The 135,853-nt window shown below is 45.8% G+C and overlaps 2 protein-coding genes, 2 long non-coding RNA genes and 1 other non-coding gene across 9 annotated transcripts in view; 3 read left to right on the forward strand and 2 right to left on the reverse strand.

Moving 5' to 3' along the window:
• The first annotated feature begins 10,972 nt into the window (after positions 1-10,972).
• LOC108940998 (uncharacterized) lies at positions 10,973-18,569 on the forward strand. Of its 2 annotated transcripts, XR_001966601.1 has the most exons (4): positions 10,973-11,174; positions 11,853-11,930; positions 17,957-18,028; positions 18,381-18,569. It is a non-coding gene; the product is annotated as an uncharacterized LOC108940998 (long non-coding RNA). The 2 variants fall into 2 exon arrangements; XR_003798007.1 differs by having other exon boundaries at positions 10,973-11,930.
• A 47,921-nt stretch (positions 18,570-66,490) lies between these two features.
• Positions 66,491-68,035, reverse strand: LOC108940770 (uncharacterized). The gene is made up of 3 exons (XR_001966588.1): positions 68,014-68,035; positions 67,592-67,632; positions 66,491-67,187 (listed from the first exon to the last, which is right to left on the reverse strand). It is a non-coding gene; the product is annotated as an uncharacterized LOC108940770 (long non-coding RNA).
• A 1,663-nt stretch (positions 68,036-69,698) lies between these two features.
• mpped2a (metallophosphoesterase domain containing 2a) lies at positions 69,699-108,202 on the forward strand. 4 transcript variants are annotated; one of them, XM_018763121.2, is made up of 7 exons: positions 69,699-69,969; positions 72,526-72,769; positions 81,126-81,307; positions 88,293-88,518; positions 105,015-105,130; positions 105,779-105,892; positions 107,034-108,202. In XM_018763121.2, exons 2-7 carry the CDS (start codon positions 72,642-72,644, stop codon positions 107,150-107,152), a joined length of 885 nt encoding a protein of 294 aa, XP_018618637.1. In that variant the 5' UTR covers positions 69,699-69,969; positions 72,526-72,641; the 3' UTR covers positions 107,153-108,202. The 4 variants fall into 4 exon arrangements, with proteins under 4 accessions (XP_018618637.1, XP_018618639.1, XP_018618638.1 ...); XM_018763123.2 differs by having other exon boundaries at positions 72,548-72,769; positions 107,034-107,152; XM_018763122.2 differs by lacking the exon at positions 69,699-69,969 and adding an exon at positions 71,207-71,283 and having other exon boundaries at positions 107,034-107,152.
• A 24,489-nt stretch (positions 108,203-132,691) lies between these two features.
• The window catches only part of LOC108941300 (L-lactate dehydrogenase B chain-like), a 7,788-nt gene continuing 4,626 nt past the window's right edge, over positions 132,692-135,853 (reverse strand). The window contains exons 5-7 of the mRNA XM_018764039.2: positions 135,094-135,211; positions 134,612-134,735; positions 132,692-133,692 (exon numbers count right to left, since the gene is read on the reverse strand). Of these exons, the coding sequence (XP_018619555.1) occupies positions 133,528-133,692; positions 134,612-134,735; positions 135,094-135,211 (407 nt within the window). The 3' untranslated portion in view covers positions 132,692-133,527. The remainder of the gene's footprint in view (positions 133,693-134,611; positions 134,736-135,093; positions 135,212-135,853) is intronic.
• LOC114911948 (5S ribosomal RNA) lies at positions 134,148-134,266 on the forward strand. The gene has a single exon (XR_003798011.1). It is a non-coding gene; the product is annotated as a 5S ribosomal RNA (ribosomal RNA).

Raw genomic sequence — 135,853 nt, forward strand, 5'->3', positions numbered from 1 at the left:
AAGACTGACACAGAGATACAAAAACAAGACAGGCATCAGGAATAGTTTACACATTCCAACAATTATATGAACACGGTGTTTCAAAAAGCCTCTCGTGATGTTAACATGAAATCATTTTCTCTATATCTGCTCTCCGTACCGTGGGAGGACGATGAATTCCTCCCTGATGCTAATAGTCACTGACTCCACTCTTGAGCTCAGCACTGATACAGTTCTCAAGATTTGATTTTGGCTTAATTTTCATAGTGCTGTCACAGCACAAAAGCTGAAGGAATTCACAATTAAGACACATCAGTGCTCATGAGCACACCAAAGGGTGTGTTGGAATCACCCCTCTGTGACAAACTCGTACAAACTAACGGAAAGCGTTGCGATTGGATGTGACCCATGGTTTATTCATGGCTTTGCGGAGTAGAAACTTTATGCATGGGGCAGTGCTTATTACATGGCCTGTCTTCACGCAGTTTGCCATTACGGCACATTTCCTGTTTATTTTTTATTTTATTTTATTTTTTTTTTTTTTAAATAAGTGCGTTCCTGCCCTTTTCTCGCCTTTTAATGCAATTTAACAGTGTCAGATTTTCGCTTCACGATTCATTAAGGCCCCATATTAAAATGAGGGGCTCAACAGGTAGTGCGCTCACTCGACGGCCCAGCGCCTCCAGATGTGCAGCACGCCCCGCATTAATTGATTCACATTGTGTAATAGGCGTACACCTCCGCCTAGGTGCGCTCGCTCACAGCTCGCTCGCAGCTGAAGCCAATTGCATTGTATCCGATCGGGCCGCATTCGCATGCTCTACTTGTCAGTCATTGCTTTTTGAACAAATTGCCTGCACCGCATGCAACTATTTAAGTTAAAAATACAACATTCGGAGCTTTCAGAACAATAAGGCGTTCATAGAAAATGTTTGTGAAATTGAAGCTCATTGCGCTCATCACAACGTTTATAACATGTTTATTGAGGTGGCTGAAGTATAGTCAGTTTTAGACTGGCTGGAACATTTCGCATCTCAGAAATAAGCTGATGCACAGGTTTATTGAAATAATAGACAATGATTACATCAGTGCACTGAAGCAGGCAAATTTGTTATGAGAAGAGTATGACAAAGAAACAAATCTGTTCCCTGTGACTTCTGTAACAATTGTCACTCGTCTTATTTTTAACCTATAGTCAGGATATAGAAATATGCGGTTTTGAATTGCTGATACGCAGTTGAATTATCGATAGAGAAGAGTGGTCCTTACTGTCTCATCTGTCATTACTGGTACTTGGATTTAGTTAGGATTTAATCAGCATAACTTGAAAAAGCTACTATTACTTTTTATTATTTTGTATCCATTGTTAATTCAAATGACTGAATCTTAATACAGTATGCACAAAGCCTTCATTAAAACCAAATTATTAATACAGTTATTTAACAAAACTGTTTTTTGTCTGTAGCCGGCCTAAATAAGGTCATTCTTATTCAAGTGACAGTAGTAAAAAATCAAACTCTGATGCAAAGCATAAATAGCAAAAAAGTGATTACCGTCAGAAATAGCATATTTTTAGATTAATAAAAGGGGAACCTCTTGTACCCCTCGAGCCCAGTGCGGTAGGGAGGAAGCAGCAGCGGCCAAGCGAAGGACGCAAACCCAGCTTCTGGCCCGCTGACCGGTGAGCGGGCGACGGCAAGCCATGAGTGGCCGTCACCCTAACAAGTTTTGACAGCCTGGCCCAGGGCACATCTGTGTGAGGCACATGGAGAGGGAGGGCTTTGTTCTTTCCCCCACTGGTGACTCTACCAAGTTCCTGCGACGCCTCCCTGCTTTCAGGGGGAGCAGCTGTCACCGACCAGCCTGGCATTTGTTCTAATGATGTTCTTGGCATTTCATTATTTCATTTTTTCCTCTTAACCCACCCCAGTCCACACCACCTCCTCCTCCTCTTCCTAATCTTTAAAACAAATAAAGAAGTGTCATTTGGATTTTGTGCTGGCCCTGCCGCATGAAATAAAACACAAGCTCTGGGATGGCGGTTGGGAACTGATGTGGGAAGTCCCACGTACCCCCCGACCCGGTCCCTCCTCCCAGCAGAGCAAGACCGACTTCTTTAAGAGGTGCTGGAGTCACCATCAGTAGCGGGAAACGTTACCCTGCTGACCCCATCTGACCTGCTAGGCAGAGACATTGTTTAATACATGGGGATCCACTGAGCCTCTATCCAGGGGCTCGTTAATGTTTAAAAGCTCATTAAGAACTCATTAAAACTCCTTGACACTGTCTCATACAGGTCACCATTAGCGATCACTGTTCCTTGCTCCCAATGTTTCCATCTATCAAAGTTTTTGTCTTCCAGGAGCCTTGCAGTACTTTTACATGGATTTCAAGTTTACTTTTAGCTCAGAAAAAGACACAATGTATATATTAATCATTCAGTTCCTGAGGTGCCCAACAACAGCATGAAGACCACTCTTCGCAATTCAGGGATAAAGGGCCTATAAATGCAGACATGTTATTGAAAGCAGGAAGAAACATGACACTTGCCCTTATCAAAAGTAGTAGATATGTATCAAACTGAGCTGATGGAAATTCAGAATCAAACATGACTTGCATTGTTGAAAGGATGGAATGTCATTTTACATATAGCAGACACTTTTCTCCAAAGCAACATCCAACGAACTCTATGTAGCGTTATGAGCCCACACACCTTATTGACCCAAAGTGACTTACACTGCTAGATACACTACTTGCTATGAGTCACTCATCAGTAGAGCTGTGAAACACACTTTCTCTCCGTCACTCTCGCACAGGGTGACTTGAGAGTCGTCAATCCGCCTAAACGGTATGGCTTTAGACTGTGGGAGGACAGTCGGACAGACACGGCAGAACATACAAACTCCACTCACGCTGTGAGAGAGAAACGCTACACACTGTGCCACTGTTCTGCCCATTTTACTGGGTTTTTTTGATCTAGGAGCAGGTCCATTCCTTCCCGGTGGTACAGAGGGAAGTGTGAGATGGGTTACGGTAATGCCCTAACCCCAAGAACCCCCTTTCAACACTGTGGTCCTGCACCGTCCCCAATCCCCAAAAGCGTACTCATCCCAATGCAGTATTCATTAGGAAGGCTGACACTTCACTTCTTAACCCTCCTTTTCTACATAATAATGTAGCTTCAATTATTCAGAAGAACTTGAGAGATGTTATTACGCTGTCTCATTGCTTATTGATGAAGGCTCAGATGGTGCGTCTTTCAGTTCGTTTAGAGGACTTACGTTACTTCAGACTCCTCGCAGACCCAGTTTCAGAGAGTTCAAGCCCACTTTGTACCTCACTTTACTTCCACTGGACTGGCTTTGCCTCTGCATCATTAAATGGGAGTTCAAGCCTGAAGAGATCCTCCTTTTGACGAGTGGTGAATGACTCTAGCTCATTGTCTTAGATGTTCGTTAGACCGCTGAGTGTGGGAAACAAAGTTGGGTTCAGTCGTTTGGGCTTGAAAGAAAGCGAACTGATTTAGGTGGAGCTAACCTTGCAACGTTCCACATTTACTCAAAAACCCAATGAATGGGTGCCATCTGTCTCATGGTAGAAACTGCTTTGGCTGCAGTTCCCCAAAAGGCTCCAATACAAAAGGCACGTGGGTGGATCAAGGAGGAGCCGTTGATCGTGAAGCTCGTAGAAATGTTTACTGAAAGGTTTTGTAATGATCAAGTGTACTATGTTACAGTTTGTTACAGTTACAGTAAATGAAAGTCATGATTTCTACTATTATCCACAATAAATGCACTGTTTCTGTGATGGAGTGGCGTCCCGCCCAGCTTGTACCCACTATCGCGATCCGGATCGGGACAAGCAAGTAATGGAAAGGGATGGTTGGGTACTATGCTTGCGGAGTGTCCGTAAGAGGATAGGTTTCTTTTACATTCATTGATGTTCGTGTCCTGTAGTGTAAACGTGTGTCTCCGTGTTTGTGTTTATGTGCGCTCGTCCGCGGAGAGAGCCACAGCTGAGTCGAATATGCGCGCAGGTGCGTTCTACGCCTTCCCGTTAGCTGCGGAGATCGCCGCCCGTCCCGCGCAGGGCTCTCTTAACCATCCCTGTGAGGAGAAAGCCGACCGACGGCGTGACATTGACTGGGGCCCATTCTAACGGCTCGGAAAAACAAGTTCAGGCCAAGTTCAGAGTTGTGACGCATTTATTCAAATGTCACATGGCATATTAATCTGAGCGCACGTAACCTACATTAGCAGCGTCCGCGCCGTCTGTGGAATCAGGATCAATGACACGCAAACAGTACCTGTGGCTGTGTGTCAGATTATGATTGTAAAGCGAAAGCCCAGGGCTACGAAAGAAACGTTTGTCAGTCGATTTAGCAATGCGCTCCGCCAATGGCCCCTCGCAGCAGCACGGGTGGTTGGTGGGTCTCTCCCGCCCCCGGGTCGTGTCGGGACCGTGACCGTTTCCTGTCGCTCTGCCTACGGCAGGCGGCCCACGAGGAAGCGTGGCCGCAGCGCCGCGGCGCCGGAGCATCGGGGGGGAGACGGGCAGCGGGCCCTTCGCAGGAGCGTGATCCGTGCTACAGATGTAGGCTTTAGTGCCAGGCAATTAAACAGCGTATGCCGCAGCGCCTCCTGCTCGGTCGCACACGGCTCCTCTCCGGCACGTTCGGCAAGTCCGCTTGGAAGTCGGGTCACGTAACTGGCACGTCGGTTTAAAAAGCCAGAATCCGCACACTTCCACACCGGTCACAACGATGCAGCTTAAAGAAAAATAATCATTGTTATTAAGCCGGGCCGTTCTTCATTGTGTACGGAATAGTCATGCAGAAAATGCAAACAGATGACAAAACTATTTTGGCTACAAGTCAGACATTCAACATGTCAATATCATCTGGATGTTCTGCTATTCATAACAGCAGATATGGCCAGATGGCTAATGGCTGAAATACAGACATGTTGTTACAGAGAGCGCTGCCAGCCTTTCCAATAGCGAGAATTATTTTTATAATACAGTGCTATTCAAAACCATACATCTCTCTGGGCCTGATGAGTGGTTAAGGACGATAGCTACTATTGTAGCTCCCTAAAACGAGAGGGGAATCGATAACATTTTCATCGGTTCGCAGCTATTCACTGGATTCATTGATGAATGTGCTTGCTGTGATTCTGAAGTACACTAAACCCTCGTATAACAGGGTCTCATACAAGTAAAAACTGCTGCAGCAGCTTGTAAAATACATACAGACAGCTCTTTTTTTGATTCCTGACAACACAACCACCCTGGTTATTAGTTTAGAGCATTTAAGAATACATTTAAGGAAACTACAGAACTCAAATTAAACTATGTACAAAAATGTCTAATAATAATAATTATAATAACAGCATCTTTTGGCTTTCTACTTTTGACAATGCAACTTACAGTGTTAAGCTGTATATCAACCCCCCAGAATGTTAATTAATCTAACCGGGTGATTTTTCACAGCATGAATTGACCCATCATATGAGCAATGGGTATATTATTTAATTTCTGTTACATGTTTTAGCTAACATGGGCTACACTTTTGGTATTACGAAGTGTATTTAATGATGCTTTAGCAATGACTGAAATTTCTTCTCCTGTTGTATTTTCATTCTGATGTACCTAGGGTTACAGCCTGACGCTTCTCCAGATGGACAGAGCCGCTACACTGGTGGCCAGCGGTGGACGGAACGACACTAACGTGGCTTAAGGCGTTTGGTAATTAGAGAGCGACAGGCTAGGGGCTCTGGAGTACAGTAGCATTGCATCTCCTGCCCTTCGCCCTGCCCCTCAGGGGTTGCAAGTGGCACAGCCTGGCTGCTGGTGATCTGGCACATGCAGGGAGGCCTGCTAATTAGTGCTTCACTTTGAGAATAGACCCATCGCTCTGAAAACATCCTGCACCTCTGTGTGCTTCTCAAGCCGAGCATGATGCCGATGATGGAGCGCCGAAGCATCCGAGAAGCGTTGCGAGTATCCTGGGTCCCGCTGAGCACTCTTTGAGTGGGCATCAGAATGTCAGTGGAGGGTTTGGATGGATGGCCCCACCACCATTACCCTGCCTTCACGCCCAGGTCTGGGATTGATCAGTGGAAGCTCTTTTCTTCTTGAGTGATGCCAGAGCTGGACTGCGCATCTGACAGGGGGGCGGGGGGGGGAGGCTCATCGGCACCCTCGCGCTCACTATTCCCGCTGGTGCCTGGCCCGGCTGCGGCCGAGGCAAGTGAAGCAAGCGCGCTATGCTCAGTGGCATTTCCCAAATGTGGCCCAGCTGGAGGTCCGCTTGCCGCCGCCTGAGTGGCATACTCTCTGCGGGGGTGGGGAGGGTGTGCAAGAGTGGCGCGCAGGGCACGTTGGGTGGGGGGTGCTTTCACAGGGCTAACGGCAGAGACTCGCCAACAAGCCACAGAGCTCTTCACTACCCCCGCAAATACCCGCACTCCCACTACCCTCACAAAGAAGTGTTGCCAGGCTAACTGTAAAAGCCTCCGCGATGGCTGGCGCCGAAGCGCACTTCCCTCACAGTGGTATAGCTCCATTGTGAATGCATATGAGCGAGAGCTGTTTCATTTCCATCACCCAGCTGCGCGATGCCCTTTCTTCTGCGTAACGTCACTGTCTCTCTAATAATAATTTTGTCTCTGAAGGTAGTAAATGAGGCTCATTGATGAGGGAGGGCAAAAGAATGAGCGACTTTTCTGGAGAGAGCCTTAAATTATCAACTGACACTGGTAGGAGCAGCGCAGCATTTCTTGAGAGCACATCTGAAAAAGTGAAGCTTCAGGAAACGCTCCCTCCCGGTTATAAATGTGTTCTTTATTTGTCTGCGGAGCTTAACTGTAACTTTTCTTCTTGAATGAACCGTTTAACTCGTTCTCCCTTGAGTTTTCTCAGTTCCGCTGAGCATCGTCTTTAAGTGTCATAATGAAACTGCTCGTGTAAATGTGAAAGTTTTCGTCTCTTTTTAAAAGTGTTCCTGCACAATGTGTGTACAGCTCACGAGGGTTCTTTAAAAAGACTGACATTAACTACAAGCTCAACTTGAATGCTTCCTGGGGAGAGTCAAGGACACAGATTGAAATGTCTCGGCTTTCATCCAGGCTCACGGCCCTCGTTGTACTGGTGTCATCACTGTAAATACCCAAGTGTGTGACCCTTAATCAGGAATGGACCATCTCAGATTCAGACTGCTTTTCTGTGCCTTTTTCCAGACCGGAGTCCAAATGGATCAGAACCTGCACAGAAGCACTTTTTCACAGCTTTATTTACACACAGCTGTACTGTACCACACCACATATAACAGTGCTGCCTGGGTCTTTATTAATCTTCATTAAACTGAGTCAAAAAATGTTATTCAGCCGGAATTCTTTTTTCAAACCTGTGTCAAAGATACCGGAAAACTATAAAGGACGTGCATAATAACATAATATTTTACCTAAAGTACCGCTGATCTGGCTTTCATTACAGCGCCGGTCTGCTGAATTATGTCAGAAACAAAATATGGTCCTTTTCAGATGTCCGATTATTTATGGGCTTTTCATTTTCATTGCACAATGTACTATAATGCTTTGTTTATGAAAAAATAGCATTCATAATGATAAATGGCACACCATAATTAACGTAATGATTTTTTCTAGAGGCTTATTAAGACAATTTTAAAATGAATCATTCTAAACATTGTAATTATGACAACATGAATTATATTGAACTAATTTAGAGCCACATTTTTTACATTTCCTTTTAACTATTTCCCTACATGGCTAATTCAAAGATATACTGTATGTGTGAAAGTAATAAAGTGAGAAACGAAAGAACGGTACTGAATGTGCAAAGCTACAGTATTAAAAATATAGTCATTAATCAGCTTTTACTTAGTATCTTAACATAATTGTTGAACAGTTACCTGTAAGTGATGTTTGTTCTCAGGTCATGCAAAGGACACTCAGCTGCTAATGCCTTCATAATTATCTGGACCCACAGGAGCCCCCTTTGGGGTGAGTGTTGTTGGAGGTGTGGCCTGACCATTAAAAAGAACCCTGCATTGGCATGTTGTATTTAGTTCACTGTAATTAACCTGCCAGATTTATGCCATTAGGACGAAGTTAAGCTTTTAAGTGTTGAGTATTAGTTTGAGGTAAACAACAGGATGTGGCCTATGCTTTGACCTATGCTGGCTTGGTGACCCAGCAGCTTCCATTAGGATCTCCTTTTTGACAGTAAACACCGGGTCCCCTGTTTGAAAGCTCACTCAGGAACACAGGTAAAGCTTCCGCCCAAACTAGGTTTGTTAATGAACTAAACACCATCTGTTTCTTTTCACTGTATCCTGGACATAGAATTAATTAAAAGTATGTTAGCAGCAATGCCAAAGTGTGTTTTTTACCATTCATTCTGTCTATGTTGGTAACAGCTTGTTCAATTCAGGGTCGCAGTGCTCTGAAGCCTATCCCGGACGTACAGGGAAAAAAGGAGCCACTGCTAACACAGTGATGAGAGCTACAGGTTTGAATCCCACCTCCAGCTTTAGTACCCTTGAGCAAAATATTTACCCTAAACTGCTCCAGTAAAAAAAAACCCAACTGGGTAAAAAACTGTAGTTAGCTTAATACTCTAAGTTGGTTTGGGGAGAAACTTCAGCAAAATCATTAAATATAAGGCAGGGTAAAACTTGGATGGACTGGCAGGCCATACACACATCACTTACATTGTTTAACTTAAATTTACACGTGATGGGAGAGGACAATTGTTTGATGCTTCATGTCTTCATTGACATCAGTACATCTAGATTTAAAAGCATGTTCTGAATTATACAGTACATGTATATAGTGCCTTCCAGTTAAATGTATTTATAAAACAGCAACAGAATGCTCCTCAGCTGAGGTGGAGGTGCTGAGGTATTTAGAGTGTTTAAAAATGGATGTTTAACTTAAGGCCTGTAATTTTCTCAATGACTACGTTTCAGTACAGCGAAGGCTCCAGATACAGCGTTAACGCCAGAGGCAGCAGGTCAGCGATGCTGAGTTTGTTGTACGTGGGTGTTGCCGTGGCGCCCACGTTAGCGGGGCTGCAGCAGAGGCAAAGTATGGTGTCAGGCTGCTGATGCTGCTGTCTGCGAGCAAGCCCTGTGGTATAGTGGACAGTACTGTAGCACTGGACATCAGCGGCATGAAGAAACGCAGCACTGACACTGGAGCACTCACATCCTGAAGCAGTTTGTGACCCGCCAAAGGACCCCGTCTGCTGCCAGCTGAGCGAAAAAGGGAGCCGCTACATTTATTCGTTTAGCTGACACTTTTCTCGAAAGTGGCTGAAAATGCTAAGCTGCCAACAATTATTTACCCATTTATACAGCAGGGTAATTTTTAGGCTAAGCACCTTGCTCAAGGGTACTACAGCTGGAGTTAACATTTAAACCTGGACCCCTCAAGTGAATGGTAGCAGCTCCAGCCACTATGCCACCTGCTGCCCAGCAGTTGGCACCGGAGGGTAACATCAGAGGGAGGGATTTCAGTTTTAGTTTAACTGTGATGTAGATGTCTTTCCAAGATGCTTATGCCAAAGGTGTTGAGAAATAATCAAACATCTTTTAAAAAGAATAAAAACATCTCAGGTAGATACAAACTCACACCATGAAGTTCAGCCAGCTCCAGAAGCCATCAGAGAAAGGAAATTTGGTACGGGAGAAAAAAAAGCTTTGCAGCACTTTGGTGTGCGAGAAAATTCAGGGTACGGTCATAGTTTGGTTAAATTCAACACTGGATCAGTGCTGTACCTGGCTGAACGGTACTCTGTTGCTGCCGGTTGGTGGCATCCGTGGCCCTTGAGCGCATTGATACAGGTGAGTCGCTCAGTGCACCATCTCCATCCAGTGGAGTCCACGTGACCGTGTGTTGATGCGTGTGCTCTGTGTCTGTGTTGTAACCGTGCGTGCGCAGGGCCGTCACCCGGCTGCTCCCCTGTCTGTCACACTGACATCTCCATCCCGCCGTCCTCTTCTCTAGCCCTTATGTGCAGCGCTGCAGGTCCCCAGATGCCACCTTGACACCCCAGCCAGGCCCATCAATAACTAGGTACGAGTCACTGCTGTCAATGTGTACGCACCACCCACCCCCGCCTCGTCTTTTGACGCAGCCGCGCAGGAGCGTGAAGGCGCGCGGTTTCGTTGACGCGACGCCCCGACGAGACGACATGGCTTCTGTCAGGAACAATCTGTTGTCGATTCCTCCATCTCCCCGCGCGACCACCGGAGCGGCAGGTCCGGCCGCCTCTCACCTCGGGTGACGGGATCGGCCGAACTGTCAGATGGCATTTGAGTCCAGGCCGCTACCTGCTCAGCCGCACCGGGAGCGAGAGCCCGCGGGTGGGGCCGTACACCTCGCTCCTCTGCCGTAATTAGTCAAAAAACACGGGCGTAATGCTCGTAGACAGCAGCTTTTGCACTGAGACATTGCAGCGCGCCCCAGTGGCTGGGTCTCGGTGGTGCCGCACGCGTGTATGCACCTGTGAATATGTCACATCTTCAGGTGACTGTATGATGGTGTGCGGATGTGTGTGCGCAGTTACGGAACAGTCCAACCATCGCCAGTTCGCACTCCAGCAACACCCCATCACCAACGACCGCTTGGGCCGAGAGGGGTCGCGGCAAGCCGGAGCCTAAAGCGGCAACGCAGGACGCAAGGCCGAAGGGGGGGGGGGACAGGACGCCGGTCCGCCACAAGGCCCCCCAAGCAAGGCTCAAACCCCAGACCCGCCACACAGCAGGCACCGGCTGAACCTGCCTTGCCACTCCAGCAATGCTACCATGGTCATTTGGTCAGACTCATTACAGGAAACCCTTTTATTACTAACCACGTCAACACGTGCAGCGACAGGCAGATTTAGGTCGTGCGTCGAACAACGAGGCAGCAGCACGCGCAGTTCACGGCTCCGCCGCGAGAGGGCGGTAACCTTCCGCGAGGAGCTCTCTTTGCCGCAAGTGTCGCCGCTTTGCCGCTCTTGTGCTTTGTTTCGTCTGACGTTACCCGTACAAGGAAAAGTAGCTCACAAGTCAGGCATTAAGCTTTGTTACTAGATTAAAGGTGTCGCCATCGTAGCCCATTTCAGCCAGCGTCTGCCGTGCAGCAACGGATGCCTCAGAAACCGGACTGAGCGCCGAGGCTGAGCTTCTCGTGCGAGCGCCCCGTGCCCGTCACTCACTCTGAGCGCGTGACTCCACTTTCAGTCTAAATTTAATAAAAGTCGATTTGTAATACTTGTCTCACATTATAAATTATGTGTAGAATGGTGTTAAAACCTTTTTTTTTTTTAACACCTTAAAAACATTGCCAGACTGTTCCACATGTTCTCTTCCTGTTGCCCAAAAAGCTTAACACAGTCGTCTTTTTTTAGTGAATTGACTGTAATGTCCTCCATTGCGGAGCCGTCCGATATACCTGACGCTCCAGCACGTTCACGTTTCAGCAGCTCGAACGCTGACCGAGCGCAATGGTAGTGACCGCATCGCACCTGTGTTAGAATCCCAGCCCTGGCTTCCCGTAAGATTTCCAGTTGACTTCAAAATCCTCCTGCTTTCCCGTAAAGCTCTACATGGCCAGACTGTTGACTCGTCTCTACCTCTCTGTCCTAAGTCCAACGGTCTCTTCTCCATCTCGTAGTCTTCTTTTGTCTGACTAGTCTTCTACCTGTTCCTCATGTTCACCTGTATCCTCCTGTTTCTCCTCCAAACCGTGGAATTCCTTCACTAAAAATATCCGGGCCTGTCCTACTCCGGACAGCATTAAGTCCGGGATCAAAAACTACATGTTCAGAATAACCCAAGAACATTGCTTTCTTCTTTCTCTTTACAGTTGTTTTCTTTATCATCATAATCCTTATAACACCCAATGCTTTAAGGATCAAAGTCCAGACCACTGCCACCCTGAGAAGTGAGTGACTTTTATTGCAAATTTATTTTTTTAGATACATAGCTGACACTTTTCTCCAAAGCAGCTTACAATTATTTACCCATTTATACAGCTGGGTGATGTTAGGGGAGCAATTCCAAGGTAAGTATCATGCTTAAGGGCACTACTGTCAGAGGTGGGTTTGAACCTGCAACCTTTGGGTCTAAGGCAGTAGTGCTAACTACTACACTACCTGCTGTCTCCTTTTTTTTCTATTATCATGCCCTATATATCTTTCATCTTTCTGTAGAGCATTTTGAAAAGCTACTTTGGGAAAAAAATGAGAATAGAAAACTTTGTTATATGCTTTATTATTATTCTTATTGTTGAAACAATGCTGTATAATGACCCATTTGTGATGTACGTCGAACAATTTACATGGGCTCTGTAATAGTTTTGCGTTGTCAGTTTACCATTGAAACCGGAGAACTTTCGCGTTTCAGGTCCTCTGTATGCTACGTATTATTGTTCATACTGGAAATTAACATAATTTTTAAAAATAATCTTTCTTTAGTTCCTATAGCATATTGCTTGCCTGGTCTAATACTCGCTCTTGGTATTCATCTGGTTGTAAACTAAATTGCATTTTTAAAAGGATGTAAAAGGAAAGCAAACATACTTCTGAAGCAAAGTGAATATTTCGGCTCCGTGATCCATTTTTTATTTCCGTATTTGCACACTATTGATAAATGAGGGATTGTCAAAGGAATGATTTTTACTGAGGACTATTACACTGCATCTTAAATTGTTGTGCTGTCGATTTTGCTCAAATTACAGGTAAATGGGGTCCACTGTTAGAGACCTTGTGAGAACTTGTAACATTCTAATGGCGTGTGCAAGCGGTGGTGTGAAATGGACAGCTCTGTCACACCCGAGACCATGTGACCGGGCGACCGTGTGCTGTCATTGCTTGGCCCTGCCGCATCGTGACCTTGCATGTGTTACGATCGCCAACGGGAACACCAGCTGTGCTAGTCAGGTTGGCGTCTGGCCCTAGGGTGTCGTCTCGGGTGCCTCTGTGGGGGACGTCTGTAGGGGACGAACGCGTGCGGCAAAGTCGACCGTCTGCGGAGAAGGTGACCAGGAGTTTTGAGACTCCGGGGGGGGGGGGGGGAGCGGGGGACTAAGCTCCTGTCCCCCCCATCACCACCTCCAGCTCAGCCGCACAAGACCTTGGCGAATAGACAGGGGTGGGGACACTGGGAACTGGAGGCTCTGCGTGAGAGAACAGGATATAGGGTCCAAACACCATGTGTTACAAGAGACAGAACCCACCACCAATGCCTCATATGCATTAATAGGATCTGCGCTGACGGCTTATGCCTCTTCAAAAAAAAAACTTGCTTATGTTGATTCATATCCTACGTCATTGCTGCTTTATTGGTGATTGTCCTACCTGGAGCTTTATTGAGTCAGAATAGATCTGCTGGTGTGATGGTACTCTGGTTATACTTTGTTACATTTACCTTTACATTTATTCATTCAGCAGACGCTTTTCTCCAAAGCGACATGTATCTCACAGAAAAATACAATGAGTGCATTACATCAGCAGAAAGAGAGACTTGGATGCAGACCCGTCATTCTAAAGCACAGTTAATTTTTCACGTTCTACCATATAAACCGATGTATGTCACATGAGTAGCTGAATGAAGGATTATTTGTTATTCAGTAGTTATAATCACACAGTTATTGAGCATAAACATTTACACATTAACACGCATTTAAGAGATCATGTGAGAAGTGAGTCCGGAAGAGGTGAGTTTTAAGACCCTTCTTGAACTCTGTTTTTCAATACGCACATCTGCTTTCTGTATGCCGACATATTGTGCCAGATATTGTTTCCTTGATTCTCTTCAAAAGTCATAGACCCTCTGTTCCTCACTCTGTCTCTCTCTGTAGTCTGTCTGTCTCATTCCTCCCTTCCTGCCCTCTCTCTCTCAGCCCATCTCCAGCAGGGGGTGTGACTCGGGGGGCACAGCTGCGCCGTGCTGTCTGCCTGCTCAGGTGAGGTGGGGGCACGATCGGTGCCCCCTCTTTGCGGGAGAGGTTTGCTGCGGCGGGGCGAATGTAAATGGAGAGCGCTGCTGCCCCCGTCTCCTTCCGCCTCCCCATTTGTGGGAAGACCGGGGGCGGGTGCTCGGCGGCAATCATCCCTGCGGGGGGCCGCATGGGATGCGCTCCCATCATTACATTTGCGCGGAATACTGGCTCATTTAAATGTCAGCCGTGATGGGCCGCGACGCCCGCAGAAGGCCGCCAAGGAAGTAAACAGCGTGCAGACAGAGAGGGCCGTCTCCGAAGGAAGGCGGCCGATCTAATGAGCAGAAATTACCTTTTAATTACCCAATTCTTTAGACCCTCATAATTGTTTTGGACACACAACAAATGCAAGGCCTGTAATTTAAAAGCTATTTCAGGATGAAACAAGAAACGTGGCGAGGGGTTGAAGCAAAACAATTATGTCAAACTATTTCATTATTAGAATGTTAAAGAGCGCGCGCAATATTTGGTTTAAGTGCTTGCCCAGGGACCAGGAGCTGTTAATGTGGGTCAGGAAGAAATGATCTATCACCATGCTAATAACGTCCCCCGTCATAACGGAAACAGGCTGTCATAGCCTGAAATATAGTCATACGTTCACATCAAGATTGTCTCCTAGTTACAGTAGTTATCCTGAAAATACAATTACCGTGAAAGGTGGCTCATGGTGCCGCTCTGCGATTTGGACTCATCCACGAATCCAGCACGTGGTCCGCCCGTATATGTCGCAGAAAGGTGACCTTTGCCGCCGCAAGCACCTCCAGTCTCCGCTCCAGTGGGCAGCGTGTACGGTCCCACCGTATTGATCATTAAAAAACCTTGCCGTGCCCCTGTGGGATACGCCAGGTCCTCGCTACGTGTTCCCCCTGCCCCCATCTTCTGCTAGCCTCTGTCCTGGGATTCTCTGTATTTCCACCAGTGCCTTAATTATTCATTCTCTATGCTCTGAAACTTTAATCCCATCCTCCTCTTTCCCTGCCTGTCTGTAAAGCCGGGCACTGAGGTGGAGTGGCCTGCAAGTTGCATTCACGCGTGAGGTGGAGCACCCGACTCATGAAAAGTACAGCTTAATTAATGCATTTATACTTGACACTTGCTACGCTCCACCTTTGCATTTATTTATTTACATTTGTTTATTTGGCTGACTCATTTCTGCAAAGCATTTTCCAATGTTAAGCTCCTTACAGTGATTTAAACATTTATATATCAGAGTCATTTTTACGGGAGCAATTTTGGACGTGCACCTTGCTTAGTGGTGCTACAGACGGAGTGGGATTTTCTGTTACGTTTGCTTTTATCAGTGACTGTTGAACTGATAATGCTCCTCATGGATCGAATACAGAACACGGAAAAAGCAAACGCTGGATTGAATACCCGTCAGTGCCGTGCCAATACCAAGTGGCTGTCGTTTTTTGGCCGCGCGCCAGGGCAGTACACGCTCGGGGACCAGGTTTAGGGGCTTGACGGCTTTGTCAGTGTGTAAGCCACAGCTGGGAGTGAGATGCTGTAGACAGGGTGGGGGGTGCTCTGCATAGCAGGGCCACCGTCAGGCCGGGACGTTCGACCCCGACGCTGACTCCGACCTGCTGGCATATCAACAGGCCTGGGGAGTACTCTGACATTTCTGTGACAAAGCTCTCCTCCGAGACACAGTCACCCTCTGTCTCCAAGCCCGCGCACCAAAACGCATCACAGGCATGCAGGTATCCGCTACTTACATTTCCCTCTTCTTCTTACTCCTGCGAGCTGCTTTCGACAAAAGCGTCTGCTAAATGTACAAATGTAAATACATTTTATACATGTACGTATAAATATTTTGTAGTTGACAGTCATGCTTCTGAAGTATTTCGATTGTTTTGGTTTTTGATTATTATACTAATAAAACTCGCATGCTGCAGATTTATATAATTATATTCACATCTAATATTTTTTAATCCAAAATATTATAAGTAAAAGGCACATAACTATTCTCAGTTGTCCTTTTCTTCACAGTCTTCAGTGTCTGTGATGTTTCCGTTTTTTTTTTTTTTGTCTGTGTTTTACTCTGATCTTCTCAGTTTAGTTCATCTAAAAGGACTCACGAGCTGTGATTGCAATTGCACTATTCCTATGGGGTCAAAGTGTCGTACAGGCGGGGGGGTCAGGGGGTTCTTTGGACAGGCAGCTGCCCGTGGTCCAGGAGCACCCTGGACGTGAACCCGCAGCGTTGTGTTTTGACAGATGTACCAGAACACACCAGGCAATGTCCCCATCATGCCAGATGTACACAAATTCCAGCTGTACATAAAGCACAAAGGGGAGAAAGGGACAGAGAGGGTGAGGAAAAGCCTCGCATTCTGTGGAGCGTGGTCGCCACCTAGTGGGCCTTGTCAGCCTTGCCTCTGTGTCACCTTCCCTTTGACTGACCTACATCCCAGAAGCGCCTGTCACAGAGCAATCATTCTGCGCCTTGGCCCACTTCTCTGTCCGCTGAAATAATAGATCCCCGAGCTGACGGATGTAGTTTTCAATGGGTGTTTTACTGGCAGCGGAGGAGCTGCTGGTCAGCCTGAATGCGGCGTGTGTACGAAAAGGGGCCGTGCACACACCCCCCCCGCCTTCTTGGTGCCAGGGGGCAAAGCCTGTCGCAGGCAGTCAAGTGAACAGTCCGTGACGGGGTCTGGGGACCTCTCCGCGGCTGGCCCTCGCAGTTCGGCACGTCAGCCTCGGGCTCGACCCCCGGACCCCATCTGCACACGGCCGCTCCGCTGCGTCACGGCCGTACGGTCTATCCAGCTCCTGACCCTCTCGCAGAGCGCTCCTGCCGCCATGACGGCATCTCTGTGTCGGACGGTATGTTTCTCGGTTTTGACGAGGAAAATGAGTTGGCAAAAACAGGCCAACAGTCTTTGTTGATTTTTGGAATGGGATTTAAACCAGTAACCTTCAGCTTGCAAAGTCAGTTTCTTTTTACTGCCTACATTATTTATTTACACTTAGAACCATTGCACTTCTAAGTTTTAAAACGTATTTTTCTGGCAAAACAGCCGCCTCATTTTTCTCTACGGCAACAGCCATCAGGAAGCAAGACTTAAAATACAGCGGATCGCTTTTTATAGTGAATGAAAATTCTGAAGTCCGGAGAAACTTTCCTCTCATATTTTCATTTACATTTATTCATTTATCAGACGCTTTTCTCCAAAGCGACATACAGCTGAGAGAAAGACAATTTGTGTATTACGGTATATTAGGAGAAAGAGAGACATAGTTTCAGACGAGTGATTCTTAAGTGAAGTTAGTTTCTTTCCACCATGTGCACCGATGTTCATCACACGAGTAGCTGCATAAAACTCAGAATCAACGATTCCTGATCACCTTCCTACTATTTTTTTTTTTAAAGTTATACAAACACACACACACACACACACACACACACACACACATTTTCAGAACCGCTTGTCCCATACGGGGTCATGGGGAACCGGAGCCAACCCGGTAACATAGGGCGTAAGGCCAGAGGGGGAGGGGACACACCCAGGACGGGACGCCAGTCCGTCGCAAGGCACCCCAAGCGGGACTCGAACCCCAGACCCACTGGAGAGCAGGACTGCGGTCCAACCCACTGCACCACCACACCCCCAGTTATACAAACATTTACGTACATTACAGGAGTAGCTGCATAAAGGCTTATCAGGGCATGATCTTAAAGTTGTGGTACATGAACATTCACACCTTACATGAACTTAAGAGATCATGGGTGAAGTGAGTCTGGAAGAGGTGAGTTTTCAGACCCTTTTTAAATGTGGACAGAGTTTCAGCAGTTCTGAGTGACAGGGGGAGGTTGTTCCACCACAACGGAGCCAAAACCGAGAACCTCCGTGCTTTACCTTTCGTGCGTGAGACTACCAAGCGAGCAAGTCTTTGTTTGTGATCTGTAATGCAGTGGAACAAATAAAGCAGTTTTTTTTTTTATGTTTCTATATTGAAAGGCCACTGGAAACTGTCCAAGATGGAGAACCCATTGCAGAACAAGCTCATCTACCTGTGGAGCACACTGCCAGGTACAGATTGAAGAGTTCCACAAGCTCTCTTTGCACCTTCAAAACCGAACCTCCGGCCACGAGTCTCACTTATATTTACGTATTATATACTGTACGTTATTTACAAAATGCAGACATAATATTCATTAACAGCATAGGCAGCCTGCTGGTAGAACAGCCTTTTTTGTTCTGTTCCCAAAAGGGGCCTGTTGTTTGATCTAGTATAAAAAATATATCTAATATATAACTATTTGTTTAACATTTGCCCAGCAGTCAGTTTTGTCACATAATCATCTACACTTATCACCGGATTCACTTTAAAATACCAGTTAAATGCCGTTATCACTTTATACAGCATGTTGTTTGTTTGCAGAACTATTGATGGTGTTTCAGAGCTCCAGCCCAGTGTCGGTATTTCTGGCCTAAACCTCAGACGCCAGCCTAAGGCCGCTGAAGAAGGCCGGACTGCTCTTGATGGCGACGGGGGCAATTCCTACCCGTTGTCACGCGGCGCAAATGCCGGAACCCCCGCTGCAGCGTTGGACCTTCGCGATCCGCCGACAGCGGGTGTAAGGTAGAGGTGTCCTCCCACCCTTGTCAGGCAGCCCGTGCTTTCTGATAGAGACCCCCTTAGAGCAAACTCCGGGAGCGCCGCCTGCCGCGGTCTGTGTTATTTGCACGCACGGCGCCGCTGCTCTGTCACTGCGAAATGGATGAGGCGCAGAAAGCGAGACTATGGTGAGCTAATGAGGGGAATCCGTCTGCTGATGGGAAAAGTCACAACGTTTACAAGACGTTGTGAATTAATGAAGATGTTCGACATAGCGGACGCACGTCGCCGAGGCAGACGCTGCGCTTTGATGGAGTTACCTAATAAACTGCTTTATTGGTCCCGCAGATCCTCGGCCCTCGGGTTCGTACGTTCTGATCGGGTTAGAGATTAGCATGCAGCAAGACGAACACCGTTTGCTTTCTGTGAAGGGAGTAATTTTACAGTAAATGCCTGTGAAATTCCATACGGTGGTTTACTGTGCTCTACGTTCATACATCAAAACCCCGGTCACTTCAAGCACATCCCTGAAGATGAATGGTGAAATCCATGACTGTTTTTTAATGACGAATTAACGATTACTAAATTGTATTTCTCAGAGATGTACATCGCTTTGGAGAAAAGCATCTTTCTGAATGAATAAATGTGAATGTAAATGACAGCCTGTAATCGAAATGGCAGCCTGTGTTAAAGTGTATCATAGACTCGCCTTAACCTCTGGAGGGCGCTCTGGTTTCCTGCGCACTTAGGAACTCCCTTCCGCGAAGAAGAATACATTTCCTATGGGTGAATAACATCCATATCGTTAACGCTTTTCCTCTAATTATCAGTTCCCTATTACCTTTGAACGTAGCCCGTATCTGTATTAAAAAAAAAATTTTACAAAAGAAAAACAGTCGACACACAGTCTGAAATAAAGCGAAAGAGGTGCAAGGCTTTAAAAATCCTGCACAAATTTCAGTATCTCTTAGTCAGTTCCAGCTCATTAGCCTGAGGTATTCCAGTCCCCACCGCCCTCCTCCTCCTCCTCCCGCTTGATTCCAGCAGAAGGTGAAATTCCACTCTTTTTCATTTAAATGGAAACATTTGAGCAGGCGTAGTTCATTAGCCCCGCATTCGGATACTTGCGCACAAGACACAGCTGAGCAGTGCGGGGCGGCCCCCTCCACTGTCCATTGGTCAGAGGGTGGGGGTGCCGATCCCTCCCAGCACCCAGGCCCCTAGATAAATCTCCCAGGTAAAGTCAAGCCTGAAATTGGATTTTTGATGCATACATTTCAATTTTGCTTTCTAATTAACTCAATCTGCTGGGCTTATTTGGAGCAATGTAAATAAAGATGGCCCCTTGTGCAATTTACAGATGAGCAAATGCAGCTTTTTGACTTCTGACATTTCAAAATGCCTCGCTCGTCCTGCCACGGTATCGGCCCCGTGTCTGGTGCATCGGCTTATTTGCATAAGTTAATTTGGGGAAGGTCTCGTTTGGAAGTTTGCTTAATGTAAGGTTATATAAGGTTATAGAGGGTATTCTTGTGAGAGAATTGAATTTCAACTTCTTTTGAACATGCTTGCTTTTGTGTGTGTGTGTGTGTGTGTGTGTGTGTGTGTGTGTGGGGGGGGGGGGTCATAGGGACATACATGGGCATATGTATATATGCGAGAATGACTGGGATTGTGTGTGTGTGTGTGTTTGCGTATATGTGTGCAGTTCAAGCACGACAACATAAAAGCCAACTACCATATATACTGTATATGTGTATATATAGAGAGAAAATACAATACAATAAAGCAAGTCTATATATGACTAGAAAAGAATGATGCGAAGGGGTCGTAAACAACGCTGAACAGGTGTATCATTAACATGATGTCCCCATCCGCCCCGGTCCCTCCCACTTACAAATTGTGTGTGTTCGTGTTTTCCTTTCCTTAGCGGTTGCCATCGTTACCATGCCTTTCTTTGCTGTCTTCACAGTCAGACAGGGCCAATGCACAGCGGCAGAAGGATAAGCTCAACCGCGGTGGCTGGAGGACTGAGTTCCATTACTTAAGTGATAATGATAACCAGTCCTTTGCTCGCAGTTCTGTCCACTGCTGCACTGCGCAGTGGTCCAGTACAGTGCACAGAGCGCTCTGTACACAGCTGTACGCTGTATCTCTAATTGCCCTCAATTTGAACGTGTCTTATTAAAGCCTATTAAGATATCATCCGGCTCACTTCCAGAAATGATTAATCCACTAGTCCGTATGGCTTTTTAATATCCACTTTGCCTTTAATGTCCACTTTGACTCTTTTGTTACCTGCTGACTTTACCCTGCACTACTGTAAATCACATTAACATAATCCATGTTGCTTGTAGTCATTATTCTTTTTTCACAAATTACTTGTCCAATGCAGGGTCACAATTGTCCAGGGCTCATATAGTAGTCCAGTGTTTATGATCTGCACACTGTGTGTGGGCATTTGGGTTTCTGCTTGTGCTCAACAGTAATGCCATAATCTCATATAGTTACCAAAAACATTAGTTTATACCTAGGACAGACAGGAGGGCAGTTCTTTTGTTTCAGTGGAATGAATTACCAGAAAGCTCTCTAAACAAAACATAACATTTTCAAAAGTAGCAGCAGCATCCCCGCACCCTTCTCAACAAAAGCAGAGTGGCCCTGAAACGCAAATCCACGTAAAGGCAGACAGATTCGAGGGAAAATAAGGCAAAAATGTAATGAGAACACTATTGTAACAGCAGGATTTTTATGCCAAGAAAGAAGTAATTGAGGACTGATGGTAGATGTAAAGTCAATAGGTTTCACACTTCCAGACAGTGGTTGTGCAGAGCACTTTCAGTAGATCACATTTACGTTTATTTGCTGAGAACTGCTTTCCACAAGGTATCTTACAATGTATGGTTTGTATGCTAAGCTGCTTACAATCCTTTAGTCAGTTGTACAATTGGTGTTTTTTTCTAGAAAAATTTGAAGCAAGTATCTAGCTTGTGGACATGGTGGTGTAGCAGATGATGCTGGTGCTTCACAATGACTGGCCATAGGTTCACAGGGTGTGTGCAGTTTGTACGCTCTCCTAGTTTCTGCCGTCTAAAGACCTTCATGAAGGCAATGGTAACCACTTCACAAAGTCCGTTAGCATGAAAACAACGTGAATGGTTGTCGTGAATCGAATGTAATTCGGCGATACTCACCCTATGTCCCTACCTTCCTTGAGGGTACTGGTGCTCCAATCCCTGTTACCTGTTGCCCCATATACCATAGATGGGGTATGACATATGGCTGCAGTAGACTTCCAGAAAAGCAGAAACGGCAATTCACTTGCTGTCTTAATGATTGATGATTTCCATCCAAAGTAAGTGCTTTGGTGGCATGCGGAGAACTCTGATTGGATCATTTAAAAAAAGCAATTAGCTGAAGAAGCCATGCTTGGTCCATCTCCTACACCGATTGCCTGGGACGTGGGTGTGTGAAACTCCCTGTAGGAAGGCCGCAGCAGAGGCGAGGCGGGTAGCTCAGGCCCACTGGCAGCAGTGCATGGTCCACCATGGGCAGATTGTGAGGTGCATGAAACCCATGCTGCTTCTGGACATGGAGGTTAAGGAGAGCTGCTCTGGGGCCGCTCTCCAGGTGCTTCCACAGCACTTCTTTGGGTGTACAGAGAAGCAGGAGCGGTAGGAACCATTGTCAGGCACCTCGTCATTTAAGACATGACTACAAATATCCTAATCAAGAAATTTTTTGCGAAAGATAGATTATTGTTACGTTTTTATGCCATGAAAACTTTTGCAACTCATCTGTGAGCTGATTTTACAATGCACGCTTTTTATTACGCTGTAAATGCAAAATCCTGCTCAGAACTGAGTATTTTCATTGAAAGTTCTGCTTCTTTTTATTAAATTCTCCAGAGCTGAGGCTCTTGATTTCGTTGGATAAGAACTACTGGTCCCCCAGTTTGATTCTCAGCCCAGTTCTGGTTCTGTTTTCAACTCCCCAGAGCCCTAGAGCCACTGCCTTGCGATTGAAGGATCAAGGTTCAAATCCCATCCCCTGCTGTAGTATCCTGAGTCAAGGTACTTACCCTGAATTGTAGATGTAGGTGTTACACACAAACCCAACATTGTCAGTCACTTTGGAGAGACGCATCAGTTAAATGACTTCATTTAAAACTTAAAAATTAAACTTATGGCTGGGTGAGGTTTCACGAAAGTGCAGGTCATACCTGACACAGAGTGAAACAGCAATTGCTCACCAAGTAGGAAAGGTAAGCATGCTCTACTTTAATTATACACTGATCCAAGAAACTAAGCCAATTCTAACAATGGAAAAGTAAAAAACAGTACATTCTTGAGGAATGCCCGGACTCTAGGAAAGGGCACGAGTCACAGACATGGGCTCGGGAGACTGGCGCAGCCTGCGTGCGCCCAACCGTGAAGATCTTGGCTCGCAGGAGCGGGCGGGGCCTGGAGGGCGGCCAGCTGATCGCTGCAGTGACAATGCCCCCAAGTGATGCCCCCCTCACCCCCTACATCCCCAAGGTGCTCGGAAAACCACAGTAGAGCTGCCAGGTCGAGGCGCACACGCATATGGGTCTACTAAAACAAGGCTTCTGTCAGCAGGAGAAAGGTAATGAATATATGTAAAAAGTTTCTATATTTTTTCTTAACCTTTATTTGCCATGTAGGTCAACTGAGAACACGAAGGTTCAGCTGAGGGTTGGGTGTTGTGTAAACAAACGGAACATAAGCAAGATAATCATAGATGTCTTTTACCGTGGCCTGCCCTGAAACCCATGACTCTCCGAGTTTTCACCCAGACACATTTTTAGGCCACTTTCCATATATTCAGGCCAACACCATGTGTGTTTTCTGCGCTGTGCTGTGTGTTTGTGGTGCAGTAAGGGTATTATCTGTATCTAACTGTGGCCTCGAGCTGTGCTGAGGGGTTGCAGCTGCTGTGGGCCACCTTATGTCTCCTTCCTTCACACCAACAGAGCACAGGCTCTCACCCTAAAACAGCTTGAGCCCTGGGCCTTTAGCATCCTTTGCCTGCCGTCCCAGAATGCCCCTGGTGCAGGCTGGGAAGGTTCGCTTGTCTTCAGTGGCAGACTGATTAAGGTCAATTAAGTTTGATCCTCACAGCCTGGTACCTCGGTGCCTGGACGGTGTGAGCACAAGAACGTTTGATCTTCAATCTCTCTGGATGGAGTGTGCATCTTCTTACCGTGTTTGCGTGGGTTTCCTCTGCATGCTCCTTTTTCTGACCACAGCCTGGAAACACACGTCTCAGATGAACTTGTGACTCTAAATTGCCCTCAGTGTGTGTGTGCGAGTGCGTGTGTGTCTTACATTGTTCCGCTGTATAAATATGTAGACAACTGTGGGGAGTTTAGTGCAGTGTAGTTCACACTGTGATCACTTTGGACAAAGGCGTCAGTGAAAACACTGCATAATACACACCGTATGCTGCTTTGGAGAAAAGTGTCTGCTCAATGAACAAATGTACACATTTAGCAGTGGTTCCTGTCCAACAGGTCAGTCAGTCTGCACAACTGTTGTGGAAGGCGGCCCCGGGAATGAAATGCTGCCCTCGGTGTCACCCAGGGACCAATGGATGCAGATGTGACCCTGATGACGGTAATCCTGAAGCTCCCCATCCATGTCTAGGTGTCCTGTGGGGAAGCCCTACACACCCCCTGATGGCAGCACACAGGGAAAAGGTCAGCAGCTGCTCTCCTCCTTCGCTTCATGGTCATAAATGTCAACCTGGATCAGATCCTCCTCGAAGTGAAAAACATAATTGTAGAACCTAAGGAACTGGGCTTGTGGCTGCAAGCAATTGTGAGCAACCCCAGAAGAGGGCTTCCAGCTGCAGTTGTACCCTAAAATAGGGCACCATCAGTACAATAGTGTTCTTACAGCTACTGTTGCATCCTTTAAAATGACACTTAACCTACAGTGTGTCAGTGCATGTCCTGTTATATATTTACATTTACAATTGCATTACATTTACCTTTATTCATATAACAGGCTCTTTTCTCCAAAGCGATGTACATCTCGGAGAAAAATGCAGTGCTTTACATCAACAGGAGAGATCTGTATGCAGACACATGATTCTAGAGTACAGTCAATTTGTCACAATCCACTATATGAACCAATATACATCATGCAAGTAGCTGCGTAAAGGTTTACTACCCATTATTCACACACATCATCCGAAATCACTTACCCCATACGGGGTCGCGGGGAGCCGGAACCTAACCCGGCAACACAGGGTGTAGGGGACACACCCGGGACAGGACACCAGTCCGTCACAAAGCACCCTAAACGGGACTCGAACCCCAGACCCACCGGAGAGCAGGACCCGGTCCAACCCACTGCGCCACCATGCTCCCGTAACCATTATTCAGCAATTCCTAATCAAAAAAATTATTAAACAAACATTTGCATATTTTGCGCTTCGCTCACGATCTTCAATAGGAAGAACAATTATTATTAAGCTAAGTGCATATAATGCAGAAAAATCACCTTGAACGTGCATGTGTGTGTTTTGTGCGTTTTTCCAACAACACACCACTGAACGTATACGATAGGCCACCATCGGCTGCCTGTCCGTGTGTGATCTCAATTCTGACTCGCAGGGGCATTTCTCTGAAGAGGACAAGCGCTGACTTGTTAATAGCAGATTTCATGCGTGGCCCGTAAGAGGCAGCGTGTTAATTAAATTTGTGTGGCTCGCTGCAGCCTTGGCAGGTGATGTTCGCTTGGTGTAACCCTACACAAACACGGTTATCAATTACCAAGTAATTCAGTTATTCCCCTCTGTGTTATTATCGCAAATCACACGGAGAGCTTCACACGAGAGTCCTTTAAAGAAATTCAGCTGAACGCTGCAAATTGCAGTTTGCAAGTGATCTGTTTTTGGAGCTGCTCGTGGGCGGTGACCTTCCAGTGCCGTTGGTCTCTTTCGGGCACGTTTTGTGGCGATGTGACTCTTAGACATCTTTATTGGCGCTCTCAGGCCTTGATCTCCATTGCTTCATGTGCGAAAGAGGACGCGGGCTGAACCGGCAGCAGAAGAGGGAGGAGAAGCTGCTTTCTGATCTGCTGCTACTCGGACGCAACGTGAGGCACCTCCGGGGTCAGCGCATCGCCTGCATCAAGACCAATTCAAAACAGGTGGCAAAGGTCACGTCGCTCTCGAACGCTTTGGTCTCCGTCACCGAAGTAATGGCTCTCGTCATCATAAAGTGGGTCAGAATGTTCTCTCCCGAGACGGTCCGTGGCTGCATTAGTTATGCACGATCAACAAGGGCGAAGCTGCATTTCCGCAACAAACTTAATGAGCGAAGACTGTTTGCTTTCTCTGAAAAGACTAGCAATGCTGGCATCTTTTCATTATTGGCATCTTGAGACACTGATGCACCTGTTTATGTGGGTCAGCCACGCACACGCAGTGTGTGTCTCGCAGCCCAGACGTCAGCATTTTGAGCCTGGGCTGTGTCATTAGCCAACCAGGGGTCCCGTAACGCCGCAACATAATTGGGATCGTTTCCTCGGGGGACAAGGCTTTAATTTGGATGGGGTGTCTTGTCTGAGTGTTCAATTAGTGCCTCCTAGTGACATATCAGACACGTTCCTCGGTGCCCTCCTATGTGGCATCATGCAGTTGCTCCTCTGTGATAGAGAGAGTGTGTTCCACTGATGTATGGATGAGTGGCCCAGTGTAAGTAGTGTATCTAAAAGTGTAAGTCACTGCGGTGAATAAGGTGTGTGGACTGATAACACTACATAGAGTTCATTGGAGTCGCTTTGGAGAAAAGCGTCCGCTAAATGAATAAATGTAAATGTGAATGTAAGCGGCATTGCCTGGACCATACTTAGGAAGACAATGTACATAATCCTAAAGTGCATCAGAGCAAAGACCTTGTGTTTCATTGGCCTGCATTCATCTGGATCTCCAAGCAAATGGCTAGGCGCGGTTCCCACCAGCAGCCAGGTGTGGCCTGTTAAGGTGTAGCGTAGTGTGATGAGGCTGATCCAGCTGCGGCTGAGATTCACTCCTTCAGAGAGGCCCTCCTTATTCCGTGTGAATGACACAATGTATTAAGATATTTCGTCTTGGGTTCAGTGCCTCAGTGTGACGCACACCGTAACTGGAGAGATCCCCATTGACTGAGTCATGACCTAGGTCTTCTGGTTCCCAAAGGCATCCCAAAAACCCTCTGGCATGTCCCAGGCCTTATTGTGTCCTTCATACAGAATGTATATTCTTTGTACAGCTTCCATTCAGTGACATCATCCGGGTAGATCCCTTAGAAGTGTTTACTCACTTATATTGCTGGGTTTTTTTTTACCATATCAGTTCAGGGCAAATGTCTCTAGTGCTTCTAGAGCAGGAGCAGGAATTTGAACTTGTGTTCTGTGAAGGCAAGATAAGAACTCCAACCATGCTAGCTGCTAAACCCAAAGGCAAGGCAAAGGGGGCAGGAGTAGGAGTTGAACCGACAACCTTCAAGGTACCACTCATTGTCCTTAACCAATACACCATCTAGCATCACAAAGGCCCAACCCCCACTATCCCACACTATCCAGCAACTCACCAATGAAACGTCAGTCAGCTCAGATGCTCAGAAACCAAAGAAAGGTAAAACCAAATAGGGTTACTAACATTCTATTAACTTACTTTCCTAACCCTATCTACCTGCGGTGCCAGTTATGTAGCTAAGCACTGGCTCACATAGGACAGCAAGATCAAGCAGTATCATGTCCTGCCTTGAAAACAAGCCATATAGGTAGCTTAATGATGCTAGTCAGATAATGTCTGACTTAGCTGTTTAAATGAGATTCCATCGTGTATGTGGACTGAAATTCTGGATTAAAGCAAGCGGCCTCTGGCAAAACTCGCCACATAATTTAGTTCAACAGCAATTGAGAGATGGGGGTGTGGTGGTGCAGTGGTGCAGTAGGTTTGACTGGGTCCTGCTCTCCAGTGGGTCCGGGGTTCAAGTCCTGCTTGGGGTGCCTTGTGATGGACTGCTGTCTCATCCTGGGTGTGTCCCCTACCCCCTCAGTGTTATGCCTTGTGTTGCTGGGCTAGGCTGTGACCCCACATGGGATAAGTGGGTTCAGAGTGTGTATGAGAATGAGTAATTTACACAAATTCTAAAATTCAGTCCTCACAATATGGAAAACAGCTTACTGTAAATTATTGAACTTCTTCAGTTCTACCATCACTTTTCCTGCCCACGAATGATCTAGGTTGTTATCGAAGGCTGGACAAAACTCAGCAATAAACTCTGAGTGGTTCAAAATAATCAATGGCCAAATAAATCAACAGAGGAAAGATAACAGTTAGGCCCTACTGTTATGAAGTCCACAGTAAAAGTGAGGACTAGTTTAGGAGAAAACTGTGACTGACAGCTGAAATCCATAGAGGAAGTTGGCTGGTAGTGAGGAGGTGTTGCGAATTATTCACAGTGAAGGCAACAGAAAATTTTTAAGCACGGAAAGTTAAAACATTAAATGCAAAAATGCAAGTCATGAGAATGTAATGGATTAAACACACACTGCTTTTTTATCAGTGTACTAGAGTAAAGGCAAAAAGTATTATTGCCAATAACAGAGTAAATGGGGGTCATTGCTACCTACTTCCACTAAGAACACAGGTGGAGGACGGAACATTCTGGATTCACTCTGTCTGTGTGATCACCAAGAGTCGACAGCGACTCAGCAACGACTACAGGAAGCTTAGTATTTAGTACGTTTGGTATATTGTAAATGTTTATATTTGGAAACCGTTTTGCAGGACTTTCGCAGCGGACTGTGAAACTGGGATGAGATCTCTTATCCCAAGTGTTTGTGCACACACTGCCTTCTCGAATCTGTCTGCCGTGGTTCAGACTGCGTGGGCTTGCGGTAATTGGGCCTGAGCAAATAATGTCTGCAGATCCATTAGCAGTTCAGCCTCCGGTAACAGACTTTGGGAAGCTCAGCGACCTGCATGTGCCAGGGGCGTCCATGAGGGACAGGCACCTTGATGGGAGCACGGGCCAGGAGGAATGTTCACTGACCGGGAAGTGGCCTTCCGCACATCTGCTCGTTTCACTTATTCTGCAGCCCTGCTGGATCTGTGTTACACACAAATTTAAGTGTTGGTCATTAGGCTTGTGTTGCTGTTTTCATATGACATAACATCAGTATAATATTGATATTATCATGATGGGGTGCGGTGGCGCAGCGGGTTTGGCTGGGTCCTGCTGTCTGGTAGGCCTGGGGTTCGAGTCCTGCTTGGGGTGCCTTGTGATGGACTGGCATCCCATCCTGGATGTGTCCCCCTCCCCCTCCAGACTTACGCCCTGTGTTGCCGTGACCCTGCTCAGGATAAGTGGCTTCAGCGTGTGTGTGTGTGTGTGTGTGTGTGTGTGTGTGTGTGTGTGTGTGTGTGTTATCATGATACCAATGTAATTTGTCCATTTTCACTAACTCCCTCCCCTTGTCAGGCTCACAGTAGTTCAGAACCTAACCCAGAACCACTGGGAACAAGGCAGCAGGGGTACAGCTTGGACAGGATCCTGGTCCATCATAGGGTGCCCTAAAAAGGGCGGCATGGTGGCACAGCGAGTAGCCCTGCTGTCTCACAGTGCCGGGGTGGTGTGAGAGAATGTGGGTTTGATCACCGGTCAGTCTGCATGGAGTTTGTATGTTCTCCCCGTGTCTGCATGGGTTTTCTCAGGATGCTCTGGTTTCCTCCCACAGTCCAAAGAGATGCTGTTTAGGTTCCCCCATGGTGTGAGTGACAGTGTGTTCCACTGATGTATGGATGAGTGACCTGTTGTAAATAGTGTATCTAGCAGTGTAAATCACTGCAGTGAATAAGGTGTGTGGGCTAGCAACACTACATAGTATCTGTTGTAAGTTGCTTTGGACAAAAGCGTCTGCTAAGTGAATAAATGTAAAAAGGTCCCTCAAAAATTCACATGGTATAGGCAATTAAGAGTTTCCAATTTACCGGAACTGCTTGTCTTTGGACTGTGAGAGGAAACCCATGCAGACATGGGAAGAACATGCAAACTCCACACAAACCGAGGTGGATCCAAAGCTACGCCCAAACAGCCCAGGTGCTCTGAGGTCACTGTGCTATCCATGTAAATTTAACATTATGATTAAAATTTAATGCTATGCCTCTGTTTTTTTTAAAAAATATCTTTCATTTCTGTAAATTGTCAGCCTGAGGTGAGAAAAAAATGTAAATGACTTTGACTTTGACTCGACTTTGACTAAATATGTAAATGCTGGAGGCATTTGAGAGACAAAAGGAAGGAAGTGTTTGTGAGTCGGGAAACTCCTCAGTAGGAGTGTTTTCCGCACGTGTTCGCTGTCACCCTTACAAATGGAACATGGTGACGAGGGTCAGCTACGGGCACAAGAAGAATGTCCCCAGGTCGTGATGCCCTGGAGCTGAGCGAAAGTGGAGGTGTGGGAGCACACAGGATTCTAGTCAGCTACACTCCACTCTGTGAGCGTCACGCTCCTCAACGGTATTTGAGCTGCCGAGGCAGAAGCTCGGGCGTCCGTGAGCTCCTCTCGGCGAGCTTCTCGACAGTTGGTATCGCACATTCAGCACCTTCTGTGTTTCTAATTGACGCTTCTTTGCTTAATGTGGTCGTAGGCCTTTGTTTTACTTTTGAACCCCTGCAGGTGAAGTACCGTAGTACTACATAGCACAGTACTATGGCTTACCAGCATCCCTGTAAAAATGTACTGGAATTGTACTGGAGCAGCAGGTAGTTTAGTGGGTAGAGCTGCTGTCTTTGGACCCAAGGGTCACAGGTCCATATCCCACCTCCAGCTGTCATACCCTGGAGCAAGGTACTTACCCTAATTGTGTGAGTAAAGTTACCCAGCCGTATAACTCGGTAACCAACTGTAGGTAGCTTAACACTGTCACTTTCTTTGAGGGAAAGTGTCAGCTAAATGGACAAAGGCTCAGCAGCTCTGTGCCACCAGCGGTCATACTACATGTTGGGCACCAGGGGGCAGCATGATCCTAGAGCCAAGGGAACATTGTACAGTACAGCCTGTGCAAAAGACTGGCCATCTTTACATAAGACACTTTTCTCCAGAGTGACTTCCCATGAACTCTATGTAGTGTTATCAGCCCACATACCTTATTCACCAAGGTGACTTACACTGCTAGATACACTACTTACACTGGGTCACTCATCCATGCATCAGTGGAACACACTCTCTCTCTGTCACTCACACACTATGGGGGAACCTGAACAGCATGTATTTGGACTGTGGGAGGAAACCCACGGAGACATGGGGAGAACATGAAAACTCCACATAGACTGATGGAGGATCAAACCCACATCCTCTCACTTACACCCATGCGCTGGGAGACAGCAGTGCTACTCACTGTGCCACTGTGCCACCATACCACCTTTGGTTTGAGGCCCTTGGTGTTAACAGTGTTTTTGGTAATTGGGGACCACTGACTGTCTCACATTTTATATACATATCACCTAATGTCAAGTATGCTTAATTTTCTTTTGATTTAACTCAGAGTGTCACACTTTCCTGCGTAACAGTGGACCAAGTTATATTGTTATGTCTTATTATTAACCCTTATTTACTTGACACTTTTGTCCAAAGTAAATTACAATGTTAATCAACTTTACAGTGATTTACTCTGCAGCACATTATTCTTGGTGTATCCATTCAGGAGAAGTACTTTGACGAAGGCAGTTACAGAAGGATTCAAACCAACAACCATCCAGTTATGAGACAACTGTCCTAAAGATGACGCTACATGCTGCTCCCCGTATGTATTTGTATTATAATAATTTTTCTTAGTTTGATTCTAGAAATGTAAATAAATGTTTTTTTCAAATTTTTAACACCCCTCAGAAATATTCAGTTTTAAATTTGGAGTGACTAATTTACTTATTTAAGCCTAACGCAGTATCTTCCACACAGCTCTGCTCTTGTTGAGTTTAAGAATTTCCTAGCTTTTGCTGCCGTCTCGTTTTCAAGCTGATAAAAGAGCTTCCTTTAAAATTAGTTTAATTTTTATACCTTGATATCATATATATATATCAAATATTAATATCATAAAGTTTATCTTTATATTATAAGTTCAACAAGGGAGGTTCTGTTCAGTCAAGCCTAGTTTGATCCCCCAATACTGGGTTGTTTGTAACTCTTGTGGACACTATTGCCAATATTTTTTGTATATAAACCCCCCCCCAACACACACACCTCACAAGGTATGACAGCCACATGTAAGTCAGCACTTGTCCGTACGAATTGCAGAGCTCCATGTGGCCAAGAGGGGGCACCAGATGAGCCTCCTGTTCGCCCTGTCCACGGCGCGGCGGCTCCACCATTGATGATGCTTTATTGATGTCTCCCCCCTTGATGTCCCTCCCGCAAAATGACACGGCTTGTTGTTCGCAGTGCCAAGATCCGTTTAAACCTCCATTTAAATGCATGCGGCAAAGCGCTGGTATATATTTTCCACCAGAATGGGATTCCTTGGAGAGTCACATTTATAGCTGCGAGATTTATCTTTGCAACACATAATATTAAAAATGTACCGAAGCGCCACTTTTTGCGTGTTTCTCCGCATCCGACGCACAGGAGAGAACAGTTATTACGTTCGATAAGCGGCAGTTTTTACTCTGATGAAGCACCGTCTCGAGAAGCTATAGTTTTAGAGAACTCAGACGTGACACATACATAGCGAAAAACCCTTCATTGAAAAAAAATAACTCGGTCATGCTGTATATATAGTAGCAGGCGCCAAAACAAATTTTCTCTGTAATTTGAGAGTGAAATAACTTGATGGTGTTCTGTGTCCGTGTTCGTGTTGCTCTACACGGCATTATAAAAATAATTGTTTCCCCTCATATTTTCCTTTTAACTTTTCATTCGCATTAGAAGCAGGTGATTCTGCAGCGCCGCGTAAATCCGCGCTCTGTCTGAGTCGCCGAGCGACGCCCGGCTTCACACCCCGTGACGGCGACCCGCACTGGAGAAAATTGAATGTTTAAAGGCACCGCATTATGCAAATACGCTCCCTCTGATTGGGTGAAATTTACGAGGCTGCGTGAGACGCATAAACTGCAGCTGCCCACGTGGGAACTGTTTAAGGCGCGACAGTCGCGGGCCCTTTAAATTCGCCCTGTCGCCTGGTGGGGGGGCGTTATGAGCTCAACTCATCAATCAGACCGGGCCAAGAAACTTTCCCTCCTTTTGTTTACACACATTCAGATGTCCCAGGATTCTACACTGCAGGGAAAGAGAGCAATGGACCACATCTGCTGGAATGAGGGATGCCACCGCTGCTGGGTCGAGTCATGTCCTTTGGTAAATCACATGAGAAAACGGTGTTATTTTGTGGGGGAGCCCTGAAAGCACCCAGTCCCGGTGCAGGTAAAGGGGCGCGAGCCGGCAGGCGTCCGGCAGCGGCCGAGGGGGTCGCTCCTCTTGTCCTTATTGTGCCGGACGAGCCGATGGAGTAGAGGCGTCCCCCTCCTCTGCCTCGCCTTTGCGTCAGACTGTCGACCGTCCATCTAGGAGCGCGGGCGTCGGGATCGGGGCCCCATCAGTACTGGCAGCGGTTGTCGAGTGGACCTGCTTCGAGCTGCCGATGAAATATGCCTCCGCTGGCACGCGCCGCTACCCCCCAAGAGGGAGTCGTGGCCCCGGGCAACGGCCTTGCTTTTCACAGACGTGTCCAGCGTGAAATATTCATGAGGCTTGAGGCGCACCTCCTCAGAGGCCCTCCGCCCACCCAGCTGGAGCTGCAGGTGTGGGAGATTTAGTTCCTCGCCGTGCCCCCGTCGCACTGACCGCGCCGCCGTCAGAATAAAGTAATGTGTTTATTTCATCCAGCGTCTGCAGAGCAGGAAGCCAGAGGTCGACCGCTTTATCTCTCTTCTCTCTGTACTGTTGTCGTGTCACCGGCCAGAATCCATAAGTTGCGCCGAGAGCTGTGAAAGAAGAGGGGGCGGAGCCAGCAGGTGCCTCAGCCATCCCTGACGGGCCTCGTCTCTGGCCTTACTGGCCTGTTGCCACAGCGACGCCATCGGGCTCCTCACCTTGCTCGCCTGAGACATTAATTTAGGCATGTTAATCTGTGTAATCTTTTAATTTTAATTAGTCTGAGCAGCAGTCACTGTAAGGGAGACTCGGCAGTTGCCGGTGGAATTATGGGTAAGCGGAGCTTCGCTTATGGATTTAGGGCTATTAATGGAAAGATTAGACTTTGTGGGGGGGGACAGAAGTGTGATATTTACCCGCGGCTTTGGGAGGGAACGTAGGTAGAAACGACTGATTTTCTTTCATGAATAAATTGTGATACACTGCTTCTTCCATGATGTGTGATTTTCCATAAAAAGTCCTTTCGATTCTTATCCTTCATCAAAATTTAGAACTGTCTGTGCTTTTGAGTTCCAGTGACTTGTGGAGGCTTCAGTATGTTTTACGTGTTCTATGTTTCATTGATGCTTCGATGTATTATTTTGGTGTGCATTTTATATTAGCAAAACATATATTTAATACAACCATAATTTAAAGTTATAGATAGGTATTTGTGTAAAATCTGTGTGATCCTTTCCATAATGAATAAATTGCAACCATTTTTATCCAGAAAAAAATGGATAAAGAGAGATCGGGGAGGGGTAGCTGGTAGTGTAGTGGTTAGAGCTGCTCCTTTTGGACCTGAAGGTCACAGGCTCAAACCCCACCTTCAGCTGTAATACCCCTGTGCAAAGTACTTATCCTAAATTGCTCCAGTAAAATTACCCAACTGTATAAACGGGTAAATAATTGTAAGTAGCTGAACATTACAAGTCCCTTTGGAGAAAAGTGTCAGCTAAATGAATAAATATGTGTGGAAAAACAGCATAATGAGGATGAAGGTGTCTTTTAGTATTTTATTAATTTTTATTCCACATAAATTGTGAAGGAATGAGTTATTATTACAGGAACGCAAAGGATTCTGGACAGCTGGAAGGGGAACTGTGAGCTGTATGAAGAGTACTGGTGTAGCGGAAGAGACCCCTCCCTCCCCCTCTCCCTTCCGGGGGCTCGACCGGTTGCTGCACATCACCGCTAGAGGACGCACGCATTGCGGAGTCTCCGAGACAATGGATCTACCCAGGATCGTCGAATGGCACCATAAGAGATATAAGTATTCCACGCTGATGAATATGCGCGTTTAAGCACGGCTCGCGTGTTCTTCTAAATTGACGCCGCACGCCAGGTATTCGTTCCGCCGTAGCTGGGCTCCACTGGAACCGTTATTGATCTGCAAGGAGATGAGAGCTCTTTGTGCTGCAGGCCTCTTCTTGTCCCATCTTGCTGGAGTGGAGTTCAATACCCACACAGCAGCTCCAGCCCCCCAGTGCCACAGCTGATTGAATTATTGTCCTCTCCTGTGTGGACAGTAAGCTCGCTATTTGTCGGAGCCGCAGACCGTGAATGCCGCCTTGTGACCAAGTGCGGGGGGCACCACGCTTTCCAGAAACGCAGGTTTTCAAGGGTTAAAGGGGAAGGCATTCCATCCTCGTCGACCCCCCCACCCCCGCCTCCTCCCTCCAGGTGGGGGTGGGGGTTGAGGGGGGTGTGCTACAATACATCTGTAAGATGTTGAAGAAGCAACTCCTGGACTCCAGTTAATTAACCACATCAGTTTCTTAATGTGATCAATTTTAATTAAACTGAATTTTAATTGGGATCGGAGGTCTGCGGAGAGCGCTTGCTAATTCCGCCGAACGCATGTGCCGTCGAAGCGGCCGCTTTTCACTTCACATTTGCCAGGGCCTAATTAATATGGATAGGGCATTAAGCCTTTTGGACTCTGGTGGCTTCCATTTCATGACTATTAATGATTTTAATGAACTGGACTAATTCAGTACTTTTCAGCCGTGGTCCTTTAAAGTGCTGTGCCGTGCTTATTTAGTTTTGTAATGGGCATCGAGATCTGAGTGGGCGAGACTGGTCATCTGCTTCAGCCAAGACTGCCGCTTTGCTGGGCATCGGAGACTGAAATGGAAATGTTTTTTGTTCGATGTTAAAAAAATAATTCACTGTGAAATGTCCTTGTCTCGTTTGTCCTCGTCTCTACACCGGATGCGCACGTCCCAAATTCTGCCATTCCACGGTGTTATCTTTTTTCAAAAACACGGGGCGGCTTCTACGAGCACTCAGAAGCTCATCCCTTGTGAGGAGGTTCTTCAGAGTGGGCTGATCGTGGATTCATGAGTTCCCGGTGGTGGTGTTTGATCACATCCCCTCTTAATCTTATATGATAGAGAGCATGTGTAAAATGTGTGCTCATTGAGAGCTCTGAGTAGCAGCCGTGACAAGACGAATTCAGACTGAAAAGCGTCGTGCTGCCCCTCGCATCTAAGTAGCGCGCAGGGATAAATACTGAGAAGCAGCCGTTACTAAGATCTGTGTCACGACAGGCCGAGAGAACCGGGACGGAAAGACCCGAGCGCGGAGTCGTCCGTCCGGAGTCAGAGGATCAGGCAAGTTCTCGGTATCGGGGACAGGCGGAGGGTCGGTCGATCGGCGGTCGGGGTCGGAGCGGGAATCCACGGGCGAGGTCCGGAGACGGAGCGAAGAGTCGGTCGAGCCGCGATCGGAGTTGAAACGAAGATCCGTGGACGTGGTCGAGAAACAAAGCTGGGGTCAAAACCGGAGAACGTGAACTGAAAAGTGGAGATGCGTATGAGCGGGGAGTCACAAGGAAGGGCGGTTGTCTCTGACGAGATTCCGCAAAGGTGTGGGAGCTGAGGAGGGTCTTTTAAAGGGTGAGCGGTTAATCGGGTGCTGGAGCAGAGTCAGGTGTTGTCGGTTGGGTTGTTGGCGTGGACGTGACAATCTGCAAAGGAAGCGAGAACTTGGAGGCTTCCTCTAAAAACGTAGCCGGAAGAAACGCATGAATCTCTTTTAATGTTCCTGGAAACAGGTTGTATACCTCTGCTGAGAAACGTAACGTTTACAGTGTTTCTTTATGTTTGAGACACGTAGGAATGTAAATGAGGATCGAGAGCTAATACGATTTTTTTTTCGTGTTTGTTTGTGCTCTGCGATGCGACCTCGCAGACCCTGCCGCAGAGCTCGTCGAAAGCAACCAAACACCCTGCAGGATAAAAAGGTAATTTACGCTCCTATAGCTGTGCGCTCTGGCGTGCCAGTTGAGGTACGGGCGGAAGACTAAAGAAGTACAGGTGAGTTTACTATAACACGGTAAAAGCCACAAAAATGCCATCAACTCACATTTTATGCCCCTTTTCTTTGTTAAAATGCAATTCACAGCTTTAAAGAGATAGCAACTTCCGCTGATCATCCACGGTTTATTATTTAACAATTTTATAGTGCGTGATTGAACGTCATCTGACGCTTGTGTCAGTGTGAGGGTGTGACAGGGGGTCAGGCCTCCTAGAATGATCACTTTGCAGTGTTGAGCTTCAGCTTCACCCTCTGCTACCAGTCCCAGCACCGGAGCCCACCAGAGCAGGGCATCTTCACTCCCACGCAAGATCCAGCGCTGATGTTGCGAAAAAGTTACACCGGCACAGAAGTGAGGGCAGCGCAGGCATAACAATGGCCATCAGGAGCAGTCGAGAAGATGCTCGATGACAAAACGCAAAGAATAAAATCTACGTGTCTGTGACGCTGCCTGCATTTAGCCTTCTTGCAGCTCCCGACTGTCCGGCCCAGAGGAGATGAGCACCAAATATATTATATAACTGTTTTTAAATTCATATATGTTAATGATCAGACATGGAGCACCGCAGTGGCTCAGTCAAGTCCTTGTGTGAGAATGGATGAGAGCGCCGTGCGCACGCTCTACTCTACTGGGGTAATAGCCTCCACTGTTGTCGGTGCTCTGCAGTGATTTACGGCCCGAAACCTCCGTCTAAAACACAAAAGGTGTACAGTGGCGCATTAAGCCTCTCTGTTCTAGATGCAATCTTTACATATATATTAGAAATGCACTATTAAAATTCATGAGAAGATTTCAATTAAATCGCATGGCAGGAAACGGCCCTTTATTTACATGCACTGCTGTTGGAGAAATCCCGAGCCGTGAACTCGAGGGTGACGACAATGGGCGCAGGCCTCGACCTTGGGCTCCTGTGAATGTGTAGCTGACTGGCTTCACAGAGAACAAGGATTAACCTCTGGCTGGCTTTTCTCTGTACTTCCTACCACTTGGCCCATGTACCCCGACCCGCATTTTTTTAGGTGAGGACAGGTTCTTTCACCCAGGGGATGTTAGTGTACCTCAACAGCTGTGTGCGTAACACTGCAGAACATCTTAGTGTAAATGTCAATCGCCTCTCCATGTCAGTGTCACACGGAATGCTGACATCCTGTCTTTTTTTAACTTTGCTCTTTAATTATTTTCTGCTGCTGTCATATATTCATATAAGCTCATGTAAGGTGTAAATGTTCATGCACCATGACTTTATAACCATGCGCAGGTGAGCCTTTACACAGCTGCTGCTCCTGTATTCTACGTAAATATCTGTTTGTGTACCTTAAAAAAAGAAAAAAAATAGTAGGCAGGTGATCAGGAATTGTCTATACCTACTCGAACGATGAACCTCGGTGCAGCAAGGGGTAGGGAACAATCTAGGTTTGCTTGAGACCTTCATGTCTGCAGCTATGTCTCCTTCTCTTAATGTAATGCATAAATTGTACTTTTTCTGAGATGTATGTCACTTCGGACAAAAGCGTCTGCTAAATGAATAAGTGTAAAAGTAAATGTACTCATTATGAACGTTTCATCATTAGGGTTTGATTTCCACCTTCAGCCACTACAGTTTTCTAACTGCAACCAATGGAACTTTTTACAATGAATCCCAGGCCCAAAAACAGAACCAGAGGTTAATAAAATGAAGAAACTTCTTAAAGATTTAAAGAACGACCAAAAAAGGGACAAGGAATTATATCTTTATGCATGAATGGAATAGAATATCGGGGGGTGGTGTCAGGTTGCCCCTAAGTACAAATCACACCCGCAAAATAAAACACTCAATACTGTAACCTCCATTGAGGTAACTCAACTCACGTAACCATAATTAACTGATTTTTTTTTGCAGTTAAGAGTCCAAGTCTAGGGCATATTTATAGAAAGACGAAATTCATTATTTATACTATAATTTATATTTTACCTTAAGTAGTACATTGTAGTGTCTTCATTAAGGAATTGTCCTATGTGTTCAGTTTGCCACTGAATGCAAGTGAGATTGGTCGTGTGAGTGAATTTATATGTAGCTGCCCTGCAATGGACTAGCACATCCACAATATATCCTCGCACTCTGCTTCCTGAATAGGCCGAGGACCGCGGGGACCATAACTTTGGCAAACAATTAACAATAGTGAGCGAGTGAGGTTTCAAGTTACATGGTCCAAAAATCAGTGGAAAAAACTGCCTGAGATTTGCTCTTTTCTTTACACAAAATCATACATATTGCAGGAGAAGTTCAAAATGCTTTTGTTCCCTTTATGTTGAATGTTCATTCATTCTGAGGGTCTAGTACAGAATTCAACGCGTGCTGGGAAAACGTTATTTATTCTTGCCATCCATACATAAATATTTCAGTGTGTCATTATTGGTTTCTTCTGAGATGGTCCAGCTCATTTCTCATGGCTGTTATTGTCTTTCCAGGAAGTCTCTTTAATTAATCACGTTGCTTAATTACACAGTGAAGTAATAAGAATGCAAAGAGACGATCACTACAGCGATACAGAGGCTTCTTTCACAAAAGGAGAAGTGTGCTGTCAGAGGGAGAACTGCACTACAAAGGAGAAGCGTGCCTCCTCTTTGAGCTTCTCCTAAATGGGGAGCACCACAAAAGGAGAGCGATTCATATAAACGACACGTGGATTTTTTAACACGCATTGGTTACAATAAAAGAGTATGCAGTGCACTGATTTAAGAGCTTTGATTCAACAAGGACAATTTGGTTGATTAATCATTAAACAGCCCATTGGGTGCGTGGCGTAGATGGTGAGTGTGCACAGCCTGCATGATGAATGTAATGAGATCATCACCAGCAGCCACAGCCATGGCACAAATTCCCAAATTCATCACCCAACTGCGCTGCTTTGAAACAGGGATCACGCTGTAGACGGTCCCGCCGAAAACAAGCGCTTTGATAGCGCGGCACGGTAAACGTAACCCTACGCTCATCCGTTTCAGTGGGTTTGACGGGCGGTTCTCCCACCAGTCGATACATCATACTTTGTCTATATCTTAGCTTTAGATTGTGAAGGAGTGGATAAACAAATGAGACAATGAAATCAATCCTGAGCCGGCGGAGTGCGGAAGCTCTTCTGCTTGTTACACGTCGGCATGGCAGAGCCCGGCAGAGACGAAGTGCGTAAAATAGTATGTTTTGTAATTAACTTTACAAACATTTAGTCTTGACAATACATTGACACAAAAGGCACTCTCAGTAATTACAGTACAGTGGGTTTTGGTAGGCTCTTGAGTCGGTCCATCTTACAATGGAAAACTGCATTAAATCCAAACGTTGCGAATATGTATGCAGCAGTGTAAGTCACCTTGGTGAATAAGGTGTGTGGGTTAGTAACACTACATAGTGTTCGTTGTAAGTCACTTTGGAGAAAAGCGTCTGCTAAGCGAAAAAAATGTAAATGGAAAATATGCGAGGAAGCGGCCTTTTGCTGAAGAAAATCTACGTTAAAATGTGGGGAAAACACAGAAACTCGCAAGAAATCTCATCCAGTCTTCTAGTTCTCCTTACAGCCTCTAGCTAATTGACTCCAAGATTTTCCAAATGGCACATGTGGAAGATTATTAAATTTATGGACTTATTGACAGCTGGGCTTGTGCCCATTTTAAGAGCGGAGAAGGAAACTAATTAGCTGTCCTGTCAGGAGTGATGAGAGAGGAATTTAAAAGACACTCAAAGTATATGCTTGAAATTCAGTGTGTCTGCAACTTCAGAAGGGGGGGAGGGGGGTGTGGTAGCGCGGTGGGTTTGACCGGGTGCTGCTCTCCAGTGGGTCTGGGGTTCGAGTCCTGCTTGGGGTGCCCTGTGATGGACTGGCATCCTGTCCCGGGTGTGACCCTTGCTCCCTGTGTTGCCAGGTTAGGCTCTGGTTTTCCACAACCCTGTATGGCACAAGCAGCTTCAGACGATGGGTGGGTAGGTGCACCTTCAGACATGCTTGCAGTTTTTAAAAATTATACCAAACATGCGGATCAGATTAGTTTACACATCAGGGGCCGACTACAGTACGAGAGGTATACCTTGAAATGAAAATTGGCGCCGAACTGAGATGAGGAGCACATCTTGTAGTAACGCAAAGAAAGAATGGCTGCTTCTGAGCTATTGATTCCCACTAAAATTAGTTCTGCATCAGGGAGTGCTTCAACCTGTAACATATTCCAGCAGACAACTATAAATGATGAAGCCGCCATCGTACCAGAGCAATCTTGGATGGTATGTTTGTGCGTGATCAAGTCTGACTGAGCGGGAAGAAAAGAAATCATTAAAAATGAGCCGTTAGTCACGTTTTTAAGACTCCATAATTTCCCAGCGCTGTTAATACCCCATCTTCCCTTCAAAGAAGCAATGCCCTCCCCTGCCTCGGTATCAATGGGGAAGACCTTCAAATGCAAGCTGAAATCCATAAGTATATATAAGTATCAAAAAAAATTCAAAGGTCTTGAAGCTAGGTGCTGTTTTGGTTTAAAAGTAGCCGGGCAGCACAGACCTAACTAAGAAGAGGGCCTACTGTGAGGAGTAGATGAATTAATAATAATTCCGATCCATTGCTCAGAAATTAAAGCGCTTGATACGTAGTGCACGGCAGAAGTCGTACACTCCGCATACACTCCTAAAAGCTACAGCCTCATCCTGAGATGGATCAAATTATAATGAGTTGGAGGTGCCACTGAGACCATGGCCTGAGAATGGATGGTTTTCCATGCAAGGATCCTCAGAGGTACACGTTGACGTCGCAGGTGCACCAACAGCAGTCTGCGCTGGTCTGGCACAGCCTCTCCTGCTGGATTGCAGGCATGTCCCACTTCCAGCTTCTACCAGCTCATACCCACAGGGAGTCGCCTGACTGAAAATGCTATTATATGGGCTGCTCTTCAAAGACATGGAAGCAAAGTGCAATTCCCCAGTTCCACCCCAACTCCAGTGTAATCTCCAAAAACCTCTGCCCAGTTCATTAAGGGAAAGGAGGGAGGAAAACGACATCTTCATGCACGTTCCCAGAAGCAGGGGGTGAGGTAGGCTTCCAGGCCCGGTCCAGATGCCATCTAATACATTACGGCAGAGTTCATGCCCGTCCAATCTCTGAGCTCCACGAGCCAAAGCTCACGAGATGCCCGAGGCAACCAGCCTCCATATGTTTCATTACCATCCACACCTGACTGGCAGGGTACCTGGGGAGCCCTGCTGCACGGTGATCTCATTATCCCCCCCACCTCTGCCTTTGATCCTACTGATAAACCTTGCAGAATGGGAGAGAATGCACTCCACACCTGTGCAGTAAAAGATGGCTTATGCAGGGCTGCGGAGCCCAAGGGATTTGGAGTTGAAGGTAAAGGACATCACCCGGCAACTTTTGCCTGTGGAAAGGTGGCACTTCGAAAAATGGTGCTTGGTTTGAACTTGGCTGTTTGTGAGTCCGGTCTCAGGTTTGCCAGCATTCGCTGTAAGGCTGCAGTTTGCCTCTGATTCAGCTCACCTTGGGGTATTTCTACGCTCACTCAAAGAGAAATATTCATTAGCCCTCTGTTAGAAGTTAGATTGGAGATGGAAGATGTAGGCCACATTTCTCTGCCTCTTTGTTTCCAAATCAAAGCCTCTATTCGTTCTAAATAATGGGCTAATTATGGTCAAACGACTGCGTTGAGATGCCGCATCAGTCAATACGTGCCGCGTACTGTTACAGTTGACTTTGATAGATTATGCAGGAGAAGATGCAAGTAATATTTTCATAGTCTCTTTTAAGGGAATTCGTATCACAGCCTGTAAGATGGTTTTCGAAGATATAATCATCCTTCACCCGAAGCAGGCATTATTAACAGTATTCTCAACGTGCAGTCTCCGCAAGGGTCAGCAATAAGTGTGTTTTCCACAAAGGATATCTAAAGTAAAGTCAAGATAACTGCCATTGTTATCGCCGTGCATGAAAGCGTGCTGTCATCAGTGACTTCTTCGTACGTGGCTCACGAGTGTCGAACAATCCCATGACTTGGGGAATTGGTCTCTGATCAAATGCTTAGCTCTTCTTCACGTTTTTGAAGAACACACTTTTTACCTGTGCCTTCTGGGTCCCAGATCAATAAAATGTTAAGTTAATTTTCTCAACCAGGCCACATGCTGTATTTCCGTTTGTTCGTTTAGCTGACGCTTTTCTCCAAAGCGACTTACAAGGTTAAGCTCTCTATAATTTCCTACCCAAGGGTACTACAGGCTGAGGTAGGGATGAAACCTGCGACCAAAGGCAGCAGCTCTAGCCACAAGGCCACCAGTTGTACCCTCCCCATTTCAGCTGTGCCCTCCCGCTAACTAGCTTTGGTTCTCTTTTTCTCATGCAAATACAAAAAAATCCCAAAGGAAAGTGCAAAGAATTGCAACAATTGTGACGTTAGGGTAAGAACTGCACTTTCAGCAGAGAGGAGAGTATTGACTGAGGTTCTTGTGTAGCCAACACAACCTTGTGAGTGCAAAGGTGTTGCTGCTATGCTCTTTTCCTGTATTATTTCTGCTTTAACTGTGCACCAAAAAGATTTCAGTTTTACAAGGTGGAAACTTTTGGCTGTCATGGGGAGTGAAGAATTCAAAAGGCTCTCCATGAGAATTTGAAACCGAGGTGAATGTGTAACAGGCGGCTGCACTGCTCTTCTGCAGGGCGGTCAGTCGAAGGGAGGACACCGGTGTGGGCAGAAAGGATTCGTCAGTGGAAACAGGGTTTTTCAGGTGTTTATCTAGATGAAAACCAGTGTCCTGTTTTGCAATGTGTGCCTTCTGCCTTCTAGTATTTACATTTAACACTCATTGTCTGAACCTGCTTGTTCTGAGCAGGGCTGCAGCAAGCCAGAGCCTGGCCCGGCAACAAAGGGCGCGAGGCTGGAGAGGGAGGGGACACACCCAGGACGGGACGCCAGTCCATCACAGGGCTCGAACCCCAGACCCACCAGAAAGCAGGACCTGGCCAAACCCGCAGCACCACCGCACCCCCCGTTTACATTTACATTTACATTTATTTATTTAGCGGACACTTTTCTCCAAAGCGACATCCAACGAACTCTATGTAGTGTTATGAGCCCACACACCTTATTCACCGCGGTGACTTACGCTGCTAGATACACTAATTACACTGGGTCACTCATCCATACATCATACAACATATTCAACAGTGAATGTAGCTTCTCTTCAGGATATTATTGATTTCTTAGGTCCTTGTCAATAGCAAGTATGGGTACTTTTTCAAATGCTTCAGCAGCGGAGCTGTCGTAGAGCGTGAACTCCCTTATATCACGAATGCCTAGTCACAAGTGCACACTGTTCACAGATGACTACTTTCATAACAGCTCTGCCAGCGAAGAGGTCAAAGGGTGTGGATTGTGGCGGGAGTAAGACCCGGCTATTATAGACTGTAATGGTTTTGCGCAAGCACAATATTTGAAATATAAATGACTGTGGCTATGTCATACCATTATGCAGCTGTTTGACCCAGTACATCCAGCAGGGCATTATTGAAAACAGGCCCTGCTGTGACTTGGTGTCATCTTAAAGAGGACATGTATTCCGTCCACAAGAAGGCACCCGCCGGCTGCAGAAATTCCCCACAGGTGAAGCGTTATCCCCGCCTGGACTCGGCTGCAGTTCCGTTGCGTTTTTACATCTGTTCCCTTTGAGTGCCGCTCCCATCGTAATTGCTCAACCATGACATCTGAATCACCGCGCCTCTAAAGTACGGTCCCCTACGCAAATAATTTGACCCCGCCGTCCTTGAACACGTGTTTTGCAAAAACGCTGATTTTAACGAAGCGACGATTAGAAAGACAGCCAGCCTAACAGCTTCTTTCTTCGACCCCCTGGCAGTCACCTTGATTCGTTTTTACAGCTGAGAGGGAAAACAATTTGTGGAAAAGCGCACTGATTTCTTCTGAGCACCCCTAAACCACGAAGTCCCCGGGAGTAGTCGGCGTGTTAAGCGCGGTGGCCTGTTCTCAGCGATACGCGAGGCCTGGCAATCAGACTGGTCTTTGTAACAGGTCTTTTTCCTCTGGCCCACAGAGTGGATTGTACTCGGTCACCCCCAGGGACCGTGAGACATGCAGGTCAGCTGCTGGAAATCATTGACGCTTGCGCGTTCTCGGTGGTGCTCACCCTCTGAGTCATATTGCAACCCCCGCACCTAACCAAAAAAAAAAAGAAATCTACAACTTAGTTTTCATCCTTGCCTCCCTCTATTGATTTTTTTTTATTTATTCTTTTTCCCCAGTTGTTGTTCAGGCCCACCCCCCCACCCGGCTGGGGTCCGTTTCCAGATTCCGTCTCGAACCAAGGTCAAAGCCCCAGCGGTGTCCTGAGGCTCTTAAACTCCACAAATGTAGATGTAATCTAATTGTGTGGGGTAATATAATCTACAAAGAGTGTATTAGGTCTCGTTAGGAGGTGTACCCTGGAAAGGCTCCAGCCCGGGCTGGATAATCACATGGAAGTTTGGGATGCGGGGGGCTGGCTACCGCTCCTTTCGTCTTCGATGAAGGACCCCAGCAGACATGCTTGGCTTCGGTGAACGCGCTCTCTCTCTCTCTCTCTCTGAGTGCATTTGAACCGGGTCCAGGCCTCGTGATGTAGTCCCGTGCTCTCATTAACCAAGAGGACTGCATTGACTGGCTATTACACCCATTCAATAGATGGAGAGTAGCACTCAGTAAATGCAGAAGACCTGTCAGCGGATGCAGCGGAACGGGTGAAGCAGCCTTCAAGGAAGAAGGAGGAGGGCCCCCAGCATCCACTCGTACGGAGTAGCTTCTCCACACAGGAACATCCTTTGGGTGCCTGCAGTTGTTTTCATTCATCTAATGACTGAAATGGTGCTTCTATTTCAGCATCTACCCAGAAGGTACCCAAAAGTAATGTTGGGTGATGTTATTTATTTTCTTTGCTGCCACCTTTGTCCAAAGCAATTTATCATACAATAGCTTACAATAGCTAATTTATACTTTTGTTTAAATGAGTTAGTACAGGTCACGTTCACGTGAGTCGTTTCAGCTGTAGCACTTATGGCAGACTGAGCCTATCATTTTACACTTTTAATAAGTTATGTAATTTTTTTTCTGACGTTGTCAAAAGGTCAGTCACCACGTCGAAGAACTTGTATGTCCACGTTGCAAAGTTTTCTTTTTTTGGTCTGGTCAGAAACAGGAGCAGAAAAACGGAACAAAGAGCAGAAAACTTTCGCCCCTTTCCATTTGAGTCCCTGCTCTACGAATAGCCTTGGAGCCCAGAATGCTTCATTTCTCCCGACAGAGACAAGCTCCTCGTGCTCGGCCACAACCGCAAAGCAGCGTTTTCGAAACTCGGGGTGAAAAATAATGGCTCTCTCAAGGGGACTTTCTGGATGGTTTAATTTGTTCAACAAAAGTAACCTGTGATCTTTGTCATGATTCCCTCACCTGGCCCCCATAAAGGAGTGGGGAACTGGGGGGCAACCCCGCCGCGGATTAAAACTCCCCGCGTCTGATTAGTCTGGAGCTATTGGCACGCAGCTCCCTGTGCCTGAGGCAGCGAGGCTGTGCGCTCAAAACGAATCACTGCACTGCTATTCCTGCGCAGCCATCGGTTGCGCCCTTCGCCGGCAGCCAGGGAGCCCACGATATCACCACGCGGCACAACACGGTGAAGCAAGGCTACCGTCGCCGGCCGAATCGATCACCCCAGCGGGCGAACAAACGGCCATTTCCACTCAAAACGACACCCGTATCCATCAGCCTGGCAGCCTTTCGTAATTTGATATTTACGATTCTTCAAATTTTCTTTTTTTCTATTGCAGGCATGTTCTTTTTTGCTCTTCCCTTTCCCTTCATTCCTTGCTCTCAGGACGTGCATCACGCTGCACCTGATACTTTTTTATAAACTTCTCCAGACAACATGGATGATTGATGATAGTTAAAAGAATTGAATCAAGGTTAAGAAAGACAGGGCCAAAAAAGGCAGGCAGCTGGAGAGGGAGGGGTCGCACGGTAAATAACATCTTTACAGAAATGTATGATGGGCCCTCCTTTTCCCCGTGCCAAGTAATTACTCGCGCAGGCCCTCTGTAATAATTCCTATTACAAGCAAAACGGAAAAGTCGGTAACTCACAGCATTGGGACAAGGTGAAGGCAAGGCCAGGGAGGCATGGATCAATATTTCATTTACTTGCTGAGGTTTAGCTTCCATCTCTGTATCAAATTCTTCACACCGTGCTGTGGAGGGGGAGCGGGAGAGAAAGAGAAAGCGAGAGAGAGCGAGCGAGGCGGAGAGAGAAGGAGCGGGGAGGAAAAAGAAACAAGTTTCAGTGAAATGCGCGACGCAAGGTCGCTAATTTCCTTAGGGTGTCGGTAAGAGGTGGGAGAAGGCGAGGCCCTCCGAGGGGCCGCGTGCGCTCAAGGTCGTTCATTACGCTCCGCCGTCGGGAGAAACAATCGGTCGGTGCGAAGACGCGCCACGTTCCCGAAACCCTCTCGCGGATACGCGGCTTCGTCCGTCAGCTCCTTCTCGGCAGTTGAAGGGGAAGCAGCGAGGATTTGCAGCGAAGCAGCGCCTCTAATCACATATGTGTCTTTTGTTTCATTTGAGGCGATCGGCAGTTAATCTATCTCTGCGAACACAGGTCTTACGGCGCGGGGTCGCGACAGCCTCGCTCTTCTCCCGATGCTGTGTCATGCCCCATTTCTTTGAATCAATTTATTTTATTAGTGAGGAATAGGTCCAGCATCAGTAAATATCAAGTACCAGCCATTTAGAAAGGCTAAGCCTTGGCACTGAATAAATATTAAACAGCCCAGAGTTACTCTGGAGTGAATACTAATTTCCGTTGCATCCTGCCATGAAACCAGACAATTGAGCAATGAAAGGACTGCTCCCCATCACTGCTTATTGTGACCATGACAGGAATGAAAGTGTTGTCATTTCCTTCCTTATGGATTGTCAGATGCAATCATGAGTGCCTTCCTGATCAGGCTCTTCTCATTCTGTTGCAGTTTCACTAATTAGGACTTCAGCTTTATAGGCTCATGTGTGAAAAACAGCGGATGCGCACAGGTACGGTAAGACCATTGTGGTTCCGAACTTTCGAAAATTATTCTGTTTTCAGATAGCCTTTAGGCTGTGATAAACTATAAGCCCTAGATATTGCCTCAAGCTCCAGTAATTCTAGTTTAATGTAACGGTAAGAGATGCTGCTTTGCGGTGGAAGGACCCAGGTTTGAATCCCACCTGCTAGTAACCCTGAGCAAGGTACTTACACTGAAATGTTGCAGTAAAAGGCATCCGACTGTATAGATGGGTAAATCACCGTAAGCAGCTCGGCACTGTGGGTTGCTTTCGAGAAAGGTGCCAGCTAAACAACCGAAGTTTTAACATAATGTTAATGACTATGTGGGGGTTGGACCGGGTCCTGCTCTCCGGTAGGTCTGGGGTGTGAGGCCCGCTTGGGGTGCCTTGTGATGGACCGGTGTCCCATCCTGGGCGTGTTCCATCCTGGGCGTGTTCCATCCTGGGCGTGTCCCCTCCTCCTCCAGCCCTATGCCCTGTGTTGCCGGGTTAGGCTCCGGCTTGCCGCAACCCTATAGGACAAGCGATTTCAGACAATGTGTGGGTTAACGGTTAATTGTTAATTATTCGGAGGCATCGCAACTAAACAGAAAAGTTTTTTTTAATGGCATAACTAATAACATCTCCCACGCGAGAATTTTTCAGCTTTTTTTTTTTTTAACAATGTACGTTAAATAAAGCAGCGTATACACATATGAAAGAGAAGAGGGCTCGTCTCCCTGTTTAATCATGTATGACAAAGCACGGTGTCAACACAGCTTTCCAATTTGACAGCAGGACACGGTATTAGTGTGTGCAGATTGATATTTGCAGAGGGTGCGTTTGAGGTGGTATCAAAGCACGGGGTCACGTCTGACACGGCGTGGGCCTGCCTTTGATTCATGCAACAGGGATTGTGCGTCTGCTTCACTTTTGAACTAGAGATGTAATAGGTGACAGCACAGATCTGGCAACGGCGCGTGCTCATTAATCTCGGTGCGCGGCAAAGACAAAAGTCTTTAAACGGGGCGCCTTCTCGGGATGCGCTGCCTACACAAAGGGGCTGACGGGACGGGCTGCCGAGGCTGCTGGCGTCCAGGTAAACAAATCAGCTGAAATGAACAGATGAGAGAAAGATGGAGGCGGATGGGGGAGGTCGGGGGCGGAATGCGGAAGCAGGCTTCCTTCAGCAACACCTCATCCGCAGAACTAATAACTCCGCCAGGTTCCGGCTCCCTCGCTTCGTGCGCACCCGGGTCTGTTTCTCTGCAAACGTTTAAGTTCGCCAAAGATGTATTCCTGCACACCCCACATTCCCCTTTCCCCCTCGTTCCCGCTTGGGTGCTTCACAAAGTAAATATGCCCACTATATGGCATTGTTGTCATAGGAGGGCACTTACAGTGTCCGTAGGAGCAAGTTGCGAGGAGGCCATCGATGAAACGTGCATCCGTTTTAGGAGAGACCGGACGCAAAGGGTGCTTCGTTGACTTTGGACCGTGGCCGTTGGCAGCTATGTTTTATAATTCCCGGATCTGAGGAACTGCACGTTAAAGATCACAGGGAATATCGGTGGTCTTCGTTGCTCGGGTTGATGGTTGAGGTGTTCGGTTGTTCGCCGAGCTTGACGTTTAGGTTGAAAACGTTTCGTCGCCAGTCGAGGTGACATCGTCAGTGCACAAGTCGGGCGGTTTGTGTTGGATGCTTTCTCCTTGATGTATGGTTTGATGGGTGGGATTGCCTGAAGCTTGGACGCGATTGGTTGGTTTCATGTGACATTACGCTTGCAAGCTAAATGCCAAACACCTCAGCTATACATTAATTTTGAGATTCCTTTTTTCCCAAAGTCGATCCGCAGTCTCCGGGTAACACCCGAGCTACGCGCTTGTCTCGTCCGGTTGCCGCCGCTACGTAGCGGTGGCGGAAGAGAAACGACTCGAACGTGGGGCGGGGGAGGTGGGGTTATCGGAAAAGCGACGAGCGCGGTGAAGTCGACACTTTTTATGAGCATAACTTTTAAACAAGTGTTGTCTTAAAAACCACAGGGGCCACCGAGCCCCTCTTTGCGCCTCGGTGAGGACACAAAGGACTGTTTTTCCCAAGAAATGGGCCACTTCTCCACAAGTCGCGTTGCTGTAATGGCTTGTCGCCGGCCAGCCCTGCCACGGATCAATACGGAGCGATCCCGAATTCCCTCGGCAACCCACACAATAGGTTCAGGTGCCCGTGTGTGCGCTCCAGTCAGATTAGTTGAAGAGGGGTTGAGGAAAATGGGCCCCGGTGCACCTGCTTTGGCCGAGACCCGCCCTGAATTTAATACATAACAAATCTCTCTCAGCTCTGGGGCTTTTGCTTTGTGTTTAATTGCGCGTTATTGATTTTCTCGCTGGACTTTCAAGCATGTGGTGCTTTAGTCTTATTTCCAGCACAATGTTACGGTGGACTTGGGTATTCTGTGCACCCCCCCCACCGCCTCAGCCCAACTCTCTCGCTCTCCCTCCGCCATCTACCCCGCAGGATGTCCAAGGCAATATCTATCAGTGTCAGCGAGCAACTTCTGTTCTCCATAGTTGTGATTTTTTTTTCCCCTCTTTTTTTTGGCGTCCGAGAATGTTTAAAATGTCTTTGTAATCATTTCTCTTTAGTGGTTGTTTAATTATTTTTTGAAGGAAGCCTTTTTCTACAGAGTGATGTATGAAAGGCAGGCATAGCCTTCATGGGAGAATAGATTCTTCTTTTCACTACTTTCCTCATACTTTGACACAATTCCTCTGTTATTTTTCAAGTGCGTTCTGGAAGCCTTTAAACTACAATGTTCTCATCTGAAAAAAGAGTTTTCAGCTTTTTAAGATTAAGGAGGTGAGAAGAGAGAAATTGTAACGATAGGAGCTACAGTATGCAAAATTTTCACTGAGGTTAGAGGACTAATTACATTTTTCTGTCACTCTTTTCCCTGATATTTAATCAATTTAATTTTACTTTCAATATCCTTCAAACTTTAATTTCATTTGAACAGTACTTGGGTGGCTTTCAAGTGTCATTATGAAATTGTACTGCTTTTCCTTATTATTATGACATAGTGCATCGCTAGGTATTCCCCTATTATTTGCAAAATGGTGAAATGCGGTCAGAGAGACTGTTTAAAAGTTTTCAGCGATCAACACAAAAGGAGGAGGCATTTAAACGTACTGCTCTTTAAACTGACATTTTGCTTAAACAGCTGAAATCGTGCGGTGTCATTCACCTTTAAATTGGACAGGAGACGAAATTATGAGTTTAGGTAGGATTTTGCACAGGAAAGTACGAGTTAAACACCGTACAGGTGCCACAGCAAGTTATATTTCTTAACGGGAAACATGCAGAGCGGAGGTATAATCATATGTTACCGCTGCGCTTCCGTGCTATTGCGATAGAAGTATATACTTTCTCATAAAAGGCCAATAGCTGTAGCAAAATTCCCCCAGAAAAAGGGAAGACTTGACATTTTCCGTAATTAAGGATACAATGTGTTCCATTAGTGCGCGAACGGTAATTATGCACAATGAAAAATGTCACACGAATTCTGGCTCGATGACCGGACTCGGTGTGTTGTGGTTGCCGCTCACGCTCAGCCGGGCGCCTCCAGGGGGCAGTTCACGACTGGCTAATGGGGGCAGCTTACGGACACCTGCTACGATCACACCCCTGCTATTTACACAGGGAACAGGGAACGGTGGAGGGGGAGATACGGAAGCGCTCGGAGCGGGCCCCTTTGCCGGGGCCACGTTGCGGGAGCAGCCGGACGCTCGCGCCGGGTCCCCGTGGCCTTGTTTTTCGGCTCCTCGTGGCGCACGGCAAGGAAGAGGTGCCAGAAGCGGCGGTCGCAGAGGCGGCCCTCTCGTTCACGGCCACGTCCACCGCGTCTCACATTAAGATTCTCCGACATCTATCCTTTGAGAGACAACAGTGTGCGTCTCAGCACATTATAATGGAGGAGACCCTCAGTGAGGGCTGGCGTGCTGTGTTTTCTGTCTTCTCCGAATTGTCTTTATTGAGACTGGTTTCGGTCTCAGCAACAGGAATGCAGGTGATTAAAGCAACTGTGACAGCATTTGAAGGGATTGGGAGAAGGTGACCTTTCCTCAAACATCAGTATCAAGCTCATGTTCTCTGATCTATCTATCTATCTATCCATCCATCTATCAGCTTCGGCACTGTGTTCGAGTGCTCTGGTTGCATTTCTAACTCCCTAAAAGACTGTGGTGGGACAGAGAGATGGACAGGGTCCAGGGAAAAGCAGAGGGATTGACAAACATGGCCACATTCCACATAAAAAGTAATGAGAGGACTGGAAGACAAACAGAGAAGAGGAACAGCTTGTGTCATATGGAAACCATTGGCTTGAGGGGAGACTGGCCCAGCCAGTGGCAATCTGGGGTGAGATTTGATTCCACACCCCAGTGAGGAGGCGGTTTGTTCAGCCAGTTGGTACTGTATGTTAATACATCTCACACCCTAACTGCACTACCATCATGTTGCAGACATAAAGTTTTTTTTGAACCCGCACAGGCACCATGCATGTTTGTTTCCGTGTACATATTATGATTCTTAATTTGTAGTTTTTGTATTTAGTTTAGGGGGTGCGGTGGCGCAGTGGGTTGGACCAAGTCCTGCTCTCTAGTGGGTCTGGGGTTCAAGTCCTGTTTGGGGTGCCTTGTGATGGACTGGTGTCCTGTCCTGGGTGTGTCCCCTCCAGCCTTATGCCCTGAGTTGCTGGGTTAGGCTCTGGTTCCCTGTGACCCTGTATAGGAGAAGCAGTTCAAAAAGAGTGTGTGTATGTATGTATTTAGTTTACACATTTCTCCAAAGTGACTTAAAGTGCTAGATACATGAATTCACACACTCACAGACTAGGGGGAACCAGTCCACCTCTGAAATGTATGCCTTTTAACTGCGGGAGGAAACCAGAGTAGGAAAAGGAAATCCATTTAAAGATGGGGGTCACACAGACTGAGCCATATTCAAACCCAGAACCTGGGAGTAGTGACACACCAGTAGTACCTACACGTATATGTAAATACCCAAAGTGTGTGTGTGTGTGTGTGTTTGAGACATCCCAAAATCTGTGTGAGTCTCAAAAGCGGCTACCTGCTGACCATAACACTCACAGGCTTCCTCATCACAAAAGAGGGCAAGCATGAGCCACACTTCCTTCATTTTTAATGACCTCCCACTGCACTCGACATGCAAACTATCAACTGTGCCGCAAAGGTCATTATTCAAGAGATTATAAAATACTGCATGCGCCGTTTTTATTTGCACGGATGAAGTTCTTTCTCTTTTTGCCATTTGGATTTTCTGCCTCTTGTACTGTGTTCCAGTGAAATCTCAGTGTGTTCACAACTGATGTATTCCCAGCCATGCCCTTTACAATGGAATCATACTTTAAATTTCAAAAAAGGCAGGTAGCTCTGCATTGTGTCCTACAATACATGTTTCTCCACGGTAGGGAGGAAGTCACGACTTCTCCGGTTCCGAAACAACGCCACGCCGGGCTCCTTGATTTCTACCCTGTGTGTGTAAGGAGCTCTTTATAAATTCGGTACCATGAACACACCGAAAGAGAGGAAATAAAATCAAAATAAAATTTATCATAGTAGCACAGTATCATAGCAATAAGCCTTACGAAGGGATGGGAATCCATGACACCGTTCTTTCGTCTCTTTCGTCCCTTTCGTCCCATGTCAGTGACATACATCAACAGTTCCTGTCTTCCCACGAGATCGGAATGACATAACTCTGATACAGCTCTGTTCGACCGCAATCTGCATTTTATTGCTCTTACCTCAGAGCCCCTAACACCGTTGCAATTTCTGAGGACACGCTTATTTAATTATTGAGTGGGTCATAGGTGAAACACATGTCGTATATAGGAGGTCAAAGGTTAAAGCCAGCGGGTCACAAAGGCCACAGAAATTGCACAGCAGAAACACTTACGACATATACTACCGTTCGCTAACTACTGCTGATTAGCCCTGTAAAGATTTATCAAAGGGACAGCTAAAAGAAGAAGAAAAAAATGTTTCAGCTGAGCATCTTATGAATGAAATGTAACGGTTCAGAGGTTAATGTTCTGACTTTCAGTGTTAGTACTTTTTCAATTTGGAACCTATTACTTGATCATTGTATGTTGTAACATGTGATTCATACAATAAGTGTGCATGGGGAATTATTTAATTATTGAGTGGGTCAGAGGTGAAACACATGCCCTTTAGAGAAGGGACAGCTGGTAGTGTAATGGTTAGCGCTGCTGTCTTTGGCTCCAAAGGTTGCCAGTTTGATCCCCACCTCTTGCTATAGTACCCTGGAGCAAGGTACTTACCCTAAATTGCTCCAGTAAAATTAGCCAGCTGTATAAATGAGTAAATAATTGTAACTTTAACATTGTAAACCATTTTGGAGAAAAGCATCAGCTAAATGAATAAATGTAAATGTGGCTTTCCAGAGAAAATCTGGCATCAGAGAAGATTCAAGGCCTCCAGCCACATCAGAGGAGAGGAGAGGGTGGATGTCTCCATTGTGACCACTGTCCGACACCTGCCGTACCTTCTCTCTCCTAAACCAATTCCATCTGTGCTGAATGAGTTGTGGTGTACCCACTGCTTTCACAGCTACACACTGCGGTTATTAGACCCACCTGGCCCGCAACGAAACATTTTCACGTTGGCCGAAGACTCGTGAAGGACAGCGAATGGAAATGAATGTGATTTTCTGGGAGAAACCCTCCACGTTCGGTATGTGGGGCTCACCGCTAAAACTGACATGCAAAATTGACATGCAAATTAAGCGCCTCATTTCAATATCCAATTAAATTCAGTGATTCCTTGTTAAACTGAGTCAAATGGCAGATACAGTAATGTAGAGTAAAAAAAAAAAAGGCCTTTTTACAGCGTTGCACCAGTGGTGTTGTGAAGCTCTGCCCGATTTTCCTGCACACAGATACAGTGAGTCAGTCGCGAATGCATTACCAAAATTTTCGAAACACTTACATTGTTACCGCCGTATAACTGTCACACACAGCAGTTTAACCACATGGCCGAGTGCCTAAAAATGTTATATTGTCACATTTTTTTTGCTGAAAAAATAATTACGTATTTCATCGAGTGAGTTTGCCAAACCAGCATATGTGAGACATGCATTGGGTGGTAGGGGCTTCAGAACCAGAGTGTGGATGTGGTGTTGGGCTGGTGTCTGCTGGGGCTAGGAGAGTGTGTCCCTCTACATATTGCCCCAGTTCCTAATTACAGTCAATGGCACTCCGATGGGAGGCTTCCGGATAGGCCGCCGCCTTTACCGTCTCTCACCAGGGGTCACCAAACCCACCGGCCACCACAGAGAAAATGAGCCAAATTACATTCTTTCAAATGAGCGTTTATTGATTCACCTCTGCCAGCTTATGGGTTTATTCACTTAATTATTATTTCCTAGGTCATCTGAGGGTCATGAAGGCCAGACTCTGGTTTCTATAGAGGAATATTAAAAGATAAATAAAAACTGCCTTTGTCTGAAATTAACGCCTTTAATAACTCACAGGTAGGGATTACATTTGTTTGTAAAATCACCTTCATTGTTTGAGTGATTGATTGAAGTATCTTCAGGATTATTCATTCTTTTTTGGAGCTTTGAAATGTTAGTGAAAGTGGGACCCTGGTGCTTTCTTTACTTACTGGATTTTGGATGTGTTTGGTTGGGGAAGGGAAGGAAATAGGTCGTGGTGGAGTGCGTGCACACGGGAATGAATTGAGGAGCTGAGCTGCTCCAATCAGTTGGTCTGGGGGTGCTGCGCTCCACACTGAAGGCTCATTGTGGCTCAGTCGCTAGAAACTAGCCGAGGTAGGCAGGGCAGAGCGCAGAAGACGGACCCTGGCTCATGCGTTGGCGCTGCGGCCACCCCCAACTTCCCGATGCAGCAGATGGCCAAACACGTGGAATTCTCTTTAGTGGACATCACCACCACATCATGTCAACCTAAACAAGAGCACAAGTGAGGACTGCCTACTCAGGCTAACTAGAGCAGAGGAGCTCTTCTGTCACACAGTACACAGTGTTGGAGAGCAGGAATCACGGTTACCATGGAAGTGAATCTATCTGCGAGCCTTTCATCAACTTGCACAGGCATCCAGTGGCATGGGGGGGATGTGATCCCAAATGCGGTGTGGCTACCCTGACCACCTTCTCTCACCTGCCTCTAGCTGCCCTTGTCTGAGCCAGAAGCCTTGTCCCCCACCCTTCCAAATGCAAGCTGACCCTAATCCAAAGAGAGAGGCAACGGTTGTAGCTCCTCCACCTTCCCGTTGAAATCCCTTTACCCTCTTTGAACCAGGAGCCTCTAGAGCACTGAGGTATTTGAGCTCTGGCCCCGGTATGTCTTTGGTTAATTCAAGCTCTGTAAAGTCTCTTTAGGTCTGTAACCAATACTTTGTTCACCATAAGAGTATCTGAAGCAGGTATTCAACAACTCTTAAATGGAGTTTTTATGACAGCTAGGAATAATCATCTAATAATTATATCTATTCGGAGGTCACCCTCGGGGTTGTGAGATAGAAGATTAGATGAACAATCCGAGGTTAATAAAGCTAATGTACCAGAAGTTATACAAAAGTTATACATGATACTGAGCAAATTCAGCGTACGCTGTAGCCAGTCTAGTCAGGTAAGTCTAGAATTCAACAAATGTAGTGAAGCATCATTTCAACAAGTGTCCACAAAGAACCTGGTAACAGTGCTGGCAGACAAAGGGCAGTTCTGGTGTGATGCTATGGTATCCCCCCCACCCCCAGGTCCACTCAACCGCTAAGGGCTACTTAAACTGCTGGCTCAGAAACAGGATTTTTTGTGCACGCTCACCAGTACTTCTCGTCTGACTCCATATTTAGCATGAAAAGAAACGGACTTGCTTCCGTTCCTAAACCCCGCATATCTACGCATGACCCATTGACCATTTACAGCAATACGGGCTCATCTTGTGCTCAAGTGCAGCCCTGGAAATGAGTGTGGGGTTTGGATGTGATCAGCAGTGATGCAGAGCTGTACCGAGCATCTGCCCCCCCCCCCAGCCACAGCCCAGCTTTGTAGACAAAATCTCCCAAAAGCCCCCTCAGCACCAGCGCCCTTGGCAGGGAAGGGGGGGGGGGGGGGGGGGGGGGGCGCTGGTAATCTGCATTCAGTGCCCGAGTCACAGCCCTTGAGCTGATAATTGCCACTGACAGGATTTAATTACCTTCCACAAGACCTTTTCCCTGTTTGACTGGACACACCCCTGGTGCCCCCCCACCACCTCTGATCAAACCCGACACTAATAACGGGCTGAAATGCAGCAGCCAATCAGCAGTCGGCCCTGAGCGGTGACCTTGCTGAGGAGAAGCCGATTGGTGGTGTCACGGCTGTCAGTCGTGTCGGCGAACCCTCCGACGGCGGAGCGAGACGGGTTGGCGAGAACACGGGCGGCCAAAGGAGAGCGGGAGGCGCAGCAGGGACGGCGAGAGAAAGAGCGAGAAGGAGGACGACGAGCCGTCCCTCCGCGCGCGGGAGGTCTTCGGCGAGAAAACGGAAAATAAAGTCAAACGTGTGAAAGAGGCCGCTGTTGTTCGGTCACGTGGCTTGGTGAACGGCCGTTGTTGCGCAAGTAAATAAGCAATGAAAAGATCTTGCGCTAATTGCAGAGCTCTAGACTTGGCAGAATGAGCGTTGGTGCCACAGCAAGGGCCAGATGTGAAGTCTGACTGGTTTCCATATCCTGGCTCCTTGGAGTGCGTGCGTGTGCGTGTGCGTGGTTGGGGGGGGTTTAATTCTGTGCATGAAAGGATTATCAAAATGAGCTGCGTGATGAGAGCTCCGGCAGAGATGCTATCCCCGGCCCGGGGGACTGTGCATTGTCTGTGAGCCACAGCCCCTGTGTAATGCTCCCTCTGTATCGCTCGCGCTCTTTCAATGCAAACGTCATTAAGATACACTCCTCTCTCAGTCAGTGTAATTACCGTCAGGGCGCTGCAGCACACCAGTGGGCACGGTTTCCTCGCTCCGGAGCCAGCGAGTCGCAGCGAGAGCCCCGCTCTAGTCCCGCTCTAGTCCCTCCCTCGCCTTCGCCCGCCTTCCTCTTTCCTTCTCCGTATCCATCTGGATTTTCCGAATATCCGCGCGCGAGTTTGCGGCTTCGCCGGCGCGAAACGCCGAACGGGCGTGAATGCGCGCGTTCGGGCACGAGGACGTTTGCGTACGTCGGTGGAAGTACGAGAAAGCCCGTGTTTGCGCGCGCGCTCGTCCGTACCCACCGCGGGAGCGGATTTTACCATCCATCGCCTGGCATCGGGTCAGGGGCCCGCAGGCTGCTCCCACAGCTCCCTCCGCAGCCCCGCAGAGCCCCGAGCCTTGTGGCACTGGCAATCCGCAGCCCGCGCAGCTGCGCTCCGCGTACTGCCGGTGTCTCGGCGAGCGGGGGCATGCACCGGGCTTCCTGTGAGGAGCTGCTCAACATGGTTTCTCCCGCAGACCTGATGCGCAGGAAGTACGACACATGGCAAGTGCCATAGTGGGCCTTGTTAAGCTGCCCTTGACTAATTAGCCCAGTTGGGTTCACCCCCCCCCACAAGAGGAGTTCTTACTGGACGAAACACAGGACCTGCCCCGTACGGGCCCTGGCCCGGGCTCGTAACTAGTATGCTTTTTTTTTCCTTCGTTCTTTTTTCAATTTTCCACATTTACACATTTCAAGTGTGGGGCGCGGTGGCGCAGTGGGTTGGACCACAGACCTGCTCTCTGGTGGGTCTGGGGTTCAAGTCCCGCTTGGGGTGCCTTGCGACGGACTGGCGTCCCGTCCTGGGTGTGTCCCCTCCCCCTCCGGCCTTACGCCCTGTGTTGCCGGGTAGGCTCCGGTTCCCCGTGACCCCGTATGGGACAAGCGGTTCTGAAAATGTGTGTGTGTGTGTGTGTGTGTGTGTACACATTTCAATTTAGTCCACGTTTAATGGGTCACGGTGTAAGCGAAATATGTTGCGTGTTTCCGGTACGGTGGCGTCTGCTGCGCGCGAGCCTGGTGCACATGACAGTTTTACATTTTATTTTCTTTACACATTCTTTTCTTTAAATTCCTGCGTGTGTGTTTGACAGCTTAATCTTCCAGTGTTGCTAGTTCTTTTTCATTACACTTTATGGCGTACGCTGCGCTATATTTATGCCATTTTCTTCTGGAAATTGTTAAATTCCAATTATTTCTGGAACGGGGGGGGTGTGCTGACGCAGTGGGTTTGACCGGGTCCTGCTCTCCAGTGGGTCTGGGGTTCGAGTCCCGCTTGGGGTGCCTTGCGACGGACTGGCATCCTCTCTTGGGTGTGTCCCCTGCACACTGTGTTGTTAGGTTAAGCTCTGGCTCCCCGCGACCCCATATGGGACAAGCAGTTTCAGATTGTGTGTGTGTGTTTCTGGAATCCCAGTGTGGGCCAACAACATTATGAGCAAAGGGAAATGATCTGGCTCTTACCTTTCCCCCTCAGCTCTGTGGTTTCATATAGGGTTCACCAGCCCGATGATCATCTGTAACCACCTAACAGTGCTCTACCAGTTCCAGACAGAGAGATGCCACTAACGTGATGAGCCGTTGTTTTGTTCTGATATGTTTACTGATGCAAATCCAAAGAAAAAAATGTCCGACTGTACTCGCATTCAGGAAAGGTTCATAAAGAAAAATGAGCGCGCAGTGAAAAATGATCTGGTCAAGATGGTTCTTTAGACTGAGCCCCACTAATATTGAGGCCAATAAATGTCTTGATATAATAACGCTAATTAAATCAACCTTGGAGAATGTGGATTCCAAATTATAAACAGGGACAGGCATGCTGGTGCATTGCCATTTCGTGTATCTTTTCCCCTCGTGTTTTCCAAGATCAAACATGAGCAGCACGTAAATATTTAAAAGAAGAAGGGAAAAAAAGTGTGCTCTATTTTTAGCCGGATTCGGAACATGTAAACTAGCCAAGTTGGCTTCCCTCGAAAAGAAGCGTGTTGTTGTTCTGCGGGTGAGTCATAGAGGCATGAGGTCATCGGAGCTGTACGGAGAAACCGCTCGCCTTCACATTATTGAACCAAACCTGCATAACAGATGCCCCCAACGCAGTCCAAGCCATGTCAGAGGACACGGAGCAGGTAAAACCAGGCACTTGAACCTCTCGCCTCCCCTTCGCCCTCCGTGACCCCTGAGCCATACGGAGGTCACACTCCGCTCAAATGATTTATCCCGGCTATTTCCAGGGCGCTGAGTGCTTAGGTAGTCTTTCCCTCAGACGTTGGCAGCGAAAGAAAAATGCGAGCGTCCAAATGGTAGCACTGAGTGTAGAATTAAATCGCGACTTACAGAATTATATCCTTTTGTTCTTGTCCTATTGCAGCCTTGGTGCAAATGGTATGTGCTTAAGAGGAAATGGCGGGAATAAAAAGCTGAAGGGTTAATAATGCACTTCATCCAGCGAAGGCAAGCAGTCAAAAAACATCAAACCCGCTTCGACCTTCTGTCGTTTCTCTCACTTAACCCTGCAGCTTAAATAAAAAGTTCTAATAAATTACTGACGGTGGAAGCGTTTAGGCCAGTAATTTTCTTTTATGATTTTTAACTAGATTTGCTGTTCTATGGGAGAAGTCACACCTCAACATTGCCTTCCCCCGCGTTATGAAATTGTACAGAAACGAAACCAAAGACTTCAAAGGATGAACTTTCTTGCAAATTGCAAGCAAGATGGGACTTTCTTTTGAAATATATTATTACTCAGCCATTCAAAGAAATTGTCCACTTTTACATATTCTTCATTTTTACCTACTCCAGCTGAAGCGTGCCTCGGTTTGAGAAACTTTTCCACTTAGACCAACTTTAGCACACTTGCCCAGCAACAAGCGAATGGGCAGGAGGTGGTGCACCTGTCAACTGTGGCATCCATCAGTAGCCGCTTGACAAAAAGGACACCTACTTTCAAGAGAATGGAGGTCAGGGTAATCAGCCGGTGGAAATCATGCATACCACTTACCTTAGGCTGGACTGGATTTGTTCCACCCTTCAGCCCTCACTTCGCCTCCCTTTCCCAGAGCTGCCTAAATGCTCTTCATCATGTCATAATGGTCTCCTTTGCTTTAGTGGCTTGTATGAGTTTGCTAGGAAACTTTCCCCTTGCCTGGTTACCCACTGTGGCTGGACATCCAGGCAGCTCATCTCAAACATGTCAATGGAATCGTGGTCTCTGACCATGGGAGAGCCCCAGCCCTCCAGTCCTACAGGTCTCTTCTGCAACATGCTGCAGTTCTGCTCCTTCTCCATGACAGCCACATCACCGCTGTGCAGGGCACCAGAGCGGACAACCACACCACTGCTACTGTTTACTGGCTCAACAGCCCAGAAGGGAGAGCCAGCACCCAGCAGATGAGGCTAGACAGAGCGAAGGAGATCACAGCCAATTAGTCAGCTGGGGAGCATGCATGCCCTTGGCCCTGACAAGCTCCACCGCTGTGTAGGGAGGATCTCCTCCTCCACTCCCTCCACATTACTGATCTCTGTGAAGAAGAGTCCTCTCTTTCTAGCTTTGGTCTTAGAGGCCGTGTGACACCAAGTAGAACCAAGCACTGCAGACAATGGATTTTTAGAATACATCAGCTGCACAGGACAGGGACATTTCTTGCAAGAGGCAAGAGAATGTGCCACTGGAATAGAACCCCCTCCATTTGTTCTTCATCAAACCAAAACTGGTCCGTTTGATTAAGATCAAACCTGAAAATATCAACACATCAACAGGTACGCACGACATGCTTTCGCTGTCATTACTTCATTGCTTAGCCAACACTGTTTTACAAAATGAGGCACAGTTTCGCACACTTATACAATTGAGCTTTTGTTATGGCAGCTAAGTTTAAGAACCTTGGTCTGGGGTACTATAGTCAGCCCATCTGTAGGACTTCTGGTTACAGGTCCATCCCTGGAATATTAAACTATTGCTGTTAATCTTACACACATGTAAAAATTCCTACACTAGCTTTACTTTCCTCAAGGGTTTAATTATAAAAATGACTGGACCCATGCCATTGTTCTCACACCTTTTGTTATTATAATGACACCAGGGCTACAAATATGTTGTACTTTCTCCCACCAACAAAACAGACATATCCTCCATTCCTTCCTAAGTTTAATCAATTCTAGCAGACACCTTCATATCTGAGCACATCAAATTATTCTGTTTTATTTAGCTATCTTAGATCTGAAATGAACTTGTCTCACCAGATCTACCATGTCAAAACCCAGGGAAGCCTGCAAATCAGCAAGTAAAGGTATTTGGATGCAAGAGGGCAGATTGGGAATTCATTGACGGATCCCTCCCTGTGTCTCTTTGAATAACAGTTCAAGAGCCACCATCCTCCCCTGCTGCCGAGCCACTGACACTCTCTGGAGGAGGTGATAGGAGGAGAGCTCCTAAAATGTCACTCTAGGCATCAAAGGCAATGTCCCAGAGTGACAGGTCGAAGGGACTGCGAGTGTGGAGAGAGCAGGAGGTGGGGGTGTGAAGGGCTCCAGATGCCACTTAGGTGCTTCCATCATCTTGCGGAATGGCAATTACCATCCCCCTCCCCTTTTTCCACCTTCCAACACAGCGGCTCCATCCCTCAATGTACCTTAACTCCCCATCTCCTGAGCCCTTTTGCGCCTGCAGGCCTGGTGAGTCTGAGTCCCACACGAGGCGTGCCTTACAAAGGTGCTGGGCTCCATGGTGTATTAATACCGAAGCAAGGCTACAAACAAATTGGTCCTGTTAGCGGCTGGAAATAATAGCTCCATTTTTCTCGTAGAAACAATCTTTACATCCCATGAATAGTGCATAAAGCTAAAGCAGCAGCCTGGCTTGGAGGCCAACTCAAAGGAGATCTTTTTTCTCCCCGTTTTTAATGAAATGCCTGGAAAAAAGGCAGCCGGCTCCATGTGGGAAACAGAGGCAGTGATCACAAGTAAATAATCTAGAGGCTGCATTTTACAGGCTGTTCTGGGACCAGCCTTTGCTAGATCCTGCCACGTTGAGGTCCTTCATTAGAAATGGCTCCTAACAAGCTGCCCTGTGCGAGCTTTGATTGCTGCAATGGTCTTGCAGGACATGCACTCAAACATGTCCCTGACTGATTTCCTTCTGATCCAGAACACCGCAAGAAAAGTGAGGTCGGGGTAAGATAGGGGATGATGAACGCAGCCTGAGCTGGACAAAGCCTTTCCCCTCTTTGTCCTGGCATGCCCTGGGACAATTGCTTAAGGTAGCTGCTCTAGGAGTCCATTAGAACCAGACCTCCTATGAGATCATGAGTTTGTGAATACTAGGCGCCATGACAACAATGTAACTGTTTACCCATAATCGCCTTCGTCTTATCTGGAGTCCCCACCTCTTCTTCTCCGTCAAGGAGAGCAATGCATGTACAGCTACGCTATACATTGTCTCGCCGCAAAGATTATTGTCTTTCACCTTTTGAACTGTAAACTGTCAATGAATTAACAACACGCTAAATGTGACCCTCCGCGCCTAATCTACACAGCTCCGCTGGCGTGGGTGCCTCGCATTTCCACAGCTGGCAGCCCTGTGCAAATGCAAGGCCGCTGTGTGATCGCCGGTGTCATTCCACCGTTTGAGAAAGATTCAAAAGAAAAAAAAAAAAAACACCCCCCCTCCACCCCCTTTGCCAAGCTGATGTTGTCTCTGCCTCCCCTTGCCCACAGTGCAATAAAAAGCCCTTTGTTGTTCAATGCACTATAAATCATTTACAGGCTTTACATAAATTTGTGTAATCTCCTTCAGGGGGCAGGACCACCAATCTGATTGGTGAAAAGCTGGAGAATCGCTGAAGCTAAAAACAACTCGCAGATCCAAAATTAGAAAGATAGTGGCTGACTGGCTGCATACATCTTACGTTTCTGTTTTGACTGCTTTGCTAAAAGACTGTAAATCATTGATATTCCACGGTGAGTGGTGAAAGCCCGGTGACAGCACATAAAACACCATCCGGGCTTTCGCAGTATTGTTTTAGTGTTTAGCATAATGAAAAGTCCATCTACTTCTTGCCTGTGGGAGAACAGAATGTATTTTCTATAGCGATGGAAGGAGAGAAGCCATTTATATTTAAATCGTGAAAACTCCAAGTGACAGAGAGACACAATCAAATCAGACTTTACATAAATTTGTAAAGAGGTGAAGTTTGTTTTTAGTCAATTTTTCTCACTTCTGAAAACAAAAACTGGACGCAGAATCTGGGAGAAAAGAAACTTTTCAATTAATGTCGGCTGAAGAGAGTCTTCAGTATTTAAATTTGTTGGAAATTTGGTATTTGCCTTTAATATAAAGAAAATGTTTACCGCCACGGATACCATCACGATTTAACTGTTTCAGTAAACTAGTATAAAAATTGTTCGAAATTGTTCGGATGTACTCTTGTCAGCGTTGATGATTCAAGCAGTGCGTTTACATGGATACAATTTCCGTTTAATGTCCATGTTTTCCAAAGGGGGGGGATTCGCGGCATCATAAATCCTTCGTTTGCATGCGTACATTTTCCGAATCCAAAAAAGAAAAAAATTATTACATTCGTGCAAACTCCCGTTTAGTATTCATTTAGCGTCAAGGGCTGCTCCTGTCAGAATATTGTTTCCGCAATGAAAATGCTACTTTGTCTCTCCTTACAGCGGGTTCAGGAGAGCCATTGAGTCTGGACGTGAAATTGAAATTCTAGTTAAAATGGAAATGGCGCGAAATCGGGAGCAGAGCGTTCCGAAAGCGCCCTCGGATTCCAGACCGCACATCGTCTTGTCTGTTCGGCCTGTCCGTATCTTGTTCATCTTCCTGTTAGGAAGGTATCAACACGGCGCACGACAAATTGCTTGTCCCCCAGCACCTCCGCCGTGGAAACGCACACCATCACAGCGGGATGGAAAGCAATGAGACCTGCATCCAGTCTATCCCACAGACAGCTCTGTCTCCCTCGCTCTCTCCAGCTCTCCTTTCCCGGGCGCTTTCAGCCGATGCAGCCGCACGCTGGCCCGAGTAATTGTATCGCTCTCCTATTCCGCTGTTTTCTTTCTCTCTTTCTGAATTCCCTGCTCTCTGACCCCTGTGCTCGGCTAACGCACGGCGCAACTGCATTTATATGATCATTTTGTATTCCTCCAGCCGCCTGCCCGCTGACCTTGCTAACATTTCCATCCACTGTGCATTTATGCCTTGCCCTGATGAGACCTGGATTTTCACAAGTTCAACTCCAAGGCTTGTAGAACACTCTATATCGTCCACGGCTATTGTTGTTCTTTTACCATTCAAACACGCCAGATCATTAGCTAATAGGACTAAAAAGCAGCGGAGTCTGAAAAGCTCGCAAGATGTCCTGCACAGCCGCCAAAGCGCTTTAGAAAATTACCTCCCCCAAATGCTGCTGTCGATGCCGTACGCGATTTCTGCAGCGGGCACGAGATGTCGGCTGCACCGTGTGTGGTCTGCGGCACATCTGTAACGTTAGCGAACTGCCAGATATCTTGCTGATCCGCAGATATTGTTTTCGCTGCCAGAGGGGACAGTAGATATGAAGACGCAAGGGGTCAAATGACCATTCAGTCTGACGACGTCTGTAGGGGAAGAGTAGTGTCGAGCACCTGAATGGGACCGGCCTGAACCGTAGGAACGCCTTGGGCCGCGAGATCGAAATTTACCGTTGCCGAGAAACCATAGAAGAGAGTTGGATCTTACACCACAGCCGTCTCCGTGCGTTACGGATTTAAAGACCGAGCTGAATTATGCTGCCTCAGGAGGAATTCTTTCCCACTGAACAGGGCAGCTAAGAAGTCCAGTTGCGGCGTATGTATATGAGCTCCACTTCAGGGTGATTAACGCAGTTTTCCGTTTTCCCACAACGTACTTATCTCCGGAGCAGTCCTGGTGGAGCGCCTTTAAGGAGACCGATTGTGCAACGCTCTTTGTACACGATGGAGACCTTAAACAGTCCCATATGGTGAATGCCGGGCCCTGTATAATGTGGCTAGTGTAGTACTTGGCATCTGATAAAACCGTAACACGAGGTTACGGACTGTTTATAATAAAAACAGACGGCTCTTACTTCGTAGACCCTTTTGTCACTATGTGAGCTAGGTTGAAGAAGTGGCATTTCAGAAATCTTTCAGGAACCATTTTCATTCATGTCGAGTTGATTTTCACTACTTAAGGCATTTTTAATCATTGAGCCAAAATATATAATTTTCCAAAATTCTGCACATCTAAGAGAAAGACAAGGTCAAAATCAAGTCATAACTTTATTTAATGTAGCATATTGTGTAAAATTGATTTGAGGGTTACATGTCCTTGAACACATTCCTCTGTACTTTCTTGTACTTGACTGCAAGATTTTTTATTAAATCTTTCTACTAATTAGACAGTCATCGAGCTTCTAGGATTCATCAAATTTAAATTAAATAAAGCATTTACTTTAAAAACACTTCTCATTCTATGACAAATCCTACATTGACAAACCACATATGATATGTGAAAGTAATAAATATACTTGAAACAGAGGCGGAAAACATCTGAACCAATGTAAAAGCAATGGAACCGTATTTAGACAAAAGTGTTCTATAGCATGGTACCACTGCTGCAGGCTATTTTTGCATAGTGTATTTGGTATTTTTCAGTCAAATTACATTTGTTTATATGAGGAAACATCTGATGCTAGTATCTGAAGATTTCTTTAGTGTTTCACCCTTTTTGCTTACATGACAATTGGCAATGAATTGTACTGACAGTGCTAACCTACTCTATATATAACAGTATTCTTCATTATATTGAGTTAAAATCAGAACATTGCAATGCAAAAGTGATTTCCTTGTTTATAACACAGTTGCATGGGTTGCCAAGTTAAATATCTAGCTATAACCGTCAATTTTGCAACGTCATATTGATACTGTCTGGAAAAATTTTCTGATTTTAATTGCCCCATGATATGCAAAGACAGAAAATATTACAGACCCTGTTTTTTATGTTCTTTTTTACTGATGGTATTTTGTATAATTGCCGTATCTACATTTTTTATTTATACAGTATTATCACAAAATATTCAAATTTCTCCCTGAAATAACTTATGAAATACTGTGCTGTTCTACATTTTATCAGTATTATACTAAAAAAATAAACCTCAGAACAAATGTGCTGCTGCGTACTTAACACCGAGAATGCCTTGTCATTTTTTCTTTGGTCACCTCTTCATTGCCACCAATTTGATCTGTTGATGACAAGAGATGTAATGAACAACAGTAAAAAAAACTAAAAAGTCTACCGTAGAAGTGGGTTTTATCAAAATCAAATACTATAAGAAGATACAACTTTTAGAACTGAAATCCATCCTCTGTCCTTTTGTTTTATTTCTTAAATATTTCGATGGAATTCATATTACCTTTTTATACTTGGCTATAAAATATACTGAAAATTTTTATATTCTACATAACATTTACATTTTCTATTGTAAAAATGTGATTAGGATGGAAATGCAATAAAAAATTCATGACAAAAACCATTTTTCATTTGACACCGGGACCTTGTATTTTAATATAATTTTTATGTAACCAGAGGAACAAATGGTGGTCAAATGTTTAAATGTAGCCTTCTCTGAATGAAATTTAAACTCACCCCACATTAGGACCCAGCGGCTAGTAGATGGAAATGTATTTCTGGAGATAAGAGAAAGTCAGATGGAAATTACTCTGCAGGCTGTACAGTAGGAAAGTGCAATGATGGTCCTCAGAAATTGAAGCATGTCAGTAAAATTAGAAAAACCACACTGCCTGGCTTTCTGGCCAAGGATGTAAATGCATGGCAGGTTGCATGAAATAATACAAGACAAGCCACCCTTTCATAATAATTCAATTTGGGGGGCAGTGTTTCAGATGCAATTTTTCCATTTCATACAAAAATACAATCGCAATCACTCTGCACACGATGCTGCAATGATTATCATACAGTTATAACTGTTTCTGTTATTAAGACCTTAATTTTTTCATTTTGACCCCTGAAAATTAAACATATTCTCTAATGAAAATGAAACAATATACCTGCCATTAAAACCCCATCATACACACACACACACACACACACACACACACACACACACACACATTTTCAGAACCGCTTGTCCCATACGGGGTCACGGGGAACCGGAGCCTACCCGGTAACACAGGGCGTAAGGCCGGAAGGGGAGGGGACACACCCAGGACGGGACGCCAGTCCGTCACAAGGCACCCCAAGTGGGACTCGAACCCCAGACCCACCCAAGAGCAGGACTGCGGTCCAACCCACTGCGCCACCGCACCCCCCAACCCCATCATAAGAAAAAAAAAAAAAAAAAAAAAAAAAAAAACAGGGGGGCCGAGCACACGTCGTGGGGGGGTTGCGGTGGCGCAGCGGGCTTGGCCGGGTCCTGCTCTCCGGCGGGTCTGGGGTTCGAGTCCCGCCTTGGGTGCCTTGTGATGGACTGGCATCCCATCCGGGGTGTGTCCCCTCCCCCTCCAGCCTTACGCCCTGTGTTGCCGGGTTAGGCTCTGGCTCACCACAACCCTGCTTGGGACAAGAGGCTTCGGTCAGAGAGAGTGTGTGTGTGTGTGTGTGTGTGTGTGAGCACACGTTGGCCTTGCAAGAGTCACACTGCACAGCTAGCAGTGCCCTTCCTTTTAGCCTCTCTGCAGCAACAGAAGGGATTGCACGCCGGCTCTGACAGGTGCGGTGAACGCAGGGGCATCTCCGCACCTCTCCGAGCTGCCGATACTAAGCGAAGGTGCGTCACATCCTCTACGGTAAGTTCCAGCGGCCTACGCATTCGCGTCCACGTCGACAAGACATCATCAACAGCCCCTCATACAGGCCCTAAATAGCCCCATTCCGCAACTTAAAACTCCTTGCGTATCTTTCCGTTTCGTCTGGATCTCATACCAACTATTCAGTTTCCCTGATCAGTGCTCCTTTAAGATCTTTTTAAAACACACCCATCCTTTCAGTATTAATAACCAATGTGCAATTTTGCTTAAGATATAAACTTAATAACCCCCCCACAAAAAAAAAAAAAAAAAACTGTATCATATCCTAGCTGAAGAAAACAAAACAATTTGATTACTTGAAGAGGATGCTATTAACTTCTTGGACAACACCTATAAAAGAGAATAATGGTACCAGATAATGGTACCTATTACGGCTCATTTCTTTCAAACAACTGTACAGTATTTGCTTAACAGCTTTTACCATTCAGCTAAATATGCATATAAAAAAAAACTGTGCTTCGGTAACAATGAACAATTTGTTGCAATTATCAATTCACATACACTCCATTGCCTGTGGTTAATGGATTGTCGAGTGACTGGGACTGTACCGTAGGCAGGTACTGCTAAACACTGCCAGTTTCACTCATTCTATACTGTGTTTAAGACAAAATATTTTCATTTCGGACGTTCCCACATTTCACTCAAAAGCCTTCCGGGTTCTCAGTAACACACACAGTAAGGTGATTTTATTCGATGCTTGTTCGGTAGCAAGACATTCGATTTGCGCAAAATAAAAAAAGCGGCACAAAGAAAGAAGACAAAAACAAAAAGAAACGCACACGTGGAGGAGACGCAGCGCCGCCGCCGCCTCCTCCTCACGGTACAGTGAATGAGGCGCGTGCCCGCGCGTTCGCGTGCTCGTCGTGACCTCTGCTCGCGCTCCCGCGTCGCTCCCCGCCCCGCTCCCTGACCCCGGTGGCGCTCCCTCCTCGCCGCGCGCCGCGCTCTCCGACTCCCCTCCTCCCAGATCGAGGCTGTGCTCTCGCGCGCTCTCTCTCTCTCCCTCCCGCCCGCTCGGCGCTCCTGTCTGTCTCACTTCCACCGAGAGCCAGCCGGGGGTCCCTCAGGGTCGAAGGTTCTGCCCTGCCCGCTCCGACCGCGACCTCTCCAGCCGCCGAGCCCGCGTCCGCACTCTATGGATCGGCTTCTGTAGCAGCGCAGAGGGCGACCCCGGCACATTTCCCGGCCGAAGCAAAGGTAATCACCTCCCGATTAAGCGCGCCTGTCGCGAGCGAGGAAAAAATAACAAGACACAAAGCCGTGGGTTAGAGGTGCCTTGTCAGTTACCGCCGGCCGGGGGAAGGCAGCGACTGCGAGCCGCGCGCTCTCGTCGCGCACATGCCCAAATTCGTGAGATAATTTCTGATAAAAATGGACAGTTAGGGCTTATTTCACGAGCCCCGCGCTGTTTTGTGCAAAGAATGGCATTGTGGAGGGCGGCGCGGTGATCCTGCGCTTGGCGGTGTCAGGGGTTCATCTTGGGCTCCGTCCCCCCCGTCCGCTCCGGCAGCGCGCCGCGGCTGAGCGGACGAGCCCGCCGCGAGCGCGCTCCTTCCCACTGGCACTCCTGCCTCCCCGGGTTCCCGCGGTGCCACACTAAGCCGCCGGCCGGGCCGCGATTCATTATGTAACGCGAAAGCGCGGGGTCTGAGGCTGCAAGGCAGGGGGAGGTTTCGCTGTGAGAGTCTCCGCTGGCCGCACTGCGTGCTAGCTACTACTAGCGCGTTAGCTCGGCTGTGATCATCCGGTGACTGCCGTGAGTGGGTAACCTTTCCCCGTACTGCACGACTCACACACGCCTCTTTCTGCGGCTCTTGGGCTCCCACAGCGCTCTCCTGTCCCGGGGCCGGCCTCCGGTCAGAGTTCAGCAGAGCGCGCTGCCGTGGCCGTGGGCGCACACATACGAGTCGAGGGAGATGCCGCGGCGACGCGCCCGGCGTGACAGCGCTGTGTGTCTTCGAGGCCTAAGCCGCGGTGTTTAGAAGCGAAGGGGGCTTTCGCGGGAGCGCGGCCGGTCGCAGGCTGCACGGCTGCCCTGGACGACGGCTCGGTGTTGAACTCCGTGCCCCGGGGACACGGCGCGATTCGCCCCGGCTTACCGTGGTACTGACTGTTCATCATGCCGGAGCCGCGGCCGCGTGCCCCCCGGAGGAGTCGAGCACGACGAGTGACGGTGGGCAGGGGAGCTCTATAAAAAGCCAGGGGGTGCGATGTGGAAGCCATTGGCTGCTGACTGTAATCAATCAGAGCGACGGGCGGGTGGGCAGGCAGAGCGGGGCTGGAGCCCGGGAGAGCGAGCCTCCAGGACGGCTCGAGGAGGAGCGCGTCCCCGGTACCCGGAGCGCCGGATGCCAGGCTCGGTCCCGCGCTTTCCTGCGGGCTTCGGACACTTCCTACTTTCTAAATGATATTTTTCGTTGCTTCTCCGTTGAAAAGCGCAGTAGTGGCGCTTCACTGTGACACATGTAGGTAGGAGACGGACAGCACTGGTTTCCTGTGACACATGCTGAGGTAAAAATGTTGCACTTTCCCTCTTAAAGTCTGTTTTTTACGTTCTGACTATTACAAAGATGTGTTATTGGGTTGTTAAAACCACAAAACTCGGAAGAAACGAATTTTAGTCCGCTGTAATTGTGTTGAAGAAGAATATGGAACACGAGAGAGCTGAAGTTGTCAGGTGCACCAAATGACCTTTAAAAACGTTCAGCAAATTAAGAGATTGGTACAAGATGGTGAGAAACCTAATAATGCTTGTTTTCTAAATGTTATACTTCTTTTATTTGTGTCTTCAGTTTTGTTTTTGTGTGGTGTGTTCCGCCGACAAGCCAAGGCATTACAACACTGACTGACTGAATAATTATTTCTTATTTCTTTGTCAAATTTGTCCTAAAAGTGATGTTTATGGACAAAGGTTGCTGCCTAAGAAGCATTTGACTTTGTCACTTTTAAATGTGAATATGAATTGTGAGTTTAAATATGAATGTTAGTGATGTACAGAGGACAGTTGCTTCTCACCAGTCCTTACCCTCCAGTTTAAACTTCAGCTCTGTGTTCACCACACCACTATTATTATATGTGCACTGCTCCTATTTGATTTACTGTATTTTTTTGCATTTTTACACTTTTGTTGTTTTTATTATAGTAATTTGAGGGCTACAGCAGGAGTGGGATTTTAGCCAGCAACCTTCTGGGTACAAGTCCATGTTTTTTAATCACTGCACTCCCTCACAGTGTTTTAGCGGGTTTCTTTTTATCTCTTCAGGTTTTTTTTTCTTTTTTTTTCTTTTCTTTTGCAGTGTGATTATTCATAGAAATATGGAGAATCAGCCAAATTTTTTTTTTTTGTGAGCCAACAGGAAATGTTTGGAGCTGTTTTCTTTCTAACCTGAACGTTTCTGGTTCAAATCCCTCTCCTGCTCTAGTACCAAGGTACTTACTTACCCCTGAATTGATGTAGTTAGAATACTTTGCTTTATAAATGGGTAAATCGGTTATAAGTTGATTAGCTGACATTGTAAGTCACCTTGGACAACATGTTAAAGGTTAATAATTTTCTGTATTGTTTAAAAATTTTCTCTTGCAAGCACTCTATTAATAGACAGACATTCACATTTGAATAGTAAAAAATGTTCTTTGGTGTAAATCTGTTTTTGTGGAGCAGTTACACAAGTAGTATTGGGTTAAGCTTTTGTGTTCCATATTCCTGACTTAGTCTCTCCCTCTCGTTCTCTCTCTCTGTTGTCTTGCCAACAGCGTGTGACCTGGTGTGTTGCAGGTCCGTGTGGTTCTGAGCCGAGGTTCTAAAGGATGCTCGCAGTGCGGCTCGGCCCCGAATCCTGGTGAACTGCTCATGTCCAAAAGGTGGAAGGATGGCTCATGGAATCCCGCCCCAGGGCAAAGTGACCATCAGTGTGGACGAGTATAGCTCTAACCCCACGCAGGCCTTCACTCACTACAACATCAACCAGAGCCGCTTCCAGCCGCCCCATGTCCACATGTAAGTACATCGCTGTGCCCCCTGCTTCTGCCAAGATTGTACAGGAAACTCTTCCCCCCCCCCTTCATGTAAACCACTCTTGCCTTTGTTATTGCTCATGTTGGAATTTTTTAAAATACCCATAGCCCAGATCACCTTGCACATTCTCATGTATGAACATGGTACAATGCATTAAATATTGCACATTAATAGTGATCAACTTTTAGGAAAAACTGAAGTAGAAGCACCAAAGTGCAAGGTGGTGTGCAGTAACTTTTTTTTTTTTTTTTTAAAGGCTGAGCATCGTATGTGTTTATATCGACATAGCAATATTTTTCTATTTGCTTGATCATTGGGTTGTGGGGTTAATAACTGTGGGAGACTAATGTGATGCCTTCAACCAAGTGTTCAAATATACTACAGGACATGTGATTGAAATTCATTGCAAATTCTTTTTTTGTGAATCTCATTTAAACTCATTTGTGCATCACTGTGTTTTGCATTAAATTGCCGTTTTGCCCATAGGCATGCAGTAGTTACAGCAAGCAGATATTCCTTTGCATAATGTCGAAATGTTAGAGTTTAGCTTTCATGGCACAGGCCAATTTGTTGGTCATTTCAAGTGATGCATTTTTAGCAGTGGGGTTTGTGAGTTGGTTGCATTTTGTTACGCAGTCAGGAGGGCCCCACCAGCCCCTCTTGTGGACCTTACTGGAGACCCTGCACGGGCTTTCAGATAGAATACGTGCTCTGTTCTGGGAAAATGAGCGTTGTTTAGATTTGCAAGATAATAATCTGGCTCGCCTAAGGCCAGTGTTCCCTCAGCATTAGACTCCTTTAGGTACAAATAAAGTCGGTGTTCCCTGAGCCCAAGAAACGGTCTTTTGAAACTAATATCTCTTAATGTTTCCTGTCCTCATCCCTAAGCTGCTCTCACAGACCACTTTGAAAAGGTGGGTTATGGCTGCCCTGGCCGACTAACAGGACGCTATCTTTCACAGCAACTATGAACATGAGAGTGGCACAATGTACAGCACTGTGACCTAAATATGAGGCTGGGGAATGAATACAGTCATCCTGAAATCAATAGCAATTACCACAGTAATGCATCGGAACGCCACTCTGGAGTCAAGGGGACAGATCCCAGGAGTCTGAGACCACGAACGTACTGCCATATTCCAATAACGTCTTTTTCTTTCCTTTTATCTTTTTTTGTCCTTTCACGGAGTTATAATGCAGGGAAACAGGAAACATATGCCCTCAATTCTGATTTCAGTAGAACATGCAGAAATATGTAAAGTACCAGTCAGGTCACATTTTTGTCAAGCTCCATGATATGAGACACTGTGCAGCTTTGGAGCAGCATTTGTCCAGATTGTTTGGCCCGCTAATGTCTTTACTTGGGAATACATTTAACATGATTTGTCATAAATAACTTGAGGCTTTCCTCCACTATGTGCATGTCCAGCTCAGTGTCTCTTATACTTCGAGAACAGTTATTTTTGTTTTTTTTAAACAATACCCACCTGCATCCGTGATGAACTTATTACCAGATCTATTATTATTGATACAATTACTGAAAATAATCACCCTTTAAGGATTTATGAAAATTATTTATTAATTTAGCTGATTCTTTTCACTAAGGTGAGTTCATTTAATTTTTGTATAAATATTAAGTTTGCTGCTTAAAACAATTTATTTACTAAGGTTATCTTTAAACATATCAATTCAGTGTAGCTACAGTGTTCAAGGGTACAACACCAATACTAGGGTCCTACAGGGATCCCAACATGGGTCTTTCCAGTGCAAGCCAACAGCCCTAAGCACTATGCTACCTGCAACCCCAATAAAACATTTCTAGAAATGGGGCCAGCTGATAGTGTAGTACTTAGAGCTGCTGACTTTGTATCCATAGGTTGCCAGTTCAAACCTCACCTACAGCTGTAGTACCCTTGAGTAAGGTATGTACCTTAAATTGCTGCAGTAAAATTGCCTATAGCTGTATAAATGTGTAAATAATTGTAGGTAGGTTAATGGTGTAAGTTGCATTGAAGAAAAGTGACAGCTGAATGAATAAATGTAAATTAACAGGGAGGTAATTTACAGGAAACAGTTGACTTGGACACATTCTGGAAGTTGAGGTAGCAGGGTTAAATACCCCCTATCCCTGAAAGTGTTTCTGAAAGTGCAAAACCTTTTCTTCTTCAATTTTTTTTACCATTCCATTAATATACCAATTTTTTTGTTCTTATAATGCAGTTTGTAAAAAAAAAAAAAAAAACAGTAGTCACTAAATCTCTTGTATATTTTCACCATATTTAATCTGTAAAGCAAAGAACCTTGAGATATGAGGAAATGCTTTGCTTTTTCAGATTTAGTAATTAAAATATCTTTCTGTTGCTTTGTTAATTATTCCCATCATGTGAATAATTAATAAGGTTATATTAGTGTGAATCATTTATCATTTCAACACATTGTAAAGCAATATTAACCATTAGGAGCACATTTGAAGACCTTGTTGTTTGTTGTCTGCAGTATATTAGTTTTTTTAATATTTCTGCTAGTTATTGTACATACACTCTTGGGGCAGTACAGTCTCTTGTGCATTTTAGGAGGGGCCTTACAGATTTCACAAAACTCAAAGCCTGGTGAAAATCTGTCCTGAACTTGTACTTTGCATTTATTCTGCATGTTCCATTGAAGTTGTAACACAGAGTTGTACTGTGACCAGCTGGTTTGATTCTTGGTTTAGTTGTGTTTATCTGTTTTTTGTGAATGAGTAATTAAATGGCTGTCTGGGTGTCGGTAACTCTATTCCTATGTGCCACTGCGACTAGTGTTGCCGCTGGAGACTTACAGGAGTCTGGTGATGTAAAATGTCCAGCCCAGCTCACCGAGAAAGCCTTGAAGTTGGCCTTGCGGAGGAGGGGAGCCGAAACTGTTTAGATCTTTTGTTTCTCTGGCGCCCTAGAAGGCCATCTGAACTGGGGAAACAGGAGAAGCCCTGCTTAAGTTCTTCAGCCCCTGCTCTTGTGAGGGTTAAGTGACAGTTGACATAGCGCAGGCCCATGCGCAACTGAAGTTCTCAGAGTAAAATCGGCACTGCCGAAACTACCACATTCTAAGTGGGCGGCCTGTTCCAGCACACCTTTTAGCCTCTAGTTTGTGATGTCATTCCTTTTCCTGTCCGGGGGCATCTCTACATAGAGACATCAGCACTGCATCAGTTGTCTGTGCCATTTAATGTGAAGGCGAGCACTTTCGCTACCTCCCGGATTGTTGGGCAGTAGGTACTTTTTTGGGGAGGCAACTGGTGCCAGCATGCCTGGGTGACAGCATGTCAATGCGCCCTTTTCCTTTGTTTATTGTCACAATGGGTCGACACACAAGTCTGTGTCATGACGCTGCCTCTACATCAGTGGTGCACTGCAGGCATCGGTCTGAGAGCAGAGCACCCCCTCTTTGAGTGCTCTAGCTTTAACTGACTTCAGGTCAAAAAGGACAAGAACAAATGCTCAGTTGGGCAGACTTACCTATAGCTGTGGATTGATGGTAGAGTAATTAGCTGTTCCAGATTAATAAAAGCCATGTCTGGAGGCTGAATATATTTCTCAAAATAATCTTTGAACACAATGTCTATGTCACCACGACGTACGAGGGAGGGCTACACTGCTCTGATCTCCTTGTGATGCTGTGGCAAAATTATTTATTTGTGTTCTTTTCTCGTATTTTTGTATGTCACCGTGTACTTCAGTTTTTTCTTTCTTTTGATTTATATATCAGCAAAGATTAAAAACGTTTCAGTTTTTGGTTAGGTTCTCAGCTGTTCATTAAATTAACAGGGACAGCTGAAAACGAGTAGATAAGGTAGGCACGCTGCTTTTTTCCCCCCGCTTTTTCTGAATTGCTTTCCAGACTGGTTGAGGGAGGAGGGTCACACATGTGTTTTAGATGTTTCACCTCAGAGCAGTAAGAGGAAGAAAGAGCATGGAGGCGAGATGTACTAAGTGTTTGGTACCTGCGGTGATTATCGTTGTAGTTGTGCCCCAGCCAAGGATTGGGTAGCTACCACTGGATACAGTGGCCACTGTGTGGGGGTGATAAGGACATGCACCTCCAAGAACAGATGCATACAGTGGGCATACTATTCCCTTCAAAGGGTTTTCTGAGCTGGTGATGGAGGGCATTTCCTGCATCGCCTTCATTTCTTCCTGTACTTCCACAATCAGGTTTCTCTGAAATATTCATGGGCAATGGTTTGTATGGTTAGGCTCCTTTATCAAATGAAATCTTGGCCACTGGCTATTAAGCCTGGCTACAAATGTGGTATTATTTACAGTAGAATATCCCCAATTAAGTCTCCTGAAGTTTCAATGACTCTTGAGCACTAAGATATCCTACAAATACCATCTTCCCACAATTTTATCTTAGAAAGGTATACTGCAATTTTTATGCGAAGTTTCACCCAATGTCTCCGTTAATGATTTTTTTTTTTTTTTTTTAGAGGAAAAAAATGCCTAATCTCGATTGACGAAAATAAGGAAGTGGCATTTCAGTGGAAATGTCAAAGCAATTCGTGATTCATGCTTTTGACCTTGCACCACTTGCAGAAACATTGTGGCTGTTACTGCTGTGAAACACACTACTGCTTATGAAAGTTAGTCATATATTTATTACCTGTAAAGGAGGGCAGGATTGACCTGGAGTAGATTAGTGATTTGACAACAGCCCTTTGGCCTAAGGGGTTACTGCCTTTCTTGGCTGCTGAATAAAAATTGTTGGGGCATAATGACTAGCATGTTACAGTGGGCGGGGAGAGGCCACTCTGATTGTCAGTGCCACTCATTGGCGAGCAGGTGTTCCTCTAAGAAAGAAGCAGTTTCTCTTGGCCTTTGCAACATTCAAGCCCTTGCTGCATCTCTGAGCAGATGGGAGAGGTTAACCCTCCCACAGAGGAGCTGTAGATGTGGTGGGTTGACTTGAGTTCTCTTGTGTAGAACCTGTCAGCCCAGTACAATTGTTTCATCTGCTAGCTCTGCTTAATCCCACATTTATCTGAATAGTTGATATAATGGACGTGATTGTTTTGAGTTTACCATAGGTACACAATCAACTTATCCAACAGATTAATGTAGCACACACAGTCACATATGATGGGCAATTTAGTATCACTGGTTCACCTGAAACATGTCTTTGGACTGTGGGAGGAAATTGGTTCACCTGGAGGATACCTACAGAATCATGGGTAAACTCCATACAGAATGTGAATCCATGTCCAAATGCTTGGCCCTTGAACTGTGAGGCACCTGCATTACCCTTATTTATCAGTGTGTTTGTTTTTGTTTTGTTGGGTGGACACTTGCGTTGAATCCAGGAAACAGTGCTTGTTATGAGGTCCTGCAGCAGCTGTTCTGCATGTCTGGAGTTGAAAGTGCCTTGAAAAAGTGGGATGAATGCAGGGCAATGAGGGTGAGGTTGGAGAGCAGCAGGGTCAGTGTGTAGTTAACTGCTGTCCATCCACAGGCTCCTAGGATAACGTCCTAGCACTGTCTTAGAGTTGTCGTCTCCTGGGTCTTCCATGCAAGTTATGCCTGCTTAGCACCCTCACAATAAGCTTGGACTAAGATGTGGATTTTCAAGACAGAGCAGCCATGTTGCATCATCAGCAAAGGGGTGGTCTTGTCCCAAAAGGTCATGAGGTTGATCGCGAAACTGCAAACATCTCAAGCGCTTTGCATGTCAATTGTTCCTGTTATCGTGATGTTAAAGACAGGCTTATTTTAGTCAAGCTTGTTCAGTAAACGGATGTGAGAGGAAAGGTTGTCCCTTGTATTTTGTTTTAAAGTGCTTCTGCAGAAGCCAGTAACCACATATGCTTGTGAAGTGTGTGTGGGCTCCAGAAATGGCCCTACTGTTTGGAGATGTCAGTCAGCAGGAGTACTTGAAATGCCTTGAACAAATTTACATGCCTGTTTTTAACCTAGTTTAAACTGTCAGAGTATATACTGTAAAAGTGTATTGGACAGGTGGCTTTTTGGTTATATTGAGGAATATGTAACCAATAAATTCTCATTCCTTAAGGGCTACTGAAAACTGTAGACCATGTGCAGGCTATATGATAACATTATCAATGTTGGCCTTTTTTGTTGGCTGGTATGATTCCAGGATTTGTTTAAAATCAGTAATGTTTTCTTTTTTTGGAATCCTGGTCTACTTCAACATGATTTACGCCGAAATAAACCCGTAGGATGGTTAATCCACATCTGAATCGAAATGATTTCTGTTTTTGGTTGGAAGCCCAATGTATGGTGGAAGGAAAGAGACAGAACTTGCTTCAAATGAGAGGATAGCTTGACAGTCGTTAGACATGCTGATTGTTGACCAGTGCAGAATGTGTGAAAAGACCAAGAGAAGAGAAGGAAACTAGTGAGGTTTACTGATCCACCCAGATGTGTGAAGATCACTCATTTTCAGAGCAGCTTCTCAGTAGTGGAGCCATCAGTTGGGCTTTTGGTGGTTTGCACGCAGTGGGACTAGCTTGGTCTAATTAGTGTTGTCAGAACCCTTGGAATGGCACAGTCTAGTTGAAATGGCCCTGTTCTTGTTTTTTTTACAGAAGGATTAGGGCAGGAAGCTGCAGCAACTGGAGAATTACCATTTTTTTATTTGTGCCAGTCTGCTTTTGGATGGTGTTTTAAGGACACAAATAAGACAGATGAAATGAAGAGTAAGGGTAACAAGGGACAGGGATGTGCTGAGTCCCTCTCATGCTGGCCTGGCTTGGCCCAGCCTTGATGACAGGATCTCATCAGCCACTCTGCCTTGTGTCCCCACCCCTCGTCCTACCAGAACAGTGCTGTTTGCTGCACCAGATCAATAACATATTTTTTCTGGGCCACATAATCTTTCAGTTCTCTTTAGTTTGTGTTTTCCAGGGCAGTAATTTACCATGTGGGTGGTCAATTTCAGATGCACTCCTACCACTCACAATCTCCCCCCATGACAGAACTGCACATGGGCACGTACACACAGATGCATAAATGTGCATGTGCCGCTGCAGTCCTGCTTGGTTTGCTACCCAACATCTCCACATGGCAAAAGGACCTGCAGTCCCAAGCTGCAAGCTTAACTTTCTCACTGAGGCTGCGTCTGCTGCATGGCAGAGTGCCGGGGGTTAATGTTTCTCACTGCAGGTCTGAGCCTCACTCTCCTATATTCTGGAAACAATCACAGTGCAGTTTTCTCTGCAAACAGTTCAAGCTTCAGTGCAAAGCCTGCGTGTCCTAAGTAACTCGCTTTCATTTTTTTTTCCTTACTTTTTTCACCACGTGCAATTTAAACCTGCCTCTTTTTACACTTTTGATCAGTTCATACATGTATCAATTAATTGTGCAGGTAATACGTGCTTTCGGCAGAATCACATGGTTGATATCCCATTTCAGTAATTAAATAATGGGCAGGGAAGAACAGTGAATTCCATATTGCTAACTTCAGTTATGACCAAGATCTGTTCCTTTTCATTTAGAGAATGTTTAGATTATTTTTTTATTTATTTATTTATTTATTTATTTATTTAAGATACCCTTCAGAAATAAATGAAAAGGATTTCCAGATGAATCATGAATGATTCCCATATATGCTGGGAGAAAAATCCTTTTGGAAGAACTACTTGCAAAATGTCAGGCTTCAGCATAAAGTGTTGTTTTTTTTTTTTCTTTTATTTATTTTTTTTTTTTTAACCAGTCAGCTTAGGTTTTAATGCAAACAACAATATATCCAGCATGCCAGAGGAGTATGTTTTATTACACTTAACCGAAGATTTTTTTTCAAACTCTAATTATTGTTCAGTTGGTATACGAATGTATTATTGCAATGATGTATTAATTTAGTTGCATCAGCTGACTGAAGGACAAAGACAGACTTGTAATGTGAAATGTATCATGACCTCAAGTATATGTCTGGGTCACAACATTAACCAGTAATGCTTGTGTTTTATGGGACTTTTGAGGGATTTCATTTGATTTGCTTTCAGGGGATGTATTTTCAACCCCTTCGCCCTCCTGTTCTATCTTCCTAATAAGCATGTACACTTCTATTCTTCAAGAGAGGGTCCTCATATGTCTCCTTAACAACAGGCCAGCATTAGCAGCAAGTAAGGAAGGAGGAAGACACACTGTTGACACCAGACCTGATAGTGCGGCATACAGTATGACTGGGATTAAAAACTCTCGGTAATTCAGCATGTTGTTTCTGACGTGTATAGCACCAGACTAGTCTCTGTGTTTCTCTGACCCGTGTACCCTGGGACACCCCTGACTCCTCCATGGAGCCCTCTCAGTTAACTTGTCCTTTGCTCGTGTGCTCTGTTCGGTGACAGGGTGGACCCCATCCCTTACGACACTCCCAAGCCAGCCGGCCACACGCGTTTTGTCTGCGTCTCTGACACACACTCACGGACAGATGGCATCCAGATGCCATACGGCGACGTGCTGCTACACATGGGTGACTTCACGGAGCTGGGCCTGCCCTCCGAGGTCAAGAAGTTTAACGACTGGTTAGGTAAAGACTTCATTATTTCCTATTCTTTGCCCTCACCCCTATTAACCTCCATTCCATCTAAGTACCATTCAGTGAGTCCTACAGTAATTCAATTAGATAGCTTTAGTTACTTTTGACGGCTGATAAAGGAGGTTGCCAGCTTTATATCTGCTTTCAGATAAAGAGAAACATCAAGCATGCTGTATATCAGCTGCATTTCTATCTGATGAGACGTGTGTTGAAATTCCACTTCCTGTTCAATAACAGGGTTTGCATTTGTGCAATGGGTGGGGTACCACATTTATTTAGTTTACCTGCTGTTATTCAATTTAAAAATTCTCCTTTTTCTGTTTTCCTGCAGTTATCTGTTATGGCTAATTTAATATGATGCTCTTTATTCTTCCTCTACTGAACTACCATTTCCTTGTTATATTGTTTATGTGGCCATTTCCCTTTCCTGTACACTTTGTAATTTTCTGTATTTTAGTTACTTTCAGTTGAAAAATCCTACACAGGTTTTCTTTCTTTATGAGGTTTCAGTTTGTGTTTTTTAAGTTTTGTCTGATATTCTTGCAAGGGATGATTGTGCTAGTATTCACAATTTTCAAAGAATTATGTGCTGTTGATATCAAAGAGAAGTTGTGCTTGCATCACTGACACAAGAGGAACACATTTCTTTTGCCATTGTCAAAGGAAAATTCAAAAGCTGCAGAAATATTGGGTAGAGCGGTTCATTCTCACAAAGAATTGGCTACAAGTGGAATTCAATTTGGACCCACACACCGACAATACTTCTGGCACTTCAGACATGAGTTATATTGATGGCTTGCATCTTTAACTGGAAATGCACAATTCGTCCCTCTCCCATCCCCTTATGCCTCTGTGTTCCTCCTCTTACTAAGTGGTTTCTTGGTCTCCATAGCAATGTCACTGACAAATGACAGATGACCCTTACGGGTGAGGAACGCCCACTTCGGAGTACAGCGTGCTCTGGTCATGTGTGCGAGTGCCTTTGATTAATATTTATTGTGCGAGTGCTCCCTCCTGCTGCTCTAACTGCTTTTGGGTGTTCTCCCCATTGAAGATGGCTGTCAGAATGGGACTCGGGGACCCCACCAGAAAGATGGACAGTTTAGTTTATAATGGGCTTTGTAGCTTCACAGTTTTGCAAAGATTAAAGCATCAGTCTGAGCTTGATGAGTGAGCCATAGTCATTAGCAGACGCATAAACATCTTGATATCTTCGGGTGTTATTCATAGCAGTAGGCTGGGGATAGAACCAATTGCATTTTTCCCAAATTAATGCCAGACTGCGCTATAAAATAAAATGCAGTGCCTATTTATTTATTCCACAGAAAACTGTTCAAAGTGGCTGATTGTAGTGAAAGGTTTCAAAGGTGCTGTGACAGGATGAAATATAGGACATTTGTTTCCCTGCTCACTTACTGTGTTCAGAGTTGCCCTTTACCCAAGTGGAGTGAAAAAATGGGATGTGCTCCGAGACACTCCGATTGGACGCTGCTGTTGAGGGCTAGTCCATGCATATCAGCACTGGGTGGGCACACACACTACTGGAATGTGCTCAGTGTGGGCCGAGGTGGCGCCATGCCCTCAGTGCTGGGATTAGGACCCCTGGCACCTGGCAGGACAATAGAGGACCCCGTCGGCAGCAGCTTCGCTGTCATGCCTGACCTTCCTCTCGTCCCACTGTCACCCCACCATGCCATCATGCACCAGGCATACCCTGCGTTGCACAAAACTGTGTGGTGCCAGAGCGCACCCCAATTTGTAGATGAACGGGGGAGGGGGGGTTTGGGAGGTGGGGACCAGTGTGTAACTAAAAAGGAGATGCCACTCCACACACTGCCTGTCTTGTCACTTTCAATCTAGCCACGAGAATCTCTGTCAGTTTTTGTCTGCATAAACCAATCCAGAAACAAAAGGAAGACAGATGTACACAGAAGGGTGTTCCAGTTTGTAAATGCTTAAATAGCTTTTGAGCTTGCTACATGTAAAGCTGTTGATTGAGTTTGATTAATTGTAACAACAGAAATAGTACTGATTAGTGCAGCATAGCACCTCTGTCAGCCTCTGCTTGATCATTATGATTACAAGACAGTGAGAGCAAAGTGGAAAAATTAGTGGTTTCAAAACTGCCACATTTGTGATTGTGTTTTAATAATGCTTTGTGATTATCACAACTGCTTATCACATCGCTTACTTTAATATGGAGGGAAGGCCTGAACAAAGGTGACCTCAAAGAGAGCTGTCAAACTCCTGATCTAGTGAAAAGATGCTGAGCTTGAAGTGATCTGTGTGCGTGTGTGTGTGTGTGCTGGGGGGGGGGGCAAACCCAGGTTTGGCATTTGACAACTACTTGTGTAAAACTGTTCCATTGTTGAAGCAAAGTGCTGAAGTAATGTTGCTAATGGTGTGTGGGGCCTTGTGGAGGCAGGCTACGATTTGGCCTGTTGATCATCATGTGGCAGATGAGCACTGACACTGTAGGAACCATAGCAGGAGTATAGGCCTTGCATTTTTTCACAGCAGGTGGGATTACATTGCTCACATGAAACCTGGAGCAGGGCCTACACATAACAATGCTCCTGTGCACACATCCCTCCGGTCATCATCATCTCCCTCCCACAGGAGCTTCATCCTCTTTGTCAGCCATGTACCCAAGTGGACTGGCCATTATTTAATCTTTTTCTCACTATTCCTGTCCTGCCCTCCCCAATGATTTTGCCTCAGACTTCAGATGTTGGAGGCAAGAACCATCCTAAGTGAGTGAAATATATGTGTGGTCCCATCCTCCTGGTGAGTTCCAGAATAAACAGCTTTTTATCCTTCATAGTTCACTTCTGCTTTAATTACCCAGACTTTAAAGGCTGAAATCTTGATAAAATACTTGACATTTTCTGTTTTTGAAAAATTGCATAGTGTTAGCACTGTGTTGAGCATTGTCTTGACTTGGATTAAACATTTTTAGTAGCACTGGAATCAAAATAATTTTTCTCCCCTCATGCCAGAACCTTTTTTTTAATGTACATCACTGATTGCATAGTTGCCACAGGGCAGCTGAGTTAGATGTGGTGGTCTTTAACCCATCCTGTTCTCCTAATTGGGTCGGACAACTTGTCAAAAGTGTCCTGCTTGTGTTCTGCTTTGATTGGCCCTGAAACTGTCTTGCACTGTCGACTTAACACTAAGAGCCACTCTGAGTCAGACGGTAATCCCCACGGACCCTTGGGAACAATGCTTGTTGACCTTGTTTGTGTCATGAACTTAAAACCAACATGGCGATGGAAATTCACTTCATATATTTAAATGTAAACTGTTCCCTGAATAATATATAAAACTTAAGCCTTTAGTGAATGTGCTTGAGGGGGGTGTAGCAGGTTTGGCCAGGGCCTACTCTCTGGTGGGTCTGGGGTTCGAGTCCTGCTTGGGGTGCCTTGTGACGGACTGATGTCCCATCCTCAGTGTGTCCCCCCCCCCCCCCCAGCCTTGCACCCTTGCCAGGTTAGGCTCCGGTTTGCCGCGACCCCACTTGGAATGAGCGGTTTCAGACTGTGTGTGTGTGTGTGTGTGTGTGTGTGTGTGTGTGTGTGTGTGTGTGTGTGTGTGAGTGTGCTTGTAAACCACCAGTTTTTGTGATGTGTATTTAAAACAGTCACTTTAATAAACTTTTAGATTCCTGCAACATATACTGTTACTGGATCCAGTTGTGAGGAGGATCCAGTTTGTTTTTGTTTTTTTTTTTTTTTTCTTTTCAAGGAATATTGAGCAACATGGTTTGACTAATTTCAATATAAGGGTTCTGCAAATTTATTTATATTACATTTATTCATTTAGCAGATTCTTTTCTCCAAAGTGGCGTACATCTCAGGAAAAAAAGTACAATGAGTGCGAGCATTTGTGCTTGGTTAGAAACATTTGGCTTTGGTCAGAAGTTTTATCAAAGGCCTTTCTTTTTCCACTGTTGCTGTATCCCAGCTAAGGTCTTTTGCCCCTCTTCCCATGGAGGCTCAAACTGTCTTGGTTCATTTAGATAGAAGAAAAAATTTTGTTTGGACCTTGGCGCCAAACCTTTCAGAAATCCATGCACTTATCCTAAATATACACAGTCCACTGGCTTGACATGGCATCAGCTAGACTCTGAACAGGTGGGGGCATGTAGGAGGTACACACTAAAAACACTCTCAGAATTATGATCTGGAATGCCACATGCTTTTGTTTTAGTATGAGGTTACCAGCTTGCAAGCAAAACATTTAAAGTAAATTACACAGTCAAATGTCATGGTTATGACAGCAGTATGTTAGCTACATGTAGCATCAAAAGCTTGTTTGTTTTTAATTGAACAGGACAAGCTGTGTATCTCTTTCGTAAGGCATTTGTCATATCAATGTGCAAAAATTCACAGGAAGAGGGATCAGTGGAATTTAGCTTTGTGCTGAACTGCCCTTTCCAGTTATGAAATTGTGGTGATTACGAATAGTGTATTTATAGGCGATTCATGTGATAATATATTGCAATAGCAGTGTGGTCTGAAAGGGTCTTAGATAAATGTCCTTTACCGAATCTAGAACGCCCCCCCTTCCTCGGCCTATGCTTCGGTTAGTACAGAGAGATTTTAATTGAATTCCCTTGAACCATGCAGATGGAGCAAGCAGTCATTTATTTATTTTGCTGCAGTTGCAAATGTTCAACACGCAACCAGAACAGACTGCATTAGTGGTGCAGCACAGGAACAGTCAAATGACTTGTTCCCACTTGTTTTTGTTTTATTTGTCTTTTTCCTCCTCCCACAGTTGTTTATAGAAAAAAATAAGAGGATCTGTTATCGACAGGCTCTGAAAATATGTTTTGATGGCTATAAAATGCTCAGAAAATTCCCTTCAGAGTCTGGGAGATGGAGTCAGTGGACCAATAATTGCGTTCCCCAGAATTCATTGCTGTGCCCGGACCATGTGGCATAAGCCAATTGCAGCTCCTGACTTTGTTTGGTGCAACGGAGGAGCCTCATGTAAATGGATATGTGATGCAGTTAGGAAAGGCCAGAGAGGATTTTGAAATTGAGAGTTGGCTTCTCCTTATTAGATTAGCGGAAGATGGTGACGGCGCTCCCCGTTCAGCTTTAATTTGATGGAGTTGGAGGGAAACTCGCGACCCAGGCTATCGCTTCTACCACACAGAGCCTGACACAAAGGCAGCCTGCCGAGTGACCGGAGCAACACTGCAGCTCCTGTGTAAGGTCAAACAAAGACAACGTGACTCCTGTTTTCACCTGAGTGTATTAACTGACAAGAAGCCTCAGAACCCCATTCTCCTGCACATGCTGCCCCCTCACTGTAATCCAGACATCAGTATGATTTCTCTTAAATACTTCTTAAATGGTCATATACTGCTTGTATTAACTAGAGTTCACCAATTTACAATTTTGTCTACACATACATGTATAGTGTTGTTTTTTTTTTTTTTTTTTTTTTTTTCTTTTTTTTTTTAAATATTGATCCTTTTGGCAATATTTCAGCCATGCATTTTTTTGTACATTTTCTTTCTGGGAAATTTTCTGCACACAAAAACATGGCTACACTTTTACAACATGCATTTATTTCCATTAAACATGGTCAAGCTCTGCACAGTCAATTTATTGTGTCATTGTACTATGAAAAGAGGAAGAAGTGAAGTCCTGGGCAGAGCACTCAGGCTTTTGATGTGTGAAGAACTGGCATACCTCTTTGATATAAGAGGTGGCCAGGACACTGGACCTTCCTTTGAAAGAGAGAAAGGTCAAACGAGAAATTGGAAAATGTTCAAGTGATGACTCTAATAGATGTTCTTTGTTATTTAGGTCAGCCTCTGCTTTTTTTTCTCTCACCCTGTACTCCTGTTGGAAGGAGAAAAAGTAGACAGTTTGTGGTGGTCAAGCAGGGCCTTTGCTTCTGGTTTTAATCTTTTTCATTGCCATGGACAGTATGATACCCCCATCTGCAATTTCTTTTGTGTTCAGTGAAAAGTTTTTCTGGGAAGCCCCGTGATCCGGGTGGCCCGAGGGCTCGTCTTATACATGGGCGTAATGGAGCTGTTGGACATGACAGCAGAACCTGAGGGGTGTACTGAGCCCTGACACCCCCCCCAGCACCGGTGTGCTGAGGGAAATATTCGTCTGTTTGCCCATCAACCCTTGGTCCGCCTCACCTGACATCTCTGGGAAGGCAGAGGAAGATGGGGCGGGGGCATTTGTGGCAGGATGTACAGAGTAATGGTCCCGTAATGGAAATTTTGGTCCCGGGGGAAATGTAGATGAAAGGTTGAAGGGCTGGTAAATTATCCAACATGGTCCCTCTGCTTTGCTCCTGCTGTGCTGTTAGCCTAGATGGCACTCAAACAGGCTTCATGTGTCTCTATACCTGTGGGTGATCCTGTGCAATTTTTAACCATTTTTAACTGCACTTTTGAATGCCCTTGTTTATTGTTAGGTACAGTAAACATTTTACAGCGCTTCAACTTGCAGTATGTTTGTTAGATTGTCAGCAAGGTATTGTGTAGTTAATAAAAAAAAAAAAAAAAAATTGCATTGTTTTCATAATAAATTTGACCTATATTTAACGATTCAGATTGTGGGACTTTATACGTTTGAGGCCTCTTACTTTTGCTCCTTAAAAGAAAGGCTCACTGATAAATTAATGTAAATGTATTGTAAATATGATGACATGAGTAAGGGCTGCTGATGTTTCATTCTCCTCCCCGTAGAGGCCTTGCTCTGTCTGGTCCTGCAGATGCCAGCTACTGAAATATTTAAGCAATAAAGTGCTGCTGACCTGAAGATGTTTGTCGTTGTCTCATCCACTATTTTACAACCCTATTATTTTCTTAAAACTTTTCTGTCATTTCTTCCTTCTCCTGTTCCCTTTCTTCAGTGCCTAATCAATGATGTAAAAGGGCATATTTACGGCAGATTGATGTAAATTCCATTTCCTTGTGTTTTGTGGTTTTCCATAGGTAGTCTACCTTACGAGTTCAAAGTTGTCATCGCCGGCAACCATGAGCTCACCTTCGACAAAGACTTCATGGCTGAGCTGGTCAAGCAGGATTACTACCGCTTTCCCTCCGTGTCCAAGTTGAAACCAGAGGACTTTGACAATGTTCAGTCACTCCTTACGAACTGTATATATCTGCAGGACTCTGATGTGACAGTCAAAGGATTTCGAATATATGGGACACCTTGGTAAGTCCATCTGCCCCTCAAGAAAAAGCAGCTAACCACCATCATCCATTTTCCCAGTCCGTGTTGCTCTATTTCATATTGAACATAGTTTTAATTGCTTGGAAATAGCAATTCTGTTTTGAATATTTCTGTTTTTCATCTGTGTGCACATATTTATTAAATGTCAGAATGAAGCATGTTCAGTTTTCCTTTTAACGAGAAAACCAACTGTATTTCCTGTTCATGTCACTAGTCATGTAGAAATCCAACTAGTTTTTTATTTATATTGTGTGTGTGTGTGTGTGTATAATAATCTTTCTAATATATAATAATAACAAAGTTGTCATATACAGTAAGGATTAGATAAGAAGGCTGATAAATACAAGATTTTGTTCATGATTGACTGAATTGGTTTAAAATACTTTTAAATGGTTTGTGTGATCTTTCCACATCATTTCTTTTAGGGAATATATCCCTGCTATATGTTGTTTGGCATTTGTGGCAGCAGGTAAAGGTACTGCATCATGGCATTCTTCTTTTCTCCAGCATTTCATTGCTTGTGATGAAGTGAGAGAGGCTGGAGGTTCCGGGGGGAATCTGAGAGCCTCAGCTTCCCTGGAGGACCCTATGGCCCTTTACTCTGAAAGCTGTTAAATGTCTGTTGTGATACTCAAGGCACTTGGGCAGGGTGGGGGTATGACCCTGTCTCTCCCAGCGGTCTAGTGGTATGTCACTGAGTGGTCTACATTGGCCAGTCCTGCTATAGCGCAAGTCAGCAGTGCTCCCTGGTGCTTGTTTGTAGTCCGCACAGTGGGTAACTATTTCCCCAACAGATGCAGCGTTGCAATAAAGAGTAAATGTTGCAGAGAGGTGTGCTGAGCAGGCTGAACTGATGTGTCTTTTGTTCTGGCCGTACATTAACGAATAACGTGTTTAATGACAGTAATGCCTCCTCTTAGGTAAGACATCAACAAGCTATCTATGGCTGGGGTGCCGGGGCACTGAAAGCATCGCTGAATACACCCTGTTTGACGGATTACAATGGTGTGACTTTACTGATCTCTGACCCCATTGTTCAGTTTGCCACTCACTGGGTTTCCAGAATCATGATTCATCCAAATAGTTGAACTTGCTGGAATGTGACCAAATTCAATTCCCCACCTCTGGCCTGTTTGAAGCTGCAGCGATCATAGCTGAACAGAGGAGAGGAGAGACACGCCTGGCTGAGGTGCTGTCTTTAGGAGTGGGATGCTCTCCCAGTAGTCACTGTTATTGAGTATAGGTTGAGTTTCAGGGGCCACTAGAACTTGGAGACCAGGAGAATGCAGTCTACTCAACTAAAAGGCGCGCAGTTTCTTCTTTTGCTGTGATTACACATAGTGGTATTCTGTCTGGAGTGTATACAATGTAATACGAACTATGCTGCACTAGACAAACAGTTGTTGATAATGGATGAATGGATAGATTGGTTACATATAGCCATAATATTGATACTTTTCCATGTTTTGCCTTTGAATGATACACTAAACAGTCTGTCTTTCTGGCCCTCGTAATAAATCTACAGCACTCTGACGTATTTATGAAATATAGATATTTTATCTGAAAAATGGGTGTTCTGGCAATGGTATGTGTTTGAGTGAGAGCAAGAGCAATGTTGGGACATGGCAGTAACAGTGCTCTGACCTGCTCCCCTGCAGTCAGAGTGACAGTCCAGATCAGCGCCCAGTACGCTCATTTTAATGATCAGTTACCTCCTCACATGGTGGCTGCAACCAACCTGAATGGACCGCACGTTTTGCGAGCAGGTGTCAGTTAGCCCACCTCACTGTGCTATGGCAGCGAACTCTAAACTGACCAGCACATCGCAGCGCATCCTCAGTTGCTCAGCTGAATGAATGGGTAAGTAAATGTCAGCTTTGTGTACAAACTTTGCATTGTATGTTGCTTTGGAAAAAAAGTACCAGTTAAATGAATAAATTATAATATAGGCTGATTTGTGGTCCCAGATTTCCTTGCTGCAGGTGGTCATTGTGGAACAGTGTGGATTCAAACCTCACATCAATCAGTTAGTCAATCAAAGGTTTATTTGTCAAATGCACAACAATAAAGCATACAGCAGTGGTTCCTGGCAATGAAATATCTTTTTTCGAAAGCACAGGGTGGCAGTAACAACATAAATTAAGATTACAGTAAGCAATAAGTTAAAAACATTTGCAAATTACAAAACAGTAGGAATTGGGTAACACTAGTAACTATTAAGTGAAACTATTTAACGAAAACCAGATGAGTTGTTAAATTTGGATGCCGTTTGACTGTTCAGGAGTCTAACCACCAGGAGATAAAAGCTATCCCGCAGTCTGTTTGATTTTGATTTGATACATTGGAAACGTTTGCCGGACACCAGGAAAGAAAATAACGTGTGACCAGGATGACTGGGGTCCTTGAGGATAGCCCTAGCCTTCTTAAGGCATCTGGCTGTATAGGTGTCCTGGATGTTTGGAAGCTCACAGGCAGTGATGAGCTGTGCCAACTTCACCACCCTCTGCAGTTCTTTATGATGCTGGGCTGAGCAGCTCCTATACCAGGCAGTGATGCTGCTAGTCAGAATGCTCTCTCAATTGTGCACATGTAGAAATTGGCCTGGATATGTGATGGCATGCCAGCCCTCTTCAGCCTACAGAGAAAGAACAGGTGCTTCCATGCTGTTTTGATCACGGTGTTCACTGTAGGGTGCACTGCATCATGAGCCATCTATGTTGTTAATGCCTGTGCAGTCTTACCTTAAATGTTGTGACCGATGTGTCTGTGCATCTGCGTGCTTGTGTAACCTTTTATTTTTGGAAAAACAGTCTTTGCATGTTCTTTATATGTTTTTATTTTGTTGGTGACTTTGTTGGGAGTATTGTGGCATGATATACTGGTGCATTGTTGCCAGTGGTGGGTAGGTGTGTCTGTGTGTATGTCGCGTGGTTTTCACTTTGCTTTTTCAGTATTGTAGTGCTAATGTTGGAGCAGTGGTGGCTCTTGATAACAGCCTAGTGTGTGGTATGGAGGTCCAAGACTGCCCAGAAGCCTACTCCATCCTGAGGGAGTATGCCATTGTGCAGCCAAGCATGACTCAGCCCCCACCTCAAAGCAGCTAGGAGTCACACGTGCTTTTCCCCATGCTGGAAGACTTCCTCTGCCATCCCAAAGGCCTAAATATCGCTCATCAGAACCACCGACCACCTTTAATTCCTTAAGATGTTTGTCTACAAGGGATCACCTTATGGCCTGCTCTTTGTTTTTGTCATGAAGGAGCCATCTCATAGACAGGGAAGTGAGCCAAATTGTTTCTCACTTTAGTATCGAATTCATTTGCCTGCCAGTTTCTGTCCTTTCACTGCCCAGTGGCAAAGCCGGAAAAATGCATATTTTGTCATTTGCTTGTTTATTTTTCTGAAAGGTCAGTCAGCACAGATGACACAGGTTGCTTTTGGTGATTATGGAATGAGTCTCAAATTGCAGACTAAAGGCTTCATGCTGTTGCCAGTAGATAGCGAAACTTTTCCTCATTTCACTCAGTCGGTACTCGGTGATCAGGGCTGTGTGGCCTTTGTGGGGGTGGGGCCAAAGGGGGGGAATGGTGTAAACTGGGGCAAATTCCCATTCACCCTTCCAGGAAGTGTCCTTTTGTTGAGCAACATCCTGGTTCCTTTGTGAGGATGGGGGGCAGGCCCAAGGCTGACCCAGGGCTGACCTCAGCTTTGCCTGCGGCATCGGCCACACAGAGCAGGCCTCTGTCCCCCCAGCCCACCAACCCTGGGATCAGAGCAGCAGGCGGGTTACGGCGGCTCCACATTCGCTCACCCGCAGAGCAATGGGCTGGACCCTGTAGCCTGGGCCCCCAGCTCTCCCAGGGGTGTCATCTCCAATTTGTTTGCTTATTGCTCTCAGTTCCCCTCTTTAATGCCCACTTTTTAATGGGACAGTTGTCCTCTGTGAACTGTTTTGTCATGCTGTACTGCTCTTGGTTCATTTCAGTCAGTCGTGATGAGCAGTATTTTCACCTTTCTTACTCAGAACATTATGAAGGGAGTGAACCAAAGATTTTATAACTCTTGCTTTGTTAATGATATCAGATTATTTTGATTCTTGTGTGCTGTTTTTTTGTTTACCTCAGTTATGTATTCCTTTGATTTGCTGATGGGAAAAGTGGGAAAGGGTCACCAGTCTGAACTCTTGGTGTAAACCTTAAGGGTCTGGACATTTGTCTGAGCATTGAGTTCATACCCCTGGTAGCTCTTGAGCCAGTGAGGGTTCAGCAGTGAGACCCTGCGAGTCACACAGAGGTCTGCTGTTTCCTGAAATGCATTGGGTATTTGTGAGCAAGTTGTCTGTAAGATAAAATAACACTTTACTGGCCAAGTACATTTGCCCATAAAAGGAATTTGACAAGGTCCATGTTCAGTCAGACACATTAAACATAACAGAACAACACACACATTTTCAGAACCGCTAGTCCCATACGGGGTCGCGGGGAACCGGAGCCTACCCGGCAACACAGGGCGTAAGGCCGGAGGGGGAGGGGACACACCCAGGACGGGACGCCAGTCCGTCGCAAGGCACCCCAAGCGGGACTCGAACCCCAGACCCACTGGAGAGCAGGACTGTGGTCCAACCCACTGCGCCACCGCACCCCCTCAACAGAACAACATTAAAGCAATAAAGAATGAAGTAACAAAGTGTGAGGAAAATGTAATAAATAATATGCAATTAGTAGTTTTTACATATGTGTGTGATGGAGGCCTTCATAAATGCCTCGCGGAAGGTTGAAAATCCAGGTAATATAAGAAAGAGCAAGTTGGTCATCACAATAGAGCAGAAAGTAGATGGATTGACATCTCTGTCACCATGGACAAGCCCACCAGCTAACTTTTCCATATTGTAAAGGTTGTCAAATGGTTTAAAGGACAAACAGTCCCCTGTGTCATCTTCATCTGGGTCTGTTTGTGTCAGTTAGGGATGAGATGATCAGCCTGCTGCATAAGAGTGAATGTGACCCTATTAGAGCTGCAGATCTCTGGCTTCTTGGCACGAGTGTGACCCTGTTAAAGCAGCAGGCCTCTGGCTCCTTGGCGCCTGTCTCTCGTTTCGTTTGCCTTGGCCATGGGCCCCCTCATCTCCCGCCTGCCGTCTGTGCAACTACTTGCACCCTACGGCCAGAGTGTAATCCTTGGCGACCCCCTCCATTCCCCTTCTTTTGCCACTGAAGGGGTGCAACGGAAATTTCCTCAAAGAACATATGGCGCCAGCCCGGCAGAAAATTTCCTAATGCTCTGATATGTTTTCCACCAGACCACATTGCACATGTTGAATAAACAGCCAAGGTAACATTTCGGTGATATCTGAACGTTGCAGCCCCACCAGGTGGGAGCTGTGTGTGAGTTTGTTTCCACATTGTGTATCGGGGCACCTGGTCCTAATAATTTAACTAGGTGTCGTATGATGTTGGGCTCCATGGAATCCACAGACACATGGAGGGAAAGGTACCCTCCCAGTTTCAGTGACTTGGTGCCGTGTGTGTGTGACCCCACATCTGCTCTCCCCCGTTAGCCGCACTCTGCCAGGTTGTATTCACTGTAGTGAAGCAGTGATGGAGACAGAGGCTGTTCTGGTTGAAGGAATATGTGAACAAAGAGTGCTACTTGGTCTCATTCTTACTTTTTGTTTGTCTCCCTGGGTGAGGGCACCTTCCTGTGGACCCAGAACTTTCTCTGAAGTATTGCACTGAAACGATCAAAGAGCTCTTAAGTTGTTCAGCAGCATTCTTCCTATTTCTTATTCTGTAAACCATTCCGATTGAATGCAACCTCATAAATCGATGTGAAATCAGATGTTATGAGAAATGATGGCGTGAAGAACCAAGTCACCCTTGCAGCCTGCAATCTGCAGCGAGGGGCACAGATAAGGAGTGTGTTTCCAGTTGGACTTGCCCTGCTTGCACGTGCCACTGTGTCAGGGATACAGATGAACCTTCTTTCAATGGAAATGGTAAAAAATGGATGTTCCATGGAAGTTCTGCTTCGTGACCAGTGAAAGCTTTGTGGAAGGTTATTGTTCCCTCAGAAAGAGAGACAAATCGACTGCCTCTCACACAGGGTCCTCTAGCCAAGCATCCTGTGTGCTATCTGTAGCTATGTGTTAGCAGCTATGTTATGTCTGCAGTGATGGTGATACCCACACAGATCTGAATAACTAGCCACAGACATGCCTCCATTCACCACAGTTAGCATGTATCTTCCATTAAAACTTTAGTTTCATTTTTAATTAGTTTCCTTAATGTTGAAGGTATCATTTAATTAAAATGGAAAGCATAATGTATGACTAAACATATAGTTGGGTGCCATTGTATTATTCCTGGGTAAACCTCACTTCTGACTTTTTGCTCCCTTGGCTCCTGTAGCCCCGTGTGGTATAAAGGATGCCTCTGAATCCATGCAGACAAGCAGCCCTGTGCATTCTGTGTTGTTCAGCTGCCCAGCAAGCTGTGCAGAGGAATAGGAGAGTGCCTTTCCCAGATGTTACCTGCTCCCACCGGTGATTGTGGGCTGACCTCTTACCAGAAGGAGCGCTGGTTTGTCAGCATTAATTAGTGGTCTGTGTCCTCGACACTCCCCAGGCCTCCCGCAGTAATCGGGGCAGCCGCCCTTAGCCCTGACACGCGGCAGCCAACAGTGGGCCATGAGGGCACTTCGCTGACACTGGCAAGCCCGGCTCGGGGGCAGAGGGCCCTTCTCCGGCTGCTGTACAGTTCACCAGGGGGGCGTTATTGGATCGGTGCCCTCTTACGCTTCTCTGCTGCAGAGAATACTGAGTGCCTTGTTTGTTTCCCTTCTCCAAACGGCAGCCGTCAGGCCGATTGGGTTTCGCCACACACTCGGTGCCAGTGTCCGCTCCATAGCGCTCTCTTGCAGCTGTCCTCTGAGCCATGAGCAATTTCAAATGTTTGCTCCCCTCAGTCCACAAACATTCCTGAAAATAGGGAAAATCCTATGAACTGTAATGCTGACATGTGAGTGTTATTTCTGTACATCTGTGTCGAGTGATAGCTTCAGCATCTCTGGTTTGCAGAGTCCTGGGTTTGAGTAATGCCTTAGGGCAGCATCAGCCCCCGTTTGCTGATTTGAGCTTTGCTCCCCACGCTGCTTTACAGCCATGATCATCCAGCTTATTAGAAGAGAACCTAAAGGACTTTAATGAGCATTAGGCCACTACATAAATTTAATGACCTGTGAAACAAACAGCACTGTGCTCACTGGACATGAATGTTAAGTGGTTTTGTTATGTGCAACAGCCGCTGGTGCAGGCACGCACGCAGCCGCTCGCAGTGTTAGTTCAGTGCTCAGTCCTGCACAGGGGTCACTTCGACAAAGCACCTCACCAAGGGATCAACAAACGAACACTGTCAATGCGGTACAGCAATCACTGCAGGAACCCCCAAACCCCCCCCCCACAGAAAAACACCGCACAAAACACTCACAATCTCTGAAGCAACAGAGCAGCCATGTGGTGTCGAGAGGCAGTCGGGTCCCTGCTCATCGATAGGCCCACGTTTAATCAGATACGTCGCACAGCAGGCTGTGGAGGCGAGACATGAGGTGCCCAGAGCTAGCCAGCTGTCCAAGAGAGCGATGTAGGGGTGGGGGAGGAACAGAAACAACAAAATAATACCCTGGTCCTGGGCCAAAATCACTTAAGACTCTGCAGGGCTCGTACGCGCTCCTCGGGTAGTATGTCTGCCATCCCACAGCTCGCAGACAGAAAGAGATGGGGATCGGAAGCCCTTAATTCCCCTTTGTTTCTCTGTCCTGCAGCCTCGCTTCATGCTTCATCACTGCCTTTTTTCCTCCATGCACACTAGTCAAATCCCCGACCCAGGGTGCCTCCCGCCTTCGTTTCATGCTGTGCATCACGTTATGAGTAGATAAATATTTTAATATTCAAGTGACCTTTCAGTCAGTAGGCTGCAGGGACAGACACGGCTGTGCATTAGCGATGCCAACTGACTGAACTTTTTTTAAATAGCTAGCAGAAGCGTATGTTCAAGAGCAGGAAAGGCCATGCGTCTCCTCGGCGCTGTGACTCTCTACAGAGACCAGCAGAAAGGTTTCAGAAATTCAGTAGCCGTTGCAGCTGAAACCGTTCCTAGCGTTAACCAGGACATGCATGGATCACCTTGGTGTTGTACTAAGTGCTGTTCTTTTACCAGGCTTTCAAGGAATGATTTTTTTTTTTGTTTTTGTTTTTGCAGATGCTCAGACAGTAAATTATAAATTGTAGGGTCTCTGGGATTCTGACCAGTAATATGGTTCTTGTAAAGGGAAATTCTGTGCTGCAGCAGGTTATAGTTGCATATATATATATATATATATATATATATATATATATATATATATATATATATATATATATACACACACACATACACACACACACCCACCCACCCCTTTGGTGTCCATTAAAACATTTCAAAATAATAAACAAATGATAAATCTACACTCTCTGATGGTAAAACTTCATGTTTGCCTTTTTCCCTTTCCTACTGTAGAAGTGTGAAAGCTGTCTTCTGGCACCATCTTAGTGTCGGTGCTGTCACTGGAGCATATGTCATGGTAGCCGTGAGCTTCACTTAGAACTACTACCTCACTTCTTCCACTGCAGGCACGGCCTGGCCATTAGCATGCCTGACCGTGGTTTCATCATGCACGGCAGCCACAGCCGTGTGCATGGCGGTCGTTTTGATGTGCGTGGAAAGTGGAATCATATGCAGGAGCTGCAGAAGAGCGCTCAGCTCTGCAGGAGATGATTGTTTAGATTGTGGGCTTAACCGCTATTTCAGCACGTACAGTTCTGAAATTTTCTTCCTTGCGTGCATGTGTAATCAATCACTGTAGACTTTTATTTCACACCGCCAGCATCCCCATCCTCACTTCTCACGTGATGTGCCCTTTGTGTAGGTAGATAGATGGCCTGCTGTTGGGGTGACCCTGGATGAAGTGCACTGTTTTAAGTTAGGTCCTGTAATGGCAGCCAGATGAAATGAGGATGACTGAAGGTGGAGATAATAAAGAGAGGACAGCCGCAGACAATGCCCGCTTCAGTGGCTTGCCGCTTTCCGATAGGACCATACAGGGGTTGGTGGTAGAGCCTTTGGGGGGAGGGGGGTGAAGGCTTACACTGGTGAAAGATTACACCCCTGTGTATCCTGGGCAGTGCTGAAAAGAGGGCACTCCGCTGTATTTACTCAAGCATCCATCAGCGTCAACCAAGCCACCCCCCTGTGCGCCGGGTGTCTTACTGGACGGAGCTCTTTTCTGTGGAAGCATTGTCTCACTTTTATCAGCTCCTTCCTTTCTCCTCCACAGATAAGAGAGCCTTGCCCAGAGCTTTCAAAATATCTTCATAGATTAGCAAATGGCAGATAGGGGTGAATGGAGGAAGTTTATTTTTTGGCCCATGATGACAGTGATGATAAGTACCACTCAGTCTTGTTCATTACCCTGTCATGGCTCTGTATTTCCTGTTGCCCAATGACACCATTGTAGCACAAGGCAAGAGCACTGGGACCTCAATGCTGGTTCCCTGCTGTGTCTCAAGCAAACCTTGTGCATCTGTTTCAGCACAAGTGTTATTGATCAAAAAAAAGGAAAAATAGTGATATCTTTCTATCCTTAGTTTAGTGTTTTTGTGTGTCTGAGCCACAGGTGGACCCCGTGTTTTGTACTGGCATTGCGTGGTTAAGCACTGGTGGAACAAGAGCCACCAAAGAAGGCATTTAGAATGGCTGAAGGAAACTGATAAAGGATTACACTGCGGGCAGAGGTAACTATAGTCTGATGAGTTATTCTTTTGGGCTCCCCTCCCACAAAGACCCTGAACTCTAGCCCACACCTTTGTTCGAGTGCCAAAGCTTATCTATGGTAAGGATAAATTTCCTTGTTTCATCATGAGCACTTGTTATTCCTACTTGGAATGACAAAATTGATGGTAGGAAGAAACTATCAGAAAAATTATTCTGTAGCGGTCTTCAGCATTTCTGTTGATTTTTAAAAGTTATACTTTAAAAAGTAGTTGTCACCATACAGAAAAGAGTATGGGATAGGAAGACCTTTTAGTATGTTGACAGCTAACGGTTACGCTTAAAGGATTTTTTTTAATCCGGTACAGTTAATGATAAAGGAGAATTGGTTAACTGAAAATTTGCCTACATGAAAGTACACTGGTGGTGATGCGAGTAAGGTGCGGAGCAAAACACAGTCTTCATGAAAAAAAATATTGGCTGAGATTTCCGAGCAACACTGTTGCAGATGTTTCGAAAGCACATCTACTTGTGTAAGATCCTCACTTTCAAGGCACATCCATGTTTGTGTATCTGTGATGTGGTGGCGTGCAGAGTGCTCACAGAGCACACGGTTTGTACTCGATCCACAGTGGGCACCCTGCAAGTGACACTTATCAGAGCTCAGTGACCATGTCATTCCCAAACTCACCCTGCTTATTCAACATGCTGTCAAGACAGCCATATGTCACAGTGAAAAGTACTGACAAGATTAAATGTTCGCAGCAGCTAAGTATTATTTAGTCCATGATGACTTATATATATGATTTGATATTGTAATATAGATAAGTTGAGTTATTTACTCTTACTTTGTTCCTTCTTGTGTGAATGTGCTCTTTGAATGAACTGGATCTTAATAGTTGTTTCAATGAAAATAAATAAAACTGTCCTCTAGAGTAAGGGCTGATAAGTGTCAATTTATGCAGTGATTTTTTTAAATTTTTTTTTTAAACTAAATATTTCATAACGGTAAGCATAATTAATAGCTCTTTTGCTTATGAAATTTGTTTGACCTCACCTCAGTCTGTGCAGAGGAAGGCCTTTCTTTCTCTCCTCCTTTTGAGTTGCTCTTTGCTTTTTGAAGTTTGTCTTTCTTCCTACCTTTTTTTTTTTTTTTTTAATATTGTGAGTGAGTCTCCAGTTCAATAATAAGTCAGTCTATGAGGTATAGGAGAGCTGAAAGGTGTCGTCATGATAGAAAATTACTTGGCAGATGCTTGAGCACTAATTGTTCCTGTGTGTGACCTGTGGGCCTTTGCCCTTTGAGCCTTCTGATGCTCTTCAGGTGCTCTGCCCAAGGCTCATTTCCATGGCCTCCCAACTCCTTGCCCAGTATCTTTTTAGTCAAAAAAAATCACACGCTTTGGGAATGGGAGATTTGTCTTTCTACAAAGAAGCAACTGCACTTATATTTTCAATCATCTCTATCTGCTCCTAGCATTGGGATTTGTGTTAGAAGTACAGAGGAGCACTTCAGTTTTTTTCTTTTTTTTTTTTTTTTAAATTTTTTAAAATAACGCTTCTCAGAAAGTATGGTCTCCTCTGCTAATATATTAAATTACATTTTTCATTTATTTTGCAATTAGTTTTTATGGTTGGGGTGAGAAGAAGTGGCAAGGGGCTCTTTTAGCCTGTTTGCCACTCCAGAGAATCAAATTATTTCCCAGAGAAATTAGCCTGTCAGCCCCTGCAGTCTCTGAGGGTTCGAGACACCTGAGACAAGCCAATGGTTGGCTTGTTTGGCTGGGTAACACAAAACCCACTCACCAGGTCTGCTGGGCCTGCGCCTGGGTCTGGGCCCATGAGTAGCTCAGTAAATGGTACTCGTGGTGTGTAACCGTGAGGAGGTCCTTTCATTCAGGGCTGTTGGGTGGGGGGTCGGGCTGTCTTTATGCCCCATCTATCACGCCGTCTCGGGTTTCTCCAGTCCTTCCTGCCAGATCCATATTTCAAAGACCTTGGACAAATCTGGCGTCTTCGTTCCCAGAGAAGCTCCCCAGCCCCCCCTTTTCCCCCCTTCTTCACCCCAATCTCTCCCCGCTGCGGTGGCTCCTGCTCCCTGCCTAAGGAAACAATGGAGGCCTGGATCTCAGGGAACACGCAGGCCCATTGTCCCTCACCACCGCCTGTCTGTCAGAAAGGTGAAGCATGTGGAAAGATGTGAATATCAGGCAGGGGTTTCCAGGTGGCACATGGAGCAGCCTGTCCACTGTCACCATATTTTCTTGGCCCAATAGGATCTGCTGTGGCAAAACGTAAAGTGAGGTGGTCCTTCAGAGCACCAGTCTAAAGTATTATTTAGATGGTGCTTTTATTCCTTATAGTGCTAGATACACTACACTACCCTGCATTCCCATCAGTCATTCACCCATTTATAAAGCAGAGCAATGTAACACATATAGTCACTCTCATGTACACACGGCGGAGAGTGTAGATTCACTAGTTCTTCTGAAACACATCTTTGAACTATGGAAGGAAAACAGAGCACCCAGAATAAAGCTCCACAAACATGGTGAGAACACGCAAACCGAACACAGATCAACCTAGATTCAAACCCATATCCAAATATACAGCCTGGAAGCTGCCCATCATGATTCCAAAATGATGAGTGACCGTCTCTTTGTTTCCTTAAAACAGTGATTTGCCCAGCTATGCATATATAACAATGTAGAAGGTAACACTGCAACATTTTTCCAAAGTCCATTTTAGAAGCTTGGGGTAAATGTTGAACTTTTATTCAATGAATGTAGGATTATTATTATCAAGTAGTTTGGTAATAATTGCTGAGTCTATATATTTGGGAGTGGTTAGTTTTCAGAAAATTTGAATATTTATAGAACAACATTGAACTTAGAAGTTTTGCATGTTGCTGTATCGTAAAAGTATTGAGTATCTTGACGTGTTTTCATGCAATAACCTGTTTATGGAAAGATACACTGATCCGTCATTAGAGTCCTTTTATTTAATGACAGCATTTGCTGTTCTTAATTATCCAACTCTTTTAATTTCCATTTCTGCTTAGTCACTTAAGTTGATACAGCCAAAGTGATGCAGCCAAAAATGGACAGAAAAGAAGGATGCAGATCTTGAGGAAATTACTTTCAGAATGACTCCGTGAACAGCGGTAATGTAGATCTTTGTTTTTGATATAAGAGCATAGTTTACAAGCTGTGTGTTCTGAGCACACACATGTCAAGAACATTCTTGTGTTTTCAGTTTCCTCCAGGGACACATAGGAAAGCTTGGTGCTGCATTGTGAAAATGAGATGAGAGGAAAAACATCATGAAACCTGTTTACGTCTTTGCATACAAAACACAAATTCTGGCTCTGAGGTTTATTTTATTTTTTGTATTAGGTCAATAAAATGCTTTTAAATGAAATTATTACCGACATAAACTCACACTTGAACTGCAGCCTCATAACATTTTATGAATTTCTCTGCTGCTGTGCGCCTAAAGCAGGCAAATCTTTCTGCTTTATGTGCTCTCGGCCTAATTTATGACCCACATGCAGCAACTTCTCCTGTTCCTGCCACAAGTTTGGCATATTCCAGCCTGGAAGGATGCCCTTTAGTGCTGTACATCTCAGGATTCCTTGGACTGTAACACATTCGGTGGCAGGTTGCTAGGTGGGGGGAGCTGTGCTGTATTTAATGACATCCGTTCTACTTGAAGGAGTGCAGTTGTAAGGGGCCGTGTCTTCAGGAAGCCTATCCCGTTAGCCCTGTTTACGAGCCAGTGTGCCCTGCGCCTGTCCATCAGCTTTCCTCAAGCAGCAGCAGCTTCCGTCTCCTCCTTGGGCCAGCTGGCAGTAATCAGAATGGTCCAGCCAACCCGTCTGGAGTGTCAGGCCTCTGGGGGGGGGGGGGGGGGGATGTGCTATGGCCACTTTAGCTCTCCAGGTAGTTCCAGCCTTAACTTCTGCACTGACTCTTGTGCAGCTGTGCTTAAATGAATTTTTCCGGGACCCCAATCCGTCATCCGGCTGCAGTTAATAGGACTGGGTCAACCTCAAGTAGGCACCCCACCCCCACCTCCATCCCCCTCTCAAAGTTTGCAGCAGCCTTGGTGCATCAGCTGTTTGTCAAGCTGGCCCTGCCGCTTGCCTCCTATTACCAGGGGGTCTGGTGATGTTAATAAAGGCACCGTGGCTCGCCATATATACTGCATTCTGTCAGGTGTCCCCCTCCTGGGGGAGAAATAAATGTCCCATTAACATGCTTCTCCTCATTGGTCCTGACAGCTTGATCAATTAGCTATCCTCTTTAGATGACCTCTACACTGCAGTGACAAGGAGGTGAGGCCACAATGAATCGCCCAGTCATGTAATAGGCTGCACTCTGCGGCAAAGGGTTTTGCTCTCCCCTCCTGCCGTGCTTGCTCTCTCACCCACTTGCCTTCATTGCATTTTATATTGTTGGCAAACTCTTGGCCAATGTCAAGGAGACCTGTATGTATACAGTCAGAGGGGACAAAGCAGTGGTGCAGCAACAGGGGGTGGGAGTACGTGATGGGGATATGCCCTGTTTCACCTGTGAAATGCAATCTTATCTGCGGGCCTGAAATGGAAGCTCCATCTTCTGCCTTCACCAGCGTTTCATCACAGCTTTAGGTACCCTGCCAGTAAGGGGCATGTGTGTGGGTCATATATACCCTTACACTCTCTCTGTGTGTGTGTGTGTGTGTGTGTGTGTGTGTGTGTGTGTGTGTGTGTGTGTGTGTGGGAGAGAGAGAGAGAGAGAGATGGTATTTTGATGCATGGATTGAAATTAAATGACATTTGAATATGAAGAACTAGAAATGAAATATACTGTGGAAAATAGGAAACAAATGGCAACAGCTGTTACAGGCTCACTTTTTCGATGAACTGTAACTGCAAGCCATCAGTATGTGGATCTGGGTACAGGTGACTGAAAGGTGTGCTGTTTTGTCTGCTTTAAGCAGGAGGTAGCTTGACTGATGCAGTACAGTCCAACTGGTCCACTGTCCCTAGAAGACACCAAAGCCTAGCCATTGCGCATCAGTTAAAAAAGCCCATATCCCACAGTGCACTGCTTTGGAACTGAGAGGTGCCAGTAAATGCATCTCTTCACCAGATTACACAGTCGCGTACGCCAGTCGGCGCCAGATCCGTAGCCCCGTGCTCCACTGCCGTGGCTGTGCCAACTGCTGGTTTGCCCTTTGAAGATGTTCCCGTATCAGGGAAAGCAAGTCCACTGTGAAGAATATGCGTAACTCTAATGATTTTAGTGGGCTTAATTGAATATTGACATTCTGCATATGAGGCTAAATGGGTCCTGTCTAACACGGACTCCGAGGCACAAGCAGCATTAACCTGTTTCACGTTGCTGTGCCCAGAATCATTAAAATGTTGTCATCTGGGAAGCACAGTTACTTTTTTGACTTTTTCCATTTAATCTCATCCCCTTTGTAGTGTAGACGATGGACCTTTTTAATTCATCTGTCAACAAGGTCCATCCTGTCAATCGCACAGGTCAGGAGTTTCTGAAATGTGGGCCAGGTCATGAGACCCCCCCCCCCAGAATTGAGTTTTGTTCCAGGAGTAAAAGCTTCGCTGCAGTGCAGGGTAATTGGGCTCGGTCCGGCTACAGAGGAAACAATATTTCCTTTATGCGCTGCGGTCGCCATTCATCTTTTTGGAGTAGAACAAATGGACTCGTGGGGTAGGTAGGTATTTTCCCCTGTCGACTGCTACAATAGGGCTTCTGTACAAGAGGGCAGAATGCTCGCTTTATTTTTTTGATGGATTGAAATAGAATTTCTTAAAGCCTAGATGAAAACGTGTCTTGAACATAAGAAGATTAATGATGGCCAAACATTGTTTTTCCATCACTGTATACCAATAACCTGAGACTGTTCATCTAAGTTTTTCCTCTTTTTTATTTCATTGGTGACTTGAGCAACACTGATAATGAAGGTTTCCTGAAAACTCAGTCCAGACAGCACAGAATAGTGGTTGTTGTGGTGGTTTGCGGCTTTTTCCTGAGCGCACCGCAGGAGCCAGCCTGGGGGGGAAAGGGAAGCGGTTAGTTTCCAGCATGTACCGGAGAGTGTCTGCATTGCGCTCGATACACCCTGACCACTGTGCGCATCCTGATCCTTCACTGCCACCAGCTCTATTGATGTTTCTGAGCTTGATTTCCCTGTGGTCAAATGGAATGTGGTGCCTACGTCAGAACAGTCAGAGCAGCGGAGCTCCACTGTGCGTCTCGGCATCCTCTTGTGGAGGCATTGTCATGTTTGTCCACTTCTCTGCCCTTCCTTAGACTTCTAATTGTGCTACTGCAATGCGTGTTGCTTGGAATTCTCCCTCTTTTTTCGAATGACTCTTTAACCTTGATTCATGCAAGCTCGCTCAAAGAAGACATCCAGTCCGTCAAACCTGAACATCGATCAACGTTCAGAACTTGGCATTGGCCGATGGTTTCCTCTCACCCCTGTTGCAGCCCCAGATATCTCTTTGTTCCTGACCTGTGCCAATTTGCATTAGCTTCCCTTGTTGTGCCCCCGTCATTCAGACAAGATCATTATAAAAGTCCTAATCTGACAGGACTGCGCTGCTGGCCCTGCCCGCCGTCGGCTGTCATTTTCAAAATATCTGCTTGTGCTCCCTCAGGACGCCCTGGTTCAACGGATGGGGCTTCAACCTGCCCCGAGGCCAGTCTCTGTTGGACAAGTGGAACCAGGTACCGGAAGGCATCGACATCCTCATGACCCACGGGCCTCCGCTTGGTGAGTCCAATTAACCCCAGCTCATTAGCATGCCAAATGGAGTTTGTTTAATTATTCTGGTTTTAGGAGGGTTCTAAGTGCTGATGGCTGTTTGAGGCTGCCAAATAACCTGTCATTCAAAACTCCTCTAATGTTCGGACTGAAATGGATTTGCATAATTGACTTTCTTAAATGTTTGCTCTTCACTTTTAAAAAAAAAAAAAAAAAAGAAAACCTGACTGGAGCAGCTAATCGTGTATGGATTGCACAGTTCAGGTTGCTGTGACTGTTTTTTTACTGTTTTATTTTTTTTACTTTAAAGCTTTGCACTTACTTTTTTAATATGATTCTTGCCCCTTCCTTTGAAAACCGGACCAAAGATAGCATGATAGCGTTGAAATTTGATTTCCTGCTGTGACAATTGAAAAGGGGTCTTGGTGATGTGGTGTTCTGAGAATATTTTGTATTTGTTTGGCAGATGCTTCTCCACTCTCCGAGTTTAGCATTTCTGTTTTTTTCCAGCTTGCCTAAAGCCTTTGGTCACATGTCTGTTTCTTGCGCTGGGGGATGGTACCCACATGGAGCAGAGGGATCGATGCTTTTGTTTGCCTGATGGTAACCTTGGGGATGCAGAGGGTGACGCTGTGGACCTATGTTTTCTCTCCACAGGTTTTCGAGACTGGGTTCCCAAAGAGCTTCAGCGAGTGGGCTGCGTGGAACTTCTCAACACGGTTCAGAGGAGGGTTCGCCCGAAACTGCATGCTTTCGGGGGAATACATGAAGGTGAGTGTCTTCCTAGCCTTCTTTCTGTTGTGTCATTTAGCTGTTTGCAGGGAATGATGTCACTGGTCTACTTGGGTGTCAGTCAAAAGTTCAGCGGTTTTGCCTAAATGCTGCTCACCTGGAAGAAACAATGAAATCCCCGAGTGTTTCAGAAACCAAGAACTTCCCCGATTCACTGTATTGCAGCGGAATAAACTGAAGGGGGTGACAGCCTGTACCCCGAATGCCCTCCAGCCATCTGTAACCCCTGCAGTGTGGAGGTGGGGAGTCGCAGTGTCTGGCTCAAAAAGCCACAGGATAGAGAGTGGGGGGTGGTCAGTTTTGAGCTGTAATCTCTGCGTACTCCACATTGGCCTGGCATTGGCCCAACACCTCTCCAATGGAGGCGGCAGGGGGTGGATGAATGAGCATCGTTCTGAGAGCCATGGCCCAGTCCAGGCTTTACAGGCCTAATCTGCTTTTAGGCTCGGGGGGCAGTGCATCCCTGCTTGCCAGACATAGCCTATCCCTCAGCCGTCCTTTTTTAATTAAACACAGAATTAGCAACATATATGAGGGGACTAGCCCAGCCTGGAGGGAGATCAGACAGTGCAAACAGACAGGGGCACATGCAGATGTCATTGTCTTCATTGTGCACTTACCATGCTGATCCAATGTGTGTGGCTCGTGATCTCAGCTGCTCACAGGGATAGTAATCGAATGCATTTGGGTAGTGTAGTAAGTTCGCCTACTGTCATACAGTACCAGCCAAAAGTTTGAATACGCCTGCTGAAACTTGTCGAATCCCTCATGTTTGTGCAGCTGTTAAGGCAAAGGGTGGCTATTTTGAAGATATCAGAGGATTCCAGTGCAACTTCCAGTGAGGTCCTTGGGGCTTTACTCTTGGGGGGGGTATGGATAGGCTGCCATTGAACCAAAGTCAAATCTTGGCAATGGTTTTCATGATTGAAGAGAGTATAGCAGTGGTTCACCATGACTTTCTTTAGTGGGATACATAAACTGATTTGCTTCAGTATTGGGTGAAATGTTTGTGGCAGTTGGGATTAAATCGCTCATTAGCTCCGAATTAGTTATTTCTTGTGTTTCTGGCCCTGTGTGCAGAGGGCAGGGTGATTGTTGTGTGGTGCTCTCCCCCTCGCAGGGTATGGCATCATGACGGATGGGTACACAACGTACATCAACGCCTCCATCTGCACTGTCAGTTTCCAGCCCACCAACCCACCCATCATTTTCGACCTTCCCAACCCCCAGTCCTCCTGAAACCTTGGGAGCAACAGGAAGCCCCTTTGTTTATTTGTTTTTTCTAACATTGAGTCAAATGAATTCTACTAAACTAAATGTTTAGGTTTATGTTTTCCAAAACATTGTTCTTTTTGTAAACTGCTGGTACACGAAAAGTATGGAAAACTGCTCAGAAGTTACACTATTGAAAATTGGTTCTGTAAGATAAAGCTTTGTGAATTTGTATAATTTCCATATATATTTTGTTTGCATTTGCTGGATACGTTGATATTAAATGCAATTGTAAGTTTTTATGTACTATTTTGTTTTCTAGGACAATTAAGCTTTGTTTTGGCAGACGGGGGATACTGCCTTAAATGTTAGCTTTACAGTACATTGGGAGAATGTCACTGCCTGTAGAAAAAGTAGTCCCTTATTTATTTTCTGTGATCAGTCAGCAATTGAAAAAGGATCACATAAAGTTCAAGTTTATGGATGAAATCCTTGGGGAAAAAAAACTATTTAAATCTAGTACATCATTCTGTAGATTTGTTTGAAAAGTGCTACCTATATGTTACGCGACCTCTGCACTAAATTTGTGATTTTTATAGCTACTTACTATGAGAATTCTGTTTGTGCTTATGTTTACATATGTACTATATGTATGCTTGTGTGCATACAGGTCTGAGAATCATGCAGACGTGTCACCTTTTTCTTTAGCATGGGTTTCACCATACGATGACATTTGCCTTATCCTAGCAAGACTGATCGACGTGTAAGGCATTTTGCAAGCTATTTTTTATACACCTGCCTAAACAGAGTTTAGTTGTCCTTCAAATCTTAAATATTATTGTATTTGTGTTTGTCCTTTTTTTCTAATTTTGCACTGTGTGTAAATGCAATCTTGCTAGCACAAAAAAATGTTGCCAATAGTTGTCTCAACTTTGCCACTGTAAATGCCCCTTCTCTATCTGACTTAGTTTCCTTCTTTATGGAAGTTTAGCGCTGCTTTTTCTCTTTACGTTCATTGTGATATATATTTAGCTGCCTTTATATGCAAATAAAATTTCAAAATTTTTACATATTAAATACATGTCTGTTTTTAAGAAAATGTTTTATCTTGCAATTGATATTGTGGGGTTAGTGACAGCATTTACTTCGTACATTTTATAAATATTAAATTCAGCAGTGAAATTGCATCTAATTTGTGTGCAGTGGTGATTTGAAAATGCTGTCAGACACATGCAGGCAGAAATGTTGTCCTTAATTTACACTCCTAATTTCACCGTTGCTCTTAATTACACTCTTTAATTTCCTTTCTGGAGCCGAGTCTGTACGTCATTTAGTACCAGTGACATCTTTGTTGTTTTCACGTCTAACATTGACCTTCCAATTAATCACAAATTAAAACCGCTTGAGTCTTAAGATATTTATTTGTCACAGACTGTTTTTCAGTGAAGGAACACAATTTTTTGTGCTTTTGACAACAGGAAGCATAGTGGTTAGTGACTGACGGACCCAGGTTTGAATTTGTGCTTTTGTTGCAGCACCTTTGAGCAAGGTACTTCAGAGAAAAGCGTTGGCTGAATAAATAAACTGTCTCCTTTGTGTCTTTGGTTTTGGTTTAGGGGCCAAATGTTGGGTTTGTCTCAAGTTCCTGTCTCATCGTGTAAAAAGTCGTAAGTTGCAGATTTTTTTTTTTCTTCTTCCTCCTTTCCCCTCTATGGGTCATGAACACAATCCACACTGAGAACTGAAGCTATGTAGATGGCTGCAAACAGCCCTCTCGGTGTTCCCGTGATCCACAAGTTATTCACGGTTCAGTTATCTTCTAATCTTAAACGTTCTTAAAATAAAGCCTGTCAATCTACACTGCTATTATGGGAAAGAAGTCTTTCGTAATGGAGTGAACCAGCTAAAAGGAGCCATGCTTAATTGGCACACAGTGGACCGAATGCTGTGACCTTACTCCTGCTCCTGTACCGTAGTATTATTACAGAGCCTGTTATTAGGCAAGTTTCACATTAAAGTGGTGTTCATGCTCTTTCTCACCTGAGAACAATCACTTATCAAAGTGGAATTATCACTTAGTGTTTTCTCAAACATGCAATTTAACGTTTCTGTTTTCAACTTCATTGCCTGAGTTTGAAAAGCTTCCCTGTCAAATCAGTGAATCGCGGCAAATGACTACCGTATCTCTCGTCCCTATTTATTTCTGTAATCCAATTTGCAGAGCCACGCGGTGTGTCCACGTATTCATAAAATAGTGTCAAAAATGGTGGCGAGCGGAGAAAAAGCTTGCTGGCCTTGAAGTCAAACTCCAGGTCCTTCCAGCTGAAAGCAAAGTGAATCCCTCCAAGGCTGGGGGGAGGAAAAAAAAAAAAAAGTGAGCACTGAGCTCTCCCAAACCCCTCCCTGCTAGTCCGCCGCACATCAAAGGGACCAAACCAATTAACTTTCCCAAACGAGAGCACAAAAAACAGCCCCAGACCCAGGAGAGCATCGCCCTTCATTATCATAATCCACCCTAATCATATTAGCATAGCCCTCGAAACCAGCGCGAAAGGTACGGTCTGTGCGTGTGCGTGTTAGAGTGGGTGTTCGTGTGTCGTTTCATGTGTTGCCATTTTCTACTCTCCGCTGCGGCTTATGTCTGTAACGTCTAATTGAACGTAATTCCTTCTCTGAATGAGCTCCTACACGCTCCCTCGCTGTCTATTAACATAAGCACCTAAAAACCTCACCCACACCTAAGCGTCTGCTTATAAATGTAAAGATTTTGCTCGCGTGCTGAGACGGCCGTACGAAGGCCTGACAGCGGGTGGGATTTGCAGATGAGGTGCCTCCACGAGAGACACCGCGGCGTTCGCACGACCGAATTGCGTGAGCGCTGACGCCGCTGCCGTCACCGTGACCTTGCGACCCGCAGTTTGCGCAACCTCACCCCCAGATCGCTACGGGGAGATGCGGGGGGAGGGTCGGCACTTGGCCCCCTTCTCCATCAACAAGGACCCCAAGAAGCGCACATCCACCGCAACCCGGAACCCCTCTCCTCCGCTCCCCCCGACACCCGCGCGCATTTCGGACGCCTGCGCGGCTGAGGGAAGCGGGCTTGCGCGAAACTGTTTGGAACTAAGAATGCCTGTGAAGAACAGATAATGAAAATGTCAAAATTGCCCGTTTTTAATTAAAGGACTGCGGTCGCTCGTGCTCCCGGATTGCCGAGGGTCCTGTCGTTAGAGGGTCCCTCCTCCCCACCGCTCCAGCATTGGCTGCGCCTCTTTCAGATGCTCCGCACGTGTTCAGGGAGGGGAAGATGTCTGTGTCGGATCACAAGCTTTTATTGCTGGGCCAGATTGCAAAGTCTATTAATTATCCCGCCACTGACACCGCCAGGAATTAATAGGTGTGCTTGACAAGGATGGCTATTACCCTATGTTGTCCTGACAGCTGCTATTGATATTGGAAATTTGTCAACTTGGCCTTCGCGCAGCCAAGATGAATGCGGTGTGTGTCGTGGCGAAGGCTGTCAGGCCCTCGACCCCAGCAGGCCCGTGGCGCACGGGGACCCTGCCGAGACGCGCCGGAATCAACAACGCACCGCCGACCGACGTGTCAAAGCGCTGGTCGCCCGCCCCAGCGGGGGTCACCCTGCGTTTTCTCGGGACAGACCGGGTGTGCGATGTAGCGCGCGAGGCTTGGCCGGCGAGACGGTGCGTGTCGGGGTGCGTGCCGGGCTTTGTGCGCTTCGGACAGCCTGGGTGCCAGGGATACGACGTGGACTGTTTATGTCGCCCTAATTGCAGCCTCCAAATTTTATTATTCTAATCTGGAGTTAATTTGGTCCGAGTTGAGTCACTGCGAAATAAGACGAGGAATCGGCCAATAGATGGAGAAAAGTATGGCCTTTCCATTTTCTCATCATGTCCATGTGTTCTGTATTATTGGCCTTCATTACTACTATTTTATTATCGCCCGCACAATTACAAGACTACAGCTGGTGCCTGGTTTTGGAGCTCCGTTCCGAACTTCTGCATCTTGTTCCGGCCCGCAGGCTGTAAGCGAACTCCCGGCCTCCATTCATTCCTCCCTCATCGCAGCTTCATCCAGCGACCGGTGACCACCAAGCGTGGGACGGTCGAGGGGCGCGGAGCAGATCTCGCTCGCAAGCGGCTCCCTTCAGGTCCACGTCTTGCTATAGCTGTCGGCTGATGAACAACTCGGAATCGTGGGATACTCGCGCGTCGGCATCGGGGAGGACCTCAGCCGTAGATAGCTTGGTGTTGAGCAGTCAAGTGTTGTTAACGCGGTGACGGAAAGAGGATGTGGAACGAGGAGTGTTCACCTACGGTTGAGGAAAGGGGAGATGATAGCTGAGCTAAAAATATCAACGTCACATGTCCAGATCTGATTATTCATGAAAATGAAAATATTGCATTGATGAACGTGTGGCGGGGTGTCGTTACCATGACCGTGAGTCCTTCTAGAATCTCCAACTTCAATACTATCCTTTCGTGCTCTTGGGGTTTTGTGCCGTGGACATTTTATGGGTACCGCACTGATATGAGGAACCTCATTTTCTAAGTCTAAGAGCTGTCAAAGGTCATTTAAATAAGAATACTTTACTCTAGTGTCATTCAGGCTATTTATTTGTACTTTTTTGTTTATAACGTTAATTTATTGTAACGGCTGTGCGGTAGGAATTCTTCCATTCTACAGCTGGACCAGATATCACCATCAACACCGAGTCGACAACAGGACTGTGAGTCGAAATGAAGTCTGACGCAAACTGGACTCGAAATTAAGCAATAAACTTGACAAGGAAAATTTCCAAATTCTTTTATGAAAGAAAGAAAAAAAGAAAATATGTTCAAATGACTATCTGAGCACTGCTCTCGCTCTTTTGGAAGGAACACAATGAATAGAGGATTTTCGGTGATTAAAAAAGTCAATGTGAATCACTGTCCGTGTCCACGATTGTTCTGTATTTTGACTTGGTTGACATTGCTCAAGAATATATAATAACTCAGAAGCGTAGGTCCGCTGAACAATACGGAAATGCAAGTACACTTGCGTTTTCATGACGGGTGGAAACGCTGAGCATAAACCTTTCCTGTGCTTTTCTCCCCTCGGAAATTTTACACTTTTCTTCCTGTTGCATAATTTTGCAACAGTGAATACATTGCTGTGGTATAAAGCAATTTAAAAAGTCTTTCGGTATGCTCACCTGATTTATAAATCTGGGGCACCGCACTTTCTCTGTTCGTATCAACATGTCATGATGGGCAAACGTGTTGCTGACCCTAGATGTTACACTAACTCATTCAGCTGCCACTTTTCTCCAAAGTAACTTGCAATGTTAAGGTTACAACTACAAGCTTATAATTATTTACTCATTTATACAGCTGGGTAATTCAGGGTAAGTGCCTTTGCTCAAGGATACTACAGCCAGAGGCAAACATCAGACCTGCGACCTTTGGAGCCAAAGACAGCAACCGTAAGCACTACGCTACCGGCTGTCCCTACGTAGATATTCCAAGATTCATCCGAGGACTCCAGCTGGATTGGATTTCAATATGAAACAAACTTTTTACTTACTCCTCTTTTCCATTCTCTATTGTGTTCTCATCTTGTTTCACATGGCAGCGGAAAAGTCATGCACTTTGGGCGACAATTCTAGGCTCCTCAATGCTAAATGCAAGGCTCTTTGCCCCTTGCCTGTCGGACGATGTCCTGCAGACAGAAGTGGTCCATTGACAGCTGTCAGCAGTCAGATGGATCATTCAAGGTCACAGCTGGACTTTGATGGAACCGTTCCTTCTCAGCACATGAATCAACGAAACACTTTGAACCCATTCTTTCCTTCCCTCCATCCTTCAGCACATCTTTGACTGAAGGGCTGTGCTTCGTATATGTGACACCACTTGAAGACGTTTAGTCTTTAGGCAGTTGGACATATGGGGGGTGAGAAGGATGAACCTGTAAATTGTTTCCTGCGCCTTCCCTTGAGAAATGAAGGACGTGTGCTATGGCAGAATTTACTCTGCAACTGGAACTATGGAGCAAAGACTCAGCATGGTGGCACAGCGAGTAGCTCTGCTCTCTCACAGTGCCTGGGAGGTGTGAGAGGACGTGAGTTTGCATGTTCTGTCTGTGTGGGTTTCCTCCGGGTGCTCTGGTTTCCTCCCACACTCCAAAGACATGCTGTTCGGGTTTATCCATAGTGTGTGAGTGACAGAGAGAGTGTGTTCCACTGATGTATGGATGAGTGACCCAGTGTAAGTCACCATGGTGAATAAGGTGTGTGGGCTGATAACACTACATAGAGTTCATTGGAAGTTGCTTTGGAGAAAAGTGCTAAATAAATGTAGGACTGGCATGGAGTTCCCTAATTTGTGCAGTTTCTTTTGGGATTAATAAAGTTGTAATCTATTATAATAATTCTGAGTTATTTTGATCTCATGAGTAGTACAAAGTCACTGAGAGTCACTCCAGGATGAAAACTGTACAACCTGTGTTTGGTACTAAGCTCCTGGTGTGAGAACAAGCAGAGGTGCTCACCAGTCTTGGGCTTGATAACAGAGCATCACTGGATCAAATCCCTTTCACTTTTTGGTCTTGAATGACAATTTTTTAATGAAACGTGTATAATGCAAGTGCTCCGTCACACTGTAATTTAACGTCTTTCACCTGTAAATTAGGAAGTTCAAGCACGTACTTCTTCATGAACTCCACAAAGAGAGTATCTGTGCAGCTCAGTGCTGAACACATGCTCTGTGACAACTGTAGAACCACATTTATTTATTTAGCTGATGCTTTTGCCCAAAGCAACTTATAATTCGCCTATTTACGCAGCTGGGCAATTTTACCATAGTATTTCAGGGTAAGTACTTTACTCAAGGGTACTACACTTTGAAGAGGGGAATTGAACCTATAATCTTTAGGCCCAAAAGACCCAGCTCTAACCCCTACGCTACCAGCGGCACGAGCTGGGAGGGATGGCCTCGGAGAAAGGAGAAGACGGCTCTGGCTGACAAGGAGTCGCGAGCCCGGCATTAGCGCACCCCAGCCTCAGGCCTTACTAGGGGATTGATCAAGAGGTTACCTTCCTTGGTGATTCACCCCAATCCATCAAAAGCAGAAAAATGGCCTTGATCTTTAACATTTCCCACTGCGAAGCAAAATGACGGAGCAAGGCAAATGTCAGAAGCATGTATCTCAATCAATGCATGAAGAATGATTTAAAATGCAGCACGCTGTAGGCAATGGGAGGGATTCTCTTAGAATCACAAAGCAATGGAGGAAATTGACCCTGCCACCCCCACCGCGGCATTCGCGAGCACCTGATGTCAACCCCCTAACAGAATGTTAGTAACTTGTCACCATCCTCAGGTGAGAAATCACAACAGAGATTGTGCCTGGGGCTGTTTTTAATTCCGGTTAATTTGCTTGCTTTTGTTTAAAATTGCAGGAAAAAAAATGTAATTTCCTGCCCATTTTATTTCTTGCTGTTGTTTGCCGATTTTTTTTTTTTTTCCGAAGAAGTCAGATCCAGGAATTATTATCACTGTAAACTTGCCCGTGTCCTCAACTACCACTTGACTAAAGGTAATAATAGACAAGGGGCTAATTCTCGTTATTTAGAGCTGTCGTCGCGTAATTTGTTTCATAATTTATCTCTAGTCATGAATTTCCAAACTGACATTCGGCTTCCGTCGCAACCTCCGCATGTGCGGCTTTTATTTTATTAAATCAGACGCTGCAATGCGTACATATGCGTGTTATGAAAGAAACGAATTCGGTCACTCATTCATTCGCTTGTTCCACCCATCTGTCCTTGTCACGGCCGCGGCGGTTCAGAGCCTGTCCCAAAGTCGCTGGGCTCTAGAGCAGGAGGGGCGCACGCATCATGGATAGCACGGGGTGAAAATAATCACAAAGCATCATCACAGAGTCCCAGTACCATTCAAGTAGGAGCCCAGCTCATATTCTGATTTCAGCAAGTTATTACAAATGTTTCCTCTCAAATCTCGTGTATTATTATAGTAAAAACAGCAGATTTGAAGAGTGAGATTTTCTTCTTAACAACCCAGCTCATACCTGTTTTATGCATGCGCGCACACACACACACACACACACATTTATATACACCAACCACTTGTCCTGAGCCAGAGCCTTATCCTACAACACAGAGCGCAAGGCCAAGGGGGGAGGGGACACACCGAGGATGGGATGCCAGCCTCTTACAAGGCACCCCAAGCAAGGCTCAAACCCCAGACGCACCACACGGCAGGCGCCGGCTGAACCTGCCGCACCACCGCGCCGCCGTGCCCTCGTATTGCTGTATATGTGTGTCGCGACCACAAGACGGAAGGCAAGAGGTTGGACCCAACTGGTGTTTATTCATTTATTCGGTTTACAGGAACCGAGGTGCAAACATCGTTCGGCGGGAGCAGTCGAGTTGGGGAGCGATGATCGGAAGCGGTGTAGTCGAGTCGTGAGGTAAGGAAACAGGGCAGGGGAGAAGAAGCAGGGGACACAGGGAGAGGAGTTGTAGAACACAGGTGAGTATAGAAGGGACGGTTGTCTCTGGAAGATTCCGCAACCTGAGAGCGCTGGTATGGCTGCTATACCCTGTCCCGTTGACTCCTGCCAGAAGCATGTGGTTAGAGAGCAATTGGGGGTGTGACTATATATATATATGTATAACATCTTTTCCTGTGTATCTTGAATGTAATGTATAGTATATATACTTACACATATATACACATACATGGGGTTTGCGGTGGTGCAGTGGGTTTGGCTGGGTCCCGCTCTCTGCTGGGTCTGAGGTTCGAGTCCCGCTTGGGGTGCCTTGCGGTGGACTGGCATCCCGTCCTGGGTGTGTCCCCTACCCCTCCACCCTTGCGCCCCGCTTTGCTGGGTTAGGCTCACCATAACCCTGCTCGGAACAAGCGGCTTCAGCCTGTGTGCGTGTGTATGCGTGCACATACATACAAATATGCACTAAATGTATATAGTTGTCTGGGTGGGCTACAGATGAGGTCCCAGTGGGCTTTGTCCCTCGTAAACATCATACGGTGCCACAAATACAGAATTTCTATGACTCGACAGCGGATTACACAACGAGCGTTAAAACACGAACAGCGGCGTGTGCGTCGTTGCATGTCTGTGCTGCAGGGGTTCATCGAAGCTGTGCTTCTCAGGCCGCAGTCCTTTCGGCCCCTTCTTCTCAGCGCCTGCAGCCATTCTGTCCCATTCAATAATTTCAACACTTGCGCAAGCTGAATGTAGGACACGCTCCCCGGCATCCTGGAACCTAAGGACACTTTCTCGAGAAACTCCGTGCAGGGATTGCCGGTACGAAAGAACAGCGAGAAAGAGCATTGTCAGCACGTGCCAGATGTGAGAATTCTGGCGATAAATTAAGGCGTCGAGCTCTCGGCCCCGTCGTCCCGCCCCGCGCGAAAAGTGAGGGGAGCGGAAGGGAGGATGAGGCCATCGCGCGGCGCACGGAGCGCGTCTGAGCTGTGGGAAACTTGTCCCAGAAGTTGCATGGTGAGATCATGGTCATTTGGCTTGTCAGCAGCAGCATCACCGGTGTTTAACCTCTGAAGATCTCAGAAGGCAAAGTACGGCTTTCCGGAGAAGCGGGAGATGAGAGAGAAGATTTCGTTGTGTTCATGCCGTTGGTCCCTTAGCAGAGTCATCCCTTACCGAATATCACTTTGAGTCACTCAAATAATGAGACTCCTTCGATAGAGCATGTTCCACTTCCTGTGGTCTTCTACGTGATGGATCCAGGTTTGGGTTCCACCTCCTGCTGCAGTAGCTTTCCTTAAGGTACTTCTTCTAAACTGATACAGTAAAACTTACTTTGGAGAAAGGCATCCGCTAAATTCGTAAATCGCTAACAGCTTGAGCCTATAGCTCTAGGAAGTACTCCTTGCAGCTGTTGCCTGTGTAGTTTTGATATCTCATCTTACACTCATATTTATCATTATTTATTCATTTCGCTGATGCTTTTCTCCAACACTGGAGTTTGGATGTTTTCCCCGTGTCTGCGTGGGTTTCCTCCGGGTGCTCTGGTTTCCTCCCACAGTCCAAAGACATGCTGCTGAGGTTCACTCACAGTGTGTGAGTGACAGAGAGAGTGTGTTCCACTGATGTATGGATGAGTGACCCAGTGTAAGTAGTGTATCTAGCAGTGTAAGTCACCGCGGTGAATAAGGTGTGTGGGCTGGTAACACCACATAGAGTTAGCTGGAAATCGCTTTGGAGAAAAGCGTCTGTTAAATAAATAAATGTAAATGGAAAATGTAAACATTCGGTTTGTATGCTAAGCTTCCTACTTTTCCAGTCGATAGCGTAGTGGTGCAGCCTTCAGACCCAGAGGTTGTGGGTTCGCAACACCCTTCAGCAAGGTACTTAGCATTAAATTGCAAAGCTGTATAAATGGGTAAATGATTGCAACTTGGATTGGAGAAATGCATGAGCTAAATGAACAGATGTAAATAAAAATAACACAAAAAGGCAGAGCTGGAATATGATTTATGCATTTTGATTAACTGAGCTCAGATGTATAAACTGCAATTCCTCTCCCTGGTCTTTTATTTCTGGAGATGTGTGCTCTAATGATGCAAACCCTAATGATGCTCACTGCCGATGGTTCACAGCAGACTCCTGGTCAGAGATGGTGACACCGCGGCTGGACGGAGGGCCAGTTCACCCATCCTGTTTCTGCTCCTCCCGACCCTCCCGAAACATTCCTTTTATTCCATCGTGCCCCTTAATGAATTAAGAATGAGCGGATAATAAAATTTTGGTCCGGGTGTCAAATCTACAAAACATGCGTTTGCGCTAATTAAAAAGTGAGATACGTTTCCACAGCTAATTCGGTTCATTTGAGCCCCTTTAAAATGCACAGTATGAATCAGTTCAAGCTAAATAGGATTAATCAATCGTTTAGTTACATAATTGTTCAGCAGCTCGGAATAATTTAATAATCATTAATTAATCAAATAATTAAATGAGCATAACTATAACACTATTATGAATTTATGGAGCACAAATTAAGGACTAATTGAACAGGGACATAAATAACAATGTACTAAAGACACGGCGTTCTACGGCGGAAAGTTCGGGATCATCTCGGTCGTCACCAGCCTGGGAATCGCATGGGAATCTCCTGGCATCTTACCCTACCACGTTAAATTAATAATTAACATTAATTATCAGCAGTACAATATTCAAACATTCATCGCTTTTATACCTGCAAGAAGGGTGCAAGTGATTTCTCAGCCTTAGCTGTTTTTCGAAACATACATCTTAGACAACACAAAGTCTCATGTGTCCGGTACACGAAAAAGTGATGCTGACCTCGACAAACGTGTCTCGCAGTAGCTTTAAGCAACAAAAGATGGTTTGTTTGTTTTAGTCTCTGCGTGATATAACTTCATTTCTTGGATTTTTGCACTAATGGTGATTTTTGTAAATTTGTGATTTTTGCACTAATAGTAATTCTTGTGATTTGTGCCTTGTTTTTCTTTCCTTATCTCCTTACAATTTATGTCATAGGCTGCTGAGAGGATTCACAGAGGAAGAATTTCACTGTATGGTGTAACAAACTGTCTACTGTACACACGACAATAAACTCTTGAATCTTGAATCTCGAATGATGTGTTTCCCAATGTTGTTTTTCTTTCAAATGCAGCCACTGTCTTACAGTTGCATCACTTAAGTGCCCTCGATTTTTGCAAATTGCTGACAGAATCCTGGCAAAATAAAATGAAAACTTGGGAGAACTTGTGGGATAAAGAGGCATTTTAATGTTTTTATGAAAGAAATAAATACGAGTACTTAAAAACAGTATTTGCCATCAAGTGGGGTAAGATTTGTATAGCTGTATTGTTTGTTTATAACTGTAATATAATTGAGGCATATTTATATAACATTTGTAAATGTAATAATATGATGCTCGTTGAATCTTGTGTGAAAAGCTGTGTTCTTATCCAATTAAAAGTGGCTGATCCATTAGCAAATAGTGTTTCCGAAGGTACAGCATCACTGGGAGATGCTGAGCTCTACATGGTGGGCATCATACTCCAGCCACCTGCCTGCATCTTGCCCTCGGGGCACAACACGAGCTACACGAGCTACGTTCTCGGCGTCGTCCCGCAGGTCATCTCCATACGTCTGCTGACAGGTCGAAGGTGGATTCATTTAAATTAGCCGTTTTTTTTGTTTTCTGAATCATCCTGAACAGGTATGAGGTGCCTTCCTTAATGAAATGACCTTTTGTGTAATTATTTTTTTGGAAAGTGCAAAAGCAGAGCTGTGAGTTGAGTTTTTTTTTTTTTTTTTTTGTGACCCCCCCCCCAGGGAGCAAGGTAGTGACCGTTTTGGCACCGCAGGCACCCCCTGAAGCATTTCATTATTTTCAGTGACCTCAGCAGGCTCCCGTTGCATGACACGCGCTACAAAGGACGAATCCCTAAAGATTTTCTCTGAAATGCTCTCTTGTCCTCTACAGTTTACAGCCTTTCACACGAAACGGCTTTCTTTCGTTCCTTTTTCAACGAAATCGCTGAAAACCTTCCGGGCTGATCCGGCAAAAATACGCAACGGGGATCATCATGTATGCAGAATATTTGCTAGAAGGTCTCATTGCTAGTATAGCGATATAATACTGGTCTCATATGCGCACGTGTTATTTCCCGCAAAGGAACCTGCGATGTGCCCGAGAAGCGAAGGCTCGTGCCCGCATTGATTGCAAGCTAAGCGCTTTGCTTGTACATAAGAAATATTAGCCACCGCGCTACAGTTTTAATGCCTGGTCTCCACTCATTACTTCCTTCGGTGTAAACTGTGGAGAGCATCAGCGATAACAGCCAAGGTCACATGTTAACAGAGAGACAAGGGAAGCATCCAGATCGCATTCACCTGCAGTCCACGTCTGCGGGGGAATAATTACTCCTTATTCAGGTTGAGTAATGAGGGCAGCGGCCCCACGTTGTCTGACCGTGGCCTTGCCGGGACTAGCGGGATCACCTCCCCCACCCCCTCCGCAGCACCGCTCTCTACCCAGCAGCCACCGCCTTCCCTGCCGTGCCTTCCGGACCACATCGTGTTTGTTTCGGATGCTTCCTTGTTTCCACCTGCAGACCGCAAGCAAACGGACTGATGCTCTGGGATCCGCGGTCTTGCGAAAGGTCCATCTGCGCTCCCTTCGGTCAGCGCAAGCTGGGCAGTGATCCTGACGCCGTCATTATCGCTACGCTGACTTCACATTTGAACATACTGTACACGATCGCTTTTAGCCAGAAAAATTATACTGGAATCACTTGACAGGCCCCGGAGATGATGAAACACCTCGGAGCTGCCCCGCATGCTGGAGGCGCCAACACGCTTCTTCTCGTGACTCAGCTTGGCCAGCCTCTGCTAAAGTGTACTGCAGTTCACGTCGTAAACGTTGCGTAAAAAAGAAAATACAGCTCCTTTCCTTCGAGCTTTTTCCCCGAGAAATTGTTTTGCGGTGGCACACCAAGCAACTCCTTCTACAAACGTCGCACGTTCCTAGGAGGATAGACGGTGACTTGGAAGCGTAGACGTGTCGATGTACATGTAGGTGCGCGTTGACACGGGAGACGTGTAGATGTGCGCTGACGTGTGCGAGTGACAGATGCGTGGTGTCGTGTCAGAATTTGCTCAGATAAGTTCAGATTTCAAGTGTTTTTTGTCGACAGAATAGTGCGATGTTAATAAATTCATGAGAACGTTTTAATGGCACATTGAGTTCAAGTCTGTTTTACGAGTTTTGTGAGGGATACACAAAAGATTTGTCGTTACATTTCTTTATGTACATACATTTACATCCATTTCTTTTATTTCTTTATTATAGCCCACAACGGTGCAGTTATTGCATTGTGTGCCATCTGAATACAACTAATAAATACAAACTGTATGGGAATTTTAATCTCTCCTTCACATAATCTAGCATGCATCTCTGATGCTATCTGGTGAGGATTGCAGGTCGTAGAGTTACCCAAGGTGGTCTGAGTGCTGGAGTAACAGGGAAAGTTGGATGCCGTGCACACCGTGCTCCCAGAATTCCCTGTGGTCATGACCTTTGAGAGCAGGGTCCCATGGGTTGCAATCAACCCTGAAGTGCGGCTCTTTGAGCTGGATCATAAAAGGCCCACGCAAGCCACGGTTGACACACTTAAGCGCTTATTTCCACTTCCGTGGCTTGGGGTGTGGGGCATTGTTGATCAAAGCCATAAAAGGGGGGTTTTATGGCGTTTTATAACCGGCCTGTGCCACTCACCGTCTGCCCAGAGATGGGCCTCGGCTCCCCGGCCACCTTCGTTGCCAAGAGCAGCGCTCTTACAGAAAGGGTGGACTTGAAAGCCTGGCAGGGGAAAAAGAGAGAGCGGGGAATCTACATCTTCATAAATTACAGAGAGCCAGCTCAGAAATCCACTCCTCATCTTGGAAGGGCCAGATTGTGAATGGATCAAGCTTGGTCCCCTGGCCTCTAGGACATTTGAAGACATTTGGTCTGTTCTGTCCCTTGGCTCTGCTTTTCTGAATAGTGCATAAGGAGGAGAATGTGTATCTGTCTCTGTGTGTGTGTGTGTGTGTGTGTGTGTGTGTGTGTGTGTGTGTGTGTGTGTGGTGGGTGGGGGTTGGGGGGTTCAGGATTGAGCATAAGAAGCGTTTAAATGTAGCCTATGTATCGATTCTCACCTCTTTATGGCAGACATGGCTTTTTATTAAAGAAAACAGCTGCTCAATAGTGTTAACCAGTAATGGGAATTGACTTTTCACTAATTACACCAGCTCCAGCATTAATATGCCCTAATGGAAAGTGAGTCGCCAACCCTGCTAAAATTTAAACTCTAGATCAATACTGAAGTTTTCCCCATCAGGACTTTAAAAAACCTAACAAGGTTGGACTTTTTCGACTGGGCTTTATCTGAATGCTCCAATTTTCCACCAAAAGAACAGCCCCACCATGGGAGAAGACCCCCTGGCACACGCACAGTGTAATTGCACTTTATTTTTCATGGATTATTTAAACACTTGGCACGCTGACTAAATGTGTCAGCAGCCTTCTTCCTACAGTATGGTTACCGTGGCATATGTTTGTAGGTTCTTTGTGAGCATACACAGATTTCACGGACACTTTACTTTTCCTGTTCAGCATCTCACCCTGTATTCGCATCCCTTCCTGTACTGACAGTTTGGAGGGCGTAAGCTGGGTTACTGTTCACTGCGAAAAGCCTGCAAGGAGTGCATAGTGCAACATCCATTTGTAATGTATTTCTGAATATTTAATATAGCAATTAAATACAAGGACATGTACAAAAAACTGCGCTGGTATTCATGTTCATAGCTGTACTCATTTTCCTTCAGCTCTTGTAGCAGTCTGCCCTACAACGGTGTGTCCCGCTTTGTTAAGTGTCCCAGGATGTACCCTGAGACTGATTCAAATGAAATGAATGCATAAAGAAAAGTAGAAATATGTGGATTTTTAAAAGAAAATTTTATTTTTCCAAGCAGAAAAACAGAGGAGACTGTGTATGTTTTATAAATTCACCATTCTTCTTCAAGATATGCTATTTTCAGTCGCGAAACTAGGGCCGGAATCTATAGCTTCTGACCCACATTTTTGTTTTTTTTTACGGCTTTTTGCTTGTGCAAGTCAATGAGGTCTTTATACGTTCCCAGTGAAGTAGGAAACTTGATTTGTCCCCTGTGCGAAGCCTCTATGAGTCTGTGTCAGCTTGCTGTATGTTAATATTACAGGAGATCACATATGGGGTCCTGACAGACAGTGTATGTTGGAATTAGCCTGTGGTCACCCGCTCTCTCACCCGTGTTTGGCAAATACGGTCTGACTAAACGACTGCCGCAGGGATGGTGAAAGGCTGCTATTAGTTGTGGCAAATGAGCTGTGTTTTTTTTTTTTTCTTTTTTGGTCAAGAATAACCTTTAACAGCTCTTGGTCACCAATAAAGGAGCCAGAAGTCCAGTCCAGCGAAGGTCATTCCCAGGTCAGTCCGCACGTCCGCCAGCAATATCCATTATGTCACTGGAGTTGTATTCTTAGCAGACCCCTTATCGAAGCTATATAACAGGACCAATGATTTACTAAACTCTCATGTGCAACTGGAAAGTGACCAAATTTCTCCAGGTTAAGCCTTCATATACAACCTTGGTTGTCTCAGCCTCCACAGACCACCGATTTCACCCTATTTCCATAAAGAAAAATGAAATCGTGATTAAGGTTACATTCATTACTGTGATTACTGAGTCCTTCACCGTGATTTAATTCATAGTACACGCCCAGAGCGGCCGGGTTGTCCGGGGCAGCAGACAGAGTGTAGGATTTGGCACTGCTGCTCAGCGTGACCTCACGCCTAGTTTCCAGAGACCTTGGAGTCTTCAGAGCAGGAACCATGTGACACTTGACAAAACTGTTTGTTTTCGAGGCAATTTATGATACTTTAAACGGTGGACAATTTGCTTCCAATTATGGAGCAGCATGTTGATGTAATTTGCAACAAGGTTATACGCTTGACCTTGTCAGGGATCTCATCTCCACACAGCGCCTTTTACTGGCGTAATCGCGTGCGCACACAGCTGTAGGCAAGGAGAAAAATATAAGCCGCGTACCTTTGCGCAGTTTCTCGGGATAGCAGCAGACAGCTACAAAATTGATGGGTTACAAAAAAAATTCATCCAAGAGCTTTTGCATTTTACAAAAGCACTGAACGGGTAGCGTTCGCAAAATTGCAGAAGTAATTACTCAGGGAAAGAAAAAAAAACACGTTAAAGAAAAATGCTGTCTTGATTATATTAACAGAACTTTTGATCTCCATTGGCTTTAGGTAGAACACAGTAGCAGAGCCGTTTTACCTTGTATCTCTGATGCTCTTCCCCCGTATACCGACCAACAAGTTTGGTAGGGTCTGCCGAGGACTTTGAACTAACTGAAGTCATTGCCTGTGTTATTAACAATCACAATTGGGCCACACTCTTGTAAGTGTAGTTCAGGGACTATTTCTAGTCAAAGGTGGGCTATAAATTACAACGTCACACCGCTGTATCTTTGTTAGCCTTTAAATGATCTGTCAGCGCTAAGAAATTAAGCTGTCAGGGACACGCCACAAGATTTGAGACATGCTTGACTCACCTGCTAGAAACAAATCACCGTGTCATCTGATTACATAGCGACAGCCATCGGCGTGTTTATTTTACATGGCTGTGTGTAAATTTAGACATCGGCGTAATAGCCTCCGTTTACTTGATTTCTGGTTTATACTCTGAAGCTGAGTAAATGACATTGTGACATTTTTTGGCACTCGTTCTTGAATTTTCTGCAAATTTCATCCTTCTCAGCCTTATTAATTCGTTTAGCTGATGGTTTTGCGCAAAGCACCTTATAATGTTACGTTTGTACACTGAGTTAATTGCAGTGATTTACCTGTTTATATTGCAGAGTAACTTTTGGAAAATTTCATATGCGCGCACCAAAAAGTTCTGGAGAAAATTACTCCAGCTGGTACTAAGTCCTCCAAAAAATCTCAGAAAAGGCAGATAATTAGACCAGCATTCGCAGCTGTGGCTGAATTTGTTCATTACAGGTGAAATTAAACCACCGATGTGTTCCGGCCACAGGCCTTCCTCAACACGTACAGACGTTAGCGCGAAACGCAAATATATAGCAAGCGCACAGGCTCCTGTGATCAATAAGTACATACAAGAAGGAAAATGATTGGACGAAACACCGGTGAAACAGAGAGAACTGATTGGACAAAGGGCGTCCATTACGTTGAATGACAGTTACTTGTTTTTACCTTTCAAAATGGACGCCAAAGCGGCCAACACCTTACAATACACGGTTCATCTTTTGACTTGTGCGAAATGGGTGACAAAGTCCCTACTCAGAATTTCCCCCCGACTAGAGTTTATCAGTTGTTACTCCCAGCAAAACATTCACATTTATTCATTTAGCTGACACTTTTTTCCAAAGCATCTTACAGTTTTAAGCTACCTACAATCGTTTACCCATTTATACAGCTGGGCAATTTTACTGGAGCAATTTAGAGTAAGTACTCTGCTCAAGGCTACTACAGCTGGAGGTTAAGATTCAAATCAGCAACCTTTGGTCCCACCCCCCAAACTATTTGTATCCCAAGAAGTGAAAAATCCTGAGCAGTAAAAACTATATATATATATATATATATATATATCCCAAGCTGCATAGTGAAAGTACATTTTTTATTATCAAAAACATGATAAGCGAAAATCCTTATTTATTCCAACAGGGATACCGTGTAGGACCTGTAGGAGGAGGCGATTATCCCTGTCGCCACCTCACCGCAGCAAGGTGCTTTAATGTCACCTCTAACGAACATATACATTCACTAATTTGAGGGTTACCCTGTTTATACTTTATTTTAACATTTACTGGGGTAATTTAGTGTCAGTGCCTCGCTCAAGGGTACTGCAACGGGAGGTGGGACACAAACCCAAGTCAAACTGAGGTCTTTCAGTTGGAAGGTAATGGATCTAACAACCATGCTGCTCACTCTCCCCAGCACAAGGTGTTGTGTAAACCTCCCAGTGCTGTGTCACATGTTCACCCACAAGGATAAAAGTATAAAATTCCATAGTGTGACATTCACGTTTACGTTGAGTGTTGGAGGCCAAGGTCCGTACACCACGGACAGAGAACGCTGAGCACTTCCGTGGCCATTAAGTGAATCTCAGACAATACCGAGAGACGGAGAACATGGTAGAGACACCGATCTCCTCCGTTATTAGTATTATATGGGTTCACTGTATTAAAGGGCGCGCGCGCGCTGGACATTCACAGGTGCGCAGCGGTATGAAAAAATGTACAACGCTCCTTTACAGGTGCACGCTCCTGTTCAAAGACGAGGGCCATCTCGCCATGCACGTGGACGCCGGTGCTCGGCGGTCCCAGAGCACCGCAACACAGCAGCAGGTTCATTACATTCAGCTCAAGATATCTAATCTTCCCGTACATTCCTCTCCTTTCCGTGCATCCCCTCCCCTGCCGGAGCCCCTTTCCCCTTCCAGTCTGTTTTCCATCATGGCTATGCTGATTGGCTGTTGTTGTTTTTTAGCCTGAGGTGCTGTTGGGGGAGGGGAGGGAATGGTGCGAAGGCTAGAGCCTATGTGCTTTTAAATGTAAATGCTGCAGAGTGCCTCCTGTGGCTACGACACCGGTGCCGCCGGTGCCGCCGGTGCCGCCGTCGCCGCGCTGCTTCGCCTCTTTGTGCTCCCTACACGCGCCGAGCCGAGGCCCCGCGCGGGCTGCGCTCCCTCCCCGAGTCCTCCAAATGGCGAGACAGCGCAGGGGGAGAGGACCACTTCTGATTGTAACCTTGCACCAACACACGTACCAATTATCCCTTAACTGCATTATCCCGTCTGAGATGGTAGCTGTAATGGAGGACCAAAGAAGGGGGAAAAAATGACACGGGCATGTTTGCGCTTTTCATTCAAATGTAAAATCATTCTATTACGCCATCAAACAGGGGGAGGAAGGTTCAGGGTGGGGGAGTGCTCTTGGAATTGAAATGTCAATAGCAATTTCTGGCAGGCGAGGGCTGTCAGAGAGTCAGGGGCTTTTTTCCCGGGTGGAAAATCAAGTGGAGGAATTAACAGAGCCGGAGAGGGAGAATGATGGAGAGAGAGGGAGGGAGGGAGCGAGAGAGTCACGCAGCTCGTCCTCTGGGAGACGTTGTCCATCTCCTGATGGCTGCGCCGAAATACCGGAGGAGCCACCGGCCATAATTGTTTGATGAATGAGCGTCCCATCCCCACTCAGAGGGAGGGGCCCGGAGCAACGGGCCCTTGGCGATGTCCTCCACCGCTACGCTTGGCTGGTCCTGCTGGCAAAGCTTCCAGCTATCCTCCAGCAGGACAACCCGGTTCCTATCACGTGCAGTTAAGCCTTATCCTCTTTCTTGCCGTAAAGTTAAACGGAGGCAGCAACCAACAGTTAGAGTCTGAAAAATGTCAACGAAGCCAGCTTTGCCGAGCATTCGAACCCATGTCTGGGTGTACACCCTTCCGCAACTGCGAGTGATGAGCGAGACCGAAGGAAGTTTTCCCCAAATCCTTGATTTTTCAAAGGCTGAAATGTGCCCGGATGAAGCAGCAAGGCGCAGAGACACCACGATTTCGTTTCTGGGCCTACTTGACACGCTGCTGCGCGTGAAACCATGGCTGACTGGACCGGTTTCTTCCCGTCAGAGAGACGTGGTCCTGAAGGAGCTGAGGTCCGCAAGATCCCTACCCCACACCCCCAGCCACTGCTGGAATGAGAACAAATCCCGCGTAAAGTGTGCACATGACAGCAGTCGCGCACAAAAAACAGCAGCTGCACAGGAATCCAAATAGCTCTTATAGGTAGCTTGACATAAACTAATTTGGTGTCTTGATAAATATCTATATAGGTCATCATTATTTATTCATTCATTAGTTTCCCACACTTGCTTAGCCTGAGCGACTTGCGGAGACATCCTGACAATTTATCCGGCTAAGACATCTAGGATAGCGAGAGCTGTGCTGGTGAACTGTTGTCTCCTGGACAGCTAAGGCGCTAACGTGCCTCCTTTAGTAGCGACAATCAGCGCTGTCCTAAGACCCAGCCGTGATTTGTGAGCACTTTTTAGACTTTGTTTTGGAACTCATGAACCCCTCCAACACACACACACACACACACACACATATACACACACTAGCCACTAATGCCCTCTGACACTCCATCCCCCAGAAGGGCCCAGGGCCGCTGAGTGTTTGCCGTGAGATTAGTTAACCCCTGGATGTGGGCCCAGACAGTCATCCCCATTTAAGTGTCTTCTGTTCCCTTTGGCTCAACACTTCCAAAAGCCTTTCTAAGCCACTGCAGGTTGACTGCTTAACATAAAAGTTTTTTACAAGAATTAAACCGTTGCGGTGGCCTATTTTCAGGCAGCCTGAGACATCGCACTGTTCTGAAAATAGTCACCATGCACCCGGCACTCCCCTTAAAAGGAGCATCTGTATTTGCTAAGGATTAGAGCAAAGTCTACAGTGAATTATTTAAATTTACATAATTGATACGTGAGCGTTGTACGCAAGGTGCAGCCTTGAACGATCTCAGCTGTGACAGCTGAGACAAGTGTAGCATGTTCATCGCGTTCAGAGGTAGCATATTCAGTTTGTCGACAGATGTATATAGCACGTTTCAAAAAGCTTCCATCCATCCATCCATCCATCCATCCATCCATCCATCCATCCAACCATCCATTTTTAATACCATCTCATACAGTTAGGGTCACAGTGACCAGTAAATAATCTTATGTAACACTGAGAGCCCTTCGAATGACAGCCATATAAACCAAGGTCTTGCTGTTTGCCTGCGATTTACTTTTCTGCTTTTTTTCAAGAAACAACTATCACTATAAAATAAAAACACGTAGACAAGGCCTGCTGCTCCAGAGCTACCGTATATCACATATGTGAAAGGCAGATTTTGAATTTTTCTTAAAAATGAACTTAAAATGTTTCGTGGGTTGCGTAGCTGTTGCAGAACTTGTAAGTAAGACGTTCTTTCTCCAAAACCACCGAAGCCAGTTTGTTAAGGTGTTTTACCCTCACCTTTTACTGGTCTTGGTAAAATTGTTTAAGGGGAGTTTGAACGCGCTGGAGAGTGTGCTTCAGCAGTAGCGCCAGTTCACTGAGCAATAAATCAACTTGGTGAACTCCATCTTTTTTATGTGAGCCTTGCCAAAGGAGGATTTTAATAACCTCAGACTATTTTTTGGATGACATTGGCAGAATAACCAGTCCCTCCCTCCAAAAGCCTCAGTAAGACCCCTTTAGAGCTCAAATGACCTTTTACAGGATCTGCTGCTTGAATCAATTGTCTGTTTAACCCGCTTTCGTTCATGTCTTCAACAGCTCGCTGTTTTTGTGTACACATAAACAAAAGTGTGTGTGGTTCAAAGAAAAAAATGCTTCTCATCAAAAAGCTCAGCCTATAATCGTAGACGTCGTGTGCACAGGATGAACCCTGTAACGTGGGCTCTCAAGACAGCACTGCTGACTATGTCTCCTCTGTAGCCGGTCCAGATGAGCTCCTTACACGGCTGATCCCGAGACATTTAAACTGAAAAAACTGTCTTTCTGTGTCAGTCTCTATGGATATCTTCTCCATGGCAGGGGGATCAGAAGAAGATTCTCAGGGCTTGTTCCTCAAACCCAAGGTGCTTGCGTGTCTCACTCAATGTCCATCTGCAGCACTGTGCTTAAGAGCAATTGCAATCTGAATCTGAACTGGTGATTTCAGCTCCAGTGGGGTCATGATGCTGCACCTTTGGCCTGCCCTTAACCCGAGCTGCTCCGATAAATTTCCTAGATCCATAAAAACATCATACATGTATGGCACATTAACTACGTATATTGTGATTATGGTAAATTTGAATAACGCGTTTAAAATTGCTTCTTGAAAAACAGCCTAGGAACATTTTTACATGGGCTTACGGGTGGCACAGCAAGTAGTGCTGCTTCCTCACAGTGGTTGTATGGTGCGGGAGAATGTGGGTTCAATCCACACTCAGTCTGTGTGGAGTTTGCATGTTCTCCCATGTCTGTGTGGGTTTCCTCTATGTGCTCTGGTTTCCTCCCACACTCCAAAGACATGCTGTTCAGGTTCCCCATAGTGTGTGAGTGACAGAGAGGGAGTGTGTTCCACTCATATATGGATGAGTGGCCCAGTGTAAGTAGTGTATCTAGCAGTGTAAGTCACTGTGATGAATAAGGTGTGTGATCTGATAACACTACATAGAGTTCATTGGAAGTTGCTTTGGAGAAAAGTGTCTGCTAGGTTAATAAATATAAGTGATATTGAATACAATGTCTTTATAGCGTGTACTGAAAATGTATGTTCACAGAAAGGATTTTTCAAATGAAAAATGCATTTGCAAACGCTTCGTACTAAGAATCAAAGTGCATTTGGGCGGACAAACGTTTATGTATGATGCATCTGTTCTCCACCTATTTGAAACCTATAGTTAAATTTTGAAAAACCAGAAAACCCCAAAGAGGACAGACCACCACAGACTCTACCTCCAGACAGAAGCTCTGCAACACTGGAGGAGATCACATCCAGCACGGGCGATGATCAGCGTTGCAGGGCCTCTAGGAGCTGACCGACAGGGGTCATCCCTCAAGAGGCACCGCTGCCGCCCTTGTACAGCACAAAAAAACAGCCCCTCGCAAGACACAGCAAGCACATTAAGGGGGATTATCATTCATGCTGTTTTGTTTTGATTTCAGTTCCCTTATGTCAGGTCCTGGCATCAAGTCCCAACTGTCAACAAGTGGGGCCACTGACCCTGTCTACCCTGCTGGACACGCTCCGCTGGACACGTTAAACATGCACGCAGAGCGGGCCTCCTGCCAGTCGGCACAGGGAGGGTGAAAGAGTGAAAGAGCAAGCGAAGCGAGGGGGGGGGGGGGAATAGAGGGAGGAGATACAATAGATAAGAGGGAGAATAAGATGGAAGGAATAAAGGAGAGAATAAACGGCAGCAGGGGTCAGGAAGCAAGACGGAGAAATGAGATAGGGAAGGGGCGGGACGGTGGTGTGTGGAGCACACAGATGATCAGCGGTCAAAGATGAGGAAAGGCCACACCGGGGCACACACCCTCCGTTCCAGCTTAGAATAGGGACCGAGAAGCTTGTCACACCGACACATTATCTTCAACTCTTCTGCGTTCCACTGAAAATCATGCGTGAAATAATAAGAATAGTTTCCTGTAAAAATGTGACTCAGGCTCAAGCTATGCTGGACCTTTTTTCACGCGGTTTTCTGTTCTGGGGGTACCGTCTGAGAGGTTTTTTTTCCGAGGGGGCTGGTTGCAGCACCTTGAGCATAAAAAAAAAAAATCGCTATTCTTTCGATGTTTTTAATTGTCATTAGATTATTAATAAATATTAACCCCCGGGTTACGAATGTTTATTCGCATTACATAAACCCCACCTAGGGGTTCTGTTTGGATGTGCGAACTGCCGCTTACAGGCAATTTATGTCACATTTCATCGGGAAGTGTACATGTTAGAAAATCATGTTAAATCGATGTCAGCGGGGGATTGGGAACGATCGTGCGTGGGGGTGTGGTGATTTAGCCACAGGTACCGTGCTGCTCAGAGGCAAACTGGCTCGCTTTCCTCCTCTAAGTCTGCTTTGCATGGCCGTGCGGCAGCCCCGAGGCTGCGCGCTGTGGCAGGGCCTCTCCCGGGCCGTAATTTATTAAAGGACGAAAAAGCAAAGGCGCGATCCACGCAAACTGAATCCGTGTCCGGGAACCGAGACTCGCGGACGTGTTCTAATGAACCGGAGCTCGTGAGAACCGCCCGGACAGCCTGCTTCTGCTTTGGGACACAGCGGCCGCCAGCTGCAGGGTGAACAATTAATCGATCCGGTTCTTTATCGAGACCGGATAATTGCTCTGGTTGCGCCGCTCGTTTGGAGCTCTCCTGGTCGCTGAGGAGGAAAGAAAGCATTACGGCCTCTCCTTGGGCATATTTCTGAACAGCACCCGAAAACTGCGACATATTTCAGGACTTGCCTACTGCTAAACTGTGTTATGGCTGAGCCGTTGCCTGGTGTCACTATAGTGTCCTCATTCTCCTCTCCCAATTAACGATTTTGACTTAGTGAGCTGTGCAGTGATGTGTTTCAAGCTGTAGGATTTAGCACCGTATAGTGTGCTCCCCAGCTATGAATTTGTTAGTGTTTTGATTTTATTCATCAAATACCTCCTGAAAACGAAGTGCCAGGACCATGTTGGTCATTCGAGGACTGCCACCCCCTGGCTGTGTGCAGGAGCTACAGAGGAAGACAAGCCTTTAACAACACTGACCTCTCCTGGTTGAGCAGAATTACTGCAACTGGGACGAAACAAAGATGTTTTTTTCCTCATTTTATGTCTTATGTGAGTCAAATATCCTGCTCTGTTTTCTCACGCCATGCAGGAGTCCGGCAAAGTATTGAAAGTACTGAAAGGTAACAACGAGCTTCATAAATCGTTTGCCATCCACCCATCCATTAATGCTAATCCGGTGCAGGCTTGCGGTAGTCCAGAGCCCGACCTGGAAGCGTAGGGCATGAAGCAGGGTACGCTGAGGACGCAACACCAGTCCATTGCAGGTCAACTACACACACATTTACTGACAAATACACATGCTAAGAGCAATTTAAGGTCACCAGTTCACCTGAAGCACGTGTTTCTGGAATGTGAGAGGAAACCAGAGCAGCTGGAGGAAACCCATGCAAACTCAACAGAGACTAAGATTCACCTAACTAATTAAGCACAACTCAGTCATAAACAGACAGTGATGGCCTCTCAAAACCCTATTATAATTTGTCTAAAATAAGTTAACAAGCCCTTAGTTATCTGTGAACTTGTGGCGGTTCAGCCGTAAAGCTTCCTCATGACACTCATTCCTTTGACAGTACAAGAAAACTGCACACAACAGAGAGCAACTTAGGGTACCTTTATTATTTTATTACTCACAAGAGAAGAGATATCAGGCAAGTATCTCACGTACAGCACAACACGAGAGCCATGTAAGCGAGCTGGGTGACACTTAGCAACACGCTGATCCGACAGTCCCGGCACAGCACCGAGGGTGCGATCAGTCCGGGAAATGCCACTCGGTCATTTCACTCTTTTGTGCAACACAAAACCTGGTGATGAAACTGTAGAGCAAATCTAAAACGCTGTAGCAGTTACACGTTTAAGTTTCCAGCTTAACATTAGGGCCTAGTATCTATAGTCCTCTTCCAACCTCAAACCTTCATCGCAACATCGGTCAAATGTAACGATATAGAATTAATCATCTCAATAACACATTGACACTGAAAGTGAAACATACGACATCGCACTATGATTACGATTATAGATTCAAAGCAGCTATAGTTTACAACATATTTCAAATTTAACATTATTTTAATTCTTAGTGATCAACAAAATCAAAATCCGGTGTGCTTGGACTGTATAGTTTTATTAAAGAAGTAATTACCTCTGTTGTTCATTGCATATATCTATGTGAAGTGTATTTAATTACACTAACATCTGCATGTTATACAATGCCACAGACTAAAACCACAAATAGTGTAATGGTACTAAGTTTAGCTATACTAATCATTTATGCTAATTTAAAAAAAATTTTCCAAAAATTCAAACAGTATAAAACCAAGTAGAGCACCAAATGTAGTATTAACGGTTCACAATGTTCTGCTCGTTGCTATATTCAGCAATGTCATGTGCTTATCACATGTGACCCATTCTATTCTCTGCCTTGGTCCTCATCCTGGCGGTCAGAGGGTCAGCTTCCTCTGAACGTTCCAGAGGGTTTGGGCGCTGCGCTGCAGACGCTGGGTCTCCGCTTCTTTCAAGGGCTGGTTGAGCACGCCACACACCCCAGCTGAGCCCAGCACACAGGGCAAACTCAGGAACACTTCCTCACTGATCCCATGGAGACCCTGAGGACACGCACCCGCACACAGAGGCACAAGCAAATTCAACGGAAGCTTCGTATTGTCATTGCTTGAACGGCATCATTCCATTTTAAATATCGCGTTTTCTTTTTCTGTCCTGTCCTAATTGTAGCTGGCCACATAAACAACAGAACGGATATCTCACTCTTTCCGGGCAGATCAACTGAACTGACTGCATTGAATTGATTCTGAACCGAATTTTTTTTTGCACGTGGTCTGAAAACAACCCTACAACCATTCACAACAGTACCATCATGGTAACCACGGCATATAAAACTTTCAGGGCAGCGTAACAGGCATAGAATGTCGTACGACAATAAAAATATATAATCTTGTTCCAGATGTATTATCATGCAATATGAAACCAAAAATAACACCCACTGTCCCTGACTAATAATGCATGAGCTGATACTGGATATTCCACTGGTGTTCTCCATAGTGCTTACGGCCGTACCGCCCTGAATACGCCCGATCTCGTCCGATCTCGGAAGTCTAGCCGGGTCGGGCCCGGTTAGTACTTGGATGGGAGACCGCCTGGGAATACCAGGTGCCGTAAGCTCTCCTTAAGGGGGTGCGGTGGGGCAGTGGGTTGGACCGCAGTCCTGCTCTCCAGTGGGTCTGGGGTTCGAGTCCCACTTGGGGTGCCTTGCGGCGGACTGGCGTCCCGTCCTGGGTGTGTCCCCTCCCCCTCCGGCCTTACGCCCTGTGTTACCGGGTAGGCTCCGGTTCCCCGTGACCCCGTAAGGGACAAGCGGTTCTGAAAATGTGTGTGTGTGTGTGTTCTCCATAGCCTTTGGTCTCTCCCATTTCCAGTGTGATGATAGGACAATATCAGTGCGATACATTCACGGAAAAAGTGAATGCCTAAGCAGCTCACTTCCTCTGTCTTGGCCAGATGGCTTACCTGGACCAGGGTGGACACTGCCTGGACCGTCCTGAGGTTCTTCAGGATGGACTGTGCAAGGTTGGACACACTCAGCCCGATAGCCCAGGAAGTATAGCCCTTCAGTCTGATGACCTCATATGCACTGCAAACACGCACAACCACTCAGCATTCAACAAGCATCGCATTAAAGTGTTTGGAATTGCACTCCGCATCTGTAAATACACTTGTCAGCTGTGGGAACCACACATCACATATTCTTCAGAAGGAAGCTATTCATTTTCCCAATGTCTCATTAATCACACTCGACTGTCAACTCGCACAATATAAACTCTATAAACCCTACAACTCTCTGTGTCCTGGAGGCAGCGGCCACTTGTTTTGTGTATTGTTTATCGTCTCACCGAGGTCTGCAACGATGAGGTCAAAAGTCACGCGACTCATTTCTAATATCAGGATGTTTTGCAGCAAAACACGTAGCGGATCAACAAGATCCACCCTACCTGTCCACTACTTTCCGGTGTATCTCCAGCAAACCCTCTGAGTCTTGCTGTGCCTTGGTGTCAGGACCTAAGGACTGCAGACGCACCCCGGCCACATTGGCCCCACTCCACACCGCCACTGTGTGAAAGAGAGGAAGTGCGAGGGGCTCATCGGCCGAGCGAAGCACGGTCTGCGTTACATTCCCTTCCACACCTTCGAGCAACTTCAAAGTAATAAATATGGACATCTTTCAACAAACAGAATACTACATGGTGCCACAGAAAGCTAATCATACAAGTCCAAAAGGGAAGAGTAGACAAACCTTCATAAAGCAAGCTGACAAAAAACAAAAAAAAACGTTACATTTCCCATAAAGTGGGATTTGCAAAGTTATCAAGAATGGCTAGAATTAAACAGAAAAATAACGTGTTCTGCTTGAGATGGATAACATCAAACTTTGAGCGGGGGTGCAGAGAAGGAAGACTCTTTCACTGCTGGCGCCCTGCTCTCGAGGTTAGTACAACACATACACAACCTGTCTGAGAACGACCTGTTCTGGGTTGACTTGTCTAACGAAAAGAGTCAGAGAAAATGAGTTCTTCAAACTTGGGCTTCCTGGTCACATCATTATTTGTTGAGCAATCAGCTGGTTCAGAGTCCATTTTAAGCACGAGGGAAAAGGCTGAAAGAATGATCAAGAGCGAGTCTGGAAAGGGACTGAAATATTTCACTGTGCATCTTATATAGGGTTTAATCATTTTTTGTGAATTCTGCACCTTT

This window comes from Scleropages formosus, chromosome 11, assembly GCF_900964775.1.
Source record: "Scleropages formosus chromosome 11, fSclFor1.1, whole genome shotgun sequence".
Classification (NCBI taxonomy): Eukaryota; Metazoa; Chordata; class Actinopteri; order Osteoglossiformes; family Osteoglossidae; genus Scleropages; species Scleropages formosus.

Coding starts and splice junctions, on each gene's coding strand:
- mpped2a (XM_018763121.2), top strand. CDS start 72,642: ATGGCTCATGGAATCCCGCCCCAGGGCAAAGTGACCATCAGTGTGGAC. Junction 72,770..81,125: donor CAGCCGCCCCATGTCCACAT/GTAAGTACATCG, acceptor GTTCGGTGACAG/GGTGGACCCCATCCCTTACG. Junction 88,519..105,014: donor CGAATATATGGGACACCTTG/GTAAGTCCATCT, acceptor GTGCTCCCTCAG/GACGCCCTGGTTCAACGGAT.